The sequence below is a fragment of the Somniosus microcephalus genome, chromosome 9 (assembly GCF_052327205.1).
Source record: "Somniosus microcephalus isolate GS21.2 chromosome 9, FLI_Smic_1.0, whole genome shotgun sequence".
NCBI classification, from domain to species: domain Eukaryota; kingdom Metazoa; phylum Chordata; class Chondrichthyes; order Squaliformes; family Somniosidae; genus Somniosus; species Somniosus microcephalus.
The window spans coordinates 208,064,517-208,208,695 of NC_140995.1; the positions used below are offsets into that span (position 1 = coordinate 208,064,517).

Sequence of the window (144,179 nt, forward strand, 5' to 3'; positions counted from 1 at the left end):
ACAGATCTGTGCGCACCTTGAGAAGTGTCTTACTGAGTTCCCCCCCCGTGCCGCTATGGTAATGAGTGTGCATGGAATGGCTTGGACATTAAAGGGATGCTTCACGGTGCTGGTGTGGGATGGTGTCAATCTGGCGCATCATGTGGCAGCCAGGGTTTACAGCATCAAGTGAAGTTAATCTGGCTATGGTGATGCCATTGCTGGCCTTCCGGGCAGCAATGTTGTCAGGGGCTGAAACCCTGTGTCCTGTGCAGCATCAGGTGATGGCGGAACAGGTTGGTGATGTTGTTGGTGCGCCTGGTGATGTTGGTGTTGGGGCTGATCGTGGAGGGATTCTGAGGACCAGGATGTGATAGTTTCTAGGGCACCGATGTTGCTGCAATAGATGGCAGCTGCAGGTGAGATGACAGAAGCGATCTGCCAATCGTGAGAGAGGCTGTTACAATGAGGTGGCACTGGACATATAGTTGGATCTAAACACTTGCAAGTTAAAGAAATCTCTATATATCTTACACATGCAGTAACCAACAGTTTCTGAGCTCTGAAACTGACCATCTGCAACATGGCATCCTTTAAACCACTTCTGCAGCTGTCAGCTTATCAGATAAATCAAAGCAGACTCAACTCACGCCAGGGTGAGCTGGCGTGTTCCCCGAGCAGCGGGTAACCCGTGGGGGAAGCACGTAAAATTGGAAGGAAGCCTCAAAATACCATTAAATTGTCTGTTAACAAGACATTTAATGAGTTCAATTGTCTCCCCTGCCGCTTGGTGTTGGGTCAGTTCTGCGCAGACAGACCCGACACCTGGGAGACTCGCGTGGAGGCGGGTTGACAGCGGGTTTCCTACCCGCTGTCAATCTTTGCTATTTTGACAGCGGACCCGCCTCCAAACCCGACCGCTGAGCGCCGGCAAAATCCAGCCCCAAGTGTGTGAAGTCCAAACACTTTCAGCTTTCAGATTCCAACAAGAGGTGGTTATAAAAGACATAGGCCTAAAAATTCAGTTGCTTTGCGCCTCCTGTTAGTGCCCTAAGAGGGCGCTAACGAGGCGCAAAGCAACTAGCGCTTGGGCGCGGCGCCGCCAGCACCTCCCGCGTAATTCAGCTGGAGGTTCGCGGCGGCGGTAACCGGTAGCGCCCCACGGTGCTGCGCCACCAGCGATGACATCATCGTCATGCGCAGCGCCCCGCTCGCGATCTTCGGTAGCGCCCCCTGACTTACCGCCGGACGCTATGTCCGACGGGGTCAGGGGGGGCCTACCTGCGGCCAGGGCGGCGCAAAGTAAAGGGGAGCTGCCGGGTGGCCATTTTTGTTGCTGGCCGCCTGCCAGCACCTGCCCCCTCTGCCGTCCCTAGCCTCCTCTGCTGCCCCCCCCCTCCCCCGTGGAGTGCCGGCTGCGCTCCTTGAGCCTGGTACTTTTCTTGAGTGCCGGGCTCTTTTGCCGGCACTCTGATCCCTGGCGGCCTAGCTGGGCCCCGGGTAGCGCTGCGCAAGGCCCCTCCCCTTTAATAAGGGGAGTAAGGCCTACAGTACCGCAGCGCGATGTGCACCAGCGCGTGGCGCTGCGGCACGTAGCACCACGAAATTCACTCGCAGCGCCCCACAGCTATTGGAAACGCCCCGCCTCCCTCTTGGGGCGCAACCGGTGAATTTCGGCCATGGAGGCGCTAATTTTTTCCGGGCGATAAAAGTAGCGCCCCAGCGAAGTTAGCGCCCCAAAGGGGGCGCGACTAATTTTTCCCCCATTATTCATTCACAGAGATCAGATAGCACTCAGCAGATATACTCCAAGGCTTCATTCTAATGTCTGTCTAAAGTTAACAGGTCTCATTAAAACTTAATACACAGACTGAAGGCCATTTGCCCACTGATTGGCAGAGGCCCTGGATTCAGTATTGTATGACTGTACAATGTGTGTCAAGGGAGTTCTCTAAGTTTCGGACTTTAGAACTGCCTGATGTCGACAGGTGTTATGACTTTTTTTAATCATTCTTGGCTTTTTATAAAATGGGGAACTCCCTTCTACCCCAACCCAGTGATTCAAAAATGTAAAAAATAAGTCCCAACACAGGTTATAAAAAACCCCACTGAAACGATTTTAATCTGCAGGTGCCGACAGGGTTTGTCAGGGTGCTAAGCAACAGTCAGTTCGTTTATTGATTTTGCAGATTTGGACTCTGGCTTCAATGATCAGGGACCCGTGTACTGCAGCTCGAGCTACTGCTTCTGATCAGGTGCAATGCTGTAAAGGATTTGGATGGGGCTGCCTCAAAAAGATCCGTGGGTAAATGTACCACATGAAGCGGTCCTTAGCCTGGAAACGAGAAATCCCCAGTTTGTGTTGAGTTAGTTGTCCTCAAGAATGCTACCATTGGTCTCAGTGTCTTTGGGTTGTGTGCATGGGGCTGGGGTGGGGGAGGATTATCGGACAAGCTTCTTGTTTTGCTTACCTCTGCTGCGATGCACATTCTTTATGGACACTGGATGAGGAGAGCGAGGTTTGAACTCACCTGTGATGTCGTGGCCTGGTGGCACTCATTGCCCAGGTTTACCCATTAAGCAGCACTCATCCAAGAGGGTACTTGTGGCTTCCTGGGCCCACGGAGCTGTATCCTACCATGAATCACCACCTTCAAACAGAGATGAATAATGGATGGAAATGACTGAAGTCGTATCTGAGCAGATCTGAATTACAGTCCAGTTGTTTTCAAGGTTAAAATAGGTGGTTTCAGTAAGTTCTGTCAGATGTTAAGCTGAACTAGGCTTGCTGAACTAGTTTGGTGCAGCACATTGGAGTGAATATACACAGGGCAAGTGATATTCAACACTGGCGGGGGTTTTTAATGCAAAATTATCGGGCTAGAACTCTTGCTACACGGGTAAGTGTCACGATGAATGGAATCATTTGCCCGACTTATAGTCAACAAATATTCCGGCCTCGGGCAACTGTCTGTGTGGAGTTTGCACATTCTCCCCGTGTTTGCGTGGGTTTTCTCCGGGTGCTCCGGTTTCCTCCCACAGTCCAAAGATGTGCGGGTTAGGTTGATTGGCTATGATAAATTGACCCTTAGTGTTAGGGGGATTAAATACGTGGGGTTACAGGGGTAGGGTGGGATATGTGTTGGTGTTGGTGTAGGGGTTACGGGGATTGGGTGGGATATGTGTCGGTGCAGGCTCGATGGGCCGAAATGGCCTCTATCTGCACTGTGGGATTTCTGTGATTCTGTGACAAGTCACGATTCTGCACTGAGCTGTCTGGCCCACCCAGTAATGCCAGCTCTCACAAATTAATCGCGAGACTCGTGATTTTTCATTTAAATTTACTACAACTCGTGAGCTCGCGATTCAATGCTGAAAACTCACGATTTTTTTCTACTCTATTAATCTTCGCCGCGTCTCCTATGATTGGCTGCTGGGACACGTGGGTTAGGTCAGGAGTTATTCTTAACTGGGGGTCCATCGGCCCCCGGGGGGGAGAAGATTTCAGTGGGTCAAGGTGGTTTAGGACTGTAGATGATGCTCGTCTGCTTCAGGAAGATCTTAATGGGAGATTGGGCTCATGACTGGAAAATGATGTAAAACTTAGATAAGTGCAGTCATGCATGTGGGCAGGGCAAATGTTCAACATTCATACACCCTTCAGGGAAAGGCATTAAAGAAGGTGGAGAAAGAAATTTGGGCATTCTAGTGCCTTAAAGGTATATGAGCAATGCCGTGAAGTGATAGCTAGAGCAAATAGGGTGTTGGGGTGTATCCATAGGACAATTGAGTACAAGACGAGGCAGACTGTTTTGTCCTTGTACAAGACCTTAGTCAAGCCGCACTTGGAATACTGTGTCCAGTTTTGGTCTCCTCACGTGGTGGGTGATACTGAGGCTTTGGACCACTAGACTAATTCCTGGTATAAAGCATCTTAGTTACCAAGATAGGCTAAAAGAGTTGGGACTCTACACATTAGAGAAACGTAGACTGAGAGGTGATCAGATTGAAGTTTATAAGATAAAGGGAATAGATTGTGTTCTAGCTGACAGTTTGTTTCAATTAAATAGGTTAGAGGACCAGGGCTCACAAATTTAAGTTGTGTAATGCTAGATCTAGGTTAGATGTCAGGAGGTTTTTTTCCCAGAGAACAGTGGATCTCTGGAACACGCTGCCGTCTTGTGCGATGATGCTGGTTCGCTGAATTCCTTCAAGCGAGAGCTGGACCTGTTTCTGGCTGGGGCGGAGATCACCTCTTACAGAAGGTGGGTACTGCAGCGAATTCAGGGCCAGAGTGATCTCCTGCACCAGTTTCGATCCCCTAGATAGGTCGCAGAGGAATTTCCCAGATTTTTTCCCCCAAATTGGCCTGGGTTTTTTATCTGTTTTGTTGCCTCGCCCAGGAGATCACATGGTTTCAGGTGGGGTGTAGTGTTTATATTGTGACACGCAAGGTATCGCAATTGTGTGGGGCAGACTCGATGGACCAGAGGGTCTTTACCCGTCGATCATTGTTCGTGTGTTTGTTCCATTAGTAGTCTCCCACGAGTTGGTTTCCCATCAGTAGTCTCCCCTGCGTATTGAAACGATTGGAATAGTCTCAGATACAAAGATTGGGCATGCGCACTGTTGGACACCATTTGCAATATGGTTGGGCGAGTTGAACCTCTCTAGCACTGCTGCCTGCATATCACTGGCTTGTAATCTACCAATGTTATCTCAGTAAGTTTTTTTTTTTGATTGCTTCAATCGCCCACTCACTGCTTTTAATAGAATAGAGGGAGTTTAGTTCGAACGTCTAATCTTGAAACTGAGGGCGAAAAATTAGTCCGGCGTTGCGAGGACGAGCTTTCCTTTTTTCCACCCGTCTGTCCCCTGCCTCATGCGGAGCCACCCATGGCCCTGTGTCGCTTGGAAGCCAGTCGCCCAGTTGAAGAGACCGGCGGCGTTTCTTCATTAAATGGGTCAGTGGCGGAGATGGAGAGTGTGCACGTCACATTGCTCTGGAGGGCAGGGGGCGGGCAAAGAAGAAAGAGACAGGCCAATCTCTGGGCCTGCAGCAAGGCTGTAACCCCTGTTGGGCTGTGTGGTATTGAGATAAGAAACAGGGGCTTCGAGACCAATTGTAGCATCGCTACTGCCACCCTAGCTCAGATCTGGTAACTCAGGCTAGGCCAGGGATCGAACCTAGGCACCTTCCTGCTCTTACATTAAGTAAAATAAAAATGATAATAAATATATATGCTTATTTGTATAAATAAATTTTATACTGAAAAAAAAATACTCTTGTGTCATAGGGGATCCCCAAATTTTTTATAATACGGGAGGGCGGGCCTTGGAAGCAAGAGGCCCGAGGATCGATAGAAATCGGCCCTCGGGCCACATCTACATACTCGGGACGAGCTGCCGACACTGGTCGCGCCTCCGCGGGCGGCTTGCTCGAGCGAAGACATCAATGCCCGCACCAGCCCTCAGGCAAGTCGCAGGAGGGGGCTTGGAGCAGCCTATGGCGGCAGGTAGGGGTGGGGGAGGGGGACTTCTGTCTCCATGGGAAGGTGTTTTTGAATTTTTCTCTCAAAGCTTACATTTGGTCGGCAGCTGCAGGGACTGCATTGCATGGCGGTCGTGTTGGGCATCAGGTGAAGGTTGGTGACAACGGGTAGAATTAAAAAAAAACATTTTTGTAAAGCGTTTTCAGATGCAGTAATGTAGTTTTTGTAAAGAGCTGTGACCTGTTAGAGGTTAAATAAAGCCACTAATGAGGTTTATAAACGAACTGTCAGTCTATATTGGTTTACATTTGAAAAAAATAGCAACTCATGATTTCTTACCAAATCTCATGATTTTTAAGTTTGTCTCATGATTTATGAGACAGTGGGGTTGACATTACTGTGGCCCAGCTACATTCAGATCTCCTACACAACAGCAAAACCCCTCCACACAGCCAGAGCTCATTTTATGTGGATTGCGACGGCGCCTCATCCCCTTCACGTGAAGTTGGCGTTGCCACGGAAAAGACATCAGACGACCTTTACCTTGAATTGAATTTTGTAACAGCAATCTTCAGGTAGAAGGAAAACCTACATTCTACACTATTGCTTGCGTCATTAAAAGAGCCCTTTGTTTGGAGATGTGCGCTCTCCTTGAGCTCACCAACACAGAATCCTGACTCTGGCGGAGATCTGATTGCCATCTTAAAAAATAATGGTGGGACAATAAGAAACAACAGGCATAAAATGTCACTATTATTGATGTGCATCCAAGCCTCCCGGCTCAGTTGAAAGAAATTTGAATACCATTATTGCCTTTTGATGTCAGGTAAATCCAGTGTCTAATTTACATTAATAGAATATCAATCTTAAAAATAAATATATATAAACCCAACCTATCAAACAACACTGTGGAACAGGAGGGAATGTGGAATTAATTAAATGTTACCATAGTAAAAGCTGATTTCTTTTGTTTGCCATTAAAATGGCTGCAGAATCTGCCTGAACTTCCTGTTGAGATTACAAAGCGGGAACATTTTCAATGACTTTTTCTGAAAAAATATTCTTTTTTTTTTGGTTGATCTTTAATATAAGGTAATCAATTTGCACAAATAAATGATAAGAGATTGTGCAGCAAATAAAATTCCACAAGTAACACCCCTTTCAACAGTACAGCGCTGTGGTGACTCCAAGTTTCTGACGATGACTTCAGCTTTTGCTCGGCCAGAGCCGTCTCCCCTTTAAAAGCACGGTCATCACAATTAAAAAAAAAAAATTTGGAAAGCAAAGAGGCAGAAGAGATCATGTCATGCATGTGATTTGCATCATCTTGACAGCTGTAAACAAATTTTCTAAGTTTGCCAACTGCTTGTTCATGAGAATAGTGGCCCTTCAACCATTAAGTCGGTCAGTCTGTTGACACATTGCCATGGCTGTGTTTTAATCAGCAATTATGGGCATCAGGGATGAAATGTTCATTCCCATTCGTACCTGGTGAAGGAACCATCCATCCCAAAAGTCTTGGAAAACACAAATTTATACTTCGAGATAAAGGCCTAGAAATTCAGTGGGGCCACGTTTGGGGCGCCAAAAGTAGCGCCCCGGAAGTAGTCGCGGCCGCCCGCCGGAAATTGACTTTGCGCGCCCCAGAGGGAAGCGTAGCGCTACTGGAGGTGCCCCGCATCCCTCTTTGGGCGCTGCAACTCAATATCGCAGTGCAACGTGCCGCAGCGCCACACGCTGTGGCACGGCGCGCTGCAGGCCTTCCTCCCCTTCTTAAAGGGGAGGGGCCTGCTGTAGTGCGATCAAAGATCGCGAGTGCTGGCAAAAGAGCCCGGCACCGAGGAGAAGTACCGGGCTCTTGGAACACATCCGGCACTCCGCGGGGGGCGGGAGGGCTCAGGAGGCCGGCACGGAGAGGTGCTGGCAGGTGGCCAGCAAAAAAAATGGCCGCCCTGCACCTCAGCGCCTCTACTGTCGCAGATAGGCCCCCCCCTGAACCGGTCGCAAATAGCGACTGGCATTAAAGCAGGGGGCGCTACTAAATTTCGCGATCGGGGTGGTAGCAGGGCGCTGCGCACACCGATGACGTCATCGGTAGCGGCGCAGCGCTAACGGCTAGTGCCACCATTAGCGTACTGCTAAATTTAGCAGGAGGCGTGGGCAGTGGCGTCCAACCCACTAAGTGCCCTCTTAAGGTGCTAACGGGTGGCGCAGCCCACTGAATTTCTAGGCCAAAGTCTGTTAATTCTATTTCAATTTTTTGATCCTTTCCTCCCCACTTCCTGAAGTTTGCCAGGGGTATACAGTTCCCCTGGCATTAGAGAGTTATCGGAGTTATTTTGTGTGTCAAATTTTATATCTTATAACACTCCTGTGAAGCACCTTGGGACCTTTTACATTAAAGGCGCTATATAAATACAAGGTGATGTTGTTATCTCATCTCTCCTCATCTCTTCTATAGTTGGTTATAGTAAATAATCTACAATCTAAATCAATAACTTAGATGAGGGGACTGAGTGTAATGTATCCAAGTTTGCTGACGATACAAAGCTAGGTGGGAAAGTAAGCTGTGAGGAGGATGCAAAGGGATTATAGACAGGTTAAGTGAGTGGGCAAGAAGGTGGCAGATGGAGTATAATGTGGGGAAATGTGAAATTATCCACTTTGGTAGGAAGAATAGAAAAGCAGATTATTATCTTTTTTTTTTAAAAAGGCAAGAGACTAGTAAATGTTGGTATGCAAAGGGATTTGGATGTCCTTGTACACGAATCACAGAAACCTAACATGCAAATACACCAAGCAATTAGGAAGGCAAATGGCATATTAGACTTTATTGCAAGGGAGTTGGAATATGAGAGTAAGGAAGTATAGTTATAGGAAATGATCAAAAAATTGAAATAGAATTATGATGAGACCATACCTGGAGTACTGAGTACAGTTTTGGTCTCCTTACCTAAACAATCATATACTTGCCTTAAAGGAGGTGCAACAAAGGTTCACTAGATTGATTTCTGGGATGAGAGGGTTGTCCTATGAGAAGAGGTTACATAAAATGGGCCTATATTCTCTGGAGTTTAGAAGAATGAGAGGTGATCTCATTGAAACATATAAAATTCTTAGAGAGTTTGACAGGGCAGATGCTGGAAGGTTGTTTCCTCTGGCTGGAGAGTTTCGAACTAGGGGTCGTAGTCTCAGGATAACGGGTCGGCCATTTAGGACTGAGAGGAGGAGAAATTCCTTCACTCAGAGGGTGGTGAATCTTTGGAGTTCTCTATCCCAGAGGGCTGTGGATGCTCAGTCGTTGAGTATAAGACAGAGATCGATAGATTTTTGGGCACTACGGGCATCAAGGGATATCAGGATAGGGCGGGAAAGTGGAGTTGAGGTACAAGATCAGCCATGATCTTAGTGAATGGCGGAGCAGGCTCGAGGGGGGGTATGGCCTACTCCTGCTCCCATTTCTTAGGTTCTTACAGTGAGGTCAATATAATAACGAGCAGTGGGAAATATAACTGAGCTGACTATTTTATTCTTTGTCTTTGAAGTTTTCCTCCCTCCCTCTTGAAGGTGCTGCCCTTCACTGGTGTACAGTTCCACAGGCACTGGCACCACTTCAGTACCTCAGCCCAGTGGACAATCTTCAGGTGTGAGCTTATAATGTCAGTGAAGCTAGTCAACCAGGGAGGACATAAAGGTGAGCCTGATCCAGTTCTCCGACATTTTTCCCAGCTGGGGGATTGCTGGCCAGAGATTAGCAGTAGGGGCCCTGGCTGTTTTTTCCCCCTTTTCCTCACCTCAGTCACTGTAGCCCAATTGCAGTGCATCTGAAACCAGCCAACACGATGAGTGTCCTTCACCTTAAAAATGTATTGTTAGTATTTGTGGGGAGTCCAAAACTAGGGGCCAAAAATTGAAGATAGTCATTAATAAATCCAATAAGGAATTCAGGAGAATCTTCTCTACCTAGAGAGTGGTGAGAATGTGGAACTCGCTACCCCATGAGGCAAATAGCATAGATTCCTCTAAGGGGAAGCTAGATAAGTACATGAGGGAGAAAGGAATAGAAGGATATGTTGATGGAGTTAGATGAAGAAGGGTGGGAGGAGGCTCGTGTGGAGCATAAACGCCGGCATGGACCTGTTGGGCCGAATGGCCTCTTTCTGTGCTGTAAACTTTGCTGTAATAAACAGCCCTGCGAGACTCTCCATCCAATTCTATTTCTTCAATCTTTGAAAAGTGTGGATATGTAGATTTTGGATAAGGACAGGATTGGGACCCAGCTTTGGCACTCCCCACAGTTGAAAGCCTTCTGACTCAGGAAATTGGATGGAGAAAAGAAAAGTAGTGAGCTGCACTTTGTTGCTGATAGTAACGGTGCCATCTTCACCCACTTTAAACTTGGTGACAGTGGCTAAACAGAGCCAACCATCAACTTTCTGACTGTTCCCCTTCCTCGAGGGTTCCCCTGCTGCTTGTGGTCAATTGAAAGTAAACAGATAGGAGGAAGCAGCAAGCCCTCGGCTGATGTTCCTCTTTCTGCGGTGAACCTACCACTGAGAGCAATAAACCTAGCGGAGTCTTATCATTACCTCAGGCAGCATTCTACTGCTGTCCAGGAGAAGGGGTTTTTTTTTTTAAAAAGAGAAGTTTCCTGACTGAAGGCCATTGGCCAGCTTATTAACAATTTCTCCAAAGAGTACATTACAGAAGTGTGCTTGGTGTTACTCAAGTATTGTACAGTGGGATTGCTGTAACACACAAAACACCTCTCAACTCACAGGTCTCCTTTTGCACAAAATTGAAATTTTGTTCGAATTTAGATTTGGATGTAGCAGTGCATGCATAGCTCTTGAAGGGTTAAAATGTTGGTGTAATCATGCTGCGTTAAATTTAGAAGCTTTTAAAAAAATATACACGGGTCATGTGTAATCCTAGTGTTGAAGACCTTGATGTAGAGAAGCTTTCAGTAGGTTAAGCAGCCAATTAACAGCGTTACTGCAGAGTCTGCACCATTACATACCAAGGGAGAAAACATTGACCACAGCACTGGACCAGCTTAGCAAGACTCAGATTAACTACAATAACTTCCATACAGTGCACTTCTTTCAAAGTGTTTCTACTGAGGCAAGAACGTCTGCCGCAAGTTAATTCAAAAAACAAGGGAGGGCAATCAAGGCCAAGGACTTAAACTGGGACTGTATGAATGGTGGGTAATGGTCCAATTGGTGGAGCAACATATTCCTCTTCTCTCAGCAATCGGAGGAGGATTCGCTTCTGATCTCTTGGCCAATTGTAAATGTGTGTGTTCTGCAGCCAGTTGGGCACATGAGCCTGCAATGAAAGGGAGAATTTTACAGAATGTACAAGGCAACATAGGCTGATGGAAAACAAGGCACTGCAGAACAGCATTCGCACCAAGTGGCATTTAATTAACGTGATGAAAACCTGGGGCAGCTGTACAGTAGTAATAATGGGGAAGGTTTCCCAGATTTAGCTAATTGTAGCAAAATCCTAAATGCATTCTTTGGGCTGCGCTTATGATCTCTCCACAAGTAATGAACAGAGGAAATATTCCTCCACGGTCAGTTGTTTTTTTTACTTCTTTGACCTCTACTGTTTTTATAGTTGAGGTTTGTATTCTTCTTCTGTATGGGATTGTGTCATGTATCAAAAAGAGATTTATGACATTAAATTGGGGGTTAGCTGACAGAAAGAGGCAACTTTACTGAGAAATAATACTCTATCAGGGTGAGCAGATGGAACGTGTTTATATATTTTATTTGCCTTTGAATTTTTTAAGTGTTTATTTGTGAGGTTTAGTGTTAATACAACATTAGTAAAACCTCTTCTTCCTTACATCCCTGTTCTGTGCTGCGGATGCTTTTCTACTTCAAGCGTGCTATATAAAAGTCGTTGTTGGTAACAGCATTATATCACGGTAATACTGAGGTTCACTTCAATGCCACGGTGTGTCCACAAAATGCTTAAAAAATGGAGATTGGAATGTCCCTGTATCTGCTGCCAATCCAAGAGTTAATCTCATCTCATTGTTATCATCACATTTCACAAAAATACTATTTTGTAATATCCTCACTTCCTTAGTTTCCCTTTTGTGTCAGCTCTGGCTCAGTGGGTAGCACTCTCGCCTCTGAGTCAGAAGGTTGTGGGTTCAAGTCCCACTCCAGGGACTTGTGCACATAAAGTCTAGGCTGACACTCCCAGTGCAGTGCTGAGGGAGTGCTGCACTGTCGGAGGTGCCATCTTTCGGATAAGACGTTAAACTGAGGCCCCGTCTGCGCTCTCAGGAGGACATAAAAGATCCCATGGCACTATTTCAAAGAAGAGCAGGGGAGTTAACCCCGGTAGCCTGGCCAATATTTATCCCTCAATCAACATCACTAAAAAAAGATGATCTGGTCATTATCACATTGCCGTTTGTGGGAGCTTGCTGTGCGCAAATTGGCTGCTGCGTTTCCTACATTACAACAGTGACTGTCCTTCATTGGCTGCAAAGCGCTTTGAGACCTTCTGAAGTCATGAATGGTGCTATATAAATACAATTCTTTCTTTTTTTCTTCTACACTATACGTGCTTCCTTCCTCATCATCCTTTTACTTAGAATAAACTGGTGATCGGCTTTGTAAAAGTTACAGACAAACAAAATTTATACGCGCTTGTTACCAATATCGCACACTGTAATTTTAACCTCTGTGTTTAGTTCTGTTTGGAATTATTTTCCTCTGATCCTATGAAGCACAGCTACCAGCTATTTACAATGCTGGTTTCTTCCCATTGGCTCAATTTATAGATAATCAGCTAATCTGCTGTTGCCTAGTTTTAGTGATTTAGCATCTTAATACCTTTAGTTTTGTAATGTGTAACTTAATTGGATTAAAAAAAGAAATTGTATTTATATAGCACCTTATCATGTCTATGGGATATTCCAAAGAGCTTCAAAACCACTTTTGAAGTGTCGTCACTGCTGTTTTGTTGACAAAAACTTCTTTACCCAGAGAGTGGTTCGAATGTGGAACTTGCAACCACGTGGACTAGTTGAGGCGAATACCATAGATGCATTTAAGGGGAAGCGAGATAAGCACATGAGGGAAAAAGGAATAGAGGGACATGCTGATGGGGTTAGATGAGGTAGGGCGGGAAGAGGCTCGTGTGGAGCGTAAACACGGGCATGGACCAGTTGGGCCGAATGGCTGTAAATTATATGTAAACAAGGCAGCCATATTGCACACAAGGTCCCACAAACAGCAAATGAATGACCAGTTAGTCGGTTCTTTGGCAGTGCTGAAGGGAGGAATGTCGGCCAGAAACAGGAGAACTCTTTAGTGCCACATGGTCTTTTTCATTCAACTGGGCTGGCGTACTGGGATTTCAGTTTACATCTGTAAAGCAGCACCTCTATACTGTACTGACGTGCCAGCCTAGATTATACGCTGAAGTCCTGTGAGGCCTAAACCCATAATAACCCTGTGGCTCAGAGGTGACAATGCTACCATCTGGGCCAATCTGACATGGAAAGAAAGTAAATCCAAAACACTGCTTTTAATTGCACCAAGGTGACACGACAAGAGGGCACAGTTTCAGGGTTGTGAAAGGCAAGTTTAGGATTGGTGTCAGGGAAATATACTTTTACAGAGGGTGGCAGCTGGTAAACCTCAGCGGGAAGAAAGAGTCAGCTCATTCAATTATGAAAGAGCTCTCTGCTTTACTGGAAAGATAGTAAAATTGGCATTCTGGAAGGTTGAGATCAAATGAGGTCTAAGCCTATCTTGAGATCTTCCAGTACAATAGCTTTGAGTCATATTATTAAAATGCTAATCATAGGAGAAAATCAAGACTTAATGGCCAATTATTTTAGGCTTAATTTACATATTCCTGGACAGCACAGTGATGCCTGCTGAAGCTTCAAATAGTGATAACACAAGGCTGTTTGCTTTTTACATATTTCATGCTTAATGTTGGAAAATTTCCAAATTAGGCCCAAGAACAGTTGGTTTCCAGATTTAATATTGTCTAAAATTAATCAAATTCCACTTTTTGTCAAATAGATCACTCTGGCCATGAGGGACTTTAGCCTTTTTGTATAAAGCTGCACACTGGAATTAAAAAGATTACAGACAACATTCCTTATGTATGTATCTACGTGCAGGAACTTGTAGGAGCAAAGAAAAACATCTGGCTTTACTTGCCTTGGTAGCATTTGCAAAAAGTACAGGTATAAACCTAAAGTTCATGCTTGCTTGTTGTATAAATTCAATCTGCATCTGAAACAAGAAAAACATGTTTACTGCCCTGCCCTGAAAAGACCAGAAAATATTTCAGCGCAGTGCATCATGGACTTGTACAGCAGGTTTCAATGTTAATCTTAGCTGACATCAGGACTCGGGACTTCCTCCAGCTGGCAAAGGGCCCGGGAAATGAGAGAAAGTAAAAATTGGCAGCAGTAGTACCATGCTTCTAACTGGATCTGACTGAGAAGCACTGCTTATGAAGGCCTCACTTTGCAAAGAACGCTGTCACAGGGTTATGGCCCATTCTTCAAACAGACCTACAGTCCAACTCCAACAAACGCACCGACCGCTCGATCAATAGCCGTTAAGGCCAACGCCATCCTTATTTACAATGCCATGGAATCATTGCAGGCTGCCACCTCTAACATTGGTCAAACTGTGCACAGGTGCATCAAGCTAGCCATGTATGTATTATTCTCTACAGCTAGCAATTTCATCGCCTTCCTTGTGGACACCCTGCACCAACATGACGGGACACTGCAATTTTACCAAGTGGCAGGAATGCTCAAAACCAAGCAGTCAGAAATTGTCCCCACATGACCATATGTGCTCCCTACATCAATAGCCTGGTGAATGTCAACAAGAAAGGATACCACTCTCTAAATGTGCAGCTTGTTTGCAATTAGCAGCACAGCATCGTCAATGCTTTCTTCCCTGGACACTGTCACAATGGGGGCAATTTTAACCCTACTCGCTCAGCAGAAACCTGATGGGTGGGCAATTAAAATCACCCTGGCTCTTACCTGTCCGAAAGCCACCACGATCGCAACATCTGCAATTTTAACCTGCGCTCCTGAGCAGGCAGCAAGGACACACGCCGGAACCCAACAGGGTCCTTCTTTACATATGCATGTTGTGGCCCGATGACATCATTGAGACCCGACTGTAATTTTAACTCAGGCCTGAGCGGGGCAATCCACCGGGAGTTAAAATCAATGCCTTTATTTTAAGGCAGTCCATCATGCCACCACTCTTTATGCAGAAAGGCTGGTCTCTGGGTGGATTCCTAGAGATCAAGGCTATCCCCTGCAGCCATGGCTGATGACACCTGTGCGCTTTTGCACAATTACAGCTATGCAGCACTACAACAAGATTCATTGATCTACTAATCATCACTGGCCATACCATAGGCATGAAGGCATGGCAGGAATTTGGGGCATCCTGCAATATAATCCAACACCAACTTGCATTTACATAGCACCTTTAACATAGGAAAACGTCCCAAGGTGCTTCAGAGGAGCATTAACAAACAAAATTTGACACTGAGCCACATAAAGAGGTATTAGGACAGGCGGAGGTGATTATACTGCATTTGCCATGCATCTGCCCAATGTGGATAAATGTGAGGTTATCCACTTCGGTGGCAAAAACAGGAAGACAGATTATTATCTGAACGGCAATAGATTGGGAAAAGGGGAAGTGCAACGAGACCTGGGCTTGTGCACCAGTCGCTGAAGGTAAGCATGCAGGTGGTTAAGAAGGCAAATGGTATGTTGGCCTTCATAGCGAGAAGATTCGAGTACAGGAGCAAGGATGTCTTGCTGCAGTTGTACAGGGACTTGGTGAGACCACACCTTGAGTATTGTGTGCAGTTTTGGTCGCCTTATCTGAGGAAGGATGTTCTTGCCATGGAGGGAGTGCAGCGAAGATTCACCAGGCTTTTACCTGGGATGGCAGGAGTGACATATGAGGAGAGATTGGGTCGATTAGGCTTATATTCGCTAGAGTTTAGAAGAATGAGAGGGGATCTTATTGAAACTTATAAAATTCTAACAGGAGTAGACAGACTAGAAGCAGGAAGGATGTTCCCGATTGCGGGGGAGTCCAGAACCAGGGGTCACAGTCTAAGGATAAGGGGTAAGCCATTTAGGACAGAGATGAGGAGGAATTTCTTTACCCAGAGAGTGGTGAACCTGTGGAATTCTCTGCCACACAGGGCAGCTGAGGCCAATTCATTAAATATATTCAAGAAGGAGTTGGATATATTTCTTAAGCTAAAGGGATCAAGGGATATGGGGAGAAGGCAGGGACAGGATACTGAATTTGGATGATCAGCCATGATCTCATTAAACATAGAAACATAGAAGATAGGAGCAGGAGTAGGCCATTTGGCCCCTCGAGCCTACTCCGCCATTCAATGAGGTCATGGCTGATCATCCAAATTCAGTACCCTGTCCCTGCCTTCTCCCCATATCCCTTGATCCCTTTAGCTTAAGAAATATATCTAACTCCTTCTTGAATATATTTAATGACTTGGCCTCAACTGCCTTCTGTGGTAGAGAATTCCACAGGTTCACCACTCTCTGGGTGAAGAAATTCCTCCTCATCTCTGTCCTAAATGGCTTACCCCTTATCTTTAGACTGTGACCCCTGGTTCTGGACTCCCCCGCCATCGGGAACATCCTTCCTGCATCTAGTCTGTCCAGTCCTGTTAGAATTTTATAAGTTTCAATGAGATCCCCTCTCATTCTTCTAAACTCCAGCGAGTATAAGCCCAATCAACCCAATCTCTCCTCATACGTCATTCCTGCCATCCCAGGTAACAGCCTGGTGAATCTTCGCTGCACTCCCTCCATGGCAAGAACATCCTTCCTCAGATAAGGCGACCAAAACTGCACACAATACTCAAGGTATGGTCTCACCAAGGCCCTGTACAACTGCAGCAAGACATCCTTGTTCCTGTACTCAAACCCTCTCGCTACGAAGGCCAACATACCATTTGCCTTCTTAACCGCCTGCTGCACCTACATGCTTACCTTCAGCGACTGGTGCACAAGGACACTCAGGTATCGTTGCAATTCCCCTTTTCCCAATCTATTGCCGTTCAGATAATAATCTGCCTTCCTGTTTTTGCCTCCAAAGTGGATAACCTCGCATTTATCCACATTATAATGCATCTGCCCAATCACCCAACTTGTCCAAACCATACTGGAGTTTCTTGGCATCCTCCTCACAGCACACATGCCCACCCAGCTTTGTGTCGTCTGCAAACTTGGAGATATTACATCTAGTTCCCTCGTCTAGATCATTAATATATATTGTGAATAGCTGGGGTCCTAGGACCGATCCCTGCGGTACCCCACTAGTCACTGCCTGCCACTCGTTTATTCCAACTCTTTGCTTCCTGTCTGCCAACCAGTTTTCTATCCAAGTCAGTACCTTGCCCCCAATCCCATGTGCCTTAACTTTACACGCTAATCTCTTATGCGGGACCTTATCGAAAGCCTTCTGAAAGTCCAAATACACCACATCCACTGGTTCTCCCTTATCTATTCTACCAGTTACATCCTCAAAAAATTCAAGTAGATTAGTCAAGCACGATTTACCTTTTGTAAATCCATGTTGACTTTGTCCGATCCTGTCACTGTTTTCCAAGTGCTCTGCTATTATATCTTTTATAATGGACTCTAGCATTTTCCCCACTACCGATGTCAGGTTTACCAGTCTATAATTCCCCGTTTTCTCTCTACCACCTTTTTTGAACAGTGGGGTAACATTAGCTACCCTCCAATCCATGGGTACTGTTCCAGAGTCTATCGAATTTTGGAAGATGACCAGCAATGCATCTACTATTTCTAGGGCCACTTCCTTAAGTACCCTAGGATGTAGATTATCAGGCCCTGGGGATTTATCCGCCTTCAATCCCGTCAGTTTCCCTAACACCATTTCCCTACAAATACTGATTTCATTCAGTTCCACCCTTTCATCAGACCCTATGTTCCCCGGCATCTCTGGGAGGTTATTTGTGTCCTCCTTTGTGAAGACAGAACCAAAATATGTATTTAATTGGTCTGCCATTTCTTTGTTCCCCATTATAAATTCCCCTGATTCTGACTGCAAGGGACCTACGCTTGACTTCACCAATCTTTTTCTCTTCACATATCTATAAAAGCTTTTACAATCAGTTTTTATGTTCCCTGCAAGCTTACTCTTGTACTCTATTTTCCCCCTCTTAATTAATCCCTTTGTCCTCCTTTGCTGAATCCTAAACTCTCCCAATCCTCAGGTTTACTGCTTTTTCTGGCCTATTTATATGTCCTCTCCTTGGATCTTATGCTATCCCTAATTTCCCTTGTTAGCCACGATTGAGTCACCTTTTTTGTTTTATTTTTATGCCAAACAGGGATGAACAAATGCTGTAGTTCATCCATGCGATCTTTGAATGTTTGCCGTTGCCTATCCACCGTCAACCCTTTGAGTGACATTCCCCAATCAATCCTACCCAACTCGCGCCTCATACCATCGTAGTTTCCTTTATTTAAATTCAGGACCCTAGTCTCTGAGTCAACTACTTCACTCTCCATCTTAATGAAGAATTCTATCATATTATGATCGCTCTGCCCAAAGGGGCCTCGCACAACAAGATTGCTAATTAATCCTTTCTCATTACATAATACCCACTCTAAGATGGCCTGGTCTCTAGTTGGTTCCCTGACATATTGGTCCAGGAAACCATTCCGTATACACTCCAGGAATTCCTCCTCCACAGTATTGTTACTAATTTGGTTAGCCCAATCTATATGTAGATTAAAGTCACCCATGATAACTGCTGTGCCCTTATTGCACGCGTCTCTAATTTCCCGTTTAATGCCATCCCCAACCTCCGCATTACTGTTTGGGGGGTCTGTATACCACTCCCACTAATGTTTTCTGCCCCTTGGTATTTCTCAGCTCTACCCATACAGATTCCACATCATCAGAGCTAATATCCTTCCTTACAATTGTGTTAATCCCCTCTTTAACCAGCAATGCTACCCCACCTCCTTTTCCTTTTTGCCCGTCTTTCCTGAATATTGAATACCCCTGGATGTTGAGTTCCCAGCCTTGGTCACCCTGGAGCCATGTTTCCATAATCCCAATCATATCATATCCGTTTACCTCTATTTGCGCAGTTAATTCATCCACCTTATTACGAATGCTCCTCGCATCAAGACACAAAGCCTTCAGGCTTGTTTTTTTTTAACACTCTTAGAATTATTATTTACTGTGGCCATGTTTGATTTAAACCCTTGATTTCTCTGACGGCCACCTTTGCTTTTCTCCTTCCTGTCTTGCTTCTATTCTTGTTTCCCTTTCCTCTGTCTCCCTGCTCAGGTTCCCAACCCCCTGCCATTTTAGTTTAAACCCTCCCCCAGAGCACTAGCAAATGGCGGAGCGGGCTTGAGGGGCCGAATGGCCTACTCCTGCTCCTATCTTCTATGTTTCTATGATTCTATGTTAAGGAGTGTCTTAAAGGAGGAGAGAGTTTGAGAGGCGAAGAGGTTTAGGGTGGGATTTCCAGAGCTTAGGGCCTAGGCAGCTGACGGCACGGCTGCCAATGGTGGAGCGATTAAAATTGGGGATGCGCAAGAGGCCAGAATTGGAGAAGCGCAGAGGTCTCGGCTCAGGTCTCAAGGATCATTGTGACATGCTGCATGCTGCATAACTTCATCTTACAGAGACAGGCCCTCACAGAGGCCACAGAGGACAAAGACCCCTATCAGGAGCAAGGAAATCAGCAAGATGAGCAGCAGCCTGAGAAGATGCAGAGGACAACCCATTGCCACCTGTAAGACACATTCGTGCCATCTCATACAGGAGTCCTTCTCCGGGCACCACATCTGGTCACTGCACTAACAGTTCCATCTACATCTACCCCGCAGCACAAGTCAGCCATCATTTACAGACCCCTTGTATGAGGATGGCCAGCCTCTTAATTCTATTTACACAATTCTGTTTACAAGCCTAGTAAAGTATCTTGGACAACTACGCTCACAACTAGCAATGCGTGTGGCCATTTTCCCCCTCAAATAGAAGAATAACAGTAGTGCAAGATCAGGTGAAAAAACAGTTAAAATGAACTCGAGGGTCATGGGCATTGGGCAACATCACATCACTGGCTGTTTACCTGTTTTATGAGGGTAGCTTTTAGCAGTCTTCTGTAAAAGGGTGTACTCATGACAAAGAATAACTGCCAATTCAGAGTGATTGATGGTATCGACCAAGAGGTTCAACCACAAGAAGGATACTGTTGACCACAAAGATTGGATCTGGATCTGTGTGACTGCTGATAGGGCAGACTCAATGTTAGATGGTGTGACCAATGGTTTCCTTGCCTTTGCTGTTGAAGTCATAAACAAACTAAAGCTAGATTCTGCTAGCTGTGCATCAACTAAGTAGCATCCTGCAAAGGGAAGCAGGGCTGTTCGGCAAATGCAGAGGGCCTTTAAAGTGCTACTGGAAGCCTGCTGCGGAGGTAGATTATGATGTAGAGCAAATGTGCCCAGTGGGTTATATTCATCTGCAGGCGTGCACGATTAAACCAAAATGAGTTTAAATTGTTCTTCCATAGGTTAAAGTAGGTTGTCACTTGTCAATTATAATCAAAACCCATAAGGATATTCTTGGGGTCTGGAGAAAATGCTATCCTGAGTTGGTGTCTAAGCCAACAAGCCAGAGCAAGGACCTATCTGCATTGAGGTTGGAAAAATGAGTGAAGTTTTCTGCGCAGATAATGAAGCAGTTTGGTGGGGGGAGGGGGGGGTGAAGAGAGGGCTGATACTGTGTTGCTTATTAATGGTCAGACAGCAGGTAGGGATGTATTCATAGTCAAAGCCTCTAGGCGAGAAGCAGGGAACTGCAATGATCTTGGACCAGTGCATCATCTGGGAGCTGCTCTATGAGGATGATGAACAAGATTCTGTTTGAGACACAGATACCGTCGATATTCCAGAGCACAGTTATTATTTCTAGCCACAAGGAGGCAGATCTTAATGAACCCAAAAGGTGCAAAGGAATCTCACTGATATCAGTGGTTCAAGGTGGTTTTTCTTGCTATTTTAAGCATGTCTACGAGATGCTCTAGAAATCCCCAGAATAATCAGAAAGCGACTGGCTGGATTCTGTTCTCATTAGGGTTGTATAATGCAGGTTGTGATTTAATTCGAGATTGCAGAGTGTCAAAAGGCTCAGGGGAAACCTACTTTTCAATACATTCATTTATTTCCTTAAGGGTTTCAGCCCAGTGTCTCATACAGTCCTCATGGAGAAGCTGGAAGTTATTGGAGTACTTAGTCAAATGTTGGATATTGTCCAGGATGGGTTTTCCAACTTAAAAATCAGCATCAACCTATCTCTCTCAAAAGATGACTGAAGCAAGGTTGTCCATCCTATTCAATGTCTTCATCATCAATGAGTTAGATGGCATCATGGGGATTGATCTGGAGCGCACTGGCTACAGCAAAGACTATGGGCCCCTACAACATCCCGGCTATCGTGCTGAAGACTTGTGCTCCAGAACTAGCCGCACCTCTAGCCAAGCTGCTCCAGTACAGCTATAACACTGGCATCTATCTGACGATGTGGAAAACTGCCCAGGTATGTCCTGCCCACAAAAAGCAGGACAAATCCAATCTGGCCAATTACCACCCATCAATCTACTCTCAATCATCAGCAAAGTGATGGAAGGTGTCATTGGCAGTGCTATCAAATGGCACTTACTCACCAATAACCTGCTCACTGATGCCCAGTTTGGGTTCCGCCAAGACCACTCGGCTCCCGACCTCATTACAGCCTTGGTCCAAACATAGACATGGAGCTCAATTCCAGAGGTGAGGTGAGAGTGACTGCCCTTGACATCAAGGCAGCATTTGACCGAGTGTGGCATCAAGGAACCCTAGTAAAACTGAAGTCAATGGGAATCGGGTGGAGTCATACCTAGCACAAAGGAAGATGGTTGTAGTGGTTGAAGGTCAATCATCTCAGCCCCAGGACATCGCTCAGGGCAGTGTCCTAGGCCCAACCATCTTCAGCTGCTTTATCAATGACCTTCCCTCTAACATAATGTCACAAATGGGAATGTTCGCTGATGACTGCACAGAGTTCAGTGCCATTCACAACTCCTCAGATAATGAAGCAGTCCATGCCCGCATGCAACAAGACCTGGACGACGTTCAGACTTGGGCTGATAAGTGGCAGGTAACATTCGCGCCACAAAAGTGCCAGGCAATGACTATCTCCAACAAGCGAGAGTCTAACCACCACCCCTTGACATTCAACAGCAGTACCATCGCCGAATCCCCCACCATCAACATCCTGGGGGTCACCATTAGCCAGAAACTTAACTGGACCAGCCACATAAATAATGTGGCAACAAGAGCAGGTCAGAGGCTGGGTATTCTGCGGCGAGTGTCTCACCTCCTGACTCCCCAAAGCCTTTCCACCATCTACAAGGCACAAGTAAGGAGCGTGATGGAATACTCTCCACTTGCCTGGATGAGTGCAGCTCCAACAACACTCAAGAAGCTCGACACCATCCAGGACAAAGCAGCCTGCATAATTGGCACCCCATCCACCACCTTAAACATTTACTCACTCCACCACTGGCGTACCGTGGCTGCAGTGTGTACCATGTACAAGATGCACTGCAGCAACTCGCCAAGGCTTCTTCGGCAGCACCTCCCAAATCCGCGACCTCTTCCACCTAGAAGGACAAGGGCAGCAGGCGCATGGGAACACCACCACCCCCAAGTTCCCCTCCAATCACACACCATCCTGACTTAGAAATATATCGCCGATCCTTCATCGTTGCTGGGTGAAAATCCTGGAACTCTCTACCTAACAGCACTGTGGGAGTACCTTCACCACGTGGACTGCAGCGGTTCAAGAAGGTGGCTCACCACCACCTTCTCAAAGGCAATTAGGGATGGGCAATAAATGCTGGCCTTGCCTGTGACGCCCACATCCCATAAATGAATTAAAAAAAAATCTCTTCTATCACACCAGGAGAACCCTTCTTCCAATATTGGAGCCTTGGCTTAATGTTTCATCCAAAATACAGCACTGAAGTTTCAGGCTATGCTATGTGGCCAATTCCTGGAATGGGGATTGAACATAAGATTCAGAAGCGAGCGTGCTACCACTGGATCAAAGTGATACTTGCACTTTTTTTACTAGCTGTGTGAAAAAGTGTGTTAAGCTGCAACACAGAAGAAATGTGCACAAGAACAAATAAATATACAGAATAACAAAACCATGTGAGGCTTTAAACAAAGAAAGTTCTTGTTTAACTTTTCATTCAGAGTCAGTGCAGCACTGTGCATAATGATGACTGTGCGCAGGTAATTAAATACAAAAGGAAGCAATCAGAAGGTTAATGAACCAGCCTCGCCTATGTTGCCTTAATGGTAAACCGCAATTGCTTTGGGGTTGAGGTGAACACCTATTCCTGGAAGTCCGATGTGGGTAGAACTTCTGAAAAGTTACCAGTGGGGGAAGGGGAGTAATCTAGCAATGGCAATTTCTGATGGGCACATTAAACATCGAGTTCAACAATTTCAGATAATAATCCCTGCCCCCATTTTTCATGCAGTTTGATTTTTGCCATTCCCATTTGCAACATTTTATCTTTCCTGCCTCTTACAAAAGTACAGGATGTTCTTTCAATTCCTTCCTCCCCTCCTAAACCCACCGCCCCCCACCCCCGTCTCTGCACCTGCTTAATATCTGTTACATCTCCAGCTTTTTCCAGTTCTGATGAAGGGTCCCAGACCTGAAACGTTAACTCTGTTTCTCTCTCCACGGATGCTGCCTGGCCTGCTGAGTATTTCCAGCATTTTCTGTTATTTTAAATCAGATGGTGGTGTGCTCTGCCTTCATGCAGAGACTCTGGGAACGGGGGAGGGGCGGTGGGGGGGAAGTAAAAGCAGACGGAGCTGCTCCAATCACTGTGCAAATGAATGGACTGGGCAGGCTGGAACCTAATCATACAAACCACGAAGGCTGCAGGTTCCATTCCTGGTCGGTACTGAATTAGCTGTCGAACCATACCCTGGCAGGGGTCACCAGAGGGACAATCTCCCACATCGGACTTCCAGCAATGCAGCACAATTGGCCTCCGTACTGCAGGCTAAGAAGGGTAAAAATAATTAGCCAGGGTTTCTGCTCCTGGTAGCTGTCCAGTGATCCCTGTTGGAAAGTTCACACATCTGGACACTAGTAAGGACAGGATCGGGCTTGGCTGTCCACACAGCTGATTAACCTGACTGGACATTTTCTGACTAGACTCACACATCAATATTTTCAATCTTCATGAGATTCCAAAAGGACAGCAGCTATAGAACCATATCATGGCAAGAGTCACCAGAGGGACAGTCCCTGTCGAACCATACCCTGGCAGGTGTCACCAGAGGGACAGTCCCTGTCGAACCATATCATGGCAGGAGTCACCAGAGGGACTGTCCCTGTCGAACCATACCCTGGCAGGAGTCACCAGAGGGACAGTCCCTGTCGAACCATATCATGGCAGGAGTCACCAGAGGGACAGTCCCTGTCGAACCATATCATGGCAGGAATCACCAGAGGGACAGTCACTGTCGAACCATATCATGGCAGGAGTCACCAGAGGGACAATCCCTGTCGAACCATACCCTGGCAGGAATCACCAGAGGGACAATCCCTGTCGAACCATACCCTGGCAGGAGTCACCAGAGGGACAGTCCCTGTCGAACCATATCATGGCAGGAGTCACCAGAGGGACAATCCCTGTCGAACCATACCCTGGCAGGGGTCACCAGAGGGACAGTCCCTGTCGAACCATACCCTGGCAGGAGTCACCAGAGGGACTGTCCCTGTCGAACCATACCCTGTCAGGAGTCACCAGAGGGACAGTCCCTGTCGAACCATATCATGGCAGGAGTCACCAGAAGGACAGTCCCTGTCGAACCATACCCTGGCAGGAGTCACCAGAGAGACAGCCCCGGTCGAACCATATCATGGCAGGAGTCACCAGAGGGACAGCCCCGGTCGAACCATATCATGGCAGGAGTCACCAGAGGGACAGTCCCTGTTGAACCATATCATGGCAGGAGTCACCAGAGGGACAGTCCCTGTTGAACCATATCATGGCAGGAGTCACCAGAGGGACAGTCCCTGTCGGACCATACCATGGCAGGAGTCACCAGAGGGACAGTCCCTGTCGAACCATATCATGGCAAGAGTCACCAGAGGGACAGCCCCGGTCGAACCATATCATGGCAGGAGTCACCAGAGGGACAATCCCTGTCGAACCATATCATGGCAGGAGTCACCAGAGGGACAGTCCCTGTCGAACCATACCCTGTCAAGAGTCACCAGAGGGACAGTCCCTTTTGAACCATATCATGGCAGGAGTCACCAGAGGGACAGTCCCTGTCGGACCATACCATGGCAGGAGTCACCAGAGGGACAGTCCCTGTCGAACCATATCATGGCAGGAGTCACCAGAGGGACAATCCCTGTCGAACCATATCATGGCAGGAGTCACCAGAGGGACAGTCACTGTCGAACCATATCATGGCAGGAGTCACCAGAGGGACAGTCACTGTCGAACCATATCATGGCAGGAGTCACCAGAGGGACAATCCCTGTCGAACCATATCATGGCAGGAGTCACCAGAGGGACAATCCCTGTCGAACCATACCCTGGCAGGAATCACCAGAGGGACAATCCCTGTCGAACCATACCCTGGCAGGAGTCACCAGAGGGACAGTCCCTGTCGAACCATACCCTGGCAGGAGTCACCAGAGGGACAATCCCTGTCGAACCATACCCTGGCAGGGGTCACCAGAGGGACTGTCCCTGTCGAACCATACCCTGTCAGGAGTCACCAGAGGGACAATCCCTGTCGAACCATACCCTGGCAGGAGTCACCAGAGGGACAATCCCTGTCGAACCATACCCTGGCAGGAGTCACCAGAGGGACAGTCCCTGTCGAACCATACCCTGGCAGGAGTCACCAGAGGGACAATCCCTGTCGAACCATACCCTGTCAGGAATCACCAGAGGGACAGTCCCTGTCGAACCATACCCTGGCAGGAATCACCAGAGGGACAATCCCTGTCGAACCATATCATGGCAGGAGTCTCTGCCTTCAGGAAAAGGAAGAACAACATTGAAAAGAAAGATGGGAATGGTAGAGTTAGGTGTGAATTTCTAAATCTTTTTCTTTCCAGCTTTTGCCAATAAGTCATTTACTCCACCTATCTGAGGTCTGAGGCCTGCAGTCTGGATCTCAGGCCCGAGGATGTAGATGACTTTAATCTTGGGCTTTCTTTATGTAAAGTGTATTAGCACATATGATCCTACCTGAAGGCCTCTGCACTACAGAGAGCTCGGGTCTTTGGCCTAAAATATTCCATTAGTACTGAGTACACTTTTACCAATCAATGAAAGAACAGGTTGTACATCCAGGAGCTCACGGCCCGTGTTCTCACCATCCTGTGGATGTATTTTGTGTGCAAGCTGTGCTCATCCTTCAGCTGCTCCGATTTAGTTCCCTCGATATCCTGTTTGTACTTTGGACTAATCGCTATTACAATCATCACTTCCCTCTAAGGAAAAAGAGCAAAACAATGACGCTTCTGTTAGCCGGCCAAGACAGAAGCTCTATTGCTGTAAATGTTAATACAGCTATTCAACAACAACATCTTGCATTTATATAGCGTCTTTAATGTAGCAAAACATCCCAAGGTGCTTCACAGGAGTGTTATAAAACAAAACTTGACACCGAGCCACATAAGGAGAAATTAGGGCAGGTGACCAAAAGCATGGTCAAAGAAGTAGGTTTTAAGGAGCGTCTTAAAGGAGGAAAGAGAGGTAGAGAGGCGGAGAGGTTTAGGGAGGGAATTCCAGAGCTTAGGGCCTCGGCAGCTGAAGGCACGGCCACCAATGCTTCAGCGATTATAATCAGGGATGCTCAAGAGGGCAGAATTAGAGGAGCGCAGATATCTCGGGGGGTTGTGGGGCTGGAGGAGATTACAGAGTAAGGGAGGGGTGAGGCCATGGAGGGATTTGAAAACAAGGATGAGTGTTTTAAAATTGAGGCATTGCTTAACTGCGAGCCAATGTAGGTCAGCGAGCATAGGAGTGATGGGCGAACGGGACTTGGTGCGAGTTAGGACATGGGCAGCCGAGTTTTGGATGACCTCAAATTTATGTAGGGTAGAATGTGGGAGGCCAGCCAGGAGTGCATTGGAATAGTCAAGTCTAGAGGTAACAAAGGCATGGATGAGGGTTTCAGCAGCGGATGAGCTGAGGCAGGGGCAGAGACGGGCGATGTTATGGAGGTGGAAATAGGCGGCATTAGTTATGCACGGATATGTGGTCGGAAGCTCATTTCGGGATCAAATATGACACCAAGGTTGTGAACAGTGTGGTTCAGCTTCAGACAGATGTTAGGGAGCGGGATGGAGTCGATGGCTAGGGAACGGAGTTTGTGCCGGGGACCGAAAACAATGGCTTTGGTCTTCCCGATATTTAGTTGGAGGAATTTTCTGCTCATCCAGTAGTAGATGGCGGACAAGCAGTCTGACAGTTTAGAGACAGTGGAGGGGTCGAGAGAAGTGGTGGTGAGGTAGAGCTGGGTGTCATCAGCGTACACGTGGAAAGTGATGCTGTGTTTTAGGATGATGTCGTTGAGGGGCAGCATGTAGATGAGAAATAGGAGGGGGCCAAGGATAGATCCTTGGGGAACACCAGAGGCAACGATGTGGGAGCGGGAAGAGAAGCCATTGCAAGAAGAATGGAGTTTTCATGAGCTGTCACAATTTGGACATATCTAAAAGCTCCTGCTCCCTACAAGGATTTTCATATCTTTATTTTGAACAAATATACAATTATGGATTGTCAACAGTGAGACTAAAGCTGCAATTTCATTGAGAGGTTCAGAGGGAACAATTCACAAGGCTGATGGACATTATTACGACTTTTTATTGTTAATCATTTTGTTTAAAACACATACCATGCTCTCAGTAAAATACGAATATTGCTTAGGTGTCAGCCTTGGTTCAGTGGTAGCACTCTTGCCTCTGAGTCTTAAGGTTACGGGGTCAAGGCCCACTCTAGAGACTTGAGCACGTAATTCAGGCTGACACTTCAGTACAGTACTGAGGGAGGTGCTGCCATACCGATGAGACGTTAAACTGAGGCCCCATCTGCCCTCTCAGGTGGGCATAAAAGATACTATGACCTCGATATTAACCCTCCTCCCATGATGGCAGGAGAGGGTTAAAAATGAAAAACACGTTCCCAACCCACCGTGTACGCGCCCGTTGTCGTGTTTTGAGATGTCCGAGTGTCCCATCATGGAGAGGCGGAACACTTCATTAACAAATTTAAATCAGGCTCCCGCAGTGCAATTGGGAGCCCGATTTAAACGTTACAGTGGCCGGCCGGGTTTCCCAGGGGTCAGGAAACCTGGCAGTGAAGGGGAGGCAGGAGCTGCCAGCTCCACAAGGTAAGTGCCTTTTACAGCACCCCTTGTGGGCCAGCAGGAGCAGGAATAGTCCCCCCGGCCCCTCAAGGAAACCTTCAGCCGCCCCTCTGCCGATTGTGGCCTCTCTCTCTGCCCTGCCGCGATTGCCAACCTCAAGTCCTGGAGTGGGACTATGAACCCACAACCTGCTGTCTCAGAAGGCGAGAGTGCTACCACTGAGCCACAGCTGACACCTTGTAAAGTTGAGTATTCCGACAGTGTGCCAATGCATTTCTGTACTTACATTAGTCAGGTAGCCTTCCATCCACTTGATGATGTCTATACCACGAACTGAGTCTTCAAAAATGTCAATCTGTAGAATAGGAACTCAGGTTAATGATCCAATGTGACATTTACACAACCTGATAATCACGGGTTGCCATTATGTACGTGGTCCACTAACAGGAGAAGCTTTCTATCAGAGGGTGGCAATGGTGCCATCAAATTATGAATTGGAAGCTGAGAATTGAAACAGCTTCAGGTGGCCCTGTGATAGAGCAGGGTTGGTGCACCAGTAGCTTGTACCATGCAGTGATAGGACATGGCTTTGAATCCATAAAAGATCTCCATTCACATTAGAAATATGGATATCAGGTATTTTTTTTCTATTTGTTGCTGCTTTGTTTCAAAATCTCCATGCAATTGAGGTTATTATTATCTTTGTGTCACCTCAGCTACTTCTAAATTAAAAAAAACACTCGCTTGGATTCAAAACAGTTTAATATCTCTCTCTGGGAAAATTCACCCAACATTATATTATTGCGACACTCTTTAGATAAAAGAACCAACGCTGCGGGTCCTAGTTGTCTCCTACACTAGTTCTGTCGAAGGAATACCGAGAGCGTGTTGGGACCGAGAACCTTACTTACTGCTGTCTCAAAGCCATTAATACGCAGGAAGTTCACAAAGATACGAATTTCGTTGGCTGTGTCCACAGAGTAAGTAACGAATACTTTTCCTATCAAAGGAAGAATAGATTCAGATAAACTACTCAACCCATTCTGCTTTCACCGCGGTTCTTGCAAAGTCATTCAAAACTAGACAGATGTGATTTTCAGTACAATTTGAGAGAGATCTCCTGAGCAAGCCAGTGACAACATTTGACAAAATAACTTGCATTTGTACAGCACCTTTCATGTCTTCAGGACGTCTAAAACTGCTTTACAACCAATGGAATACCTTGGAAGTGCAGTCACTGTTATGGAGGCAAATGCAGCTACCAATTTGTACATAGCAAGACTCCACAAGCAGTGATAAGTGATCAGATAATGGGGCCAATTTTAACTGGGCATCGGGCGGGCAGCAAGAGTTGCGATCGTGCTGCCTGCCCACTGTCCTCACCAAGAGCCATTTTAATGCTTGGGTCTCGTGACGATATGGCCAAGTACTGCTGATCTGTCCATTGAAAGGTTTGGTTAGGTTTTCACACTGGAACAAATTGAGAGGGAGTACAAACGGGAAACAAGCTCTGGCTTTAGGCGGTTCTCCTCCAGCCCGCTATTCGGTTCTGTCAAGGAACCCAAACAAGTGCCTCCCGTCGACGAGGGTAGAATGCGGAACACGAGGCACTTACGTAATGCGTCTGGCAGGTTAATTGTTCTCAGAGTACCGTGTCCTTCAATGCCGCTGGCGGGAATACCTCGTGCATAATAGGGCAGTGGACAATCATAGGATATTTGACTTCTATCATGTGAAGGAAGCGCTTCATGCTGAGGGGCAACATCAGCAAAAATTCCAGGCACCTCTCGGCTCATCCCTCTGGCATTTGCAGGATATAGAATTTCCCTAAAAGAAAGAACATTGCTTCATTGATAAGAGAGATATCCTAATCTCATCATTTTGATCAGAGTTTCAACTGAAGCGATTTATAATTTTGTTGCCACCCTTGTATGTTTACTTGTGCGCGGACATCCGCCAATGAGAAGAATTGTCAGTGAAGGTATATCCTGAGATGAACCACTAGCTGAATTCTGGATAAAGTTGTGATGATTCTGGGGGAACGCAAGCTTCGTATATGGCTGTGCCATTGCAGTAACTCTCAGAGCCACAAAGTGGGCCATGGTTCAAGCTTCAGTTCCCCAGTTATGATGCAACAAGTTGGGAGAGACGCTGTGGCATCTCTCAGCATAGGGAGAAGGGAAACTCAGAGGGGAGTGTCACTGGAAACTCTGAGTGGCCAATTGCAGGGAGCATTACAGAAGAGTTGGGCCACATATTACATATGTAGAGTCTAATAATCGGATAACAACATTTCATTGTAAGGTCAATTGACTGAGAGATTTGTGTCTGAATCCCTCTCCTCATTGACATGCACACTCAGGGTTGTCCCACCGGTTGATTTTCATCAGTCTCATGCCTTGCTATCTCACATCAGTGACTGAGAGGAACAATTAACTAAGAAGAGTCTTTCTCACACCCCCTCCTGATCAAGGTGGGGAAAACAATAGGCAAACGAGGAAAAAATCCTTGCTTTTTTAAGCAATTCTGACCCCTGCTCTCTGGTCTCCATACACCAATTTTGGCCAAACATTTCTCTCAGGACACCTCCCGGCATGGCTCAAAAAGGGAACTGAGTGGAGTGATGCTCCAAACTGGGAGAAATGTCCTTCTGAGCTTATTGCCAGGAGCTGCGTAGTATTGGCCCAAGGATGATTCTTCTGATCATTCGCTCCCCCCTCCCCTAGCAAAGTAACTGCCTGGCCCTCTGCTCAGTATTCCCCACAGTGATGTGACTAAGATCAGGAATCCCTCAGTGCAGGGGCTTGTGGCTAGAAGCCCAGGCCCCACCAATTCATCCACCGAGGCTGGTTCCCCAAAGTGCCACCCCTCCGCTTTGCATCTTTTAATTGTTGAGTGCGGGTGGCTGTCCCCCTGTCTACAGAATCCAACTCACTCTGGCCCGGCGCTGAGGCACAGCAAAGAATGGGCCTTTTTTTCTTTAGAAAGGCTTATCTTAGGTGACCTCACAGTCTATCCTGCATTTCATTTGCTTTAGGTTAACTGTGGTTTCAGTGGCGGTCACCGACAAATGTTAACAATTCGAAGGATCCCAAGAACCTCGTATGTGAGAAACAATTACTTTTGACTTCGGTAGTGCTTTACACTGTGGCATAACTCTTTGGGTGGTTCATATAATGCACTGCCCTCTACTTTTCATTCCTTAATTTTCTGCTAAATTTGTACCATTTTGTTGATTTTCTTTTATTCATGCTTCCTTTTCCATACTTGACTTAAAGGAAAAAAATCCCTTTCTATTACTTTCTTTCAGTCCATTCATTAGTAAGAAAGCTAAATCTTGGCTGCCATTCCAGATAGGCTGGGCTTCCCGCCCACACACATCTCACCACGGACAGTTTGCCAGTTCCCAGCAATAGGTGAAAGATCAAAATACTAAAGTAAATATCCCACATGCTCTCCAAGAAAATTCCGTACATTAAAAAAAAAGTTACGAGGATCTCAATTTAACATCTCTTTAAAAATCTATTGCATTTTTCTAAAAAAAAATGTTTTTATTTAGACAGTGAGGGCTGGTGAGATTAGGAGAGCGGTGCTGGGAGCAGTTACTGAACCTGACGAGGGGGTGAAACTGTGTAAATCTGTCACTGCAATGTCTATTTGAGTTGGACTAAAAAAAAGGCGAATGATCGGAAGAATCATCACTAAGCCAATACTACACTGCTCCTGGCAATGAATCCAGAATGACAGTTTTTTTTTTACAATTTTGAGCATCACTCCACTCAGTTCCCAATTTAAGCTGTGCCAAGATGTGAGGGCTGAAGCATCCTGGCAGAAATTTTGGCCAAAGTTGGTGTACGGAGACCAGAGAAGCCTGCACTGCACAGTACTTTCTACCTAAAATGGTCCTGTTTACATCACAGGACATCACTTTCCATATTAAAAGGTGCCCATCGCCCAAAACAGGCAATTGTGCTGTCGAGCGGCAGGATCCTCTTACGGGATTTTCCTGTACCACACAAGCCAATGTGTCTACTGTAAACTAGGGGAGGCATCAGCCTAAGTTTCATTTGCTGGCCCTTTGACACTCCCAGAGTGTGTAGGAGGAGGTGTTTAACCTGCTTCACGGGATACAGCAAAACATACCTGCAACCGCGAAGTCTGAATACAGCCAAGGTGCAAAATGGTAATAGCATGTTTCAGAAATCATGCAATTAACTTGGGAACAATAGATGTAGCAGGTTGATTGTTAACGCATCACGCTCACCACATTATTGCCACACCATCAGGGATCACATAGAACCATAGAACAGAATCATAGAATGGTTACAGCACAGAAGGACACCATTCGGCCCGTCGAGCCCGTGCCGGCTCTCTGCAAGAGCACTTCAGCTAGCCCCACTCCCCCACCCATTCCCTGTAGCCCTGCAAAATCTTTCCCTTCAGGTACTTATCCAATTCCCTTTTGAAAGCCACGACTGAGTCTGCCTCCTCCACCCTTTCAGGCAGTGCATTCCAGATCCTAACCACTCGCTGCGTAAAAAAAGTGTTTCCTCATGTCGCCTTTGGTTCTTCTGCCAATCACCTTAAATCTGTGTCCTATGGTTCTCGACCCTTCCGCCAATGAGAACAGTTTCTCTCCATCTACTCTGTCCAGACCCCTCATGATTTTGAACACCTCTATCAAATCTCCTCTCAACCTTCTCTGCTCGAAGGAGAACAACCCCAGCTTCTCCAGTCTATCCACATAACTGAAGTCCCTCATCCCTGGAACCATTCTCGTAAATCTTTTCTGCAACCTCTCTAAGGCCTTCACATCCTTCCTAAAGTGCGGTGCCCAGAATTGGATACAATACTCCAGTTGAGGCCAAACCAGTGTTTTATAAAGATTCATCATCATAACTTTCTTGCTTTTGTACTCTCAGCCTCTATTTATGAAGCCCAGGATCCCGTAAGCTTTTTTAACCACTTTCTCAACCTGCCCTGTCACCTTCAACGATTTGTGCACATATACCCCCAGGTCCCTTCCTTCTAGCCTTATTGAAGGAGATCGTCAATCTATTTTCTACTAGCCATGAATGAGACACATTTTAGGTCTGGGAGCACTAGGAACTGGGTTGAGACTCATTTCAAAACTCATTTCACTTGAGACCCTTACAATCACCAGAGAGGCCATGGCCTAGCCTGATCACTCCTTCCCCTCCCCCAACTGTGGCACGTCTCTGGCAGGGTGTGACTTCCCCCCCGCCCCGAAGATGCCCCGCTGACCCTGGCCATATTTCCAACCCCGGAGTCACTTACATAAGGGAGGTGGGGCTTGCCAGCCTGTGTCAGGAGCAGACATCATGTCATTATGGGGTTGGAGCGTTGCAGCCACAGGTCTTGGGGCGGGGGGGGGGCCTTGGCCTGCTGCACTGGAAGAGACAGGTGGCTGGTGAGCTGCCTTAATAGAAGGCAGTTTTACCGGCTCAAACAATTTCAGTCAAATATGGGGCCTGTGCACAGCCCTGCTTTGAAAGTGATCACAAGCGGCTCTCTTCATTCCCTGCCCCAGAATTCCGCGACTGATCTCCGAACGCTGGGCACCTGGGTCCAACAGGCTGCCCCGGCATCCAGCATTCCTGGAGTGCGAGCAATCCAGGAAATATGGTGGACCCCGCATCACCCATCCAGATCCGGCGAGACATTCTCAGAAGGAGGCAGAAAGCCTCGGCCCATATTTATAAGCATCCAGTTTATATCTTATGAAAGATGCTGTCAGCCAAGTGTGTGAGAGAGAGGAAGGAATACAGAGTAGGATGTGAACTAGGAGGACATGGATGAGCAAGATGATGTTATGAATAACACTAAAATGCATTGCAACAGAAATGTGTCATGTATCATTAATTCAGGAGATACGTTCATTTCATCAGTTTGTGCTTGATTTGAATCCAGACCCTAAATTGCTGCAGTGCCCCGCTCCGTCCCTCCTTTTTTAAGCTAGCAGTTATTGTGTTGCCTCAGTCGAGCTTTTACAAATGTAAGAAGTCACACAACACCAGGTTATAGTCCAACAGCTTTATTTGAAATCACAAGCTTTCGGAGCGCTGCTCCTTTGTCAGGTGAAGTGGAGAAATGCATAAAGACACAGTTTATATAGTCAGAGAATAATGTCAGATGTTTACAGGTAATCTTGCCAGCTGCCATTTATCACACCTTGGCAGAGAGATAATCACAGCCGAGGTGTGATAAATGGCAGTTGGCAAGATTACCTGTAAACATCTGACATGATTCTCTGACTATATAAGCTGTGTCTTTATGCATTTCTCCACTTCACCTGACGAAGGAGCAGCGCTCCGAAAGCTTGTGATTTCAAATAAAGCTGTTGGACTATAACCTGGTGTTGTGTGACTTCTTACATTTGTCCACCCCAGTCCAACTCCGGCATCTCCACACCAGAGCTTTTACATAACAACATCTGTGATAACATGTGCAGAACACACTGCACTCCGGAATCAAACTAACTTTTTCATTGCTACAAAATCCTGTAAAATAAGATTCATGTTCGGTTATCTCCTAAACACAGGAAGCGCTTGTGTCACATTTCTAAAGCAAAATTGCGACAGTTAAAGTAAGAGATTGGTTTAGATCCGAGGTAATGGACAATCTAAATTTTACAGTAATTTACCAGGAATATCTTATGTAATTATACCATGAAGTATGCTGAAAGCAGCTTTCACAGCCCCCCCATGGTGGCTCAGCCGGTAAAGGCCGCATGTAATTGTGTCAGGCAGACTAGGAAGGGCCTAGGTTCAACCTTCAGAGAGTGCTGAGTTAGCTGATAACAGTTGGGGTGCAGCAGGGACATTACAGCTGGCTTCAGGAGCCCTGGACAAGGAGGAGGAAAAAATATCACTCGGGGTTCTGCTCTTCGATGGCGCGCCATATACCATCAAGCCTAGCTGTGATGCCCTTCACAGTTCGAAAGGGTGACAGTGTTCACTGTCTGGGTTCATGCACGAGGAATGGCGCCTTGGCCAAAGTATTGTAGGCTGAGTGGTGCCAGGGAAGCCACACTCCACCAGGAGTCAGTACCTTCAGGAGAGGACAGGGTTGAAAAAGGAAAAAAAAATGCTTGGAATCTCCAGTGCTTTTAGGCACTGAAAGGTGCTAGCCATGTCTCACAGATTAAGTTCCAAATCTAAGGTGCCAAGTGGTTTTGGTCAATGTAATTGTGCCATTCAATTTAATGCGCGCGCACACACACACACAACCAAGTTAAATATACCAAAGACATGTGTCCAGGACACCAACTAGTGTCTGTGAGACTATCAAAGGGAGAATGAGAGACTGAAAGAGCCACAGAGAGACAGAGTGAGACAGAGAGACAGGAAACTTAGATAAAGAAGCGCATGTGCGCGCGCACACACACACACCACACACACCCCACACACACACACAGAAAGAGAGTAAACAGAGAAACACAGAGGCAGGAAACATACAGATAAAGAGATAAGAAACATGGAGTGACCAAGTGAAATTTCAGTAACTGTACTCACCCAAATACCTGTGCTCCAGGTGGACCTTGGATGCAGTTGCCTTGCATTCCTCCACTAAAAGGATATCTTGAAAAGTACAGAGAGGGAGAGTTAACCACTCCATACCCACATGGTTGAGTGGGTGACACCTCTCTCACGGATATATCTTGGTTATATCTTGCGTGTGGAGGAAAGGGACCATGTCGATATGCGTTGTCATAGCACTGTTTACATTTGCAGGCTGGAGGAGTGTAGTTCACACCATCTGGTAGCATAAAGACATGCAAAAACAAATTGAGATTTACTTAACTGATAACTGTATTGGATTAACCAGTCAAAACTCCTCATTTGGAATAGGTTTGTTTTCATTGTTGCTGCTATGGACCTTTGCACAAGGAAATTATTCCCCCCAATAATTTTTCCCCTTTCACTCCTTCTGTCCCGACTCATGCTGCACTCCAGTTTGACAGGCAGCTTACCAAAGGGGCCACTGATCCTCTGCAAGCACAGGTAGTTATAGGACTGTGAGAGGCATCACGGCCAAGGCCGATTCTGCCCTCACGCAACATCCACGGTGGCCTGCTTTCCATCAGTGGTGATCAGGAGTCGAAACACTGGCTGAACTTTCCTCTTTCCTAAACCAGCAGGGTGAGGCCAAATGCAGCATCCCCACCGCCTACAACAAGCTATTTGGAGCTTAGGAGAAGGGAGGAAAGTTCAGAGCAGCAACGAACTTAGTAGTATTCATAAACTGAACAGCTTAAGATGACTGCCCTTGGTATTTTCCTCTGGAAAAGTGCCCAGCCTCTGCTCAGTACCTCCAATTGTATCACCATGGGTTGAAAGCTTGGTAGGTGGAGAATCACAGCAGCCAACCCTTATATTAGGGCTTGATGACCAAGTGTATTGGAGCACCAACGTTATCTGGCACCGCCCTATGTCACCACGCTGCTTTAGGACTTTTTTTTTTAATTGACCAACTGAGGTCTGTGTCCACAAACCAAGATTACAACTCAAGAAAATCCTTTGAGTGTTGTGTATTTGATGATGCCTGGCATGTGTTAGCATGTAGGGTACCTGCAGAAATCATGAACTGTGCTGTAAGGACTTTACCAGGATTTCAAATGCTCATCGTTGGTTACAGTTGTACCAACAAACCTGGCTGTGACGAGTGGAACTGACTCTTCTTAGCATCAGTCAAACTAACTATGAATGATCCGTTCTTCATTCCTGTAAGTATGTTGCTCATGACCATGAGATAGAACTGGAAGCTGGCCACCATTTCAAGATAGATCCTGATTCCAGGGACAGTTGGACTGAGTAAACATCTTGTATGCATTCAGTGATAACAATGATACTTGGTATGGCCCTGACTACTTGTCATTGTTACACGAAGATTAGTGCTATTCTGGACATTTCCTAACCATTTTCCTCAGTCTTTTGAATACAATTGATTCAATCTGGTGTGTGGCTCACACTCTAGGTCACAATATAGGAACCCTGGTAATCGTACGGCTGGGCAATTCATAAACAATTGGGGTGATGGACCAGGTGATACAGTGTGGTTTGCACACATTCCTCTCACCCTCCAGAACTTGGACTCAATCCATCACACACTGAGGAAATGATAGGGTCTTGTCTCTGTTGCCCATTAAATGATATGAATTTAATTAGTCTCAACTCCATTTCCAGTGGCTTTCGGTTCCCATCACAAAGCTCAGCAACTGACACTAAATTGTTGGTCTCACTCAGAAAGGCCGTAAGATTGGCTGGTGTGGAAAATTATTTATAAAGGTTTAGCATAACCTCCTTGCTTTTGTCCACAATGCGTCTGTTTATAAAGCCATGGATCCCATATTCTTTTTTAACAGCCTTCTCAACTTGTGATGGCACCTTCACAGATTTGTGTACTCTCTGTTCCTGCATCCCCTTCAAGATTGTAGCCTCTGTGAAACACGCATTTTGAGATGTTTCCCGGTGACGTGATAATGCGATATCTAACTGCAAGTTTTTCTTTAATCCTCTATTGCAACACTTTGACATTTTCATTTCAAAAGGAGGCGAAGAGGAGATTTATTAGAATGGTACCAGGGATGCAGGACTTCAGTTACATGGAGAGACTGACGAAGCTGTGATTGTTCTCAGAGCAGGGAGGGTTAAGGGGTGATTTAATAGAAGTGTTCAAAATCATGAACGGGTTTTGATAGAGTAAATAAGGATAAACTGTTTCCAGTGGCAGAAGAGTTGGTCATCAGAGGACACAGATTTAAGATAATTGGTGCGATGAGGAGAATATTATTTACGCAGCGAGTTGTTGTGATCTGGAATGCGCTGCCTGAAAGGGCGCTGGAAGCAGATTCAACAGTAACTTTTAAAAAGGAATTAGATAAATACTTGAAGGGGAAAAAATTGCAGGGCTATGGGGAAAGAGCAGGGGAGTGAGACTAATTGGAGAGCTCTTTCAAAGAGCCGGCACAGGCACGATGGGCCGAATGGCCTCCTTCTGCGCTGTATCATTCTATAATTCTATAGTTAATTTTGAAGTGCAGTCAGTGTTGTTATGTAGACAAACATGGCATCCAATTTGCACACTGTAAGATTCGACAAACAACAATGCGCATGAACTATTTTTAAAAGGATGGCTTTGATATTATAAAGATTGTTTCTGCCAAATCTTTCAGAATGACTAATTAATCTACTTTTGTGGTGTTGGTTAAGGGATGAATGCCGGCCAGGACTCAGAGAACTCCCTCATCTAGTTTGAGTAGTGCCATGGGATCTTTAACGTCCATCTGAACAAGCAAATGAGATCTCGGTTTCATGTCTCATTCAAAAGATGGCGCCTCCGTCAATGTAGCATTCCCTCAGTAGAATGTAGAGGGTACTTAAGAACATAAGAAATAGGAGCAGGAGTAGGCCATTCGGCCCTTCGAGCCTGCTCCGCCATTCAATGAGATCATGGCTGATCTTCTGCCTCAACTCCATTCACCGGCCCTATCGCCATATCCCTTGATGCCCTTACTAGTCAGAAATCTATCGACTTCTGTTTATGAATATACCCAATGACTGAGCCTCCACAGCTCTCTGGGGTAGAGAATTCCAAAGATTCACCACCCTCTGTGTGAAGACATTTCTTCTCATCTCAGTCCTGACTGGCCTACCCTTTATCTTGAGGCTGTGGCCCCTGGTTCTAGACTCCCCAGCCAAGGGAAACATTCTCCCAGCATCCATCCTATCCAGCCCTGTAATAATTTTATATGCTTCAATGAGATCCCCTCTCATTTTTCTGAATCCAAGTGACTACAGGCCTAGTTTACTCAATCTCTTCTCATACGACAGTCCCGCCATCCCAGGAATGAATCTCGTGAACCTTCGTTGCACTCCCTCTATGGCAAGTACAGGAAACTCGATTTACTGGCACCTAAATAACCGGAAATCTCTGTTAACCGGCAAAATTCAGGAGTAGGTTCAGGTAAGTTTTACTTCATATTAGTGGCCGTTCCTGGATCTGTGGCTGTGTAACCGGGGTTCCTGCACCTGTTGCTAAGCAACAGGGACGCTTGGAACTTGTGGCCGGTGTTCCTGCACCTGTTGCTAAGCAACAGGGAAGCCTGGGTCTGTTGCTGTGTACGGGCTCTCGTACCTTTTACTATACTTCTCTGTAATCCGGACTTTTTGATAAACCGGCACCATGCCAGTCCCCTCGGTGCCGGATAAAAAAGTTTCCTGCATATCCTTCTGAAGTTTGGGTTGAGGCAAACTGTAGTGTGTCCACCCAGAGAGTTAATTTCGCTGTGTGATTTGTGTTCAGCTGGCATGACTATTCTACAGAGAGAAGGAGGTGGTGTTGCCCAAATAAAGGTCAACTTCTCTTCTTTGGGTTGAATGCCCTTGGGCTTTGGTTGGAAACAAGAAGCCAGAGAGAGCCTTATAGCTGATGGTACTGCATATTGGACCCTCCAGATGGCGTTATCAATATAGTATGCTTTCTTACTAAAAACCCCCACATGCTGAAAGATTTGACAGAAGCAAGCTTTACAATATCAAAGCCACCTTTTTAAAAATAGTTCACGTCACTGAATATGGCCTTAACACGGAGGTGATGTCCAGTATAGGAAAAGGTACGGTAGCATCGTGGTTATGTTACTGGACTATTAATCCGGTTCAAATCCCACCACGGCAGCTGGGGGATGTAAATTCAATTAAATAAATCCGGAATTAAAAAGCTAGTAATGGTGACCATGAAACTACCGGATTGTGGTAAAAACCCATCTGGTTCATTAATGTCCTTTAGGGAAGGAAATCTGCCGTCCTTACCCGGTCTGGCCTATATGTGACTCCAGACCCACAACAATGTGGTTGACTCTTGACTGCCCTCTGAAATGGCCGAGCAAGCCACTCAGTTGTAACAAACCGCTACAACAAAGTCAGCACTGTGGGAGTACCTTCACCACACGGACCGCAGCGGTTCAAGGCGGCGGCTCACCACCACCTTCTCAAGGGCAACTAGGGATGGGCAATAAATGCTGGCCTTGCCAGCGACGCCCACATCCCAGGAACTAATAAATTAAAAAATATATAGTAGCTCAACGCATTTAACATCAGGTATTACTTAGCTAAGGTTTTCAAACATTTAAGCAGGGCATTGGAAGAAGGCTAAGAATGCAAAGAAGAAAGATTTTGGAAGATAGAAAATGTATTGGAAAGGGTAATTTGCTAGACATCAAATTAAACTTGGAAAATATAAAGAGTACTATAACTGTTAGCATTAGTTAAAAAGAAACAGAAAACGTACAGTGTAACAGGGAAGCAGCTGTGACTCTAACTACAGAGTTAACTTCTCTCCATGATTGCCGTGTTTAGGTTAGCTACAGTGTAACAGGCAACAGTATATCCAAGGATGGCTAAAAGGTCAAGGAAAGTTGACCAAAGGAAAAACATCCATGACCTCAGACCTGTCACAGAAGGGAAAGTGAAGCATCACTCAGATGGAGGTGAAGTCACTCAGTGCCACAGCCAGCCTGCTACCTAACTACAAAGGTTATACACCCCGACTCTAATGTCATCCTAAGATCAGACTTAACACTTAACCAGGTGGGCAGAGGAAATGCTTCAAGAACACCCCCAAAGCCTCCTTGAAAAAGTGTAACATCCCCATTGACACCTGGGAATCCCTGGCCCAAGACTGCACAAAGTGGAGGAGAAGCATCCGGGAAGGCGCCGAACACCTCGAGTCTCTTTGCCGGAAGCAAGCGGAAGCCAAGCGCAGGCAGCGCAAGGAGCGCACGTCAACCCAAGCACCCCACCCACCCGCCCCTTCAACCAGCGTCTGCCCCACCTGTGACAGAGACTGTAGGTCCTGCATTGAACTCATCAGTCACCTGCAAACTCATTTTTAATGTGGAAGCAAGTCATCCTCGGTTCCGAGGGACTGCCGAAGAAGAAGAAGAAGAAGAGACTTAACACTAGAATAATAACATGCCACCCATGGGATTTCTATATGTTTAGAAATGATGGGTTTATAACATTGTGAAACAGTGAATTCGGCATTTCAGCGATTCCCTCAGTTACGGAGGCCTTTAGCCATGATGTTTGCGCCATATAATGCCTTTAAACATTTTAATAAGAGAAACAAATCTATCTGAAACTGGCAACTGAAGGGGGCTAATTAACTTTTTTTTGATGGAAGTATGTTGCGTAGATAGTAGAGCGTGACCGTGAGCCCAGGTACAATGCCATTCATGTTCAGTAGTGGTGATGGGGTGGGGGAATTATGATGTTCCATTTAGGACTTATGATTTTGTTACATATTTTGCGCAGGAAAAAACCTTTCCCCAAGACTCTGAACACAGTGTTCCACCACACCCGTGTGCAGTTAGGGGGCCCTGTATTCAGAGAGATTGAAACAGCAGATCACATTCATGTAGACACAATCACATAGCAAAAATAGGAGAAATATCATCATTCAATCTGTCGCGCCTTATCACACAGCTGACATTCGTCAGAACTTAAATCAACTCCTCCCCTCACAACCTGGTTTCATAATATGGTTTTCCTGCAAGTGTATCGATGGCAACTGATAAACAACCATCTGTGGAGCAGTATACTTGCATAAAGAAAGACTTGCATTTATATAGCGCCTTTCACAACCTCGGGGAGCCCAGGCCTCGGGGGAGCCAGACTGGATTTTTTTATTTTACTGAAGTAGGAGTTTGTTGCAATACAGGTTAAAAGTTTTTTTTTATAAAAGTGTGCAGGGTGACACAAAATGCTGGAAATACTCAGCAAGTCAGGCAGCATCTGTGGAGCGAGAAACAGAGTACACGTCTCCAGGTCGAGATGTTGCCTGACCTGCTGAGTATTTCCAATGGCCCAGAAATTCGGGTCTCCACGGGTGAGTACACATGGGGTACTCACCCGTAGGCCCAATGGAAGTGCCAGTTTTGTGCATGCACTGCGCATGCGAGGGGAAACCGGCACTTCCGTTCCCCTGAAAGAAGGGGTTAAGAGGTGGAACGTGTGCGCAGGAGCGGCAGCGCGTGCGCATCGAACTTACGGTTTTTTTGCCGCTTTTCCCGGGAAGGCAAGTCTCCAGGAGTTAGACATGTAAAAAGCAGTCGCAAGGCCTGCTTTTTACAAGGTAAGTGGTGAATTAATTAAAATTAAAACATTTTTTCCACAGGTTTATTATTTTTAAATACTTTAAAGAAAGGTAAGTTTATTTTTAGCCCCGTTAGAAAATAAAATTATTTTTTCCAAAAATTTTAATTATTGTTTTAAATAGTTATTTCATGTAATTTATAGTTTATTTTAAAAATGTGGATTAAAAAAAAATTATTTGAAGATTTAGTGATGTTTTGGGGCTTATAGTATTTATAGGGCCTGTCAAACTTATGAATGAAGCATTCCCTGCTACCATTGGCTCTCCATGGCCCACATGATCCCGGGGACGCTTCGAACTAACTGCGCCCCTGGGATACGCAAGCACTGCGCGCCGGCAGTTGGAGCAGGCCCAGGATCGGAATCCCATGCGGGCCCACAGCACAACGGCCGGCGCGCTAGGTAAGTGCAGGTCGGGGGCTTGCACCCGCGGGAAGCCCCCAACCCGAATTTATGGGCCATTATCTGCTTTTATTTCAGATTTACAGCATCCGCTCACAGAGGGAAGAGGAGGACACAGAAGCTGAGGAAGCAGGGGAGGAGGATGCAGAGGGAAGGATGCAACCCAGACAGCCCCTTTCTGGCCAGGATATCTGGGATGGAATCATCTGCCTCTGGTACCAGTGAACACAACCCCAAATCCCTTTTCAACATTAGTTCCACACCTTATCTTCCCTCTGTTACTGACCATGAGAGCGTTCTCTTGGTCATCCACTGGCTGGGCAGGCTGTATTTCTTGGGTGTGTGAAATGAGGAAGGCACAAGTGTGGAGTTGTGGTGAGGGGAGGGCGGGAAAGCAAGAGGTGCATGCCAGAAGGAGGATAACGTATGAGGATACCCGCGTCTTGTATCCTTTCAGCCCCGCCGCTGGCCAAGGGCTCAGCCATGCCCCTGCCAAGAATGGCCAGCATCGTCTCCTCCAAGGGGGTGAGGTGAGGCTAGGAATGGGAGATGTGCCTTGTAATTAATACAGATTGTTGGTAGGTGAGTGATTGGGGGGGTCGTGCATTGAGCAGTGCGCGAGGCCAGTGCTGCAGTTGGTAGGAGACGGCTTTTGAAGATGCCTTCACTGACCTTGACCACTGGTCTGAGGTCATGAAGCTTCTTTGGGCAGTAGAGGCAGGTCATGTGGGCGATACTGCTGGCAGTGAAGGCCTCAGTGATCTGGTCCCACATCTGGAGGGCCTCCTTGCCCCTGGGGGTAGAGGACCTCTCTTGCAGTGTTGACCCCCTGCACAAAGCTGGTGTGCTGTAAGCGGGACCCTGTTTTTTTTATTCGTTCCTGGAATGTGGGCGTCGCTGGCAAGGCCAGCATTTATTGTCCATCCCTAATTGCCCTCGAGAAGGTGGTGGTGAGCCACCTTCTTGAACCGCTGCAGTCCGTGTGGTGAAGGTACTCCCACAGTGCTGTTAGGGAGGGAGTTCCAGGATTTTGGCCCAGCGATGATGAAGGATCGGCGATATATTTCTAAGTCAGGATGGTGCGTGACTTGGAGGGAACTTGGAGGTGGTGGTGTTCCCATGTGCCTGCGTCCCTTGTCCTTCTAGGTGGTAGAGGTCGCGGGTTTGGGAGGTGCTGTAGAAGAAACCTTGGTGAGTTGCTGCAGTGCATCCTGTAGATGGTACACACTGCAGCCACAGTACGCCAGTGGTGGAGGGAGTGAATGTTTAAGGTGGTGGATGGGGTGCCAATGAAGCGGGCTGCTTTCTCCAGGATGGTGTCGAGCTTCTTGAGTGCTGTTGGTGCTGCACTCATCCAGGCAAGTGGAGAGTATTCCATTACACTCCTGACTTGTGTCTTGTAGATGGTGGAAAGGCTTTGGGGAGTCAGGAGGTGCGACACTCGCCGCAGAATACCTAGGCCTAGAAATTTGGTGGCACCCTATTTGGGGCGCCAGTCTCGCCAGAGCACCGGAAGTACCGCCCCGGAAGGAGTCGCGAGCGCCTGCCGGAAATTCAGTTTGAGCACCCCAAATGGAAGCGCGGCGCTACTCGAGGCGCCCCGCATCTGTCTTGGGACGCTGCAACTGAAGTTCGCAGCGCAACGTGCCGCAGCGCCACACGCTGCGGTACTGCAGGCCTTCCTCCCCTTCTTAAAGGGGAGGGGCCTGCTGCAGCGCGATCTAAGATCGCGAGTGCTGGCAAAAGAGCCCGGCACTGAGGAGAAGTGCCGGGCTCTTGGGAGACAGCCGGCACAACGCGGGGGGTGGGGGGCTCAGGAGGCCGGGGACGGCTGCGCGAAGAGGTGCTGGCAGGCGGCCAGCAAAAAAAAGGCCGCCCCGTACCTCTACCGCCGTAGGTAGGCCCCCCTGAACCGTTGCAAATTGCGACCGGCGTTACAGCAGGGGGCGCTACCAAATTTCGCGATCGGGGCAGTAGCCGGGCGCTGCGCACACCGATGACGTCATCTGTGGCGGCGTAGCGCTAACGGCTAGCGCCGCCATTAGCGCCCCGCTAAATTTCGCGGGAGGCGTGGCCAGTGGCGCTAAACCCACTAAGTGCCCTCTTTGGGTGCTAACTAGTGGCGCAGCCCACCGAATTTCTAGGCCCTAGTCTCTGGCCTGCTGTTGTTGCCACAGTATTTATGTGGCTGGTCCAGTTAAGTTTCTGGTCAATGGTGCCCCCCAGGATGTTGATGTTGGGGGATTCAGCATGGACTGCTTCATTGTCTGAGGAGTTGTGAATGGAACTGAACACTATGCAATCTTCAGTGAACATCCCCACTTCTGACCTTATGATGGATGGTAGTTCATTGATGAAGCAGCTGAATTTGGTTGGGCTGAGGACACTGCCCTGAGGAACTCCTGCAGCGATGTCCTGGCCAGAGTTTTTCCCCCTGGTTCCCATTGACTTCAATTTTACTAAGACTCCTTGAGGCCACACTCAGTCAAGTGCTGCCTTGATGTCAAGGGCAGTCACTCTCACCTCACCTCTGGAATTCAGCTCTTTTGTCCATGTTTGGACCAAGGCTGTAATGAGGTCTGGTGCCAAGTTCTGGAACACAAGCCTTCAGCACGATAGCTGGGATGTTGTCGGGGTCCATAGCTTTTGCTGTATCCAGTGTGCTCAGCCGTTTCTTGATATAACGTGGAGTGAATCGAATTGGCTGAAGACTGGCTTCTGTGATGGTGGGGATCTCAGGAGGAGGCTGAGATGGATCATCCACTCGGCACATCTGGCTGAAGATGGTTGCAAACACTTCAGCCTTGTCTTTTGCACTCATGGGCTGGGCTCTACCATCATAGAGGATGGGAATGTTGATGGCGCCTCCTCTTCCCGTCATTTGTTTAATGATCCACCACCATTCACAACTGGATGTGACAGGACTGCAGAGCTTTGATCTAATCCGTTCGTTGTGGGATCGCCTAGCTCTGTCTATAGCATGCCGATTCCACTGTTTAGCATGCATGTAGTCGTGTGTTGTAGCTTCCCCAGGTTGGCACATCGAGTTGCTGCAGTGCATCTTGTAGATGCTAGTCTACAAGATAGTCTTCACACTGAGGACACCCTCCATCGTGTTGTGTGGCACTACCACTGTGCTAAATAGGATAGATTCAGAACAGATCTAGCAGCTCAAAACTGGGCATCCATGAGGCACTGTGGGCCATCAGTAGCAGCAGAATTGTATTGCACCACAATCTGTAACCTCATGGCCCGGCATATCCCTCACGTTACCATTACCATCAAGCCAGGGGACCAACCCTGGTTCAATAAGGAGTGTAGAAGGGCATGCCAGGAGCAGCACCAGGCGTACCTAAAATGAGGTGCCAACCTGGGAAGCTGCAACACAGGACTACATGCATGCTAAACGGCAGAAGCAGCATGCTATAGACAGGGCTAAGTGATCCCACAACCAACGGATCAGATCAAAGCTCTGTAGTCCTGCCACATCCAGTCGTGAATGGTGGTGGACCATTAAACAACTAATGATGGTGGAGCCCAGAACGTGAGTGCAAAAGACAAGGCTGAAGCATTTACAACCATCTTCAGCCAGAAGTGCCAAGTGGATGATCCATATCGGCCTACTCCTGAGATCTCCACCATCACAGAAGCCAGTCTTCAGCCAATTCAATTCACTCTGCATGATATCAAGAAACGGCTGAGTGCACTGGATACAGCAAAGGCTATGGGCCCCGACAACATCCTGGCTATCGTGCTGAAGACTTGTGCTCCAGAACTAGCCGCGCCTCTAGCCGAGCTGTTCCAGTACAGCTGCAACACTGGCATCTATCCGACAATGTGGAAAACTGCCCAGGTATGTCCTGTCCACAAAAAGCAGGACAAATCCAATCTGGCCAATTACCGCCCCATCAGTCTACTCTCAATCATCAGCAAAGTGATGGAAGGTGTCATCGACAGTGCTATCAAGCGGCACTTACTCACCAATAACCTGCTCACTGGTGCCTAGTTTGGGTTCCGCCAAGACCACTCGGCTCCCGACCGCATTCCAGCCTTGGTCCAAACATGGACAAAGGAGCTGAATTCCAGAGGTGAGGCGAGAATGACTGCCCTTGACATCAAGGCAGCATTTGACCAAGTGTGGCATCAAGGAGCCCTAGTAAAACTGAAGTCAATGGGAATCGGGGGGGAAACTCTCCAGTGGCTGGAGTCATACCTAGCACAAAGGAAAAAGGGTTCACCCGAAACGTCGACTCTAATTTCTCTCCATGGATGTTGCCTGGCCTGCTGAGTTTTTCCAGCATTTTCTGTTGTTATTTCGGATTTCCAGCATCTGCAGTATTTTGCTATTGTACGAGCACAAAGGAAGATGGTTGTGGTGATTGAAGGTCAATCATCACAGCCCCTGGACATCACTGCAGGAGTTCCTCAGGGCAGTGTCCTAGGCCCAACCATCTTCAGCTGCTTCATCAATGACCTTCCCTCCAACATAAGGTCAGAAATGGGGATGTTCACTGATGACTGCACAGTCTTCAGTGCCATTCACAACTCCTCAGATAATGAAGCAGTCCATGCCTGCATGCAACAAGACCTTGACGACGTTCAGGCTTGGGCTGATAAGTGGCAGGAAACATTCGCACCACAGAAGTGTTAGGCAATGACTATCTCCAACAAGCGAGAGTCTAACCACTGCCCCTTGACATTCAATGGCATTACCGTCACCGAATCCCCCACCATCAACATCCTGGGGGGTCACCATTGACCAGAAACTTAACTGGACCAGCCACATAAATACTGTGGCAACAAGAGCAGGTCAGAGGCTAGGTATTCTGCGGCGAGTGTCTCACCTCCTGACTCCCCAAAGCCTTTCCACCATCTACAAGGCACAAGTAAGGAGTGTGATGGAATACTCTCCACTTGCCTGGATGAGTGCAGCACCAACAACACTCAAGAAGCTTGACATCCAGGACAAAGCAGCCCGTTTGATTGGCACCCCATCCACCACCTTAAACCTTCACTCCCTCCACCACTGGCGTAACGTGGCTGCCATGTCCTCACAACTCTCTGCATAAGAATGTTCCTAACCCTCACTTTATTCTTTTGGTAATGATTTCAAATTCATGCCCTTCCTTCACTAAAACTCTCATAATTCTGAAATCCTCATTACAACTTTCTTTGCTGTAATGAAGTAAAACGAGCACTGACTCCCACCACTACCTGAAGTATGTTCCTTACATGAATGATATACAGAAGGTAAACAGGCCATTCGGCCCAACTGGTCCGGGTCATCATTTACCCTCCACCCAAGCAAACAGTCCTCATCAATTTGCCCACCCTCCTCCCATAGCCTTTCATTCCCTTTTCCTTCATCCACCTTTCCAATCGAATCTTGAAGGTTGACATTTTTCTGCTTCAACCGCCAACCCTGGAAGTGAATTCCACAACCTCGCCACTGTCTGTGTAATGTAGTTTCTCCTGCCCTCCGTTCTAAATCTCTTACATTTAGTCTTGTCTCTATGGCCCCTTCGTTCTTGACTCCTCAACTGCTGGGAACAGTCTGCTTCTATCTACTCTGTCGCCTCCCTTTACAATTTTAAACACTTCGATCGTACCGCCTTGTAATCTGCATTGCACTGATGAAAAAAATCAATTTATTCTTCGTATTTAGATTTCCTTATAGCAGGCAGCATCCGAGTGAACCTGCATTGTGCGCTGTCTAAAGCCTCGATTCCCTTCCTATCGTGTGGAGCCCGGTCTGCACACAGTACTGAATCCAGTTTGCTATCATTCCCCGAATTCCACACCCCTTAATGTTCTCTAGCAATCTGCCATGTGATACCGTGTTACTGTTGCATAACCAACATCCTCAGTTGATCCAGGGTTTGGTGGCGTCAGTTGAGGAGAAATTGTTGGGCAGGACGCTGGGAAACTCCCTGCTTGTTGTCGAATAGTTTGACAAGATCTTTAAGGCGCAGCAGAACCGCCGGAATCGGCAAGGTGGCATGTCGGTTTAACGTCTCCTCCAAAGCACAGCAATTAATTTCTAACGCCGAGGACTAAGCAGTGAGAAAGCCACCGTCTGCCATCACATGTCATAACCCGGCAAGCAAATCAATAAGAGAGGACTGGTCGCCAGTAAATCTATCATGGTACCATGCTGCGCTGTAGATGTTTCCTGTAGATAAGATTGATAAAGCGTCTGTAACTGTCTTACGATCCTAAGTATAAGGGCACAACCTTGTGGCACAGTGGCATAGCCGCCTGCATACAAACCTAATGAGGGTAGTTTCTTTGTAGCAAAAGTACAGAGAGAAACTGTTTCCAGTGGCAGAAGGGTCAGTAGCCAGAGGTCACAGATTTAACGTAATTGGCAAAAGAACCAGGGGCGACATGAGGAAAAGACTTCTTATGCATTACAAAAATTATGATCTGGAATACACTGCCTGAAAGGGTGGTGGAAGGAGATGTAACAATAACTTTCAAAAGGGAATTGGATAAGTACTTGAAAGGGAAAAATTTGCAGGGCTAGGGGGAAAGAGCAGGGCAGTGGGACTAATTGGAGAGCTCTTTCAAAGAGCCGGCACAGGCACGATGGGTCGAATGGCCTCCTTCTGTGCTGTAAAATTCTACAATTCCATGAGATTTCCAGTTAACCTGTAACTAATTCAGTAAGTTTATTTTAATAGTAGTTTACTCAGATTACTGGCAAAAGGAATGAAATAGTTAACTTTCTATTACATTTTCTATTGTAATTCCTGTTTTAATGACAAATGGGAGAATGCCTGTTTTCCCCCATAATTAACAATTCGCTAGAAAAACAATCACATCCTCAGATTCAAAGCTGCTTGTTCCCGCAAGGTCACATGTCGCGTTTCTTACATATTTGTTAGAAGAAGGAATTCCACCCCAGTCCTGCACTCTGCTCTCTCTGTTATTTCAGGTCCAAAGGTTCAGGCCTTTGTTACCTCTAGACTTGACTATTCCAAAGCACTCCTGGCCGGCCTCCCACGTTCTACCCTATGTAAGCAAAATTTGGCTGCCCGTGTCCTAACTCACACCAAGTCCTGTTCATCCATCACCCCTGTGCTCACTGACTCTCGGTTAAGCAACGCCTCAATTTCAAAATTCTCATCCTTGTTTTCAAATCCCTCCATGCCTCGCCCCTTCCTATCTCTGTAATCTCCTTCAGCCCCACAACCCCCGCCACCAACCCCCCCCCCCCCCGCGAGATATCTGCGCTCCTCTAATTCTGCCCTCTTGAGCATCCCTGATTATAATCGCTCAATCATTGGTGGCCGTGCCTTCTGTTGCCTAGGCCCTAAAGCTCTGGAATTCCCTGCCTAAGCCTGTCCGTCTCGCTACCTCTCTTTCCTCCTTTAAGATGCTCCTTAAAACCTACCTCTTTGCCCTAATTTCTCCTTATGTGGCTCGGTGTCAAATTTGTTGTCTTATAATACTCCTGTGAAGCGCCTTGGGATGTTTTACTACGTGAAAGGCGCTATATAAATACAAGTTATTGTTGTTGTTCAGGCTATGATTCTCGTGGGGCGAAATTGTCCGGTATGATATTGAAGACCAACGCCAACTCATCTGAAGTTCCTCTGCTCATTTTAACAAAGCTGTAAGCGCTTTGTTTATTTCTATTCTAAACCTTTGTTAAAATGTCCCATGGAGGAATTTCATATGGATGTGTTTTGTTAGTGAAGCGACACAGTGCAAGCTCACCGCCCTTGTTCCAAGGCAGGCTCTTCACCCTGTTTATTTTTTCTTTACTGTCTTGAGCTTTTTATCACTTCTTCTGATTTTTCTCTGCTAACAAGCCAGTGCGCACTGGCTCTTCATTCCTCTCCCTGCTTGGCATTAAACTGCTATACAACTGGATCCTTCCTGGCCACCAAGGGGATATCCGCCACATCAGGCTCCCTCGGGTGGCCGAGTTCCCTCCATTGCAAAGTGTTGGGCGTGATTTATTGACCCAATAGAGGACTTTATGAAAGGGGTTCAATAGGTTAGAAGTAGAGAAGATGGTTTCACTTGTGGGGGAGTCCAAAACGAGGGGTCATAAATATAAGACAGTCACTAATAAATCCAATAAGGAATTCAGGAGAAGCTTCTTTGCCCAGAGAGTGGCGAGAATGTGGAATTCGCTACCACAGGGAGTAGCTGTGGCAAATAGCTTGGATGCATTTAAGGGGAAGCTAGATAAACACATGAGCAAGAAAGGAATAGAAGGTTATGCTGATAGGGTCAGATGAAGTAGAGTGGGAGGAGGCTCGTGTGGAGCATAAGCATCGGCATAGACCAGTTGGGCCGACTGGCCTGTTTCTGCTGTACATTCTATGTAATATCTGAAGAAGAAACACTAGGTGGATGACACTTATGAGGCCGTGGTTAATCTCTGTATCCATATAGCTGTTGATCCCTCGGAGAACCCCACCCCACCCACCCGCTAACAGCAGAGATACACCTTAGCCTGGTTAGCTCAGCACTTTCTTGCTCATCCTTGACTGGTACTGAGAAAAGTGTGCCATGCAGCCTAGGAACAATGAAAACACGCGTGCAAAAGGGCCATAGTTAAATGGCACCACCCAGTGGGTACAGGAGTTCCCAACTTAGGTTTGTGCCGTGCGTGGCGAGTCCCACAGCAATTGTGGTGCAAAATTAAAGGCCCCTGTTAGCTTCACCTCCGCCCGCCCGCCTGCCCCCCCTCCCCAATACCAGCAAACTCCTTCCTTATTTATAGCCGGGTAGAGGGACCTGGATGATGTCGTTGACTGTACCCTCTCTCCATGCATCTGGAACCTGTGCTTTTACTGGAGGGTGGCCTTCAGCCCCAAATCGGGCCACCCGCCTTTGAAGCACCTCCGGCAGCAGGAGCGTCAACCCTTCAAAAGGAGCAGTGTTGCCCACGTGTCGGTTGTGCTATCGTGAACAATTGGTCCAATTGTCTGTCGCCAACACAATGTCCCCTTTTATGGCGAGCTGCAGCCCTTTAAGAGCTGCTGCATTGCCATCTTTCCCACACCCTGGCCAAGTGTGCTACAGGCCAACCTCAATGGGAAAGCTTTTCATACGCCAGTAGATAGGTCAAATTAGGGGGTAGGACTTCCATCAGAAAATTTGCCACAACTGGCCTGAAAACACAATCCTATTTTAGCCAGATTCACAAAATCAGGGCTCTTATCTCTACAACTTCTTTATTCACATTTTTAGGGATCTTAGTTTCTTTGTGTTGAGCCTTTTCTGCCCTAATGCCTTGCTCTTTCATTTCTGACCCAACTGGCCTTACAAGTTCCTAATTTTCTTGACATGCTTTCTTTTGTTTGTCGCTATGCCCTTTGCTTTCCTTGAGCCTCCAACCCCTTAGCTTTGAACAGACCCGGTGGCATTCTTGAGAAGGCTATAAAGAAAGCTAATGACATACTAGATTTTATAGGAAGAGGTGCAGAATATAAAAGTCAAAATGCAATGGTGAACCTATATAATAGTAAGACCACAGTTGGAGCAGTGTGTGTAGTTTTGGGCTCCACACTATAGGATGGATGATAGGGCAATAGACAGGGTACAGCACAGATTCATTTGGATGCTGCCTGCTATGAGGAAATCCAAACATGAAGAAAGGTGTCAAAAATTGAGGCTGTTTACATTCAAACAGATGAGATTATGGGATGATATGATAGAGGTGTTTAAAATTATGAAAGAATGGGACAGAGTAGATAGAAACAGAAGCCCTGATTGTAACTGGGGGCAAGGGGCAAACATGTTGAGGTGAGCATCAGGCTCGCTGATGTGAGGCGTGGGCCATTTTCAGCAGCTCCCGACACCCCAAAGCCATTCCACCATCTACAAGGCACAAGTCAGGAGTGTGATGGAATACTTGCCTGGATGAGTGCAGCTCCAACAAAACTCAAGAAGCTCAACATCATCCAGGACAAAGCAGCCTGCTTGATCAGCACCTCATCCACCACCTTAAACATTCACTCCCTCCACCATCGGCGTACCGTGGCTGCAGTGTGTACCATCTACAAGATGCACTGCAGCAACTCGCCAAGGCTTTTCCAACAGCACCTCCCAAACCCGCGACCTCTACCACCTAGAAGGACAAGGGCAGCAGGCACATGGGAACACCACCACCTCCAAGTTACACACCATCCTGACTTGGAAAAATATCATCATTGGGTCAAAATCCTGGCACTACCTGCCTAACAGCATTGTGGGAGTACCTTCACCACGCAGACTGCAGTGGTTCAAGGAGGTGGCTTGCCAGCGACGGCCACATCCCGTGAATGAATTTTAAAAATTTAACTCCGGGGTCTCATTTCAATATACCAGCACCAACTCCCAAACGAACCCGGCGCCAATGATGTCAGGCGGGCCAGTGGGCGGTAGTCGGGCAGAAGACCCTGGCCAGGGACCCGTGGCAAGTGGTGGTGGTAAACATTTGGTATGCGCTCTTGCTGTATTTGGCCCACAAGGAAACGGCTAAAAGATAAATTTGTCTCACGTTTTTGACCTTACCTCTGCTGTGCCTGCTGCTCCTTTGCGGCTGGTGCTCCTGGTGAGGCCAATATCGGCCGCCAAACGCGGTTGTCAGCAGTTAAAATATAGTCGGGGTCTGAATGGTGTCATCAGACCGCAACTGTTGACTTTCAATGAAGACCTCACTGGATGGCCAGAATGGCTTCCTTCTGTGCTGTATAATTCTATTGCACATGTTGAAGGAGGTAATTCGGCCCATCGTGCCTGTGCCGGCTCTTTGAAAGAGCTATCCAAGTAGTGCCACTCACCCGCTCTTTCCCCATAGCCCTACAAATGTATCTTTTTTAAGTAGTTATCCAATTCCTTTTTAAATATTACTATTGGATCTGCCTCCACCACCCTTTCAGGCAGTGCATTCCAGATCATAACAACTCGCTAGGGTTGCAAAGGGGTGGAAAGTTTCCGGTAAATTTCCGGAAATTTTCCACGGGAAGTTTAGTTTGGGAATTTTGCCCAAAAAAGCACATGCTAGCATAATATTGTTTTTTTTGTATTTCTTTCTTTTTTTTCCCCACAGGTCCTCTCTTAAAATTACTAACAGAGATGGAATCTTAATTATTAAGGAATTTCTTAATCAATATATGTTTATCTTCTTACTTGGCTTGTTTTAATAATTACAAGTTTTGTGTGTGACTGTGAACAAATGTGTCCTGATTGGTTGGATGAGTGGATGAGCGATTAGCTCCCTCTATTTGTAATACTTGCATATCAAATTGTGATTGGCCTGCAGGCATCTGTAAGACTGCTATAGTTTTTTTAAGATCCAGGTTAGGGGGCCTGAGGGAAGTCATTTTGTTTTCTGCTGATGTTGTGATGATGCAGTAAGTAAATCAGACTTTATACCAAATAAACCAGTTACTTGTTGAACTCTGTTGTCCTTCAATTTAAAATATACAAAATAATACACTATTGGTGATGTAGCGTCGTGTGTGTACAGGTCATGCTTCCATCACATGGAGCATCAGCAAAAATGTACTCACCCTGTTGCAATCGTGCTGATCGACCGCAGTTCAACACAGAGATGAATGCCCTTTATTTCTCTGCATAGAACAATGCCACATTTACCGTCGGATGTGTGGAAGCATTTTACCCCAGGCATTAAAGATGGAAAGACTGTGTACATGTGCAAACACTGTAGAAAGCCATATGTAAAGAATGCCACAAAGATGCAGCAGCATTTATCCAACGATCTTGGATCACAAAAGGTCTTTGCAGTAGTTACTGACAATGCTGCGAATATGAAGGCTGCTTGGGCTCAAGTGGAGGAGGCCTACCCTCGTATTACGTCTGTTGGGTGCGCAGCTCATGGGCTTAACCTGCTCCTCAAGGACATGGGTTTGAGAACCATGGAAGCACTGTACAAGAGAGCCAAGCAAGTTGTTAAGTATGTCAGGGGAAAACAGGTAGTTGCAGCAACCTACAACTCCAAGCAAATGACAAAGAACAAGAACACCACACTGAAGCTGCCCAACAACACTAGATGGGGTGGTGTTGTCATAATGTACAACAGCCTTCTGGAGGGTAAGGAGTCGCTGCAAGAAATGGCAATATCCCAGTCTGGGGATATGGAAACCACCATCAAGAAAATACTGCTGGATGATGTGTTTTGGGAGAGAGTGGTTAGCAGCCTTAAACTACTCTCACCAGTAGCATCTGCAATTGCTCAGATTGAAGGAGATGACGCTGTTGATGCGCTATCAATTACTCATAAAAGACGGAGAGTTAGGAGAGTAACTAAAAGGCTTTTATTAACAAAGAACAGAGCATGCCTCTCGTGGTTGACTGGTTTCCAAGAAGGCAGGGGGCTGCAGAGCAGTCACCTTTATACCTGAGCATGTGGGTGGAGCCAGGGGCGGAGCCAGCTGAGGCATGCATAGATACAACAGTGTGCAACAACAACAACAACGGTGAACAACAATAACAGTGGTTTACCACATTCACCCCTTGTTTAAAATTGAGTCCGACGGGGTGAAGTGTACTAAAGGTTCGTGTAAGTAAGTCTATCAGGTGGCCTTGTATGCCGTCCTGATCGTCATGGTGGCGGCGGTGATGGTGCAGTATCCAACGTTGAATCTGGCGTCTCATTGAGTGGTTGGGTGGTCAATGACGGGTCCTGGGGCTGCGGCATGCCGTCTACAGGGGTTGGGTTGTGGGTAGTGGTGGATGGCAATGGTAGTGTTTCAGGGGCACCCGAAGGTGCGAGGTCTTGTATGGAGACTGTGTCCTCCCGCCCGTCCGGGTACGCCACATAAGCATACTGGGGGTTGGCGTGGAGGAGGCTCACCCTCTCGACCAGGGGGTCCGTTTTATGGGACCTCACGTGCTTCCGCAGTAGGACGGGTCCTGGAGACGTCAGCCATGTCGGTAGGGAGGTCCCCGATGTGGACTTCCTGCGGAAAGTGAACATTTTTTCATGGGGGGTGGCATTGGTGGCCGTACAAAGCAGTGACCGAATGGAGTGGAGCGCCGCAGGGAGGACCTCCTGCCAGCGAGAGGTCGGAAGACCCTTAGATTTTAAGTTTAAGAGGACGGCCTTCCAAACCGTCGCGTTCTCTCTTTCCACCTGGCCGTTCCCCCGGGGGTTGTAGCTGATGGTTCTACTTGTAGCAATACCTCTCGTGAGCAGGTACTGACGGAGTTCGTCGCTCATGAAGGATGAGCCCCGGTCGCTATGGATATAGCTAGGGAAGCCGAACAAGGCGAAAAGGTCATTCAGACATTTAATGACCGTGGTACTGGTCATGTCTGGGCAAGGGATGGCAAACGGGAAACGGGAGTACTCATCAATTATGTTGAGGAAGTACACGTTGCGGTCAGAGGGGGGGAGGGGCCCTTTAAAATCGACGCTCAGGCGCTCGAAGGGGCGAGTGGCCTTGATCAGGCTTGCTCTGTCTGGCCTATAAAAATGCGGTTTGCACTCAGCACAGATTTGGCAATTCCTGGTCATGGTCCTGACCTCCTCGATGGAGTAGGGCAGGTTATGGGATTTGATGAAATGGAAGAACCTGGTGACCCCCGGGTGGCAGAGGTCATTGTGGAGGGTCTGCAGTCTATCAACCTGCGCGTTGGCGCATGTACCACGTGATAGGGCATCTGGGGGCTCATTGAGTTTCCCGGGCCGGTACAAGATATCGTAATTGTAGGTGGAGAGTTCAATTCTCCACCTCAAGATCTTGTCGTTCTTGATTTTGCCCCTCTGCTTATTATTAAACATAAAAGCTACTGAACGCTGGTCAGTGAGCAGGGTAAATCATTTTCCGGCCAGGTAATGCCTCCAATGTCGCACCGCTTCCACAATGGCCTGGGCCTCCTTTTCGACAGAGGAGTGTCGAATCTCGGGGCCCTGGAGGGTCCTTGAGAAAAAGGCCACGGGTCTCCCCGCCTGGTTAAGGGTTGCAGCTAGGGCGAAGTCGGATGCGTCGCTCTCCACTTGGAAAGGGATGGACTCATCCACTGCGTGCATTGTGGCCTTCGCAATATCTCTTTTTATGAGAGTGAAGGCTGCACATGCCTCTGCTGTCAGGGGGAAGGAGGTGGACTTGATGAGGGGTCTGGCTTTGTCCGCATAGTTGGGCACCCACTGAGCATAGTAAGAGAAAAACCCTAGGCATCTCTTCAGTGCTTTTTGGCAGTGGGGGAGGGGGAGCTCCATAAGGGGGCGCATTCTGTCGGGGTCGGGGCCGATGACTCCGTTCTCCACTACGCAGCCAAGAATGGCGAGGCGCGTGGTGCGAAACATGCATTTGTCCTTGTTGTATGTTAGATTCAACCGCTGGGCCGTACGGAGGAATTTCTCTAGGTCAACGTCATGGTCCTGCTGGTCGTGGCCGCAGATGGTGACGTTGTCTAGATAGGGGAAGGTGGCCTGCAGCGCGTTCTGGTCAAGCATTCGGTCCATCTCCCTTTGGAAGACCGAAACCCCGTTGGTGACGCCGAAGGGGACTCGGAGGAAGTGGTAGAGACGACCGTCAGCTACAAAAGCTGTGTACTGGCGGTCCTCAGCCCTGATGGGGAGCTGGTGGTATGCCGACTTCAGATCAATCGTCGAGAACACCCGGTATTGTGCTATCTGATTGACCATGTCAGATATGCGGGGGAGTGGGTATGCATCTAACTGGGTGTAGCGATTGATCGTCTGGCTGTAGTCAATAACTAGGCGCTGTTTTTCGCCAGTCTTCACTACCACCACTTGTGCTCGCCATGGGCTAGTGCTACCCTCAATAATCCCTTCCTTCAGGAGTCTTGCTACTTCGGATTTAATGAAGCTCCTATCCCCGGCACTGTACCGCCTGCTTTTGGTAGCGATGGGCTTACAGTCGCGGGTGAGGTTAGCGAACAAGGGGGGGGGGGGGGGGGGGGGGGAAGAGACTTTAAGCGTGGAGAGGCTGCAAATGGTGCGCGGCGGGTGATTTAAAAGCTGCTGGCTGCAGACTGTGAGTGGGGGGAGGGGTCCGCCTTACGCTAATGTGACACTTTTAAGGTGGCACTGAAAATCTAACCCCAGTAGAACGGCAGCGCAGAGATGGGGCAGGACAAGAAGTTTAAAATTTTTGTATTCTGTGCCCCTTACTGAAAGGGTCACTACACAGTAGCCACCGACGTCTGCTGAATGGGATTTGGAAGCCATAGAGATCCGATGGCGCGTTGGCAGGACCGGGAGAGAGTAACTGCGCACCGTGTCGGGGTGGATAAAGCTCTCCGTGCTCCCGCTGTCGAAAAGGCAGGTAGTGGCGCGGCCATTTACCGTAATGTCCATCATGGACCTGGACAGTTGGTGAGGGAGAGATTGGTCCAGCGTCACGGAGGCCAGCGTATGGTCGAGCGAGTCGCGGTGGTCGTCAGACGAGGCGGTGGTTGAGTCCGGGTCACCCGCGATTGGAGTTGGAGGCGTCCAAGATGGCGGACAAAATGGCTGCGCCCATGATCCCGATCCCCACGCGGCTGGAGGTGTCCAAGATGGCGGACAAGATGGCTGCCCCCACGGTTCACACGCGGCGCTGCTGGCGTTAGCGGTTTTACCTTTGCAGGCGCTGACGTAGTGTCCTTTCTTCCCGCAGCCAGCGCAGGTAGCGTTTTTCGCCGGGCAGCGTGCTCTGGGGTGTTTTGCCTGGCCACAAAAGTAACATTTTGGGCCCTTGGACATCGCTGCAGCAGTTGGTGCCGGGGGTGGCGGTCCCATGACCCAAGGTTGTGGCGTCCACGGTGCGGAGCGGTTAGGGGAGAATGCATCCATATTCCGGTGGGCCGCGTCTAGCGAGAGCGCGAGGGATACTGCCTTCTTCAGGTCGATTTCGCCCTTCTCCAACAGTCTCTGCCGGGAGTAGTCGGACTTGAGGCCCGCAACGAAAGCATCTCGGATAAGTCCCTCCGTGTGTGTCGCGGCCGATACCTCTTTACAATCGCAGGCTCGGCCGAGTATCTGTAGTGCCCGTAGGAATGCCTCCACCGATTCCCCGGACTGCTGTTTGCGGGATCTCAGGAGGTGTCTGGCGTAAACCGTATTTACCGGGCGTGTGTATTGTCCTTTTAGCAGATCGATAGCCGCCGCGTAGGTAGTCGCGTCCTGGATGAGCGTGTAGACTTGGTGGCCCACCTTGGAGGCCAGGATTTTTAGTTTGTTTCCCTCTAGTGTCACGGCTGAGGCTTCCAGGTAAGCTTCGAAGCAACACAGCCATTGTGCGAACTTGGTAGACGAACCCGCCTCTTGAGGGTCTAGGTCCAGGCATGTTGGTCTGAGGGCATGCAGCAGCGCCTGCTGCTCAGCGTTTGGTGCCGTCGTTTGCTGCAGCGCCTGCTGCTCAGCATTTGGTGCCGACATTTTGTTTTTGTTAATAAAATTGATGTGCTATCAATTACTCATAAAAGACGGAGAGTTAGGAGAGTAACTAAAAGGCTTATATTAACAAAGAACAGAGCATGCCTCTCGTGGTTGACTGGTTTCCAAGAAGGCAGGGGGCTGCAGAGCAGTCACCTTTATACCTGGGCATGTGGGTGGAGCCAGCTGAGGCATGCATAGATACAACAGTGTGCAACAACAACGGTGAACAACAATAACAGTGGTTTACCACAGCTGTCTTGTCAGATGTTCTCAGGCTTTTTACTGATTTAAAAGAACAAATCAGCATTGCCCTACCCACATCCCTGCTGCTCAAAGCAGAGGAGAAGGCAATTGTTCAATTCATACAGACGCGTCAAGAATTTTGTGTCAAGCCGATTCATGCTGCAGCATACATGCTGGACCCAAAGCATGTTGGGAGACCAATACTTTCTGGAGAACAGATCAACAGCGCTTACAGTGTGGTTTCTACCCTCTCACGCCACCTCAATCGGGACGTGGGCAAAGTTCTGGGAAGTCTGGCAAAGTTCTCTACCAAGCAAGGTCTTTGGAATGGGGATGGGATATGGGAATCATGCAAGCATATCAGGGCACATACCTGGTGGAAGGGACTTTGTGCATCTGAGGCCCTGTCACCTATTGCATCGGTGATACTCCAAATCCCACCTTCATCAGCAGCCTCTGAACGAAACTGGTCACTTTTTGGGAATACGCATACAAAGGTGCGCAACAGGCTGACTAACAAGAGAGTGGAGAAACTGGTGGCTATCCGGGCGAACCTACAACTTATTGAGCCAGATACAGAAGTGTCCACCACACAGCTAGACACTGACACAGAGAAGGAAATGGACACGTCAGAGCCAGAGTCAGAGAATCAGGAGGAGCAATGAGGAGTAGAAGACTCAGAGGACTCATGAGTAGAAGACTCAAAGGGACAAAATAAGGACAAATTACAGGCTAAATAAGCTGACGCTCTTTTTATTTTATTTTAGATGGGTCTTTTTTGTGGGGGTTCAATAAAGTTCAAAATTATAACCTAAATAAAGTTTTGAAAGCCTGTTTTTATTTGTATGGAACAGTATGTCTATTTTGACGACAAAGATAATATAAGGGTCAGAGACAAAAACCATCAGTGTGCAAAAAAACTCAAAATTCCCATAAATTCCCCAAATTCCCATAAATTCCCGAAAATTCCCATGGAAAGTTTCCTCTTTTAAAAATTCCCAGAATTTTGCAACCCTACAACTCGCTGCATAAATAAATGGCTCCTCATCTCCTCTCTGGTTCTTTTGCCTGCTCTGGTTACCGAGACACCGAGATTCAAGCACTGGAAGCTGTGCAGAGAAGTCTGATCCTTAGTGTGAGGGGTCTGAGATATGAGACTTTGGGCTTTTCAGCCAGAAAGGATACATCTAGCGGCAATCTTGTAGAGGTATAAAAGATGGTAAATGGTAGGATGGGGTTCGTCTAGAATATGACATTAAATGAAATTGGGAGCGTAGGACAAGGGGACACATAGGTCAAGCTAGTGAAAGGTAACTTTGGGACTGGCATCAGGAGGTTGTTCTCCACACAGAGTGATCAACACTCAGAATAAATTGGGCAGAGTGGAGGGAAAACCCTTGGAATAATTTCAGAAACAACTAGATGCAGCAACGGGGGCATTGTAGGGTTGGTCTGAATAGCCTTCCTCATCCATAAGTTTCTTGTGAATGTATTTAATTGCAGAGTATTTAAGGGGAAGCTAGATAAACGCATGAGGGAGAAAGTAATAGAAGTTTATACTGCTAGGGTTAGATTAAGAAGGGTGGGAAGAGGCTCCTGCGGAGCGTAAACAGACCTGTTGGGCCGAATGGCCTGTTTCTGTGCTGTACATTCGATATAATTCTATGTAATGAAAAAGTTAATAACTCCACCTTGTAGTTAAATTCTAAAAGAGGCAAATAATTCACTTACGTGGGATTTGCAGCTGTTGAAAAGCTTGCTGGTTTCTGTAGTGAGGGATGCCAAAAGCGTACGGAGGAAGATACGCTGGTGTATTAGGATAGGAAAACATTGGATACATGTGGGACTCCCCCATTGGAAATTGCCAGGATTGCAGAGGGCCGGGAGGCTCGAGGTCATTCAGTCCAGAAAGGAGTGGTCCGGGGGGATCCAGCTGACCAATTCCAATGTCATCTTGGGACTCGTACCCAGTGTCTTTACTGGGCAATTCAAATTGGGGCTGAAACTCAGATGTGTTTGTTAGTGAACCACTGGCAATATTTTTGGTTAAACCTTGAAAAGCATTGAGCAAACCCTTCTCAGTTTCACGTGAATGGCCCAGATTAACTGAGGAGGCTCGACAGTCCAGAGAACCTGGAAATAAGCCCGGTTTCACCTGCTCTCTGTTCTCAGGTCTGCTGCACGTGTCTTTCCTTCCCGAATGGTTTTGGTTGCCCATTACTGCCAAGAACATGCTGGCATCAGAGGAGCCAAAAGATGTGCCCTTTCCAAATCCTGAAGAATGGTCCAGCTCATTCGCTGTTGCAAAGTCCTTAAAATCAGATTCCAGTGCCTCCCTTGGCTTCCTCTGAGCTTCCATGCACGAGGAATCGTACTGTTCACTGTTACTAATCAGCTTCTGAAACCGTGGGCCAGCTTGAGACTGATACTGATGATGGGGTTGGATAGCTGGTCTCAGCTTCTCCATTGCCGGAGCTGCGTTCTCCTCTGACGTTTTACATGCAAACCCATGCCGAGCTGGCGTAGAGTCGCGGTGCATGGCTTCAGCCTTTCCTGCATTGATGCGCTGACTGTGTGGCTCCAGTTTCTCACCAGTGCAGTTGCCTTGTGAATCTGCAGACTGGATCCAGCAATGCAGATTCTCATCCACCTCCTCAGGCCTGCTGTGGGGATCTGCTCTGGCTGAAAAACAAAAATTGAGCAGAAGCATGATGCGCTGAGTGAGATTACACAGGGGCTTTGACACAGTTACTACCGGGTGTAAAAGTGTGTCGTGTTCTTTGACATGTTCAGCTCAAGTTTAGTCACACTTTTCCTGGTATGTCTATTTCTACAACCTCCTCCAGCTCTACAGCCCTCCGAGAACTCTGCGTTCCTGAAATTCTGGCCTCTTGTGTATTCCCCATTTCCTTCATTCCACCATTGGCAGCCGTGCCTTCAGCTGTCCAGGCCCCAAGCTCTGGAATTCCCTCCCTAAACCGCAATACCTCTCTACCCCTCTCTCCTCCTTAAAACCTAATTCTTTGGTCAAGCTTTTGGTCACCTGACCTAATATCTCCTTATGTGTCAAACTTTGTTGGATTGCGCTCTTCTGAAGCGCCTTGGGACATTTTAATACATTAAAGACGCTATATAAATGCAAGTTGTTGTTATTTATTCATGTTAAGACCACTGGTGGTATCGCAATCCGAAGTGAATGCCTGACTAACCATCCCGCTGTAACGTTCTTCAAAAGCACCCCCACCCCATCTTCCTCAATCACAGGACCTCATGCTTTGCCTGGTACTCTGTTAAAGAAGGTATACCAAGGTGATCGGGAGGCAGTGTTGCTCATTTGACCGCACCTGCCAAAATGCCGCCAACCATTTCTGCAAGCCTTGGAAAATATATCTGGGAACGGCCATGGAAACCTGCCTTCTCACGGTCTGGGTCAGCAGGGAGGCAAATGGTGAGCTGTCCATCTGCTGCAAGGACATCTGTAGCAGCCTGGCATGTGTGCAGGGACAGTAACGGTCAGCGGTGGCCTGAGGCTTGGCTGCAGGTAGGCCGCAGTGCTGATCAGTGCGCTGGAGCTGCAGAGTGACAGAAAGGCCAGCCCTCTTCGAAATTATGTTGTGCAGCACCACTTGGATTTTAGCAGCTTTTCACAGGATATACGGCACAGAAATAGGCCATTCGGCCCAACCAGTCCATGCCGATGTTTATGCTCCACTCGAGCCTCCTCCCATCTTTCCTCATCCAACCCTATCAGCATAAACCTCTATTCCCTTCTCCCTCATATGCTTGTCCAGCTTCCCCTTAAATACATCTATACTATTTGCTTCAACCACTCCCTGTGGTAGCGAGTTCCACATTCTCACCACTCTTTGGGTAAAGAAGTTTCTTCTGAATTCCCTATTTGATTTCTTGGTGACTATCTTATATTGATGGCCTCTAGTTTTGCTCTTCCCCACAAGTGGAAACACTCTCTCTTTATCCACTCTATGAAAAGCTTTCATAATTTTAAAGACTTCTATTGGGTCACCCCTCAGCCTTCTCTTTTCAAGAGAAAAGAGACCCAGCCTGTTCATCCTTTCCTGATGTGTATACCCTCGCATTTCTGGTATCATCCTTATAAATCTTCTCTGCACCCTCTCCAGAGTCTCTATATCCTTCTTATAATATGGCAACCAGAACTGTACGCAGTGTTCCAAGGTGTGGTCTAACCAAGGTTCGATACAATTAAATTCAGTCAGGTTTTTGCTTTAAAATTCCAACATAAAATGGATTTTAAAAACAATTTCAAAATAACTATTAGCTTTGACGAGTATTATTAATTTCTATAACAATGGGATTATGCAGCCCAAGTTACTGAGGTGTCAAGTTATCGTACAAGAGGAATCTGGATATGCTGATGGTTCCACATAGTTTTTTTTTAATCAAAGGGGCAAGACAAAAAAATGGATGGTCACATTACTGGTCTCCAGTGGACACATTTTCCAAAAAAACCCATATTGCAGCCAAACAAGCAAAAGAAACAAACATTTTAGATTCTAAATTTTATAACCCTTCAATAATTTTTTTTCTTCATTACCGCTGAATACCTGAAAGAATGTGTTTTGTAATTAAGAATACAACTTACACTTCACACTTTTAACTGTCGACCTGAAAAAACACTTCAAGCGTATTTATAAGATAACAATGTCATATTTGCTTAGGAGCTGCCTCATCATTTTAGTGGACCTTTACATTCCAAAGCACAAAATAGGTGATTAAGTGATTTTCAGCTGATGAAATGTTTCTCTTATTAAAAATATAGTACTGTGTAATGCATGTCCTAATGGACAATGATGATCAAAGAGGATGTTCTTTGCAATGGCAACGTGAAGGGAGAAAGGGTTGATGAATTGTTTGTTTGATTTCAAGTGGATAGGTTGGGCACCAGCACACTTGGGGGAGAAGCAGATGCCAAAACCAAAATATGGCAGCAAACACACTTCTTTAGTTCATCTTTCTTTTAACTCCTCTTCTGGCTACAGCTGGGGCATGACCGGCAATTAAATATTTCCAAGTATAAAACCACTATTAATTAGACAATATCATAGCACTAGAGCACAAGGATTTAAAAAAAAAGAATGGTCCAAACAGAATAATTTTGAATTGATCTGAGGAATAAAAGATTGTTGTGGACTGTTCTCTCAGTAAATATGTTGCTTCACCAACAGGGAAGGAGGCTTTGTTTGACCTGGTTCTAAGACAATGAAGCAGTCAGTGCCTGCATGCAGCAAGACCTGGATAACATTCAGACTTGGTAACATTTACACCACACAAGTACCATGCAATGACCATCTCCAACAAGAGAAAGTATAACCACCTCTCCTTGACATTCAAATGGCATTACCATTGTCTAATCCCCACCATCAACATCCTGGGGGTCACACCATTGACAAAAAACTTAACTGGACCAGCCACATAAATACTGTGGCAACAACAGCAGGTCAGAGGCTAGGTATTCTGCAGCGAGTGTCTCACCTCCTGACTCCTCAAAGACTTTCCGCCATCTACAAGGCACAAGTCAGGAGTGTGATGGAATACTCTCCACTTGCCTGGATGAGTGCAGCTCCAACAACACTCAAGAGGCTCGACGCCATCCAGGACAAAGCAGCCCGCTTGTTTGGCACCCCATCCAGTACCTTAAACATTCACTCCCTCCACCACCGGCGTACCGTGGCTGCAGTGTGTACCATCTACAAGATGCACTGCAGCAACTCGCCAAGGCTTCTTCGGCAGCACCTCTCAAACCCGTGACCTCTTCCACCTAGAAGGACAAGGACAGCAAGCGCATGGGAACACCACCACCTCCAAGTTCCCCTCCAAGTCACACACCATCCCGACTTGGAAATATATTGCCGTTCCTTTATCGTCGCTGGGTCAAAATCCTGGAACTCCCTCCCTAACAGCACTGTGGGAGTACCTTCATCACATGGCAGTGGTTCAAGGCGGTAGCTCACCACCACCTTCTCAAGGACAAAAAATGCTGGCCTTGCCAGCGACGCCCACATCCCGTGAATGAATAAAAATGTTTTTAAAGTAATGAAGCAGAGCAAGCAGCAACCTAAAAGCAGGGAAACATTGATCATTACATAATTAAGTTCAGCCTAAGAATAGAGAGGAAAAAGAAAAATTGAGGATAAAGGCACCCGACTGAAAAGAAACAAATTATAGCAAAATAAAAGAGGTGTTGATCAGATTCAATGCAGGGAAAAACTGACACACAGAACTGTAGGTCAGGAATGGGAAATATTTACACAGGAGTGGAAAGGTACAAATCAAATATATTCTAGTAAAGAAAAAAAAGGGAATGTATCAAAGCATTCTGGTAACTTGGATGAAGAGGGAGATTAGGTCAGATTTGAAACTGAAGAACCATTTAGTATTTCTAGATGATAAAAATGAAAAATTAAATATAGGAAAGCTAAGAGGAAGATTAAAAATGATGAAATATGACAGAAAATGAGCAAAAAACAATGTGCAATATAAAGACTTTCTATAGTCAAGCTAGTAGAAAGAGGATACACGATGTATACTGCTGTTAAGAGATGAAGGAGACAAGCTTGTCGTGGAGAGTGAGGAATGGCAGATAAGCACTCCAGCTGAGTTTTTGTCGTGGCGGTGAGTACTGGGATTGTGGAAACAGCAGAGGTAAGTGTGGAAGAGTTAGCTGAAGTTCCGATTCAAAGAGAAGAGGCAGTAAAGAAGTTATTCAAACTCAAGGTAGACAAATCACCGGGACCCAATAGCTTCGATCGGATGATCCTAAGGGAAACTAGGGAAAAGTTATTGGAGGCCTGACTATAATTTTCAAAAACTTTAGGAAAGCAAATTGTGATAGAAGACCTGAGGGAGACAAAGTGACTTTCCTCTTCAAAAAGGACTTTGAGTTAAACCATGGAATTATAGGCCAGTTAGTCGTATTCTAGTTCCTGTCAAACTACTAGAGTGTATAATACAAGATGAAATTACTAAGCACTTGGAGAAATCTGAGTTAATTAGGATCAGTCAGTTCAAATTTCTAAAAGGCAGTTTGTGCTTAACCAACCTTACAGAATTCTGTGAACAAACAACAGAGGAGAGATAAAGGAATTGTATTGACTGTTGTGTTTATTTTTTAAAAAGTATTGATAAGGTATCACAAGAGTCTTACGGCAACGATAAATGAGACATGGAATTAAAGGTAATGTGGAAACATGGATAGAGAGATGATTGGAGGACAGAAAGCAGAAGGTAGGAATGAAAGGAAGTTTCATCCGACTGGAAAGATGTGGTGAATGATGTTTTGGAGGGGTCTGTGTTGGGATAACTCTCACAAAAGTGAACTGAACTTAGGAATTAAGGGAACAATATTGAAATTTGCTAATGACACCAATTTGGTAAATTGTGATAACAGTTGTTAAAAATCTGCAGGAAGACATCAATAGGCTCGCAGGATGTGCAGATAGGTGGCAGATACAGTTTAATATAGAAAAATGTGAAGTAATACATATTGGAAACAAGAACAGGGAATGGAATTATAGTTTAATGCAAGAATTTAAATAGAGAGACAGTAGGGCCTTGGTGTGAAGATACACAGGAGGCAACATCAATAGATACGGCCATAAAAAAAGACAAACAGAATCCTTGGTTTTGTAACTACAGGCACAGAATAGAAAACTAAGACAGTAATGTTGAACTTGTACAAGATCATAGTTCGGCCACAGTTGGGGGTCGTGTGTACAATTTTGGGTTCCCTATTAAGGAAGATTCTAAAAGCAACAGGAAAGATGCAGCATAGATTATATAGGCTGTAACCAGGGGCTATCCTAGAGGGAGTCTGGATGCATTGCTGCACCTCCACTTGTTTGCAGTCTCCTGCCTAAATCTAGGTGTTCCTTTCCCTTCATATCGGCCTGCCACTTCTTAATCCCCTGCCTACCCCAGCAGTCTTGGCAAAGGCTGTTGATGGATTGTGTTACTTCTTAAGTCCTTCCTGAAGCTTTTCTGAAGTTGTGTCCCCGACCTGTGACACTCCCCTTTAATTGTCCTCCCCTCCCTCTAAATTTGACTAACACACAATTTTCCTCTCCCACCACTGGCGTCATCCTTAGACCAATCAGAATTTGCATCTTAAGTTGTGAATAATTATGCGAATGAGCTCGGAGAAGAAGCTCGAGTGCTATTGGAGATTCGAGTGGGTATGAAAGCAGCGCGAAACAAATTAGAACTGACTTGCGCCTAAAGATGAAAATTGCCCCCCAAAGCTTTAAGCCGCGGAGCGCACAACGTATCATTCTGCTGCTAAGCCGAAGTTTGGGGTAAATTGGCCTTTGTCCTTAAGATCTGATTGCTGTAAATAGGCAAAAATTTAAATTTACAACTAAAAGATATAAGAGGTTCTGAAATACTTCCCACAACTTACCTCTATTCACCACTAATTACCACTCCAGTCAAGTTCCCATGATGAAAGTGCTGTTTCACTCAGTCCCCAACGCACTGGTTTACAAGCTCACTCTGTAGTGTGCTTTCTGCTGAAACTAGTTTTTATATAGATTGCTTTGTATCTAACAAATTGGAATACAGTACTTGGAAGAGTGACGTCTGAAGTGTGACCAGCATGAACTTGACACACGGCATAGGTTAGCTGAAGTCCCATGCAATTGCACCTGGTGGGGAAGGGGTGATTATCTCTCCCTTCTCCTGGTGTTATCGGGGCGGTAACGGCCTCACCGCTCCGTTAACACCGGCGATGTGGCCGGCTCCATTTTGAAAATGGGCTTGCCTCTGGGTGTCCAATGCGCTCGCCTGTTTCAGGCGATAGGCTCCTTTTCATATGGAAATCGGGGTCCCATAATGTAAGCAGGACTCCGGTTGCCAGTTCCGGAAACAAAGAGGCCTGCTAAAGGTAAGTGTCGAACTATACTTGTGGACTCCAGAGTGGGCAGGAGTGCCCTTCAATCGCCCACAAAAAATAAGTTTAAAAAAAAAAAATACATCACAGCGGGCCCACTGCCAGCCGCAATTGCCCCCCCTCCCTCCCTCCTTACCCTCTCTATATTTACTTGAGGCTGCTGCTGGTGAGGCATTTGATGCTGCCTTCACCCATCACTCCTGTGCTCGCTGACTGACATTAGCTCCCGGTTAAGCAACGCCCCAATTTAAAAATCCTCATCCTTGTTTTCAAATCCCTCCATGGCCTCGCCCCCTCCCTATCTCTGTAACCTCCTCCAGCCCCACAACCACTGGGCATAACTCCCCTGCTCTTCTTCGAAATAGTGCCATAGAATCTTTTTCGTCCGCCTGAGAGAGCAGACGGGGCCTCGGTTTAACGTCTCATCCGAAAGACGGCACCTCCGACGGTGCAGCACTCCCTCAGCACTGCACTGGGAGTGTTAGCCTAGCTTTATGTGCTCAAGTCCCTGGAGTGGGACTTGAACCCACAACCTTCTGACTCAGAGGCGAGTGTGCTACCCACTCAGCCACTGGCTGACACACAGATAAATGTTTTTACACCAATGGGAAACGAGTTGTACCCACCAATAGTCTGGAGAGGTAGCAACACCAGAATTTCCTGGATCCGCTCATTTGCATATTTATTTGGAGCAGTGATTGCCATAAAACCCTGTAAATCGGGAAATTAGAGGGGCAGCTTTTTAAAAAGCCGGTTCTGGCTGAAGGTTGCGGCAACAGTCTGGGGGAGCAGCAGAGTTAGTTTAGGACTGCGCGTGGCTCAGTCAGTTGACTCTCAGCGGGCTTGGCTGTACAGCTTATGACTGTTTTGGTGCCACTTTTCAGAAATGTCTACCACGTCTGGCAGAAGCAGGCAAAACAGGGACCAGGGCACGGCACACGGGCAGAGAAGACCGTGCCACAATTTCATGGGCCGGCAGACCCTCATGGAGAGCTCTGGACAGACAGCCGGCTGGGTGTCCGTGGCAGAAAACAACCAAAAACGTCACATATCGCGTGGCATTTGAGGTTGAGGAGGAAGTGGGGCTCGATCCTGCAGGGATCACCGGCCCCATGTGTTTTCATGCTGTAATCCTATCTCTGTAATCTCCTTCAGCCCCACAACCGCCCGGGTTATCTGCGCTCCTCTAATTCTGCCCTCTTGAGCATCCCTGATTATAATCGCTCAACCACTGGTGGCCGTGCCTTTTGTTGCCTAGGCCCTAAGCTCTGGAATTCCCTGCCTAAACCTCTCCGCCTCTCTTTCCTCCTTTAAAACGCTCCTTAAAACCTACCTCTTTGACCAAGCTTCTGGTCATCTGCCCTAAGTTATCCCTATGTGGATTGGTGTCAAATTTTTTGTCTTAAAAATACTCCTGTGCAGCATCTTGGGACATTTTACTATGTTAAAGGTGCTATATAAATACAAGTTGTTGTTGTAGGGTGGATAGTGAATTGAGGGAACGTGCCTTTACCTGAAATTGCTGAGCAAGAGGTAAGGCTGTGGTGTCCAAGGTACACAGAAGAGTGTGCTGAGATGCCTTGTGTAGAAGTCACTAGGGCTTCCCCTGAGTGAAGGTCATCGTGAGATCTCTCCTCCATGCAGTTCTGCCTCAAAAGCAGTTAGAAATGTCCAAATCCAAATCTTTTTTGTATCGCTAAGTTGCACAAGGCACAGCAGGCTATAACTATGCGTGTCATACGCTGTAGAGCATACTGCAGAGCCCCTTCAAACATGTCTAGGTAGGGAATGCGCTCCTTTAAGACCTCTTGGTCCTCTCAATGGCCATTCTTGCAGGGACACGGGTCTCCCTGTAGTGCTGCTCTGCTGTTGTTTGGGCCACTCTTACTGGGGTCATTATCCACGGAACCAGGTTGCAGGCTCCTCCACCTCCTTGATAATGGTGTACAAGGGTTTGCCCATAGTCAGTGCCATACCTGTTCCAGAGAAGCCCGTGGATGGGGGATCAAAATCTCCCCTTGGTTCCACACTGTCAGAAGCAAATCGACATAAACAAATAGTCCTACTTGTATTTACCCACTCTGTTCCCATATTCCTGCCCAATAGTTATCCCTCAATCAACATCACTGAAACAGATAATCTGGTCATTATCTCATTGCTGTTTGTGGGAGCTTGTGTGCGCAAATTGTCTGCCACGTTTCCTACATTACAACAGTAACTACACTTCAAAAAGTACTTCATTGGCTGTAAAGCGCTTTGGGACGTCTTGAGGTTGTGAAAAACGCTATAGAAATGTAAGACTTTCTTTTACCGGAACCCTCCACACTCTTCAGGCTCAGAAACCCCTCACTTGCGTCTGTCGGGGTTGATGCTGGCAACTGTTAGAAATAAGAAATAAGGGCAGGATTAGGCCATAGGCCCCTCAAGCCTGCCCCGCCATTCAATAAGATCATGGCTGATCTTCGACCTCAACTCCACTTTCCCGCCCGATCTCCATATCCCTTGATTCCCCTAGAGTCTAAAATTCTAATCGATCTCAGCCTTGAATATACTCAAAGACTCTGGGGCAGAGAATTCCGAAGATTCACAACCCTCTGAGTGAAGAAATTCCTCCTCATCCCGGTTGCGCCTCGTAATTCTCAGTCAAACTTACCCGAGTGTAATGTGAGTGCAAAAGCAGGAAACTTGGAGCTGCAGCACCATTGGCCCTAATTATCATACCTTTATATCTCGTGGGAAGGGCCAATGAGGATGAGGGGATTTGGATAGAGTGATTTTGGAGCGGAAAACAGGTTTAAAGGGCATCCGTCCCATTTTGCTGCCAAAAAAAGTTTCTTGCTCTGATTATACACTGAAATTACGCTGCAAATAGCAATGAAGATGTAGATCCAGTTGATTGACAGTCACGTCACGTTAGATGTTGCTCTATTATATTCCATGTGTCACATAACATTACACTCCTATCTACAGGCACAGTACCTTTGGAATCCTGAGACCACTCACCGTTTTTAGTATATAACAGCTAACTGTGTCTCGTCATGCAACGTGCAATACTTTATCAAGACCACGAATTCATGGCAATTGAGTTAGTCAAATTCTGTTCATGTTTCATGGCATTCTGGGATTTTTATCAGTGTTTTGGGGACTAAATTTTGCAACTATTCACTTTTCTGCAAAAAGTGTACATCAGTGGCCTTAATTATTCTTTTATTCATAGAGCACCCTTTATTTTATGCTTGTTCCTTTGTTTATGTATTTAATTTTATCTCTTTCCTTTGGATGCACAGAAAAATGATTTAGATGATGTACCAGGTTAGAAATAGATACTTGGGTGTTTAGCAGTATGGAATGAGAGAGGCTCCATTGGATTTAGGAGCGCTCAGGTGAGGAACAGATTCTTATAAAAATGACGGATTTCAGGAATTGCTTCCGTTATCTGTAGTTATGTATTCACACACACACACACACACTCTGGGCTGGATTTTCATTCGGCAGTCGGGAAGGAGGCGGGACTACAACTTTCGGGTTTTAGTCCCGCCTCCATCAACGCCCAGCGGGCTCAGCAGGCCAATTAAGGGCCACCCGGCAACAGATGACGTCACAGACTGAAATTTCATCTGTCAAGAGTTTTTGGCAGATGAAATATCAGTGTTTCACAGCTGTTTGAAGCTGTCGAACTCTGACAGTCTGACTTCTAACCTGAGTCCTTCTGCGCAGACTCAGTTAGAACTCTCACCGGCAATGAAAGCTGAAGGCTGTCACTTTTGACAGATCGCAGCCATTCAGCTTTCTGTGCCGGCTGAATGATGGACTCCCGAAACCTAGAGGAGGAAAGGCTGTTAAGGTAAGTACAGGTAATTTAAACTTCTTTACACACTTTAGACACACCAAACACACTTACCTTTGCACTCATGCACCCATCACTCACCTGAACACCGACATCGCGACCCCTCCAAGTCCTTCAACCCGACGGCCCGACTGCTCTAACCTGGCATGGTTTGGAGCCGTCGGGAATCCCACACGACACCCCTCAAAATAGGGATTAGGCTAAAAACTGCCTGTTAACAGGCAGCTAATTGGCACTAATCCCTTCCTGCCTCAGGTCGGCGGGTCCCAGTGCGGGGCGGGTACCCGCCTCCTCTGAAACTTACGTGGAGGCGGGTTTTGGGCGGGATGGTGTCGGGACCCCCGAATTCGGGATTTTTGCCCCCCGCACGCCTAAAAGCCCGCCTCACGGCACACTGAAAATCTGGCCCTCTCTCTCTCTCACACACACAGAATCACGCATACTTACACTCAAACACACTCTCTCTCTCACACACACGCTCACACTTATACTCACGTACACGCTCACACACACAAACTCTCTCTCTCACACACACACTCACTCTCACACACACACTTTTTCATATCACCTGAAAGGTTAAGCAGTGCCTCAATTTCAAAATTCTCATCCTTGTTTTCAAATCCCTCCATGGCCTCGCCCCTCCCTATCTCTAATCTCCTTCAGCAACCCCCCCCCACCCCCCGAGATATCTGCGCTCCTCTAATTCTGCCCTCTTGAGGATCCCTGATTATAATCACTCAACCACTGTTGCCATGCCTTCAGCTTTGGATATCCTGCCTAAACCTCTCCGTCTCGCTACCTCTCTTTCCTCCTTTAAGACGCTCCTTAAAACCTACCTCTTTCTTCTGCCCTAATTTATCCTTATGTGGATCGGTGTCAAATTTTGTGTCTTATAATACTCCTGTGTAGCGCCTTGGGATGTTTTACTACGTTAAAGGTGCTACACAAATAGAAGCTGTTGTTGTTGTTCTCGCAGTTGTTGTCAGTAATGCCTCCTCCTCCCACCCACCCCTCCACCCCCACTTTAACAGTAATACTCATGACACTAATCAACGAACAGCAGGAGTTCTCCATGTCCTGGCCAACAGTCTTCTCTCAACTCACTACTGCCAAAAGCAGATTAATTAGCCATTCATCTCGGTGCTATTTGTGAGATCCTGCTGTGCACAAAATGGTTGCCGCGTTTACACAAATGACTGCAATTCACTGTGGCCCAGAAGTGAAAGTTCCTTCTTTAATACCAGGGACCTCTTTAAAGGTTGTTTTCTTTTATCCTTTTGATGGACTCTATGCCAGGTACCATTCCGCAGGTGAAAAGGAAGACAGGAAAGCTGATAATGACTGCTGGGAGGCAGGACGAGGCCTACACGGGCAGGCCGTCCAAGAAGAGGCCTACACGGGCAGGCCGTTCAGGACGAGGCCTACACGGGCATGCCGTCCAGGACGAGGCCTACACACGCAGGCTGTCCAAGATGAGGCCTACACGGGCAGGCTGTCCAGGACGAGGCCTACATGGGCATGCCGTCCAGGATGAGGCCTACATGCGCAGGCTGTCCAAGATGAGGCCTACACGGGCAGGCTATCCAGGACGAGGCCTACACAGGCATGCCGTCCAGGACGAGGCCTACACGCGTAGGCTGTCCAGGACGAGGCCTACACGGGCATGCTGTCCAGGATGAGGCCTACATGTGCAGGCTGTCCAAGATGAGGCCTACACGGGCAGGCTGTCCAGGACGAGGCCTACACGAGCAGGCCGTCCAGGACAAGGCCTACATGGGCATGCCGTCCAATTTTCTGTTCTCGGCCCTTGTGCAACAGTTTTGCAGAAAGTCAGCAAGGATGTAACTTGCGGACGCTCGCTCGCTCTCCCCCCGGCAAGGTTCCCCAACTTCAAACATTATTACCGTGCCGTGCTACTCCTGGATATCATTCCGCAAAAAAAAAGGTTCTCCCCACGAAACCTTTTTTCCAGAAAATGGAGGTGGGCGCCACCCTGCTCGGCATTCTGCATGCTTTTCTCAGAAGAGACTCCTAGATATGACCTGCAGAAATCCAAGACAGCATTGCTCACTTTGGAAATCTGGCAGGAGGCCTGAAAAGTACTGACGTGCTCCTAGCCCAGTCAGCCCTTCCTTATTTAAAAAAAAAATCATTCTCAGGATGTGGGCATCGCTGGCAAGGCCGGCATTTATTGCCCATCCTTAGTTGTCCTGAGTGGTCATTTTCAGGCCAGTTACATGTTGGTGTGGGACTGGAGTCACATACAGGCCAGACCGGGTAAGGACGGCAGGTTTCCTTCCCTTAAAAGGACTTTGGTGAACCAGTTGAGTTTTATACGACAATTCGACAGCTTCATGGTCACTGTTACTGAGACCAGCTTCTTACTTCCAGATGTTTTAAACTGAATTAAAATTCTCAAACTGCCATGATGTGATTTGAACTATCGTACCCGCCGGATTACTAGTCCAGTAACATTACCACTGCACCACAGAACCCGAGCACCAGAGCAGACCACTGACTTCCCTGAGAATCTCAGCCCCTGTGGTTTCAACATGTTACATGAGAACTGCTGGTTTGAAGTTTAGGAGCCCCTGGCAAATAACGAACGACTACCTTTGTTTGTCGTTTCTCTCGGGCCACAGTTGAAGAACTCAAACTCACAGGAACCGCAACAAAGTCAACTGTCTGAGAGCTGACCAGAAACAGACCACGTGCTGAAAATGGCTGCTGCTGAGGTTTGGGTCTGTGGCAGGTGAGGGCTACGGTTAGTGCACTGCAGACAGGGGCAGTGGAGGAGATGTGAACAGTCAGAGTCCAACCACCCTTCCAGAAAAAAGGTGGTCGCTGTATCAGAGAGCAGATAAACAAATCTCGGCGGTCGCAGTGCACATTTCACCGTTGCAGGGCACCCTTCTCATGTTCTCTCTGTTGAGTGCCACTTACGGGGGAGGCTGGAGTGTAATTCCTGCCAGTCTTTCCAGCGATAAGTCAACATTTCCTCTACATCATCTATTTTCCCCCCCTTATATACCACAGGACTGAAACTGTATCAGGAAAAATACGGAAACAAAAAGTGTTCCTGGAACATTTTACTAAGTTAGACAACTGGTTATTTTTTTTACACAACTGATTGGGTTGCTAGGCTACTTCAGGGGACATTCAGAGTCAACCATGGAGTATGGGCTGGAGTCCTGGCGTGAGCAGGCCTAGTCCCTGAAGGACATTAATGAACTAGTTGGGTTTTTACAACAATGACAGGAACTTTTATATGGACAGTTTTTCAATTGCTGGTTTCAATTTTACAACCGACCATGGCAGTATTCTAGTCCAGTACCATAGCCACTATGTTCCTCCAGACCAAAGTGCTTGGGTCACCCACCTGCGATCCCATGCAGTGTAAGACACATTGTACTATCTTCTACTCTAACTCATTCTTTTCCCCTTGCTTCGATGATCATTGATCTGCAGTCTGTGATGTATTAGCTGATCTTAGCTGGGGGTGGGGGAGTAGGGATATGTGCAAGATCACTGTGGCCAAAGGGTCAATTATTATGATGCCCAAAGTCTGTTGAAGGGAATAGCCTGCGACCCTGAACGAGAATATCTATTCTCACCCTGTAAATCTATAACAGAGCACACGTGTTTCCATGTGCGGAATTGGCTCCATGGCCTACCTCCCATTGAATGCACCAGCGCGTCACAATGAGGACTTGCAATGCAGGTTGAGCATCCTGAATCCGGCAACCTCGGGACCGAGGCGGAGCCGGGTTTTCGTGTTTTTCCGGACGTGTTCCTGATGTCCGAAGTCCGGCAATATCACAACCTGGGCTCGGGTGTTTCCGGACTTCGGACATCAGAAACACGTTCCGAGTCTGCAAATGCCTGGGCCCAGGTTGCCATATTTCCGGTTTTTGGACGTCGCCCAGCTGGCGGCGGAAACGGTTTGACAGTGTGTCCGGATTCCGGAACATTTTACAGATTCCGGACGACCCTGCCACTAATCGTCCCAGAGTCCGGATTCCGGAACTCCGGATTTTGAACGTCAACCCGTATCTTCATTCCATATGGACACATGGCTAGAGTCAAGCGATGAGCTAATTGTACATTCACGAGTCAGACTCTCACGAGAAGGGAAGAATCACTAGTCCTGTGATAACCAGAGGACAGATTTAAGGTGATTGGCAAAAGAACCAGAGGCGACATGAGGAAACTTTTTTTTTTGCGCAGTGAGTTGTTGTGATCCAGAATGCACTGCCTGAAAGGATGGTGGAAGCAGATTCAATAGAAGCATTCAAAAGAGAATTGGATAAATACTTGAAGTGAAAAAATTTGCAGGGCTATGGGGAAAAGAGCAGGGGAGTGGGATTAATTGGACAGCTCGACCAAAGAGCTGGCACAGGCACAATGGGCCGAATGGCCTCCTTCTGTGCTGCATGATTCTATGATGTGGAGATGCCGGTGTTGGACTGGGGTGGACAAATGTGAGAAGTCACACAACACCAGGTTATAGTCCAACAGCTTTATTTGAAATCACAAGCTTTCGGAGCGCTGCTCCTTCGTCAGGTGAAGTGAAGAGATGCATATAGACACAGCATATATAGTCACAGAACACTGCCAGATGATTACAGGTAATCTTTCTAACTGCCCTTTATCACACCTCGGCAGAGAGATAATCACAGCAATCAAAGGTGTGAATGGTGTCCAAACAGGTCAGTCAGGAAAACATTACATCAAAGAACAATGAGGTGGGGTCACAAGGGGTCAAATGTTGCAGATGCTGGGGTCTGTATGAAAAACAAAGAACAAGCAAAATACAATATAAAAAAAAAATTTTTTTTGCTGGAAATCACAGCAGGTCCGGCCGCATCTGTGTAGAGAGAACAAGCCAACGACGACTCGAGTCTGGATGACTCTACGTCAGGTGGGGTTACATGTAGCGTGACATGAACCCAAGATCCCGGTTGAGGCCGTCCTCATGAGTGCAGAACTTGGCTATCAGTTTCTGCTCGACGATTTTGCGTTGTCGTGTGTCTCGAAGGCTGCCTTGGAGAATGCTTACCCGAAGATCGGAGGCCGAATGTCCTTGACTGCTGAAGTGTTCCCCGACTGGGAGGGAACACTCCTGCCTGGCGATTGTTGTGCGATGTCCGTTCATCCGTTGTTGCAGTGTCTGCATGGTCTCGCCGATGTACCATGCTCCGGGCATCCTTTCCTGCAACGTATGAGGTAGACAACGTTGGCCGAGTCACATGAGTATGTACCATGTACCTGGTGGGTGGTGTCCTCACGTGTGATGATGGTATCTGTGTTGATGATCTGGCATGTCTTGCAGAGGTTGCCGTGGCAGGGTTGTGTGGTGTCGTGGTCGCTGTTCTCCTGAAAGCTGGGTAATTTGCTGCGAACGATGGTCTGTTTGAGGTTAGGCGGCTGTTTGAAGGCGAGTAGTGGAGGCGTGGGGATGGCCTTCGCGAGGTGTTCGTCGTCATCGAGGACATGTTGAAGGCTGCGAAGAACATGGCGTAGTTTCTCCGCTCCGGGGAAGTACTGGACGACGAAGGGTACTCTGTTGGTTGCGTCACGTGTTTGTCTTCTGATGAGGTCTATGCGATTTTTCGCTGTGGCCCGTCGGAACTGTCGATCGACGAGTCGAGCGTCATATCCCGTTCTTACGAGGGCGTCTTTCAGCGTCTGTAGGTGTCCATCGCGTTCCTCCTCGTCTGAGCAGATCCTGTGTATTCGCAGGGCTTGTCCATAGGGGATGGCTTCTTTAACGTGGTTAGGGTGGAAGTTGGAGAAGTGGAGCATCGTAAGGTTGTCCGTGGGCTTGCGTTAGAGTGAAGTGCTGAGGTGTCCATCTTTGATGGAGATTCGTGTGTCCAAGAATGAAACCGATTCTGAGGAGTAGTCCATGGTGAGTTTGATGGTGGGATGGAACTTGTTGATGTTATCGTGTAGTCTTTTCAGTGATTCTTCGCCATGGGTCCATAGGAAGAAAATGTCGTCAATGTATCTGGTGTATAGCGTTGGTTGGAGGTCCTGTGCAGCGAAGAAGTCTTGCTCGAACTTGTGCATGAAGATGTTGGCGTATTGGGGTGCGAATTTGGTCCCCATGGCTGTTCCGTGTGTTTGGGTAAAGAACTGGTTGTTGAAGGTGAAGACATTGTGGTCAAGGATGAAGCGGATGAGTTGTAGGATGGCGTCTGGAGATTGGCTGTTGTTGGTGTTGAGTACTGATGATTACCTGTAATCATCTGGCAGTGTTCTGTGACTATATATGCAGTGTCTATATGCATCTCTTCACTTCACCTGACGAAGGAGCAGCGCTCCGAAAGCTTGTGATTTCAAATAAAGCTGTTGGACTATAACCTGGTGTTGTGTGACTTCTCACATTTGTCCACCCCAGTCCAACAGCGGCATCTCCACATCATGGCTACTATCGACACCACAAACTGCCGGCTCAAAGTGGAGAGGATCTCCAAGAAGATCGCGCATATCGACACAGACATCAAGTTTCTACAGAGATGCAAGAAAGCAGACAAGATCCCGAAAGGACTACAGATCACGAACCCACTCAAGTCGACCTACAACACAGACTACGCTGAGAGACTCTGCCGTCGTACCTCTCGCACACTCCTCAACCATCTCGTACACCAGCTCTGCAGCAGACGCCACAACCTTGAAACCAAGATAGAGTCCATGTTCTCAGCCTGTGCTCAGGACACAGCAGACCAGCTATGAGACACCGCCAAACAGACGAGACAACGGAACTACGCTACCTACATGCACACCAAGAACAGGAAGCTTGAGAAACTCGGCATCACCACCAGCAGCAACCAAGCCTCCCCCGGTACCACGGTTGAAACCACAGGGAAGTCCATCGTCAACTTGTCTGACCACACCCTTCAACCAGACGAAATCGAAGTTCTCAGCCGAGGGCTCAATTTCTGCCCCACCACCAAAATGGACCCCCATCAGTCTCGCGGCAGACACAGAGGAATTCATCAGGAGAATGAGGCTCCGGGAATTCTTCCACAAATCCCAAGATGTCAGCAGCGAACCCAATGAGACAATCAATGATCCGGAACAGCAGACAGAGGGATCCGCAGTGCAGCAACCGAAGAAGAAAGAGTCAAATTGGACCCCTCCGGAGGGTCGCTGCCCTAAGCTTGACATGTATGCTCAAGCTGTCGGGAGATGCATCAACGCCAGATTCATCAGCTGCACTCACAAGACAGTCCAGAATGTCACCCGAGCACAACGCAATGCCATCCACACTCTCGGCCAACCGCAACATCGTCATCAAACCAGCAGACAAAGGAGGAGCCATCGTCATACAGAACAGAATGGACTATTGCAAAGAAGCATACCGACAACTGGACAACCAGGAACACTAGACAGTTACCCGCAGATCCAACCAAAGAACACACCCGCCAACTCAACAGACTGATCAAGACCTTCGATCCAGACCTTCAAAGCATCCTACGCGCTCTCATCCCACGTACTCCCCGCGTGGGAGACTTCTACTGCCTCCCAAAGATACACAAAGCCAACACACCCGGACATCCTATCGTATCAGGCAACGGAACCCTGTGTGAGAACCTCTCTGGATACGTCGAGGGCATCCTGAAACCCATCGTACAGGGAACCCCCAGCTTCTGTCGCGACACTACAGACTTCTTACAGAAACTCAGCACCCACGGACCAGTTGAACCAGGAACACTCCTCGCCACGAGGGATATCTCGGCACTCTGCACCAGTATCCCCCACGATGACGGCATTGCTGCGACAGCCTCAGTACTGCCCTGCCAAAGGAAGGCAATGTACTAAATGTGGTAAACGGAACCACTATGCTAAAGTTTGCAAGACTGTTTTTGGAAAAACAGTACACACAGTGAGTGATAGCCAAATGCCAGATAGAGAGCCAAATGCAGAGGAACTGTTTATTGATTCTGTGTCACATAAAAAGCAGATTTCAGAGACTGAGCAAGCTTTTGCCGATATTGAGATAGGAAAACAGGGCAAAGAGCTTAAGTTTAAACTAGACACTGGATCTCAGGTTAATGTAATTCCTTTGAGTGAGTATCACAGCTTGAAGGATGAGTGTGAGCTACAGCCCACCTCACGCAGACTGACCGGCTATGGAGGTGAGCAGCTCATTGTAAAAGGCACATGCGTGATGAAATGCAAGTACAGAGAAAGTGACATGATGGTGAACTTTTACATTATTGACACTCAAGCACCTCCAGTGCTAGGTCTAAAGGCATGTTTAGACATGGACCTCGTCAAGCTAGTGCTATCATTGACATCACCAGTTGAGAAGCAGACAGTCATGGAGGAGTTTGCTGACGTTTTCAAAGGGATCGGACTATTCCCAGGTGAATGCACTATTCACCTTGACCCAGCAGCAACCCCTGTGGTTTGCCCACCGAGAAGGATACCCCTTGCTCTACGTAGTCGCCTGAAGGAGGAGCTACAGAGCATGGAGAATACAAAAATCATCGTCCGGGAAACAGAACCGACAGAGTGGGTCAACGCGTTAGTAGTGGTTGAGAAACCACGTACAGGCAAGCTCAGAGTCTGTCTCGACCCCAGAGATTTGAACAAGGCTATCAAACGCCCTCACTACCGTCTACCAACGCTAGATGACATCACACCCAAGCTAGTGGGAACACGTTACTTCAGTGTAATGGACGCACGATCAGGATACTGGACTATCAAGCTCACGGAAGAGTCATCTAAGCTAACAACATTCAATACACCATTTTGACGCTACCGATTTCTGCGTTTACCATTTGGTCTTATCTCAGCTCAGGATGAATTCCAGCGGAAGATCGACGAAACCTATGAAGGCCTCGATGGAGTAGTTGCAATCGTAGACGGCATCCTCATCTATGGCAGGAATAGAGAGGAACATGACAGGAACCTCCGTGCGATGCTACAAAGATCACGGGAGAAAGGTATCCGGCTCAACCCCGAGAAAAGCATAATTGGATCCACCGAGATCAGTTATTTCGGGCATCGCCTCTCAACTGATGGCATTAAGCCGGATCCAGAGAAAATCTCCGCCATCAAGAAGATGGAGCCGCCGAAGAACCGCGCAGAGCTAGAGACAGTACTAGGCATGGTTAACTACTTAGCCAAGTTTGCCCCGAGCCTCTCCGAAATCAACGCACCCATGCGTCAGTTGCTCAAACAATCCAATGAGTTCCTATGGGACAAACAACATGACACAGCATTTCAGAAAATGAAAGACCTAATCACCAGAGAACTAGGCCAGTTCTTGCCTACTTCGACCCCAACAAAGAGCTCAGACTACAAGTGGACGCGTCAAAGTACGGACTAGGCGCAGTATTACTGCAAGAAGGAAAGCCCATCGGCTACGCTTCCAGATCTCTCTCAGACAGTGAAATCAACTATGCTCAAATCGAGAAAGAGCTATATGCAATTCTGTTCGGATGTAAGCATTTCCACCAATACGTCTATGGCCGACAAGTCATTGTGGAATACGACCACAAGCCCCTTGAGTCAATCATGAGGAAACCATTAGCCGCAGCCCCACCAAGGCTACAGAGAATGATCCTTCAGCTACAGAAGTATGACTTCACAATCATTCACCGTCCAGGCAAAGACATTCCTGTCGCAGACACGCTCTCCAGAAAGTCTCTTAGCTACCAGGACAGCAGCCTCAGTGAAGGCATGGATGTGCAGGTGCACAACAGCTTACCTGTGAGTGACTCAAAACTGAAGGAGATCTGAGCAGGAACAGAGAAAGATGCACAACTCACACTGCTGAGCAAAGTCATACATGAAGGATGGCCTGAGGAAAGGAGGAAATGCCCTCAGAGCATATCTGAATTCTGGAACCACAGAGACGAACTGTCACAAATCAACAGAATAGTCTTCAAAGGGGAGAAAATCATCATTCCTACCAGTCTCAGAGAAGAGATGTTGACAAAAATTCATGCTGGACATATGGGCATGGAAAAATGCAAACAAAGAGCACGTGACATTCTGTTTTGGCCCGGAATGTGCAAACACATTGAGGACATTGTCGGAAAATGTTCCATTTGTCTAGAACGCCGCCCATCAAATGTCAAAGAGCCCATGATACCTCACCGTATCCCAGACAGGCCCTGGCAGGTCGCGGCAACGGATCTGTTCACATGGAACAACGAGGACTACATAGTGACTATTGATTACTACAGCAGATTTTTTGAATTGGACAAGCTTCACAGCACCACATCTGCAGCAGTGATCCACAAGCTAAAGGCAGCCTTTGCCAGGCATGGCATGGTCGAGACTTTAGTCTCAGACAATGGCCCCCAATACAAACCAAAAGAGATACTATGACAGGTCAGCTAGACTACTGCTGCCGCTGCACAATGGAGAATCTGTCAAAATCCAGGAGCATGACTACTGGAAGCCAGCAGTCGTCATCCAGCCAGCTGACACTGAGCGATCGTATCACGTCCGCACCCCAGAAGGACAGGTGTACTGCCGCAATCGCAGGCACCTCCTGAACACCAAGGAACAACACCGTCATTCCGTCGAGAGGTCAAGCCTAGAGTTATCCTTGACTTGTGAACTGTCAAAGGGTGTAGGCGGATCGCTGCCCTAAAAAAAAACTGTACATCGTTATTGAAACGTTGAGATGTTTTCAGTGCTAGTTAAATGTTGAGTTTACTTATATGTTGATGCTACTGAGAACATTATGTAGAAGAAAGGTTCAAAAGTAATGCATAACATTTGCATATTGATTTATCATTGGCCCGCAGGCATCTGTAAGGAATACCTATTATATTCACATGTGATCACATGCTGAGTTGTCATTGGCCTGCAGGCATCTGTAAGGACTGCTATTGTTTAGAAGACCCAGTAGGGGTCCGGACTCCATCTTGTCCACACGGTGCTGTATGTATGATTGAGTTCACAGACCTGATGCTTCATTAAAGAGTTTAAACTGTAATACTCCGTTGTCCTGCAATTTATTATTTTTGTACAAAGTGTGCAAAACAAGACACCTTGTAAAAAAAAATGGAAGAGGCAATTTTGTGATCGTACTGGGAAGAGTAATAAGGTTGAGTGACTGCTTCCAGTTCAGAATAGCTTGTGCTATTCTGATGATATCATAGATACATAGAAACCTACAGCACAGAAGGAGGCCATTCGGCCCGTCGTGCCTGTGCTGGCTCTTTGAAAGAGTCGTCGTGCTTAGTCCCACATCCCCGCTTTTTGTCCGTAACCCTGTAAATTCCTCATCATCGAGTATCTATCCAACTCCCTTTTAAAATTATTTATGGAATCAGCTTCCACCAGCTTTTCAGGTAGAGCGTTTCAGATCCCGACAACTCTCAGTGAAAAAAATTCTCATCTCCCCTCTAGATCTTTTGCCAGTGACCTCCAGTTATTGACCGACTCGCCAGAGGGAATAGGTTTTCTCTCTCTACTCTATCAAATCCTCTCAGCCTCTTGAAAATCTCTATCCGGTCGCCTCTTAACCTTCTCTGTTCCAAGGAGAACAGCCCTAACTTTTCCAACCTCTCCTCATAACTGAAGTCCCTCATCCCTGGTAATATCCTGGTGAACCTCCTCTGTACCTTTTCTAAGGCCTTTACATCTTTCCTGAAATGTGGTGCCCAGAATTATCCACAATACTCCAACTGAGGCCTAACCAGTGATTTATTACAAAATGATTGCTGTTTTTGTGATTCTAAAGGGACTAGATAATGTAGACTATGACAAGCTATTTCACCTAGAACCAAAGGACACAGCCTGTGCTTGAAGGAGGGTAAATTCAAAAAGGAATCTGCAGACTAATTGATAGAGATTGATTGCTGTGATTAGTCAGCAACTCCACCCTCACATCAGGCGACTACCAGGATGGTGAAGGTGAACATTGACCTCGATTTTAACCCCCCCCACCTCCCCCCCCCCGTTAGATCCGTGATTCTGAGAGTATGATGTTTTTCAATAACTACACGGATGCTGTAACTTAACAATCAACAGGTGTTTACTGGAGTAGGGTAGTCTCAAGACTGGGGGTACAGAGGCATGCTCAAGGCTTATATAGAGGTGTGGTCACTGCCGGTACTACAGTATACAGGAGCTGTAAAAGTAGTTCTCTCAAAGATACATACACTACACCCCCGATTTTAATATTTACGACGGCGATTCAGGATCTGGACACGGTTCCCGCTAAAAATAGACGGGGGCCTACTAGATTCAAAAGTCGTGGCCCAGTGATGTAATCGGTGCCGCAACGTAAATTTAACGGCCACACAGGGGGAGTCCTGTGCTGTCTGTCTTCCGGCAACAGCAACAAGGTGAGAGAAGCCGACTGGCCAGAAGAGACCCAGGTAGGTTTTAAAACTTTGCCTGTTCTGGAGCTCCTTGTGGGCCAGGAGGAGTAGAAGGCTCCCACTCACCCCCCACCCTGGCCTCCCCAATCTCCAGGGAATCCCCAGCACCAGCCTACCCGACTGCGGCATTAAAATAAAAGACGGCCTCCCTCTCCCACAGTGATTTGAGGGAATCCCCTCCAGCCACTGACTGCCGGGGATCGTGGCAGTGGCCACATTTCCACTCTCGCCAGGTAGTCAATCTGTCCGGCTGTCGGTCGGGAGTCTGCTGTGATTTATTTAAATGAGGATACATTATATTGCGACATGACATTTGGTGAGAGTAGTATGTTTGGGAGGAACGGGTGACTTTGAACCTTTAGTTCCCAAACCTTTCCAAGCCTCACATCTGGGTTTACTGTAGACTAATTGATAGAGATTGATTGCTGTGATTAGTCAACAACTCCACCCTCGTATCAGGTGACTACCAGGATGGTGGAAGGTGAACTAGATGGACCGTGGTCTTTTTTCGTCTCGCAATTCCTATGTTCCTATGCTGTTATTAATAAGACATAAGGGTACTGCATAATGTAATAAAGCTGGGAAAAAACAGTAATATGCTACTCAGCTTTAGTTCAGCATCCAATATTTTTAGTGCAGTTTTGATACAAGTTTAACTTTCTGGAATCAACACTTGGACTGCATGCAGTGGGCAAGAATATTGCCTCACCCAAATACAAACATCAAATTGGAAAGCCTTCGAAAAACGACCTTCCTCCAAAAGGCATTGGTGAGACCACATCTGGAGTATTGTGTACAGTATTGGTCTCCTTATTTAAGGAAGGATGTAAATGCGTTTTGAAGCAGTTCAGAGAAGGTTTACTAGACTAATACCTGGAATGGGCGGGTTGTCTTATGAGGAAAGGTTGGACAGGCTAGGCTTGTGTGGTAAACCACTGTTAACCTGTACATGCCTGTGTGGTAAACCACTGTTAACCCTGTACAAGTCCAGGCATGTCTCAGCCCCTGGCTCCACCCCTAAGCCTGGGTATAAAGGTGACTCACCACCCTTCCCCCGGGATTCACTAGCAGAGGCATGCTCTAGTTCTTAGTCAATAAAAGCCTACTTCAAGTCCATCTCGTAGCCTTTGGTATTGTTGATAGCGCATCAATTTTATTGACTAATTTTCAACATGGAGCAAATCTTGAAGCCGGAACGTTTGGACCTGGATCCTCAAGCAGCAGATGCAGCCAATAACTTTGAACACTGGCTGAGCTGTTTCGAAGCCTTCCTGGAGGCCTCCAGCACTACTGTCACTACAGATGACGCGAAACGGCTTGTCTTGAACTCACGGGTGAGCCACCGAGTCTACTCGATCATCCGAGACGCCACTACTTACGCGGCCGCCATCGCGACGCTAAAGGAACAATACGTGAGGCCTGTTAACGAGGTCTACGCCAGACACCTCCTGGCTACCCGAAAACAGCGCCCCGGGGAATCGGGCGCTGAATATTTACTGGCACTGAGAGTCCTCGGCCGGGACTGTAACTGCAAAGCGGTGACGGCCAAGGAATGCACGGAAGACCTGATCCGAGACGCCTACGTAGCCGGCATCAGGTCCAACTATACTCGGCAGAGGCTGCTGGAACAGAGGGGGCTCGACCTGCAGAAGACGGTGGCCCTCGCTAACTCGTTAGACGTGGCCCTCCAGAACATGGACGCCTACCCCCCTGACCGGATGGCCACGTGGATGCCACGGGAGCAGCCATCTTGGGACCCGGTAAGGCCACAAGCCGCCAGCAGCCCAACTACAGCTGCAATGACCAGAGGCCAGAAATGCTACTTCTGCGGCCAGGCCAAGCACCCCAGACTGCAATGCCCAGCAAAGGATGCGACCTGCTCCAAATGCGGCAAGAAAGGCCACTACGCGAGAGTGTGCAAGGCGAAATCGACCCCCATTTCCAGCAGCGCCGCGTGTGAACCGTACAGGCCGCCATTTTGGACCCCACCAACCACGTGTGAGCCGTGCGGGCCGCCATTTTGGACACCACCAGCCGAGGGGGAGCCGCCATCTTGGACATCATCTCGGGACCAGGCCCTCGGCGTGGGCGAATACTACAGCGACCCACCGACCTAGACGATGGCCTCCTTCACCCTGGACCAATCTAGGCCCCATCAACTAGCCAGGTCCATGATGAACGTAAAGGTAAATGGCCATGCCACAAATTGCCTTTTCGACTGCGGAAGCACGGAGAGCTTCATCCACCCCGACACGGTGCGAAGCTACTCCCTATCGGTTATGCGCACACGCCACCAGGTCTTTATGGCCTCAAAGTCCCATACGGCGGACGTCGGCGGCTACTGTGTAGCGACTCTGACAGTGAACGGCGTGGAGTACAGAGAGTTTAAATTCCTCGTCCTGCCACAGCTCTGCGCTCCCGTACTGCTAGGATTAGACTTCCAGTGCCATCTGGAGAGCGTCACGATGGCATATGGCGGGCCCCTGCCCCCACTTACAGTCTGCAGCCAGCAGAATTTAAACACGGCACCGCGCAAAGTATGCAGCCTGTCCACCCTGAAGGTCAAACCCCCCCCGTTGTTCGCTAATCTCGCCAAAGACTGCAAGCCAATTGCTACTAAAAGCAGGCGGTACAGTGCTGGGGATAGGAGCTTTATTAAATCAGAAGTACAAAGACTCCTGAGGGAAGGGATTATCGAGGGCAGCACCAGCCCATGGCGAGCCCAAGTGGTGGTAGTAAAGACCGGCGAAAAACAGCGCCTGGTTATTGATTACAGCCAGACGATCAATCAATACACGCAATTAGACGCATACCCACTTCCCCGCATATCTGACATGGTCAACCAGATAGCACAATACCGGGTATTCTCGACGATTGATCTGAAGTCGGCATACCACCAGCTCCCCATCAGGCCTGAGGACCGCCAGTACACGGCCTTCGAGGCTGACGGTCGCCTCTACCACTTCCTTCGAGTCCCCTTCGGTGTCACCAACGGGGTCTCGGTCTTCCAAAGGGAGATGGACCGGATGGTTGACCAGAACGCGCTGCAGGCCACCTTCCCCTATCTAGACAACGTCACCATCTGCGGCCATGACCGGCAGGACCACGACGCCAACCTAGAAAAATTCCTCCGTACGGCCCAACGGCTGAATCTGACATACAACAGAGAAAAATGTATGTGACCCTCCAGGGCCCCGAAATTCGACACTCCTCAGTCGAGAAGGAGGCCCAGGCGACAGTGGAGGCTGTACGGCACTGGAGGCATTACCTGGCCGGTAAACGTTTCACCCTGCTCACTGACCAACGGTCAGTAGCATTTATGTTTAACAACAGACAAAGGGGGAAAATCAAAAATGATAAGATATTGCGGTGGAGGATCGAGTTATCCACCTACAACTACGATATCTTATACCGGCCCGGGAAACTTAATGAGCCCCCAGACGCCCTATCCCGTGGGACATGTGCCAACGCACAAGTCGATAGGCTACGGACCCTCCACAATGATCTCTGCCACCCGGGGGTCACCAGGTTCTTCCACTTTATTAAAGCTCGCAACCTGCCTTACTCCATCGAGGAGGTCAGGACCATGACCAGGAACTGCCAGGTCTGCGCCGAATGCAAACCGCATTTTTATAGGCCAGACAGGGCACACCTGATTAAAGCCACCCGCCCCTTCGAACGTCTCAGCGTCGATTTCAAGGGGCCCCTTCCCTCCTCTGACCGCAACACGTACTTCCTCAATATTATTGACGAGTACTCCCGTTTCCCCTTCGCCATCCCCTGCCCGGACATGACCAGCGCCACAGTCATCAGGTGCCTCCACGACCTGTTCGCCATATTTGGCTTCCCCAATTACATCCACAGCGACAGGGGCTCGTCGTTCATGAGCGACGAGCTGCGCCAGTACCTGCTCGAGAAGGGCATAGTCACGAGCAGGACCACCAGCTACAACCCCCGGGGTAACGGACAGGACGAGCAGGACTACCAGCGACAACCCCCGGGGTAACGGACAGGTAGAGAGGGAGAACGCAACGGTGTGGAAGACCGCCACGCTCGCCCTAAAATCCAAGGGCCTCCCAATCTCCCGCTGGCAAGATGTCCTCCCCGATGCGCTCCACTCCATACGATCACTGCTCTGTACTGCCACAAACGCCACCCCTCACGAGAAGATGTTCGTCTTCCCCAGGAAATCCACCTCGGGGACATCACTACCGCCATGGCTGACGTCTCCGGGTCCCGTCCTGCTCAGGAAACACGTGAGGAGCCATAAGACGGATCCCCTGGTCGAAAAGGTTCACCTCCTCCACGCCAACCCACAGTACGCCTACGTGGCGTATCCTGACGGGCGGGAGGACACAGTCTCAATTCGAGACCTCGCACCCTCAGGTACCACCCGAAACACCATCGATCACCATCCACTACCTCCACCCACCACCACTACCCACGACGCACCACCGGGGTGTCTACCACGAACTGACGACATGCCGGTGCCATCCCTACCCCGAGAGGACGACACGCCAGTGCTCCGTCCCATGCGAGAAGCGGCCGCGGGCAAAGAACCGCCGCAACCGGCACCACGAAGATCATTACGGCAGACAAGACCCCCGGAGAGACTTTCGTATACGAACTTTTGAAACACTTCACCCCGCCGGACTCTTTTTTAAACGAGGGGTGAATGTGGTAAACCACTGTTAACCTGTACATGCCTGTGTGGTAAACCACTGTTAACCCTGTACAAGTCCAGGCATGTCTCAGCCCCTGGCTCCACCCCTAAGCCCGGGTATAAAGGTGACTCACCACCCTTCCGCCGGGAGCTCTTAGGATGGATTCACTAGCAGAGGCATGCTCTAGTTCTTAGTCAATAAAAGCCTACTTCAAGTCCATCTTGTAGCCTTTGGTATTGTTGATAGATAGCGCATCAGCTTGTATCTGCCGGAGTTTAGAAGAGTAAGAAGTGACTTCATTGAAACATATAAGATCCTGAGGGGTCTTGACAGGGTAGATGTGGAGAGGATGTTTCCTCTTGTGGGAGAATCTAGAACTAGGGGTCACTGTTCAAAAATAAGGGGTTGCCCATTTAAATCATAGAAAGTTACAGCACGGAAGGAGGCTGTTTCGGCCCATCGTGTCCGCAGATTCGTTTTGAATTTACCCTCCTTCAAGCACAGGCCGTGTCCTTTGGTTCTACTGTTCTGGACAAGGTGAAATAGCTTGTCATGGTCTACATTATCTAGTCCCTTTAGAATCACAGAAACAGCAATCATTTTGTAACAAATCACTGGTTAGGGTATTGGGGACAATTCTGGGCATCACACTTCAGGAAGATGTAAAGGCCTTAGAAAGGGTACAGAGGAGGTTTACCAGGATGTTACCAGGGATGAGGGACTACAGTTATGAGGAGAGGTTGGAAAAGTTAGGGCTGTTTTCCTTGGAACAGAGAAGGTTAAGAGGTGATAGAGGTTTTCAAGAGGATGAGAGGTTTTGATAGAGTAGATAGAGAAAAACGATTCCGTCTGGCGAGTGGGTCAATAATCAGAGGTCATTGATTCAAAATCATTGGCAAAAGATCTAGAGGGGAGATGAGGAGAATATTTTTTCACTCAGAGAGTTGTCGGGATCTGAGATGCTCTACCTGAAAAGGTGGCGGAAGCTGATTCCATAAATAATTTTAAAAAGGGAGTTGGACAGGTAGTTGAGGATGAGGAACTTACAGGGTTACGGACAAAAAGCGGGGATGTGGGACTAAGCACGATGGCTCTTTCAAAGAGCCAGCACAGGCACGACGGGCCGAATGGCCTCCTCCTGTGCTGTAAGTTTCTATGGTATCATCAGAATAGCCCAAGCACTGATACACCTTCTACCTGCCCAGCTTCATTCCCTAAAACTAAGTCCAGAACCGCCCCTCCCTTGTTGGGCTTGCTACATACTGGCTAAAAAAGTTATCTTGGATGCATTTTAGGAATTATATACCGTTCACACTAATTTTATCCCAGTTAATATTGGGGCATTTGAAATCCCCTACTATTACTTGATTAAGACAGAGGTGAGGAGAAATTTTTTCTCAGAGGGTCGTGAGTCTTTGGAACTCTCTTCCTCAGAGGGCGGTGGAAGCAGAGTCTTTGAATATTTTTAAGGCAGAGGTAGATAGATTCTTGATAAGCAAGGGGGTGAAAGGTTATCGGGAGTAGGCGGGAATGTAGAGTAATGAGATCAGCCATGATCTTATTGAATGGCGGAGCAGGCTCGAGGGGCCGAGTGGCCTACTCCTGCTCCTAATTCGATGTTCGTATGTAAGTCTCACTGTGAGAAGAGAGAGTCTATGTACCAGGAATGAGAGTTCTAGGCGCAGGAGACAAACATTTACAAGTTTATTAAGGGTTAAATGAACATTCTCACAGACAACACACGGTGACGGTTTGCTGTAGAAGATCCACGTGTCAGTCGCTGAGTTCAACTTTCTCTTCCTTTTGCTCCACCTTCTAAACTCTTGTTACAATCTCACCCTTTTTATATATTTCAAACAGTGTTACTTCAGATACACTCCCTGGCCGTTATACACTCTGCACCAGTCGTTACCAAGAGGTTCCAGGGTCTAGCAGGAGCTGCTGGTGTTTAGATGAAGTAAAGCATAGATAGATTCTTGATAAGCAAGGGGGTGAAAGGTTATTCTAGCTATACTACAGATAAGCATGCATCTGTCTCCAAGCGTGCAGGAATTGTGAGAAAGTTCAGATCGAAATGTAATCGACGTGTTGTTTAACTTCGAGATCAGGCTGCTTATGAAGACTGTCCCATCATGGTCAAAAAAGTTCTGCAGGTTTTTAAACTTAGGGGCTTAATACAAAATGGATTCCTCACTTGCTCTCGATCCCTTAACACTCTAAGAAATATGTTCTGTAGAAGATATTTTCACCCCTTTCAATCTTTATTGTTTCCTAAATATTTGTATCATCAGTAACTTGTGTGCTTCTGTGTAGTATTTTACTTGTAAATAAATGAGACTATTGGTTCTAGACTGAAGATAATAGTCTGGCAGCGTGATCTTTACCAACTTCTGCAGCAGGCAGGAGAGTGTGCTGGGCATCCCACATGGTCTTTAGTGAGTTAAACCATAATCAGAGGGTTATTGTTACTCCTGTGGTGATTCTGTACTATTCAGAACATGCACAAGAGACTCGATCTGCTTATGGACGCAGCCATACACTCTGCACCAGTCGTTACCAAGAGGTTCCAGGGTCTAGCAGGAGCTGCTGGTGTTCAGATGAAGTAAAGCATAGATAGATTCTTGATAAGCAAGGGGTGAAAGGTTATTCTAGCTATACTACAGATAAGCATGCATCTGTCTCTAAGTGTGCAGGAATTGTGAGAAAGTTCAGATCGAAATTATTTGTCACAGTGCAAAAAGAGACTTCACTTTTCAGAGAACTGATGCAGCATTATTCCACCATTCAATGACCGTTCTAGGATAAACACTTACGAGCCGAGTCAAAAAATAATAATGGGATATTGAGACCTTCAAGTCAAATGCTTTGAAAGAGCAACATACAACAAATCTGTCGGTCAGTCTGCGCTGTGCGGTGGACCTGTCGAAGCTACATGAGGTGACAGAGACACATTGGAAGAATCTTATCTGATCCAAAGGGCTCTATTTCGACACTGGGTGACAAATCTTCAGTGCAGGCCAACAACAAATAATTCATATCACACACACTGTAGTGGTAACCTTATGAAAGATGTTTAAATTCCCTTCAAAGATGTAATCTTGTGTAACATGCTAACATTGATGTACGACGGCCCAACATTTATCAGAGATCAGCACTAGAAGCCAAAAAACCCCATACTGAACAAAATATAGTTGGAATATTTGTGTAGCTCCGCATGTCTAACCAGGGCACCAGCAACACAAACACACTCTGCAGACAAGACATTTTCTGTATTGCAACAAAATAGTTTAAAATTAACGGAATATAAAAAAACACAGAAATACTGTAGTACTCATAGTTTTTTTTAACTAAAAGCAAAGCTATCAATGGGCACCAGGGAAAACTTAAATCCACATTAGGATTGATTAGGAGAAGTTTATGATCAGAAAGATGAGTCCGATTCCTGATTCCCATTTGCTCTGCGGTGGAACCATACCCAGAATGTTAGCCTATTCTTCCTCCTTCGGATGCCGACTGACCTGGTGTGTATTTCCAGCTTTTTATTCTTATTTCAGATCTCCAGTGTTGCTGTGTTTTTTTCATCTCCTCTTTAAGCACACAAGGCTGTTTACTACTAAGACTATAAAAATATGCAGGGGACACATTAGGACCATGCAACCCGTGCAATTGCACGAGGCCCTGAGTCAGTCAGGGGCCCCCGAGTTGATCCAGCGAAAGGAAAGAAAGAAAGACTTGAATTTATATAGTGCCTTTCACGACCACCGGATGTCACAAAGCACTTTATGGCCAATGAAGTACTTTTGGAGTGCAGTCGCTGTTGTAAATTGGGAAACGCGGCAACCAATTTGCACACAGCAAGCTCCCACAAACAACAATGTGATAATGACCAGATCATCTGTTTTTGTTTTGTGGATTGAGGGATAAATATTGACCAGGACACCGGGGATAACCCCCCTGCTCTTCTTCAAAATAGTGCCTTGGGATCTTTTACGTCCACCTGAGAGCGCAGACGGGGTCTTGGTTTAACGTCTCATCCGAAAGACGGCACCTCCGACTGTGCAGCTCTCCCTCAGCACTGCACCGGGAGGGTCAGCCCTGCTATATGCCTCAGAGACATGGACCATGTACAGCAGGCACCTCAAAGCACTGGAGAGGTACCACCAACGCTGCCTCCGCAAGATCCTGCAAATCCATTGGCAGGATAGGCGCACCGACATCAGTGTTCTCTCTCAGGCCAACGTCCCCAGCATCAAAGCTTTGACCATGCTCAATCAGCTCCGATGGACAGGCCCATCGTCCGCATGCCTGATACGAGACTCCCAAAATAAGTGCTCTACTCGGAGCTCCGGCACGGCAAGAGAGAGCCCCAGGTGGGCAGAGAAAACACTTCAAGGACACCCTCAAAGCCTCCTTGGAAAAAGTGCAACATCCCCACCGACACCTGGGAATCCCTGGCCCAAGACCGCACAAAGTGGAGGAGAAGCATCCGGGAAAGCGCCGAACACTTCGAGTCTCTTCGCTGGGAGCAAGTGGAAGCCAAGTGCAAACAGCGGATGGCGCGCACGTCAACCCAAGCACCCCACCCATCTGCCCCTTCAACCACCGTCTGCCCCACCTGTGACAGAGACTGTAGGTCTCGCATTGGACTCAACGGTCACCTGAGGACTCATTTTTAATGTGGAAGCAAGTCATCCTCTGTTCTGAGGGACTGCCTAAGACTGAGATGTGCTCAAGTCCCTGGAGTGGGACTTGAACCCACAACCTTCTGAATCAGAGGCGAGGGAGCTACCCACTGAGCCACAGCCGAGGGTAGGGTGGACCACCACAGTCTACCGAGACCATTGCTAAAGTGCCCTACTTCAGCCGGTTTGGTGGCAGCTCTTCCTCGTCATTCTGCCCCTCGGTGTCTGGTACCACCCTCGAACCTGGTGCCGTTCGCGCCAATTGGCTCCAAGATCTAAGAAAGTCCTCAGAAAGATGCGGCCAAATGACCCTTCCCTCCGCACATCACAGTACTTCAAGAGTAATATATTTGGATTTCCAGAAAGCCTTCAATAAAGGTACCGCATAATAGACTCATGATTAAAGCCAGAACATGTGGAGTCAGGGGGGCAAGTAGCAGATAGATAGTGAGCTGGCTACAAAACAGAGAGCAGAGAGAAATGGGTAATGGTAGTTACTCAGGTTGACAAAAGGTGGGAAGTGGTGTTCCACAAGGATCGGTGCTGGGATCACTGCTGTTCACCATTTACATAAACGATTTGGACTCGGGAATCAGAACTACAATTTCAAAATTTGTGGATGACACCAAATTGGGGGGATGTAGTTAATGCCAAGGAGGAGTGCAACAAACTACAGGAAGACATTAATAAACTTGCAGAATGGGCATGTAATTGGCAAATGAACTCAATATAGATAAGTGCAAGGTAATATGTTTTGGTAGGAAGAATAAGGAGGCCTTGTACTCCTTGGAAAATAAGTGTCTAAATGGGGTAGAGTAACAGAGGGATCTGGGGCTACAGATATACAGATCACTAAAAGTAGAGACGTAGGTTAATAAGGCCATGAAAAAGCAAATGAAGCATTGGGGTTCATGTCTAGAGGGATAGAATTAAAAAGCAGAAAAGTTATGTTAAACTTGTAGCGAACCTTGGTTAGACCACACTTGGGGTACTGTGCACAGTTCTGGTCTCCATATTGTAAAAAGGATATAGTGGCATTAAAGAAGGTGCAAAAAAGAATTACTAGAATGATACCAGAACCGAGAGGTTGTACCTATCAGGAAAGATTAAACAGGCTGGGGCTCTTTTCTCTAGAAAAGTGAAGACTGAGGGGTGACCTGATAGAGGTTGTCAAGATTTTGAAAGGGATTGATAGCTTAGACATAGAGAAGATGTTTCCACTTGCGGGCGAGACCAGAACTAGGGGCCATAAATATAAAATAGTCACTAATAAATCCAATAGGGAATTCAGGAGAAACTTCTTAACCCAGAGAGTGGTGAGAATGCAGAACTCGCTACCACAGGGAGTGGTTGAGGCAAATAGCAAAGATGAATTTAAGGGGAAGCTAGATAAGCACGAGAGAGAATAGAATAGAGGGTTATGGTGATGGGGTTAGATGAAGAGGGGTGTGGAGCATAAACACTGGCATGGACCTGTTGGGCTGAATGGCCGGTTTCTGTGCTATAAATACTTAGTAATACTTTATACTTTGTAGCATCAGAAAGTAACTTCATTCACCTCCTGGGGCCTTGCACTGTCCTGTCTTGTGGAACATTACCTGATATCTACAATGTTCTCACACCATGGGGAAGTGGGTCTCCATTTGTGCAGATAGGGAATGTTCTACTATAACATTTAATTTCATTAGTTTGTCCATACCTACATGAATTTGTGTTTATTTCAATAGAATACAATCTGAATGCACACAGCTACTCTCTGACAAAAATATAATGCTGACATTGTTTTTTTTACATTTTTGGCCAACCCCTTGCCCCCCTCCTCTCCTGACCGTTGTTGGATTCCAGTTGCATGGATTCCATGCACCCTCTGGGACCTCACCAAAGTGGACATTCTTCATGTGAGAGCTTGGTCAGTAAATGTGGGATCACAGCCCGGCCCGGCCCAGCCTACCCCAACCCAGCCAAACCTGGCCCATTCTGTCTTAACCTGATATACGCACACTTTCCAGCAAGGATCACTGGACAGGATTGGGATCAGGAGCAGGAACACTGGCTGACACTCTCCTTTCCCCCTTCCTCCCAACCCCACCCAGGGCACTGAGGATAATTGCAGCACACAGACCAGTAATCAAACCTCGGACCTTTTGGTCCGTATGGTTCAGTATCGTGGCATGGGATGCATATACCCATTTTGTTTATGCTTTAAATAAGGAAGGCAGATTATTATCTGAACGGCAATAGATTGGGAGAAGGGGAAGTGCAATGAGACCTGGGTGTCCTTGTGCACCGAGACCTGGGTGTCCTTGTGCACCAATCGCTGAAGGTAAGCATGCAGGTGCAGCAGGCGGTTAAGGAGGCAAATGGTATGTTGGCCTTCGTAGCGAGAGGGTTTGAGTGCAGGAGCAAGGATGTCTTGCTGCAGTTGTACAGGGCCTTGGTGAGACCGCACCTTGAGTATTGTGCGCAGTTTTGGTCGCCTTATCAGAGGAAGGATGTTCTTGCCATGGAGGGAGTGCAGCGAAGATTCACCAGACTGATACCTGGGATGGCAGGGATGACGTATGAGGAGAGATTGGGTCGATTGGGCTTATATTCGCTGGAGTTTAGAAGAATGAGAGGGGATCTCATTGAAACTTATAAAATTCTAACAGGACTAGACAGACTAGATGCAGGAAGGATGTTCCCGATGGCAGGGGAGTCCAGAACCAGGGGTCACAGTCTAAGAATAAGGGGTAAGCCATTTAGGACTGAGATGAGGAGGAATTTCTTCACCCAGAGTGGTGAACCTGTGGAATTCTCTACCACAAAAGGCAGTTGAGGCCAATTCATTAAATATATTCAAGAAGGAGTTAGATATATTTCTTAAGGCTAAAGGGATCAAGGGATATGGGGAGAAAGCAGGGACAGGGTACTGAATTTGGATGATCAGACATGATCTCATTAAATGGCGGAGCAGGCTCGAGGAGCCGAATGGCCTACTCCTGCTCCTAGCTTCTATGTTGCTAATACAAATCTCACAGATTCAAGCTTTATTGTTATGGACTTTGGCACAAGGAAACACACCGAGGTAGGTCTTGACTTTGCAACGATAGTGTAACACATGTGATAGTGAATCACCAGCCCCTTTTACGTCTCTCTCGATTTGTATTTCCATTGACCATGGAAAGAAAAATCAGGAGATATATAAAACGGGCTGTCGACTCATTATCACCTGTTTTACACTATCGCACAAAGTCAAGATTTAATGGAGTATTGAAGGAATAACTATATATAATACTGAAGGAACGACAACTATCTTTTGTTGCACAAGGTAGAGCTTCAAAGGAATGTCTGTGCGGTCACACTGTGTCTATAGGGATCCTTTCAACTCCAACATAAAAAATAGAATCTAATTAGTTTATTTATTTCCACCTATAGCTTAGCATTTTGTTACCGGTTTTTATTTTAAATTTTCTCCAATTAAATATTGGGAAGACCGAAGCCATTGTCTTTGGTTCCGCCACAAACTCCATTCCCTAGCCACCGACTCCATTGCTCTCCCTAGCATCTGTCTGAGGCTGAACCATACTGTTCGCAACTTTAGTGTCATATTTGACCCTGAAATGAGCTTCCGACCACATATCCGCAGCATTACTAAGACTGCCTATTTTCACCTCTATAACATCGCCCGTCTTCGCCCTTGCCTCCGCTCATCCGCTGCTGAAACCCTCATCCATGCCTTTGTTACCTCTAGACTTGACTATTCCAACGCACTCCTGGCTGGCCTCCCACATTCCACCCTACGTAAACTTGAGATCATCCAAAACTCAGCTGCCCGTGTCCTAACTCGCACCAAGTCCCTGTGCTCGCTGACCTACATCGGCTCCCGGTTAAGCAGCGCCTCGATTTCAAAATTCTCATTCTTGTTTTCAAATCCCTCCATGGCCTCGCCCCTCCCTATCTCTGTAATCTCCTCCAGCCCCACAACCTCCCCCGCCCCCGAGATATCTGTGCTCCTCTAATTCTCTACCTCTCCACCTCTCTATTTCTTTTTCCTCCTTTAAGACACTCCATAAAACCTACCTCTTTGACCAAGCTTTTGGTCACCTGCCCTCATTTCTCCTTATGTGGCTCGGTGTCAAATTTTTGTCTTATAACACTTCTGTGAAGCGCCTTGGGACATTTTACTACGTTAAAGGTGCTATATAAATACAAGTTGTTGTTGTTGTTTATATTACCTATTACAAACCTGCCTTTTCATCGCCATACATGTGTGGATTTGATTTACGAACATACAAAAATGAAGGGACAGGAAAGGACCAGCTGGTCAACCAGGTCAGCCTCACACTCGTGATGCTGGTGCATCATCACTAGGCACTTCCTAACCCCCCACCTTCCATGTCATCTCCTGGGAGAAGCAAAAAATACAGTACAATTAAAACCAGAGCCAATGAGCTCTGGAGAATTCCTCTCCGACCCCCTCAGGCCATTGAAACCAGTACAGATCAACAACAACTTGTATTTATATAGCGCCTTTAACGTAGTAAAATGTCCCGAGGCGCTGCACAGGAGTATTTTAAGACAACAAAATTGACACCGATCCACATAAGGATAAATTAGGGCAGATGACCAAAAGCTTGGTCAAAGAGGTAGGTTTTAAGGAGCGTCTTAAAGGAGGAAAGAGAGGTAGCGAGGCAGAGAGGTTTAGGCAGGGAATTCCAGAGTTTAGGGCCTAAGCAACAGAAGGCACTGTCTACCTTAACTGTTAATCCACTAGGTTAAGTAGTATTGTTGTTTAGTAAAATGTAGAGACCCCCCCCTCCCCTCCAAACCACAGGGTTCCTCACAGGACAATCACCACCCCTGAGCCAGTATCACCGCTTGGAAGGCCCTGGCCTTATTTTCCCCACCAGTGGGAAGAGACAGATGAGAAAGTTAAACAAACTCCAGGATAGGCGGCAATTTGACTCCCTGTTAAGAGCTAGTCTGTCAGCCAAGAGTGACGGACACTCGATTTGGTTTAAAAACGTAACCAGTTTTTAAAAAAAAATCTGATGCATTGACTCTTGAACTAACCAGAGCTTCTTGTGCTTAAAATGGGGTTTCGGGTTAGCTTTCACCTTAAAGCTCACTCCTAACATGCAGCGGGCCTGTTGGTGCCAATACACATTCTCCGCTAGTAATATAATAATATAATTCAATAAAATATAACGGAGAAGAGTTTTAACCAAGGCTCCAGCAGCCTGACGGGCTGGAGTTGGGGGTCACGCTGTGTCCTACCTTGCATTGTGGTAACGCTGATCGGCCCGGTGCTGTCGCCAGTAGCAGGAAGGAGGAAGATTCCGCAGCAACGCGCTTCAATTCGTCCTATGCAAATCTGCTCGCCCGAAAATCCCCAGCGACCAAAGCTCAGGCACACAGAGAATTACTGGAACCCAGATCCTCGTTAAACGGACCTTCCGTTTCCTCATTCAGGAATTAGTCACACTTCTTGTGGACGTGTCGGGAGCACCCCAAAAACTTTCTGTCAAACTCTTCCTGCTTTCCTCCTCGTTCCGCCCTGCCCTGGGAGCAAGACACACACACACAGCGCTCCGGATTTTCTTCTAAAACAAAAAGCTGATATAATCGAAGCAGAAACCCTTCCAACCAGAGATCAAAAGGTTTTGTATCGCTGGAGAAATACTCGGTTAATTGATAAATTCTTATATATACACATATAGATAAATATAGACCGATAAATATAGACAGATAACAGACAGACACATAGAGATAGACAGTCACAGATAGATATAGACAGATAGACATAGACAGAGACAGAGAGATAGATAGACACAGACAGATAGATACAGACAGACAGATAGTAGATAGATACAGACAGATAGATGCAGACAGATAGACACAGACAGAGGGATAGATACAGACAAATAGACACGGACAGAGAGATAGATAGATATAAAAAAACAGAGATAGACACAGACAGACAGACACAGACAGAGAGATAGATATAGACAGAGGGATAGATACAGACAGATAGACACAGATAGAAAGATAGACACAGACAGATAGACAGACAGACAATGATGGATAGACACATGGATAGGATAGATAAGTCAATCTCCCTGGTACCAAAAAAGAACACATTGGAAATACTCAGCAGGTCAGTCAGCATCTATGGAGAGAACAAGCAAGTTAAGGTTTCAGGTGGCGATATTTCTTCAAAACTGAAGTTATTGGAATCTGTTATTCGGGACAGAGTGACTGAGCAACTTGGAGGAATATGAACTGATTAGAGAGCCAGCATGGATTTGTAACGGGCAAGTCATGAATAATGAACCTAGTTGAATTTTTTGAGGAGGTAACTAACTGTTGTGTCTGTGTGTTGATAGAGACACTGAAGACAGGAGTTGGTTTGATAGGTGTTTATTAAACAAAGTCTGGAGGGAAACGAACGGATACAACACAATACTCAGGCTTATATAGCCGAGTGGCCATTACCGGCATTACAGTACACATGGGGCTCTTAAAGGCACATACACTACAGTTCCTCCCCTTTTAGCTAACCAGTACATAATATTTTAAGTAATTATTAATTACATGTTACAAGAAAAATAATCTATACATTGCTGCAGTTAATTAATTATAAGTCAGTCTCTCTGGAGGCTTCCTGACTCGGTCCGGATAACGCCTCGGTGGTGTAGTAGTTTCTGGTGGTGTAGTAGGTTCTTTTGGCAAGGCTGATTCGGCTTGAATGCCAGTGTCGGGTTCATCGGGTTCCAGTATCACTGGATCGGAGGTAGATATGGGTATCTCTACTTCATCGTTAGGCGTATAGAGTTGTGGTGTAGGTTGTCCCTTTTCGGATGACTCTATGATTTGGTCAGCATGGCGCCTTATTATGCTTTCTCCGATGTCCACGGTATACATCAGCGGTCCTAGTCGTGTGCAAATAGTTCCAGGCTGCCATTTCTCGGTACGGTAGTCCCAGGCCAAAACTTGTTGACCTATCTGGAAGGTTCTAGTTGGTCTTTCATTCATGCCTTGAAATTGCCGGTTCTCCACGTCCCTTCTGATGTTGGGCTTGATCAAATCCAGCCGGCATCTTAGGCTTCTATTGAAGAACATCATGGTGTGAGTTTGGTTTGTAACCATATGTGTTGCATTCCTGTATGCGAACAAGAAGTTATCCACCTTGTGCTGAAGTTTTATGTCTTCATTACCCATGGCCTTTATGGCCTTCTTGAAGGCCTGGACAAATCTTTCAGCCAATCCATTGGTGGCGGGATGGTATGGGGCGGACGTGTAGTGCTTAACCCCATTGTTTTTTAAGAACTTCCTGAATTCTTCGGACACAAATTGTCCGGCAGCCCATTCCTGGCAAATATGGTCCTTAATACTGTGATGGTTTTTTCCGTGGTGGTGGAGGACATCTTTATTACCTCCGGCCACTTGGAGTGTGCATCAACCGCGATTAAGAACATTGAGTCCATAAATGGACCAGCAAAGTCGATGTGTACCCTTTGCCAGGGAGATGAGGGCCACTCCCATGGATGTAGAGGGGCTTGTGGTGGAGCGTTTTGGACCTTCTGGCATCCTAGGCAGCTCTTGGTCATTTCTTCGATGTCTCCATCGATACCTGACCACCATACAAACGCTCTGGCTAGGTTCTTCATTTTCACTCCACCCAGATGCCCCTCGTGAAGCTCCTTTAGCACTTTATCCTGGAGTTTGGGTGGAATCACCACTCTGGATCCACACATCAAGGTTCCTCGGCACACTGACAGCTGTTCTCTTCTTTGCGAGAATGCGGGCAACAGTGGTTCGCCATGTGCTGGCCATCCCTTCACCGTTAAGTCGTAGACTCGTGAGAGAGTCGGGTCATTTCTCGTTTCCTTTTCAATGGCAGAATTTGTTACTGGTAGACATTCCACTATGGTTGAGTGGAACATCTCCACTGGGTCTACTGTAGGCGCCTCTTCTACCGTTGGCAACGGTAGGTGCAATAAACCATCAGCATTTCCATGCTGTTTTGATCCTTTGTATTTTATGTTGTATTGGTGTGCCCCTAGAAAAAGGGACCACCTCTGTAGCCTTTGCGCTGTCATAATGGGAACACCCTTTTTAGGGTTGAATATGGAGATGAGGGGTTGATGGTCAGTCAACAAGGTAAATTTCTGTCCGTGTAGGTAATGGTTGAATTTCTTTACTCCCCATACCAGGCTGAGTGCTTCCCTGTCGATTTGGGCATAGTTACGCTCAGCTGAGTTCAATGAGCGTGACGCAAAAGCTATCGGCCGTTCCGAGCCATCAGGGAATTTATGCGATAATACTGCTCCTATGCCGTAAGGGGATGCATTGCATGCCAGTCTGATTGGCGGTGATGGGTTGTAATGAGCCAAAACTTCTTTGGACGTGATTAAGTCTTTGCATTTATGGAAGGCACGTTTACAGTCTTCGCTCCATTTCCAAATGACTCCTGTTTGTAGCAGTTCATTAAGAGGGTGTAGAAGAGTTGATAAGTTCAGTAAAAATTTATGATAGTAATTTATTAATCCCAGGAACGACCTTAATTGTGAAACATTTTCAGGTGCTGGGGCTTTTATGACCGCTTCAATTTTTTCAGGTGACTTATGCAACCCTTCCTTATTAATTATGTGGCCACAATATGATATTTGATTTTGGAAAAATTTGCACTTGGGGCGATTTGCTCGTAGGCCCCGTTCTCTCAGCCTAGTGAGCACCTGCTCCAAATTGGCAAGGTGCTCGTTGTCATTTTCTCCTGTTACAAGGATGTCATCTAGGTAGCATTGAGTCCCCGGAATCCCTTGGAGGACTTGCTCCATAGCTCTTTGCCAGATAGCTGGAGCGGATGCTACTCCGAAAACCAGTCGATTGTACTGGTACAGACCTTTATGTGTATTTATCGTGAGATATTTTTTAGAGGCCTCTTCAACCTCCATCTGTAGATATGCCTATGCCAAGTCAATTTTGGTGAAACGTTTCCCTCCGGATAGTGAGGCGAAAATATCTTCTATCCTCGGAAGAGGATACTGTACCGTGTGAAGGACCGGGTTTACAGTCACCTTGAAGTCTCCACAGATGCGAATTTTTCTCTGTTCTTCAGATTTATCATTCTTCAATGCTTTCTTCATGACTGGGACGATGGGTGTTGCCCACTCGCTCCAATCTATTTTAGATAATACGCCTGCCTTTTCCAAATTCTCCAGTTCTGCCTCGACTGCTGGACGAATTGCGTATGGCACTGGTCTTGCCTTAAAAAACTTGGGAATTGCTGCATCTTCCACTTTTATTGAGGCGGTGATGCCTTTCAAGGTTCCTAGTTTCTCTTGAAACACTTCCTTGGCGTTGGCCAAGATGTCTTTTAATTGTTCAGGTATGACGTCATCATCATTTTTTTCCTTACTGGTCACCGTCAGTGCCTGAATGGAGTGCCAGTCTAAACGTATTTTCCTGATCCATTCACGTCCCAACAGCGGTGGACCACCATCTTGTAGAACGTATAAATACAACTTCTGTATTTCCTTGCCGTTGTATACAACAGGCACCCTTATTTTTCCTTTGGGGTATACTTTCTGCCCCGTATATGTTTTCAAGATAATGGATGTGTCTTTTAAAGGTATATGCGGAAATAGCCGCTCGTAATCCCGTCGATTTATGACGGTCAGAGCTGATCCTGTATCTAGCTCCATTTTAACTGGGGACCCTGCTATTGTGAGGGTAACCCAAATGGTCTGGTAATCTTCTTTGGCAATTACATTATGTAATTTGAGAGAGCTTAGTCTCTTGTTCCCGGAGTCGCTATCGCTCTTCTGGTCTTCGGAGCTACTGTCCGTCATCATTTGTACCTTTCTGTGCTTTTCCTTATTGATTTTTTTCCTTAGTGGATTTTTTATTTTCAGATCGGCATACACGTGTAATGTGTCTCATCTTTCCGCATTGCCTGCATGCTTTGTCCTTGAACCAGCAGTCCCTCTGGTCATGGGTGGATCTGCCGCAGCGATAAAATCTCTCGAAACCCCATGTCATTTCATGGGTGCCGAAGTCTTGTGGCTTTTGCTGTATCTCTGCAGCTCCTCTTGCACTGAAAGCCTTGTCCAGTGTTAAATCTTTCTCAGAAAGTAGCCTTTTTTGTGTTCCTACACTTAGGAGACCGCAGACGAATTTGTCTCGTAGAGAATCTGCCAGTCCTGCCTCGAATTGGCAGTGTAGGGTATCAACAATCTCCTTAAAATTCTTGTCCATCGGTTCGGCTGGAGTGATTAAGTTTCGTAACAGCTTGTATGTCTTTGCGCCCATTAGATTTAGAAGTACTGAAGCTTTTTTTTCATCTTCTATTCCATTTGCGGTGCAATATACCTCCACTCTTTCCACATATGTGGTCCAATCCTCTGTCTCGTTATCAAAAGCATCAATATTGCCAGAATTAGGCATCTTAGAAAAGATATGGCGCTTCCCGCGCTTTTCTTTCTTTTCTGCAGAAAAGATATGGCGCTTCCCGTGCTTTCCCGCCGCTGCTGCCGATGACAACGCTGTTTCCCGCGGTTTCCGTTCTTTTTTATTTATTTATTTATTTACAGTTGGAGACTCGTTCCCGCCAGACTCGCTCTCTAGGTCTGAACGCCGACCTGCTTGCAGCGCCGGCCGTCTCCCGAGTACTCCCTCCCCGTCTGTTACTGCTTGCCTCCGCTTTCGCTGCTTGGCCCAGCTGTAGAGCCAGCCGCTAGAGCCCCAGCCTGACGCCCAGGAAGGATTACCGCAGTACCTGCCACCAGCTTGGCCAGCTGGTGAAACAACAGCTTCTTTCACTTCTTGATTCTTCTGGACGCCAGAGGAATCGATGTCCTTGAGGTCCTGCCGAATTGTAGGTAAGTCCACTGTTGTGTCTGTGTGTTGATAGAGACACTGAAGACAGGAGTTGGTTTGAAAAGGAATTATCTATAGATGTTATTTATATGGACTTCCAGAAGGCATTTGATAAGGTTCCATGTGGAGAGAAAAAGACCGAGAAATGCCATGCTTTTCCTGCTATCAACCTTTTCCTTGCTGTTCTGTTCTCCTCAGAGTGAGTGTCAGATTTTCTGTTTTGATCGTTGAATATTAGCACTTGTTCTGTGCAAACTAACTATGGCTGCTGAACCTTCCACATCTCCTTCCTCGTCCCCTCAGCTGGGTGAGATCCCAGTTGTCTCTTCAACCTGCTGGGCTCATGGACCAAAGTCTGCCATCCTCCTGCAGCTTGTCATTCCCGTGCACTATCAGCAAATTGTTGCTGCATAAGAACAGAATTCTTGCACTTCCAGCAGTGTGGGACTCGGAGTTTTGATTTTATGATAATGGGGCATTCAATCCAAAAAAAATATTGAGAGTAAAAACCCAAAAATGTAAAGAAAAAGGGCACAGGATGAGCTACTTGGTTCATTGAGCAACATCTCCCAGGTGAGCTGACAAGGTTCGCAGCTTCGCTTGTGAGTGAGTTATGGTCGGCCCTCCTAGTCTGTCAGAACGATAATGATACCTTGATCAGGCATGGATCATTGGAGCGATGTGTTATTCTTAGGAGCTCCTAAAGCTCACTAGACTGAGAAGCAAGAAACAGATCCTGAATCCCAATGGGACACTGAATGTGTCACATTGTGTATCTGGACCTTAATTAAGTAATTAAAATAATAAAATCCCGAATGTAAAATTCTGATTTTTTTTAATACAGAGAACTACACTGATGCAGGAATGAAAAGTGATTCCAGTGATATCGCTGTGAAACTTTATTTTTCACGGTGCTATTTGTTCTACTGAACATCATACCCATCCATATTACATTAAGAGCTTTGTGACTGCATACCCTTCCTGGTGTCATCCTGACCTCTTGTGCTGGCTTTCCCTCCCTCCCCCACCCCTCAGCCTGTTGCACCAGTTGCTGAAGGTAAGCATGCAGGTGCAGCAGGCGGCTAAGAAGGCAAATGGTATGTTGGCCTTCGAAGCGAGAGGGTTCGAGTACAGGAAAAAGGATGTCTTGCTGCAGTTGTACAGGGCCTTGGTGAGACCACACCTTGAGTATTGTATGCAGTTTTGGTCGCCCTATTTGAGGAAGGATGTTCTTGCCATGGAGGGAGTGCAGCGAAGATTCACCAGACTGATACCTGGGATGACAGGAATGACGTATGAGGAGAGATTGGGTAGATTGGGCTTTTACTCATTGGAGTTTAGAAGAATGAGAGGGGATCTCATTGAAACGTATAAAATTCTAACAGGACTAGACAGACTAGATGCAGGAAGGATGTTCCCGATGGCAGGGGAGTCCAGAACCAGGGGTCACAGTCTAAAGATAAGGGGTAAGCCATTTAGGACAGAGATGAGGAGGAATTTCTTCACCCAGAGAGTGGTGAACCTGTGGAATTCTCTACCACAGAAGGCAGTTGAGGCCAATTCATTAAATATATTCAAGAAGGAGTTAGATATATTTCTTAAGGCTAAAGGGATCAAGGGATATGGGGAGAAGGCAGGGACAGGGTACTGAGTTTGGATGATCAGCCATGATCTCATTGAATGGCGGAACAGGCTCGAGGGGCTGAATGGCCTACTCCTGCTCCTATCGTCTATGTTTCTATGTTGCGCGTTTGCTCCCAACCTTCTCTGGCTATGTGGCAGCTTCTTTACAAAGTGCTGGTGCGAGAACCAGACCGAAAAGTGCGATAAGCACTTCAAAAAGAAATCGCTGATTTGCTCTCTAAGACAGTGGGCAACAGGCGAAGGCAGAAGGGAGGGGGGCAATGGGTCGGGCCTAGGGACAGCCAATGGAAGGAGTGCCAGTGGCGGTGGGACTGGGACCCCAGGAAAGAGACAGCAAGGGAGTGAGGTGGCGATAGGCCTGGCCAGCGAGAATTTTTTTATTTTATTCGTTTATGGGATGTGGGCATCGCTGGCAAGGCCAGCATTTATTGCCCATCCCTAATTGCCCTTTGAGAAGGTGGTGGTGAGCCGCCTTCTAGAACCGCTGCAGTCCGTGTGATGAAGGTACTCCCATAGTGCTGTTAGGGCGGGAGTTCCAGGATTTTAACCCAGCGACGATGAAGGATCGGCGATATATTTCCAAGTCAGGATGGTGTGTGACTTGGAGGGGAACTTGGAGGTGGTGGTGTTCCCATGCGCCTGCTACCCTTGTCCTTCTAGGTGGAAGAGGTCGCGTGTTTGGGAAGTGCTGCCGAAGAAGCTTTGGCGAAATGCTGCAGTGCATCTTGTAGATGGTACATACTGCAGCCACGGTACGCCGGTGGTGGAGGGAGTGAATGATTAAGGTGGTGGGTGGGGTGCCAATTTAATGGGCTGCCTTGTCCTGGATGGTGTCGAGCTTCTTGAGTGTTGTTGGAACTGTACTCATCCAGGCAAGTGGAGAGTATTCCATCACACTCCTCACTTGTGCCTTGTAGATGGTGGAAAGGCTTTGGGGAGTCAGGAGGTGAGACACTTCCCACAGAATACCTAGCCTCTGACCTGCGCTTGTTGCCACAGTATTTATGTGCTGGACCAGTTAAGTTTCTGGTCAATGGTGACCCCCAGGATGTTGATGGTGGGGGATTCAGCGATGGTAATGCCGTTGAATGTCAAGCAGAGGTGGTTAGACTCTCGCTTGTTGGAGATAGTAATTGCCTGGCACTTCTGTGGCACGAATGTTACCTGTCACTTATCAGCCCAAGCCTGAACGTCGTCTAGGTCTTGTTGCATGCGGGCATGGACTGTATCATTATCTGAAGAGTTGTGAATGGTGTTGAACACTGTGCGGTCATCAGCGAACATCCCCATTTCTGACCTTATGTTGGAAGGAAGGTCATTGATGGAGCAGCTGAAGATGGTTGGGCCTAAGGACACTGCCCTGAGGAACTCCTGCAGTGATGCCCTGGGGCTGTGATGATTGACCTTCAACCACCACAACCATCTTCCTTTGTGCTAGGTATGACTCCAGTCAGTGGAGCGTTTTCACCCTGACTTCGTTGACACTAGGGCTCCTTGATGCCACACTTGGTCAAATGCTGTCTTGATGTCAAGGGCAGTCACTCTCACCTCACCTCTGGAATTCAGCTCCTTTGTCCATGTTTGGACCAAGGCTGTAATGAGGTTGGGAGCCGAGTGGTCTTGGCAGAACCCAAACTGGGCATCAGTGAACAGGTTATTGGTGAGTAAGTGCCACTTGATAGCGCTGTCGATGACACCGTCCGTCACTTTGCTGATGATTGAGAGTAGACTGATGGGGCGGCAATTGGATTTGTTCTGCTTTTTGTGGACAGGAGAAGGAGAAGAAGAAGGAGAAGCTGTACTGGAACAGCTTGGCTAGAGGCGCGGCTAGTTCTGGAGCACAAGTCTTCAGCACGATAGTTGGGACCCATAGCCTTTGCTGTATTCAGTTTCTTGATATCACGTGGAGTGAATCGAATTGGCTTCTGTGGTGGTGGGTTCCTCAGGAGTAGGCCGATATGGATCATCCACTCTGCACTTCTGTGTGAAGATGGGACTTTGTCTCCACAATGACTGTGCGGTGGTCACTGCTACCAATTCTCTCATGGACAGATGCATCTGTGACAGGGACAGAACCCAGGGATGGTGATGGAGGAGTTTGGGACATTGGCTGAAAGGTATGATTCTGTGAGTATGAGTATGACTATGTTAGGCTGTTGCCAATTTTGGCACAAGTCCCCAGATGTTGGTGAGGAGGACTTTGCAGGGTTGGCTGGGCTGGGTGTGCCGTTGCCGTGTCTGTAGCCAGTGCCAAGTGGTCCATCTGGTTTGTTTCATAGTGGTTTGCTACACCATTTCAGAGGGGAGTTAAGAGTCAACCACATTGTTGTGGGTCTGGAGTCACATATAGGCCAGACCAGGTAAGGATGGCAGATTTCCTTCCCTAAAGGACATTAGTGAACCAGATGGGTTTTACAACAATCCGATAGTTTCATGGTCACCATTACTGATACTAGCTTTTTTTCCAGATTTATTTAATTAACGGAATTAAAATTCCCCAGCTGCTGTGGTGGGATTTGAACTCACGTCTCTGGATCATTGAGTCCAGGCCTCTGGATTACTGGCCCAGTGACATTACCACTACGTACCGTTCTTTGAAGAGGGAAGAGATCTGGATAGTAAGAGGGTAGGAGAAAGAGATGGATGACACACAGAGAAAGAGAGATCGCTCAGGGACAGACAGACACACCAGTCCTACCAAACTTAGCAGCGCCTTCCTGTAAAATACCCAAAGCCAAGGGCCCCTCCCCACTACTGCCAAACTGCATGGACGCCCCCCCACTCTCCATCATTGCTACCTATCAAGAAGTGGAAACATTTTCCTCTGTATCCTGAGCTTTTAAAAAGGTAAGAGATAAATATTGAATACATGGGTTACGGAATATATCATAATCAAGGTAACTTTTCATGGAACAAGTGGTCAGAGTTCTTGAATTTGATCAACACGGGTCCCAGAATCAGCCAACCTGATCGAACATTGTCCATTCCCTGCCCATCACCCGCGGTTCATTGGACACACGGTTGATCTGCTAATAATGTGAAAAGTCTTCCATATAGCGCACACTTCCTATGAGCGTCACACTTACTTCCTGTCACACTGCGTGAGATTTTATGAGCGGCACCACAGAGATCTATCAGTAAAATGCAAATATTGGACCGACATTGCTGCACGTGGTCTCATAGGAAGACAATGTTCAGAATGGTCAATGACCGGGTCATTCTGTGCAAAAAGAAGATTCGGTTCTTGTGTGTGATCGAAACATTTCAGGGCAGTGAGCAATGCACCCTGTGCGACAGAAGGTGCGAGAATAAACATCTATTACTGCCAATGGGTCTCTCAACCGCAGGCTGCACTGAAAACAAGGTGAGCTGAACTCATCTGATGAATTCTGCTGGACACAAGTGGAACACAGCAGAAAGGAATATTCAGCAGGAGTGCACCGAGCAGCTACCTAGCGTGTAAAGTTAAAGCACATGGGATTGGGGGTAAGGTACTGACTTGGATAGAGAACTGGTTGGCAGACAGGAAGCAAACAGTTGGAATAAACGGGTCTTTTTCCGAGTGGCAGGCAGTGACTAGTGGGGTACCGCAGGGATCGGTCCTAGGACCCCAGCTATTCACAATATATATTAATGATCTAGACGAGATAACTAGATGTAATATCTCCAAGTTTGCAGACGACACAAAGCCGGGTGGGCGTGTGTGCTGTGAGGAGGATGCCGAGAAACTCCAGTATGATTTGGACAGGTTGGGTGATTGGGCAGCTGCATGGCAGATGCAGTATAATGTGGATAAATGCGAGGTTATCCACTTTGGTGGCAAAAACAGGAAGGCAGATTATTATCTGAACGGCAATAGATTGGGAGAAGGGGAAGTGCAACGAGACCTGGGTGTCCTTGTGCACCAGTCACTGAAGGTAAGCATGCAGGTGCAGCAGGCGGCTAAGAAGGCAAATGGTATGTTGGCCTTCATAGTGAGAGGATTCGAGTATAGGAGCAAGGATGTCTTGCTGCAGTTGTACAGGGCCTTGCTAAGACCACACCTTGAGTATTGCGTGCAGTTTTGGTTGCCTTATCTGAGGAAGGATGTTCTTGCCATGGAGGGAGTGCAGCGAAGATTCACCAGACTGATACCTGGGATGGCAGGAATGATGTATGAAGAGAGATTGGGTCGATTGGGTTTGTATTCGCTAGAGTTTAGAAGAATGAGAGGGGATCTCATTGAAACTTATAAAATTCTAACAGGACTAGACAGACTAGATGCAGGAAGGATGTTCCCAATGGCGGGGGAGTCCAGAACCAGGGGTCACAGTCTAAGGATAAGGGGTAAGCCATTGAGGACTGAGATGAGGAGGAATTTCTTCACCCAGAGTGGTGAACCTGTGGAATTCTCTACCACAGAAGGCAGTTGAGGCCAATTCATTAAATATATTCAAGAAGGAGTTAGATATATTTCTTAAGGCTAAAGGGATCAAGGGATATGGGGAGAAAGCAGGGACAGGGTACTGAATTTGGATGATCAGCCATGATCTCATTAAATGGTGGAACAGGCTCGAGGGGCCGAATGGCCTACTCCTGCTCCTATCATCTATGTTTCTATGGATGATCAGCCATGATCTCATTAAATGGTGGAACAGGCTCAAGAGGACAAATGGCCTACTCCTGCTCCTACCTTCTATGCACCCCCCACCACCACCTGTCTGCAAACCCCAGCAGAGCATAACGTAACTGAGGAAATGCTCATTAAAGCTCTTGAGGGAATCATCTTTTCACCTCCAATTAGCCAATGTTGTTTTCCTGATTCTCAGGTGATCCCAACTGTTGGTTTATGGGTTCCTCGGTTCTTTCCCTGTGCTCGGAGACCAAGTCTCTGGTGGCACTAAGTTAGGGCAGTGCTTTGTAATTGCGACTGAGTCCCAATTGTCTTTTACATGGGTGAAAGACTGACTGGAAGCACTGATGAAACTCATTGCTTATTCTTTGGGTACTTAGCTCTTGATATAGCCTGAGGCGCCTCTGTAAATTAATTCAGAAAAGCCAGGTGCTGCTACAGAAAGCTACATTTCAACTCTTGAATGTTCATTTAGCAGCTTGGATCCTGTAGTCAGTGAGCTTGCCAATCTCTCCCGCAGAACAAAGCCAGCCTTTGTTTCAAGGATTAACCTCCGCCCCCACTTCAGAACCCAGAAGGTTGTAAGAAAGCTAGAATGAATGGAAAACGTTAGGGAGATCTTCCATAGCTTTGATGTTCCGATTAGAATAAAGCTGTTTCCTTAATTTTTTTGTTACCTGTTGTGTCACTGCCCAGAGTGTACCAGGAAAGCCTTAGACAATCTCTCAAACTCCCTTCCCAACGATACCCTTCCTGGGAACAGACAAACATTTGGGTTGTATTTTATTGGCCACAATTCCCTCTAAGGTCATTTAATGTGACCCATCAGTGCTAGAACAGAAGAGAAACACTTCACCAGATGGTTGCTGGGAGCACGGGCAAATTGTTCTCACTGGCGGTGAGTCTTCAGTGCAAAACGAGCGATAATTCGAGCAGACAAGCTGACAGTAAATTAGTGATTTGTTCCAAGATGGCTCCTGTGCTGGCAGCTCCCTCGGGAGCTCCTTTGCCATTGTTGTAGGAAAAATGATTCCTCGGAAACTAGACTTTGAGTAAGAGAGACAACTTTATTAAATGACAGAGCTCTGGGAGAAGCGTCTGCAACCATGCGGTCTGCGAGAGCACCTTCTCCTCGATTGTGGTACGTGCCGAGCTTATATACAATTCCAAGAAGTTGGTTTTAGATCATTTACATTCATTCAATCAATTTGTTTATTAGCGCATATCGTTATTTTCCTCCAGTCAGGAGTTTACACACTCGTGTTGCCAATTCTGCCTCTTCAGTGATTGCGAAAGGTCTTTGTTCCATCTTGTTCCGTCCGCGTCACCGGCGGAATGTGATTAGTTCGATAATAGGATACCAGTGAACCTTGTTAGTTCTCAGTGATTGCAAAAGGTCTTCGTTCCGTCTTGTTCCGTCTGCGTCACCGGCGGAATGTGATTAGTTCGAAAATAGGATACCAGTGAACCTTGTTAGTTCTTGGGACTGCGATAACAGGACACAAGATGAACTTTGTTCCAGCCATGCATAGGCGTGGCATGTCTCATTGTGCAGTGATTCAATTAGTCCCAGTCAGCGAATTTGTTGTTTGTGTCTTTTCCAGCAAAATTTTATTCTAACAGTCCCTCCTCTTGGTCCTGGAGCATGATTCATTTGCTCCCAGATGACCATCCTCGGTCTCCCTTTCGTCGGTGCTTACAGCCACTGGCTTATGTCCGGGGGTTCGGTTGCTCCTTCGACAGATGTAGTAGGTAAAATTTTGGAGTCCATTATTAAGGAGACAGTAACAGGACATTTGGATAATCATAATTTAATAGGACAAAGTCAGCATGGTTTTATGAAGGGGAAGTCATGTTTGACAAATTTGCTGGAGTTCTTTGAGGAAGTAACGTATAGGGTGGATAAAGGGGAACCAGTGGATGTAGTGTATTTAGACTTCCAAAAGGCATTTGACAAGGTGCCACACAAAAGATTATTGCTTAAGATAAAAAATCACGGGATTGGGGGTAATATTCTGGCATGGATAGAGGATTGGCTATCTAACAGAAGGCAGAGAGTTGGGATAAATGGTTCATTCTCAGACTGGCAATCAGTAACTAGTGGTGTTCCGCAGGGGTCAGTGCTGGGTCCCCAACTCTTTACAATCTATATTAACGATTTGGAGGAGGGGACCGAGTGTAACATATCAAAGTTTGCAGATGATACTAAGATGGGGGGGAAAGTAGTGAGTGAGGAGGACATAAAAAACCTTCAAGGGGACATAGACAGGCTAAGTAAGTGGGCAGAGATTTGGCAGATGGAATACAATACTGGAAAGTGTGAGGTTATGCACTTTGGCAGGAAAAATCGTAGAGCAAGTTATTATCTTAATGGCAAGAAACTGGAAAGTACTGAAGTACAAAGGGATCTGGGGGTCCTGGTGCACGAAACTCAAAAGGTTAGTATGCAGGTGCAGCAAGTGATTAAGAAGGCCAATGGAATGTTGGCTTTCATTGCTAGGGGGATAGAATATAAAAATAGGGAGGTATTGCTTCAGTTGTACAAGGTATTGGTGAGACCGCACCTGGAATACTGCGTACAGTTTTGGTGTCCATACTTAAGAAAGGACATACTTGCTCTCGAGTCAGTACAAAGAAGGTTCACTCGGTTAATCCCGGGGATGAGGGGATGGACATATGAGGAGAGGTTGAGTAGATTGGGACTCTACTCATTGGAGTTCAGAAGAATGAGAGGCGATCTTATTGAAACATATAAGATTGTGAAGGGGTTGGATCGGGTGGATGCAGGGAAGATGTTCCCGGTGATGGGTGAAACTAGAACTAGGGGGCATAGTCTTAGAATAAGGGGCTGCTCTTTCAAAACTGAGATGAGGAGGAACTACTTCACTCAGAGGGTGGTAGGTCCATGGAATATGCTGCCCCAAAAAGCTGTAGAAGCTACATCATTACATAAATTTAAAACAGAAGTAGACAGTTTCCTAGAAGTAAAGGGAATTAAGGGTTACGGGGAGTGGGCAGGAATTTGGACATGAGTCTAGGTTCGGATCGGTCATGGCCCTGTGGGTAGCGGAGAGGGTCCAGGGGCCGTGTAGCCTGATCCTGCTCCTATTTCGTGTGTCTAATTCTGTTAGATTCAGGAGATGGTTCTGTGATAGTGGATTGGCGGTTAGGATCAGATCAGCCATGATCTTATTGAATGGCGGAGCAGGCTCGAGGGGCCGATTGGCCTACTCCTGCTCCTATTTCTTATGTTCTTATGTTCTTATGACAGTGTCATATTGGTGTTCTTTGTCCCTTGGTAGCAGGTTGGTGTGTTCCTCCTCGATAGAGGTGATCGGCATCACGGTTTTAATAGCAGTTTGGCAACACAACTTTATAAGGCTCAGCGCACAACACATCAACATACAAATTACAACTATTATTATTATCCCTTGCATCATCCACGCTCCCCACCCGGTTTTCCCTAGCAACCAATCAAGCCATCCCCCTGTGCTTGTGGGTTGATGGAGCTTCTTTATTTCTTCTTGGATATGATTTGCTAGGCTCGTGATATTCTCGGAGCTAACATATGTACAGCAGTCTGTCCCGATCAGGGCACAGGTGCCTCCTTGCGCCGCCAACAGATAATCTAGGGCCATCCTATTCTGTAAGGCGGTGGTCCGGATCGCCACCATTTCGGCACTCATTTATCTCAGGGACTCAGCCGTATCATTGGCTATTTGTTCGAGCACTGCTGCCATGTTTATGGATTCCCTTGCTATTTTTCCTGTTCCATACCAGGGGAATGCTATAGCCCAGAATCTTTCGGTTTCCGTAATAGCTCTCTTAACACGCTGGGCTGGTTGCCATAATGACTGGTACCCGTAGTGGTGGGTTAGGGAGGATAAATGATGGATGTATGGTACTACGTATCCTATATAGCATGACCCAGTCCAGGTTCGTGGAAGCCATGGATACGCCTTATATCCGCAAATGAAATAGGTATTATTATAGGCCTCAAATTTGTTCCAAAGTTGGTACATGATCCCAGGTATTCCCCTCCAGGGTAGATTGCTAGTCCGGTTTAGCACTTCGGATAAATTAAACGTTCCCACGTAGGGCCATTCTAGGGCACCTGGTGATTTAGTACTGGTTTTGGTTAAAGTGTAATTATACTTGCACTTACCCCATCCAACCACTAACCCTGTCTCGTCATAGTTTACCAAGCAGACTTCCCCCTCTGCATTGTTTAGTTTTCCCCCTGTGCTGACTAATAGCTCTTCTGGATACCTTCGATTATCGTACTGGGGATGAAACCATCCTTTAAAGTTCGTGGGGTTATACCCTGCCTGTTTCCACTCATGTTCCAGCTGACCTGGATTCAAGCTATTTTGGGTTTGTATGGTATCCTCCTTATTCCAGGTGGTATTAGAGTATAATAACCACCCTACCATCTCCTCTACCTTAAAGGGGATAGGCCTTAGTGGGATTCCTCCCCCCGTATGGGTGGGCACATGGGCGCACACCCAGCAGGAGCTTTGGCCCATTTTTTTCGCATAGACATATGACATATACAGAAAGGTACTTACATGCAATCCTCTCTCTTTACGTAAATGGGGTACCGCGCTTCCCGTGACAATATAAAATAACGCCATTACCCATAATACTCTAAACATGATTAATATATCACTACAGTCCAGTCTTTACAGGAATTTTATGACAAAGGGTATGCAGATCACCTGTAAAACAGATTCAGAAAGTAGCCAGTCAGTCATCTTTATATACTTTCAATTGTGTCCAATGCTTCCATACTCCTTGTGGTAAACCACTGTATTGTATATTGCCACCTCTGGGTGGCGCTGTGTATGGAGGCATGCCTCAGCTGACTCCACCCACCACTGTGTGGGTTTCGTTCAGACTTGTTCAGTCACTCACGAAGAAGCATGGTCTCTTCTTAGCTAATAAAAGCCTTATTCATCTCTTCTTTCGACTCATCATCTCTTCTTCGACTCATCACCTTTTATGAAGTAATTGATAAGCGTATCAATTTTATTAGCTAAAAGTTAAATGGCGACACCTGAGGAGCAACAACAGCAACGGATACAGCAGACATTGCTGAGAGCCCTCAGACCACCACGCCTGGACCTCGACCCTCAAGACGTGGGTGCATCAGCCAAGTTTGAACACTGGCTGAGCTGCTTTGAATCCTTCCTCGCAATCTCACAGGTTACAGAGGAGGATCACAAACTGAAAATTTTGACCGCCCAGGTGAGCCATCAAGTATATATGCTAATCCGGGACTCTAATACGTACGTGGCGGCCCTCGAGCTACTAAAAGGGCAATATACGCGCCCAGTGAACACAATTTACGCCCGACACCTCTTGGGATCCCGCAGGCAGCAACCGGGAGAATCGGTAGGGGCATTTGCACGGGCGCTACTGGCACTCTGCAGAGACTGCGATTGTAAAGCGGTAACGGCTGTGGAGCACGCGCAGGGACTCGTCAGGGGCCTCCAGTCAGACCACACCCGGCAGAGACTGCTAGAAAGCAAGGAACCTGACCTGAAGACGGCCATTGCCCTTGCGCTCTCGTTAGAGGAGGCCCACCGAAACCTCGAGGCATACCCCCGTAACGGCGCCGAGACATGGCAATCGAAACCGTGGGACACGGGACCGCCGCCCCCGGCACCAACCGCTGCAGCGACCCAACCGAGACAGCAGCCTCCGGTAAGAACTGCTTCGATGCCCAGTAACCAGGCCCAAAAATGCTATTTCTGTGGCCAGTTAAAACATCCCAGAGCGCACTGCCCAGCTAAGACAGCTACCTGCTCGGGCTGCGGGAAGAAAGGCCATTACGCTAACGCCTGCAAGGGGAAGCCAGCCAGCAGCGCAGCGTGCGGGCCGTGGGAGCAGCCATCTTATCCGCCATTTTGTGTACCCCCGGCCGCATGGCATCCGCTGCCATCGTATCCAACGCACTCAACCGCCATTTCGTCACCGGAACCGACCACCGTCTCGGCGGATGACTATAGTGACTCACTAAGCCACATACTGGCCTCCGTGACGCTGGATCAAGCCCTCCCTCACCATCTATCCAGCTCCATGATGGATATCGCGGTAAACGGCCGCGCCACCAGTTGCCTGATCGACAGCGGGAGCACAGAGAGTTTCGTCCACCCCGACACGGTACGTAGCCACTCCCTCACGATTCTGCCAACGCACCATCGCATTTCTATGGCGTCCAAGTCCCAGTCAATGGACATCAGCGGCTACTGTGTGGTGACCCTGTCAGTAGGGGGCACTGAATATAAAAAATTTAAACTGCTAGTCCTGCCCCGTCTTTGCGCTGCCGTCCTGCTAGGGTTGGATTTTCAGTGCCACCTTAAGAGTGTCACACTAGCATACGGTGGACCCCTCCCCCCACTCACAGTCTGCAGCCTTTCCACATTAAAAGTCCCCCCCCTCCCCTGTTCGCTAACCTCACCCGCGACTGTAAACCCATCGCTACCAAAAGCAGGCGGTACAGTGCCGGGGACAGAGCTTTTATCAGCTCTGAGGTGGAGCGGCTATTGAAGGAGGGCATTATCGAAGGTAGCACTAGCCCCTGGCGAGCCCAGGTTGTAGTCGTTAAAACCACTGCAAAACGCCGCATGGTAATCGACTACAGCCAAACCATAAACCGGTACACCCAGCTGGACGCGTACCCCCTCCCTCGCATATCTGATATGGTCAATCAGATTGCGCAATACAAAGTATTCTCCACCATCGACCTTAAGTCAGCGTACCACCAGCTGCCCATCCGCCATGAGGACCGCCAGTATACTGCCTTCGAGGCAAACGGCCGCCTCTACCACTTCCTTAGGGTCCCCTTCGGCGTCACCAACGGGGTTTCGGTCTTCCAAAGGGAGATGGACCGAATGGTTGACCAGAACGCGCTGCGGGCAACCTTCCCCTATTTGGATAACGTCACCATCTGCGGCCACGACCAGCAGGACCACGACGTTAATCTAGCAAATTTCCTCCGTACGGCCCAACGGCTGAACCTAACGTACAATAAGGAAAAATGTATGTTTCACACCAAGCGCCTGGCCATCCTCGGCTGCGTGGTGGAGAACGGAGTCATCGGGCCCGACCCCGACAGAATGCGCCCCCTAATGGAGCTACCCCTTCCCCACTGCCAAAAAGCACTGAAGAGATGCCTGGGGTTTTTCTCCTACTACGCCCAGTGGGTGCCCCTCTATGCAGACAAAGCCAGGCCCCTCATCAAAGCCACCTCCTTCCCCCTGACACCAGAGGCGTGTGCAGCCTTCACTCTTATCAAGAACGATATCGCGAAGGCCGCAATGCACGCGGTGGATGAGTCCATCCCCTTCCAAGTGGAGAGCGATGCCTCCGACTTCGCCCTAGCCGCGACCCTTAACCAGGCGGGCAGACCCGTGGCCTTTTTCTCAAGGACCCTCCAGGGCCCCGAGACGAGACACTCCTCCGTCGAAAAGGAGGCCCAGGCTATTGTAGAAGCGGTGCGTCACTGGAGGCATTACCTGGCCGGGAAACGATTTACCCTGCTCACTGACCAGCGTTCAGTAGCTTTTATGTTTAATAATAAGCAGAGGGGTAAAATCAAGAACGACAAGATCTTGAGGTGGAGAATCGAACTCTCCACCTACAATTATGATATCTTGTATCGGCCAGGGAAACTCAATGAGCCCCCAGATGCCCTATCACGTGGTACATGCGCCAACGCGCAGAGTGATAGGCTGCAGTCCCTCCACAATGACCTCTGCCACCCGGGGGTCACCAGGTTTTTCCATTTTATCAAATCCCGTAACCTGCCCTACTCCATCGAGGAGGTCAGGACCATGACCAAGAGCTGCCAAATCTGCGCCGAGTGCAAACCGCACTTCTATAGGCCGGACAGAGCAAGCCTGATCAAGGCCACCCGCCCCTTCGAACGCCTGAGCGTCGATTTTAAAGGGCCCCTCCCCTCCGCTGACCGCAATGTGTACTTCCTCAACATAGTTGATGAGTACTCCCGTTTCCCCTTTGCCATCCCTTGCCCAGACATGACCAGTACCACGGTCATCAAGTGTCTGAATGACATCTTCGCTCTGTTCGGGTTCCCCAGCTATATACATAGCGACAGGGGCTCATCGTTCATGAGCGACGAACTTCGGCAGTACCTGCTAACAAGAGGTATCGCCACGAGCAGGACCACCAGTTACAACCCCCGGGGGAACGGCCAGGTGGAAAGGGAGAACGCGACGGTTTGGAAGGCAGTCCTCTTAGCACTAAAATCTAAGGGCCTTCCGACCTCCCGCTGGCAGGAGGTCCTCCCTGCAGCGCTCCACTCCATTCGGTCACTGCTTTGTACTGCCACTAATGCGACCCCTCATGAGAAAATGTTCGTTTTCCCCCGGAAGTCTACATCGGGAACCTCGCTACCGGCATGGTTGACTTCTCCTGGGCCCGTCCTACTGCGGAGGCACGTGAGGACGCATAAAACGGACCCCCTGGTCGAGCGGGTGCACCTCCTACACGCCAACCCCCAGTATGCCTGGGTGACATACCCAGACGGGCGGGAGGACACGGTCTCCATACGAGATCTCGCACCCTCGGGTACCCCTGAATTACCACCGTTATCCCCCTTACCACCGTTATCCCCCTTACCACTGTTATCCCCCACCACCCCTCCCAACCCAACCCTTGCAGACGGCATGCCAAAGCCCCAGGAATCTTCGCCAACCACCCAGACACCAGACCCGACGTCGGATGCTGTAACACCACCGCCGCCACCACGACGATCAGGACGTCAGACAAGGCCTCCTGATAGACTTAACTTGTAGTACCCTTCACCCCGCCGGACTTCACATTAAACAAGGGGTGAATCAATTACTTCATAAAAGGTGATGAGTCGAAGAAGAGATGATGAGTCGAAAGAAGAGATGAATAAGGCTTTTATTAGCTAAGAAGAGACCATGCTTCTTCGTGAGTGACTGAACAAGTCTGAACGAAACCCACACAGTGGTGGGTGGAGTCAGCTGAGGCATGCCTCCATACACAGCGCCACCCAGAGGTGGCAATATACAATACAGTGGTTTACCACACTCCTTTACCCCTTATGTCTAGACAGGCACAGGTATCCCCACTGATTATGATTTTATATGGCCCACTCCATTTTGGGGCGAACCCTGGTTTGCTGGGCAGAGTTTTCACCATGACTTTACTACCCGCTGAGGGAACATAAGCCGTCATTGTGAGCTCTTGTGCCCGATCCTTGTCCTCCTGATTATCACGGACATTCTTTCGCATCTCCTTTAATTGAGTGCTAAGTTCCAGAACGTATCGTTTTAGTCTGTCTTTTAAAGGGCCTACATCGGCCTTCTGGCAATTGCATCGCCCTTCCTGTCATCAATTCATAAGGGGTCAAGCCTGTCGTTCGGTTTTCAGTGGCTCGCAGCTTCATTAGGTGAATGGGCAATACTTCAGTCCAGGTTTTCCCCGACGTCTGCATTACCTTTGCCAATGCATTTTTAAGGGTTCGGTTCATTCGTTCCACCATGCCCGAACTTTGAGGGTGGTATGGGATGTGGAATTTTTGTTTAATTCCCATTAATTGGCATACCGTTTTTATGACACTCCCGGTAAAGTGGGTACCTTGATCAGAGTCCATTTGAATTGGTATTCCCCACCTGGGGATTACTTCTTCAGCTAAGACTCTGGCAACTGTCAAAGCGGTGCAATTTCGCGTGGGGAAAGCCTCTACCCAGCGGGTGAATTGGTCTATGACCACGAGGCAGTATGTTTTGCCGTGTGACAGTGGAAGGGGACCTGTGAAGTCTATTTGTATATGCTCCCAGGGCCCTCGCGGCCTTGGTTGATGTCCCATTTTGACCTTTATGGGTCACCCGGGGTTATACTGTGCACAGGTGATACATCGATGGCAGTATCTCACGATATCTCTTCCCATCCCCTTCCACCACCATTCTTTGCTGAGGCTTCCCATCATCGCTTCTCTCCCTGAGTGTACAAGCCCATGGTGGAGTTCTAATAGCGTATTTTGAATGCACTTGGGGGCCATTACCCTGTTATCCTTTTGCCAGACATTATCGCTTCCCCGCTTTGCGCCTTGTTCTTCCCACGTACCTTTTTCGACGTCGGGGGTGTCCTCATGGAGTTCGTCAATACTTATCTCGTCCTCGGAGCTGCTCACAGCGGCTATTGGTAATTCTTCAATCCTTTCTTGCTCTAGCGCCCTTTGTGCTGCTTGGTCCGCAGCCTGGTTCCCCTGGTGATTTAACCAGTCCGGGCTAATCCGGTCCGGTTCCCTCTGATGTGCCTTAATCTTAATTACTGCTACCTGTTGGGGTTTGTCGCTAGCTTCTAGGAGGGCTTCTATCCTCAGCTGGTGTTTTATGGGATTGCCTCCCGTAGTAATGAATCCCCTCCTACCCCATGCAGTCATATAATTGTGGACCACCCCAAAGGCATACCTACTATCTGTGTAAATGTTTACGATTTTATTCTCTGACAACTCTAGTGCCTTGGTGAGAGCCACTAGCTCTGCCACTTGGGCCGATAGGCCTCCATCAATCCGTCCTGACTACGGTTTTTAATTCGCCATTAACCACCGCCCACCCCGTTCGGGGCAGCCCATCTATATACTTGCGTGAACCATCTACGTACAACGTCTCTTCCGCTGTCGCTAAAGGGGTGTCTTTTATCCTATCTTCTTCCAGGTTCATATCTACATCCCCACAGTTGTGGGGCTCCCCAGTTCCCAGTATTCCTTCTGCCGGGTTCTCCCCCGTGTCTCTAACAATGGTTACTGCTTTACTCGGAGGGAGGAGGACAGCCTCCCACTTGGCACGTCTCATGTTCGAGACGGATCTTAATTTCCCGGTATTCAGCATCTCTACCAGAGTGTGTTTAGTGTGCAATATAATGTTTCCTGTCATTACTATCGGCTCACTAACCTTTACTGCCCAAGCCGCACAATCCAATGCAGCTATGCACCGGGAGAGCCCTGTGACTACCGGTCCCTCCGCTGTGGAATAGTAGGCGACGGGCCTTCTTTTATCCCCATGATCCTGTGTAACTACTGCTGTGTAAAACCCCTTTTCATTGTTGCAATGTATGTGGAAGTCCTTACTCATATCTGGCAGTCCTAGCCCTGGGGCTGATACTAGCTCAGACTTTAGTTGAGTATAAGCTTCCTCTTGTTCCGGTCCCCAATCTATCGATTCCAACGCGGGTTTACCCCCTTTCACTAATCTTTGTATAGGTTCTGCTAATTTAGCAAACCCCGGGATAAAATTTCTACTGTAATTAAAGAGCCCCAGTACCTTCCTGACTCCGCATACTGTTATGGGTCTCGGCATGCCCTGGACAGCGTGTTTCCTGTCCTGTGGCATTTCTTTAAGTCCTTGGGAGATTAGATGTCCCAGGTATAGGACCTGAGTTTTTCCTATCTGTGCTTTTTTAGGGCTTACCTTGAGGCCAGCCGTCTCTAGGGCCCTTAATACTAAATATAGGGTTGCCAGATGGTCTGCCTTCGTTTCCGAGGCTATTAGTATGTCGTTGACGTACTGCAAAATAGTGCTTCCTTTAGGTACTTCTATCTGTTTTAGGATATCACTCATGACGCGGTGAAAAATAGCTGGGCTATTACGGAATCCCTGTGGCAATCGGGTCCACGTATATTGTTTATCCCCTACTGTGAATGCAAATTTCTCTTGTGATTCCGGATCTAATGGGAGTGCCCAGAATCCGTTAGCTATGTCTAAAACGGTGAATATTGTTGTGTATGTACCTTTAAGAGAATAACTGGTCTCAGACTGCAGTACCGGCAGTGACCACCCCTGTATAAAAGGCGCTAGAGAGCCTCGGTTGTTTAGTTTCGTTTATGCCTTTCACCAGTAAAGATCTGTTTGTTTTCTCTCCTGCTAGTCCGTGTCTCAATCATTCACGGACTTAACACTGGCGACAAGTTAGAAACGAACTTACCTACAACTCAGCAGCAGCTCCGACGACGTTGTTGAAGGTCGGAGCCAGAAGAAAGAAGAAAAAAAAAATAGGCCATTGAAACTCGAGAAACGGGCGTCGACCGTCGATCATCGATTTCAAAACTTGCAGGAGAGACTGTCCAGAGCCAGGCTGGGTTCCTCGGTCCGTGGTTTCCCAGCTAATCGGGCTGGTGGCAGGCAGTGCTCTGATCCTTCCTGGGCTGCGGCGGGCTGAAGCTCGATCGGGTGGCCTTTCAACGGGGCCGGGCAGCGAGTCGGGAAGCAAGGAGAGAGAGAGAGGGTGGAGCATACAGGGCGCGGCCGGTGTTTCGAAGCCGGGCAGCGTTCGGACCTCAGAAGAGGGAGGGAAGTGTCCCAGAGGGTCCGCTCCACGACGGGAAGATAATAAAAGAAAACGAATTAATATTTAACGTGCAGGAAACCGTGGAAAGCAGCGCTAACAACAGCGGGGAAGAAGACAAAGCGCGGGAGGCGCCATTTTGTTAAATCGGGGAAGAAGGCAAAGCGCGGGAGGCGCCATTTTAGATTTGCAAGATGCCGAAGACTGGCTGTATCACTGCTTTTGATAATACATTAGAGGACTGGACCACATATGTGGAAAGAGTCGAGGTATATTTCGAGGCAAATGAAATAGCGGAGGGGAAAAAGGCACCAATATTGCTAAACTTAATGAGCGCTAGAACGTACGGCCTATTGCGGGATCTGATTACTCCAGCCAAACCGAAGGCGAAGAGTTTTAACGAAATTGTTGCTGTTCTACAGGAGCACTTAAACCCTGCACCGCTGTTAATAGCAGAAAGATTTAAATTCCACAGGAGAACTCAGCACAAAGATGAGAGCAATGCTGAGTATCTTACGGAACTACGCAAGCTATCAAAGCACTGCCAGTTCGGAGCAGGACTGGCAGATACCCTACGGGACAAATTTGTCTGTGGACTCCTGAGTGAAGGAACACAGAAGAAGTTACTCGCAGAAAAAGAGCTGACGCTAGATAAGGCTTTCAGCGTGGCAGTATCGTATGAAGCAGCAGCCAGGGGAGCTGCAGAAATTCAACAAAAACCACAGGAATACGGCACCCACGAAATGACACGGGGATTTGCAAAATGTTATCGCTGCGGCAGAACTAACCATGACCAGAAGGACTGCTGGTCCAAAGACAAAATATGCAGACAATGCGGGAAGATTGGACACATTGCACGAGTTTGTAGGTCTGGGAAGAAGACCAGCGACAACAAAAAGGCTACTAAGGAACCGTACAAGAAAGTACAAAAGATGACGGACAGTAGTTCCGAAGACCAGATGAGCGATAGTGAATCCGAGAACAGGAGATTAAGCTGTCTCAAACTTCACAATGTAATCGCAAAAGAGGATCACCGAACCATTTGGGTCACCCTCACGATAGCAGGGTCCCAAGTTAAAATGGAATTGGATACAGGATCAGCGCTAACCGTCATGAATCGATGAGACTATGAGCGGCTATTTTCACACATACCCTTGAGAGAGACATCCATCATCTTGACGACGTATATGGGGCAAAAAGTATACCCCAGAGGAAAAATAAGGGTGCCTGTCGAATACAATGGCAAGAAAATACGGAAATTGTATCTCTACATACTGCCAAATGGTGGACCACCGTTATTGGGATGGGAATGGATCAGGAAGATAAACTTAGATTGGCATTCCATTCATGCAATGACGGTGGACGGTAAAAAAGATGAAGACGTCACTCCTGGACGATTGTCAACAATCTTAGCTAACGCCAAAGAGGTATTTCAACAAGAACTGGGCACGCTTAAAGGCGTAACCGCCTCGTTAAAAATAGAAGAGAATGCAGTTCCCAAGTTTTTCAAAGCGAGACCGGTACCATATGCAATTCGTCCAGCCGTCGAGGCAGAGCTGGAGAATCTGGAGAAGGCGGGCGTGTTGTCTAAGGTCGACTGGAGCGAGTGGGCAACACCCATCGTTCCTGTCATGAAGAAAACGTTAAGCAATAAGTCCGGAGAGCCAAGGAAGATTCGCATCTGTGGGGATTTCAAGGTGACGGCGAACCCTGTCCTTCACACAGTACAATATCCTCTTCCAAGGATAGAAGACATCTTCGCCTCACTGTCTGGAGGGAAGCGTTTTACAAAAATTGACCTAGCACAAGCATATTTGCAGATGGAGGTTGAAGAGTCCTCTAGGAAGTATCTCACGATAAACACTCACAAAGGTCTTTACCAGTATCATCGATTGGTATTCGGAGTAGCATCGGCTCCGGCGATATGGCAAAGAGCGATGGAACAAGTCCTGCAAGGGATTCCGGGGACTCAGTGTTACTTGGACGACATCCTTGTAACAGGTGAAGATGACAGTGAACACCTTAACAACCTGGAACAGGTGCTCACTAGACTACGGGAACATGGGCTGCGAGCCAACCGCCCCAAGTGCAAATTTTTTAAGAAACAGATATCGTATTGTGGCCACGTGATTGATGAAGAGGGGTTACATAAGTCCCCTGACAAAATTGAAGCGGTTGTTAAGGCCCCAGCGCCTGAAAATGTGTCGCAACTGAGGTCATTCCTCGGGTTGGTGAATTACTATCATAAGTTTTTGCCGAATTTGTCGACAATTCTGCACCCACTGAACGCCCTGCTACGAACGGGGGTAGCATGGAAATGGAGCGATGATTGTAAACGTGCTTTTCAGAAGAGTAAGGACTTAATCACTTCGAAGGAAGTATTGGCTCACTACAACCCAGCACTGCCAATCAGGCTGGTGTGTGATGCGTCTCCCTACGGCATTGGGGCGGTACTGTCACATAAATTCCTTGATGGTTTGGAGAGGCCGATAGCTTTTGCGTCACGCTCGTTAACTTCTGCCGAGCGTAACTACGCCCAGATTGACAGAGAGGCCCTCAGCCTAGTGTGGGGGGTGAAGAAGTTCAATCACTATCTGCATGGTCAAAAATTTACTCTACTAACCAATCATCAACCTCTTGTCTCCATTTTCAACCCTCAGAAGGGCGTACCGATAATGACAGCACAACGGCTGCAGAGATGGTCCCTTTTCCTAGGGGCACACCAATATGACATCGAGTACAAAGGAACTAAACAGCATGGAAATGCTGATGGATTGTCACGTCTACCGTTGCCGACGGTGGAAGAAGAAGACCTTGCAGTGGATCCAATGGAGTTATTCCACTCGACCATAGTCGAATGTCTCCCTGTGACGAATGCAAACATAGAAAAGGAAACACGGAATGACCCAACACTATCACGGGTCTATGATTTAACGGTGAAGGGATGGCCAGCACATGGCGAACCACTGCTGCCAGCATTCTCGCCGAGAAGAGAACAGCTGTCAGTGTGCAGAGGAACCTTGATGTGTGGATCCAGAGTAGTAATTCCACCTAAGTTGACGGATAGAGTGCTCAATGAGCTTCATGAGGGTCATCTGGGTGGGGTAAAAATGAAGAGCTTAGCCAGAGCGTTTGTGTGGTGGCCGGGAATCGATAGAGAAATCGAAGAGATGACCAAGAGCTGTGCAGGATGCCAGAAGGTCCAAAACGCCCCACCACAAGCTCCTCTGCATCCATGGGAGTGGCCCTCATCTCCATGGCAAAGGGTGCACATTGATTTTGCTGGTCCCTTCATGGACTCGATGTTTTTAATTGCGGTGGATGCACATTCAAAGTGGCCAGAGGTAATAAAAATGTCCTTAACCACCACGGAAAAAACTATCACAGTTTTACGAACCATATTCGCCAGGAATGGGCTGCCTGAACAGATTTGCTCTGATAATGGACCACAGTTTGTGTCTGAAGAGTTCCGGATGTTCTTAAAGAACAATGGTGTTAAGCATTACACATCTGCCCCACATCATCCAGCCACTAATGGATTGGCCGAGAGGTTTGTCCAAACATTCAAGAAGGCTATCAAGTGTGGTAAACCACTTTTATCGTTCACTATCGTTACACTATAGTTATCACTGTTATATCGTTATCACTGTTCACACTGTTGTATCACTATACGAGGTCGCCTCTTGTCACGCTGTTATACCTGGGCTGACCACTGCTGACTCCGCCCATGGCTCCACCTACCTGCCCAGGTATAAAGGTGGTCGACTGGCTGGTATTCCTCCTTGTTGGATCCGATCACCCACGAGGGTGGGCTCTGTTATTTAGCCAATAAAAACCTATAGTTACTTTCTTAACTCGTCGCTTTTCATTGGATGAATTGATAGGTATATCAATTTTATTGGCTAAATTTTAAAATGTCGACACTTGAGCAGTCAAACGACCAGCCAAGCGACCAGCCAGACGCCCAGCTACAACAGCCACAGCAGCCTGCCTGGCTGCGAGCCCTCAGACCACCGTACCTGGACCTAAATCCACAGGCAGCAAACTCAGCCCTTGACTTTGAACACTGGCTGAGCTGCTTCGAAGCCTACCTGGGAGAATCCGGCGTGCCTCAGAAATCCATGCTAAGAGTTCTGAACGCCCAAGTGAGCCCTAAAGTATTCGCACTCATCCGGGACCTCAAAACATACGAGGACGCCATCAACCGGCTGAAAAGACAGTACTAAACCCCGGTAAATTCCATGTATGCCAGACACCTCCTAAGATCCCGCCCGCAACAGCCAGGAGAGCCCGTGGAGGAATTTTTACGGGTGCTACAAGCACTCGGCAGAGACTGTAACTTTAAAGCGGTAACGGCGGCAGAAAATACTGAAGACAATGTCCGCAATGCCTTCGTGAAAGGCCTGCGGTCCGACTACTCACGGCAAAGACTACTGGAAACAAGGGACCTCGACCTGGACAAAGCTGCAGCCCTCGCTCTCTCTCTAGAGGTGGCCCATCGGGACCTCGAGGCATACTCAAGGTACTGTAACTCGCGACCCTGGGACTTGGGACCGACCCCGACCGCGATACCCCCCGCAGCACCCCCCCTGGGACCTACCTCAGCGTCGGCGTCCCGGACCCGATCGAGACCGCCACCCCCGGTACCGGCTCCGACATCGGACCCCCGCGATCGGGCTGCCGGCTGCTTCTTCTGTGGCCAGGCGAAACACCCGAGGTCGCGCTGCCCAGCCAGGAACTCTACCTGCTCAAACTGTATGAAGAAAGGCCACTTCGCTAAGGCCTGCAGAGGTGGATCATCAGAGGCCAGCAGTGCCTCATGCGAGCTGTGGGGGCGGCCATCTTCCTTCAAGGCAACAGAGGCCAGCATCCCCACATGTGAGTCATGGGGCGGCCATCTTTGATACAGGCAACCGACACCAGCAGTGCCTCATGTGAGTTACGGGGGCAGCCATCTTCTCCGCCATTTTGTCCAACCTCGTGGGAGACGCCATTTTACCCACCACGCTCGACCGCCACCGTGCCTCTAGACCCGACTACCGCCTCACCCGCAGACTACAACGACTCGCTCAGCTATACACTAGCCTCCGTCTCACTGGACCAAGCCCGCCCGCATCACCTGTCCAAGTCAATGATGGACATCAGAGTAAACGGCCACGCCACGACCTGCCTGTTCGACAGCGGAAGCACGGAGAGTTTCATCCACCCAGACACGGTGAGCCACTACTCCCTCCCTGTCCTGCCAACGCGCAACCGGATCTCGATGGCATCGAGATCCCACGCCACAGACATCAGCGGCTACTGTGTTGTGACCCTATCGGTTAAGGGTACGGAGTATAAAAATTTTAAACTCCTCGTCCTCCCCCAGCTATGCGCCGCCGTCCTACTAGGGCTAGACTTCCAATCCCACCTCCAAAGCGTCACGCTAGCATACGGCGGACCCCTCCCCCCACTCACAGTCGACAACCAACAGATTTTAAACCGCCCACCGCGTAACACCTGCGGCCTATCCACCCTCAAGGTCCCGCCACCTTCCCTGTTCGCTAACCTCACCCCCGACTGCAAACCCGTCGCGACCAAGAGCAGGCGGTACAGCGCCGGGGACAGAGCTTTCATTAGCTCTGAGGTGCAGCGTCTCCTGAAGGAGGGCATCATCGAGGGGAGCACCAGCCCCTGGCGTGCCCAGGTCGTGGTCGTTAAGACCGGCAATAAAAACCGCCTGGTCATCGACTACAGCCAGACCATAAACAGGTACACCCAGCTGGACGCATACCCCCTTCCCCGCATATCTGATATGGTCAATCAGATTGCGCAGTACTGGGTATTCTCCACCATCGACCTTAAGTCGGCCTATCACCAACTCCCTATCCGCCCCGAGGACCGCCAGTATACAGCCTTCGAGGCGAACGGCCGCCTCTACCACTTCCTTAGGGTTCCCTTCGGCGTCACCAACGGGGTTTCGGTCTTCCAAAGGGAGATGGACCGGATGGTTGACCAGAACGGGCTGCATGCCACGTTCCCCTACCTAGATAACGTCACCATCTGCGGCTGCGACCGGCAGGACCATGACGTTAATCTGGAGAGATTCCTCCGTACGGCCCAACGGCTGAACCTCACCTACAATAAGGAGAAATGTGTGTTTAACACCTCGCGCCTTGCCATCCTCGGCTGTGTAGTAGAGAACGGAGTCATCGGCCCCGACCCCGAAAGAATGCGTCCCCTCATGAAGCTACCCCTCCCCCACTGTCCAAAGGCTCTGAAGAGAACCCTGGGGCTCTTCGCCTACTATGCCCAATGGGTGCCCAATTATGCAGACAAAGCCAGACCCCTCATGAAGTCCACATCCTTCCCCCTTACGGAGGAAGCGTGCGCAGCCTTCTTCCTCATTAAGGGAGACATTGCCAAGGCCACAATGCACGCAGTGGATGAGTCCATCCCCTTCCAAGTGGAGAGCGATGCATCCGACTTCGCCCTAGCCGCTACCCTTAACCAGGAGGGGAGACCAGTGGCCTTCTTCTCAAGGACCCTACAGGGCCCTGAGATCCGACACTCGTCGGTCGAGAAGGAGGCCCAAGCGATTGTGGAGGCGGTACGACGCTGGAGGCATTACCTGGCAGGCAAACGATTTACCCTCCTCACCGACCAGCGTTCGGTCGCTTTTATGTTTAATAACAAGCTGAGGGGCAAAATCAAGAATGACAAGATATTGAGGTGGAGAATCGAACTATCCACCTATGATTATGATATCTTGTACCGGCCAGGTAAACTGAACGATCCCCCTGATGCTCTGTCACGAATTACATGCGCCAGCGCGCAAGGTGATAGACTTCAGACCCTCCACAACGACCTCTGCCACCCCGGGGTCACCAGACTTTACCACTTCATTAAGGCCCGCAACCTGCCATACTCCATCGAGGAGGTCAGGACCATGACCAGGAACTGCCAGACCTGTGCCGAGTGCAAACCGCACTTCTTTAGGCCGGACAGAGCAAGCCTGATCAAGGCCACCCGCCCCTTCGAGCGCCTGAGCATCGACTTTAAGGGGCCCCTCCCGTCCTCTGACCGTAATGTGTATTTCCTCAACATCGTTGATGAGTACTCCCGTTTCCCCTTTGCCTTCCCCTGCCCAGACATGACCAGTACCACGGTCATCAAATGCCTGAACGACCTCTTCGCCTTGTTCGGGTTCCCAAACTATATACATAGCCAAACTCCAGCCATGATGTTCTTCAATCGAAGGCTACGATGCCGCTTGGATTTGGTTAAGCCAAATGTCCGAAGAGATGTGGAGAACAGGCAGTTTCAGAATATGAATGAAAGGCCGACCAGGAGTTTTAAGATAGGTCAACCAGTTTTGGCCTGGGACTACCGCACTGAGAAATGGCAGCCAGGAACGATTTGTACACGACAAGGACCTCTCATGTATACGGTGGACGTTGGGGAGAGCATTGTAAGACGCCATGCTGACCAGATTCTAGAGTCACTGGAAAACGTCAACTCCACACCACGATCTGATACATCTGGTAATGAAATCGACGTTCCAATTGCAGCTACCACAGAACCGGTAATATTGGAAGATGAACCAAACAACGACATTGATTCCGACTCAACATTGCCAGAAGAACCTGATACCCCAAAGAGGCGTTATCCAGACAGAATCAGGAAGCCTCCTCAAAGACTGAACTTATAATTGCTTAAACTTAACCAATGTATCTAGCAACAGTAATTGTGATTGTAATTCGTTATCATTAGTTGTTAAATTAATGTTATGTACTGTTTATCTAAAAGGGGAGGAATTGTTGTGTATGTACCTTTAAGAGAATAACTGGTCTCAGACTGCAGTACCGGCAGTGACCACCCCTGTATAAAAGGCGCTAGAGAGCCTCGGTTGTTTAGTTTCGTTTATGCCTTTCACCAGTAAAGATCTGTTTGTTTTCTCTCCTGCTAGTCCATGTCTCAATCATTCACGGACTTAACAAATATCTTCTGTTCAGGGGATAGCCCATTCAAAATTGTTGAGGGACTGGCAACGATGGGGTGTAATTTAGGAGTGACCTTGTTGAGGGCCGTGTAGTCTATAGTCAACCTATAGCTCCCATCAGGTTTTTCTACTGGCCATGTGGGGGAATTAGTAGTGCTCGTGGTTTCCCTCAGGATACCCCTTTCTACTAGCCCCTTCACTATGTCCATGACTGCCTTCCTGGCCTCCGCCTTTATTGGGTACTGGCGGTGTGGCTTGTGTTCTGGTCCGAGAATCTTAATAGGGTCGATACTAGCTTTTCCTGTATCTAACTTTGTTTCAGCCCATACCCCATCACGGAATCACAAATGGCTCCGTATCCTCCCGTATCTTCGTGCCAGTCCCTGGTAGTTACGGTGGCCACCCCAAGGGTGCCAGTGTTATTTGCCAGTTGTCTAATCTTTTCCTTACGGCCATCCGCCTTTGGCCATGTTAACTTTCCTTTGTCACAATCAATTATTGCTTTGTACTCCCTCATTATATCATTACCTAATATTGTACCTTCATTATTTTTACACACATAGAATTTCATGGGGAGGTATATATTATCGATTTCCACCAGCTGCGTGGTGCTCAAATAAGCTGGCACTTTAGTGCCATTGAGTCCTCGCAGGAGTATTGACTTACTAGTCGTGGGGAGGGGGAGGTTAGTGACGGAAACTGATGCGCCTGTGTCCACCAGCATTTCACATTGTCGGCCCCCTACTAGTGCAGACACATAAATTCTCCCCTCCCTTTTACCTTTTATGGGGGCCACAGGACGTCAACTACTACGCTTATATTCCTGCCATTCCTTATATTCTTCGGCGGTTAGGGTGTTTTGCCCCTCACTAGGCCTATGTTTTCCGTAACAGGCGGCCTCTAAGTGCCCCTGTTTTCCGCAATAATTGCACTGTTTGTCAACTTTCTTCCCTTTGCATTCTTTTGCAAAGTGGCCCATCTTTCCACAGTTGTGGCATGGTCCTTTCTTGGGTCGGGTTCCAGATTCCCAATTAGTCACGGCTGCTACCTTCTCTTGCTTTACCTTAACCTTATCCTTATCCTTATCCTCCTTCCCACTTCCATCTACCCCACAAGCCCATTCTACCAGGTCATCATAGTTTCTGGCGGTTACTACCCCCATCTTAATGATGCCTTGGTGTCTGGGTGACAAGCCATCCTTAAATGCCTGTATAAAGGCCGGGTCCGTCCTAATGGCATTTTGTTGGCCCGAGCTCTCTTGGTAGATATTGAATAATCGTTCTCCATATTCTGACGCTCCCTCACCCTTTTGTTGTTTGGTTGTTGTGATTCTATTCCAATTCGTGGGGGAATCACCTAGGACCCTCTGGACTTCTGTCTTAAAAAGGGCAAATGCCGGCTGTTGGGCGTCCATTTCGTCAGTGAGGGCTACCACGTGTGTCCAACGCCCTCCGCTGTAGTCCTGAGCGGGTTGAACTGCATGCCCGCCTGCCACAAGTCGCCACTCGTCCGCAGGGCAGGCTGCTCGGACCAATTGGTGAATATCCCTTAGGTGCAACTGGTGCCCTACCCAGACGGCGTTAAGTTCCGTCCAGAATTTAACATTCTGGCTCCGGGGCTGGAGTTTTCCTAAGATGGTCATGATCTGTTGTCTTTCTCCGGGAGTAAATGGTTTGTAACTGGCGGTGGAATTAGCCAATGTCCCGCCCCGACTCACAGGAGCCATCTCGACTATTTCAACGTCCCCCTCGCCTGCAGGGGCTGTTGGTTCTGCACTGTAATATGGGGGAAGGGAGGTGGTGTCTGGACAGGTCCCCATTCGCCCTCCCTCGTATACCTTACACCCTAATTCCTTTATAATCTTTGCTTGACATTTCACCTTTGTCTCAAGTTCCGTAACCATCTGTACTTTGTCTTGTGCAACTTTCTTTATTACGTTTACTTGTTCAATGAGTCCTGCTAGTTGGTGTACTAATAACACTCCTGCCTTCTTGGTTTTATCCTTTGTCTGTTTAGTCAACCAGCTTCTCTGGAGTTCTAAAGTCTGTGACACATCCCACCCGTCTTTCTGCATCTCCTTAATTAACGACTGTCGGTTTGTCATATAAGAATATGTGAGGGAGCCTGAAGGTCCCCTCTTAACTTCCTCACCTGACATCGCCGCTGCTTCACCGATCGTTCCTTCGTGTCTGGAGATCTGTTCCTTAGAGAGCCCCCCTATTCTTTCCTTCCGAGAATACCCGAGCTTCTTGTCGCACTCTATGCCAGCGTTCTCAGAGGTCCAGGTTTGTCTTTCTCTCAAAACTGCCCGGACGTGTAACGCTTGCTTGTTGGACGGAGTTTCTACCCCTCCCCGGTGTCTGTTTACCTGATCAGGGTCCTACAACACCGACACTAATAATCTCCTAGTTCACTTAGCAACATGATATAATGCAGAAAAATGTTAACCATACTCGACTAGTATCACGACTTTAGAACACCTTGGAGTCTCGAGTCTCGGCACCTACTTCATGGTCCTGGCCTTCGCGTGGGGCATTTGCCCTCTTAACAACCGGCCTGAGGCTAGGTGTCTGAGACAAGTGTCCTCCTGGTCCGAGGTTTTTCTTAGTTACTATTACACAAATACAAATACACAAATACAAATACACAAATACAAACACACAAATACAAATCAAGTAGTGTCTCTTACCCACTCAGTCTGTGTCCCAGATTCGTTTTGGTGCCGCTTCGCCGTTCAGTCGCCTTGTCGAGTGTCTCTGATTTATGGGTGGTCAAAAATCTGACTACTCACCCTGGTCACTGACTCGAGCGACTGTTCAGCTCCATAGAGCAAGTTATTATCTTAATGGCAAGAAACTGGAACGTACTGAAGTACAAAGGGATCTGGGGGTCCTGGTGCACGAAACTCAAAAGGTTAGTATGCAGGTGCAGCAAGTGATTAAGAAGGCCAATGGAATGTTGGCTTTCATTGCTAGGGGGATAGAATATAAAAATAGGGAGGTATTGCTTCAGTTGTACAAGGTATTGGTGAGACCGCACCTGGAATACTGCGTACAGTTTTGGTGTCCATACTTAAGAAAGGACATACTTGCTCTCGAGTCAGTACAAAGAAGGTTCACTCGGTTAATCCCGGGGATGAGGGGATGGACATTTAGTCTTAGAATAAGGGGCTGCTCTTTCAAAACTGAGATGAGGAGGAACTACTTCACTCAGAGGGTGGTAGGTCCATGGAATATGCTGCCCCAAAAAGCTGTAGAAGCTACATCATTACATAAATTTAAAACAGAAATAGACAGTTTCCTAGAAGTAAAGGGAATTAAGGGTTACGGGGAGCGGGCAGGAATTTGGACATGAGTCTAGGTTCGGATCGGTCATGGCCCTGTGGGTAGCGGAGCGGGCCCAGGGGCCGTGTAGCCTGATCCTGCTCCTATTTCGTGTGTCTAATTCTGTTAGATTCAGGAGATGGTTCTGTGATAGTGGATTGGCGGTTAGGATCAGATCAGCCATGATCTTATTGAATGGCGGAGCAGGCTCGAGGGGCCGATTGGCCTACTCCTGCTCCTATTTCTTATGTTCTTATGTTCGCCAATTTGTTGTAGGAAAAATGATTCCTCGGAAACTAGACTTTGAGTAAGAGAGACAACTTTATTAAATGACAGAGCTCTGGGAGAAGCGTCTGCAACCACGCGGTCTGCGAGAGCACCTTCTCCTCGATTGTGGTACGTGCCGAGCATATATACAATTCCAAGAAGTTGGTTTTAGATCATTTACATTCATTCAATCAATTCGTTTATTAGCGCATATCGTTATTTTCCTCCAGTCAGGAGTTTACACACTCGTGTTGCCAATTCTGCCTCTTCAGTGATTGCGAAAGGTCTTCGTTCCGTCTTATTCCGTCCGCGTCACCGGCGGAATGTGATTAGTTCGATAATAGGATACCAGTGAACCTTGTTAGTTCTCAGTGATTGCGAAAGGTCTTCGTTCCGTCTTGTTCCGTCCGCGTCACCGGCGGAATGTGATTAGTTCGATAATAGGATACCAGTGAACCTTGTTAGTTCTTGGGACTGCAATAACAGGACATGAGATGAACTTTGTTCCAGCCATGTGTCGGCGTGGCATGTCTCATTGTGCAGTGATTCAATTAGTCCCAGTCAGCGAATTTGTTGTTTGTGTCTTTTCCAGCAAAATTTTATTCTAACACCATCCTTGACCATCCGTTGCCATCCTTTGCTCTTTTCTCCCCCAGTCTCCTCTCTTCTGCTGTTTAAGTTCCCCTGGCTCTAATAGTGGGTGCATTTTATCCCTAACTGCAAGTTCAAGTTGCAAGGTTAAAGTTACCTGAGCCAACTGCCCATCCCCCAACCATGCCTGTTCTTTGTTCTCAGTGAGCACTAGCTCTTCACTTAAACTTAGCTCCCAAATTCCCAGACCTCTCTGCCGTCAAGATTACACTTCTCCACTAGACTAATGATCTAGTGACTAGTGGATCGCGAGTGGAGCTCGGGACCAGGATCGCGAGAATATCAGTGCTAATTTGATCCTGTGAGAGACAACATCATTCATGTTCGAGGCCGGGACCCAGGAGCGAGGATGAGGTCAAGGCCCAGGAGTGGCGCAGCGTGGACCAGAAGCGGGGTCGGGGCCCAGGGAAGGTGCGGCACGGGCCAACAGCGAGGTTGGGAGGACCACAATGCATCCTACGAAACCCAGGCAGAGAGGACCTGCAGGAAGGAGTGAGGAGGACAGTAGCAGTATGTTTGTGTGTGTGTGCTAGGCCGTTGTAGCAGAGCCTGGTCTCCAATCGTCTTGGATCCCCTTGCCATTGGACCAAGACCTTGCTCTGTCAAGCCCGTGTGGTAGCTGGTGTGCAACGGCCACCCTACGTTAAAAGAATTCACGCACAGGCATCTTCCACCCTTTAAAATGAAGTTCGGGACCTGGAATGTCAGGACCCTCATGGACAACCCCAACAGTGACAGGCCGGAACGCCGTACTGCTTTCGTTGCCCGGGAGCTCAGACACTTCGACATTGACATCGCCGCCCTAAGTGAGACCCGGCAGGCAGGGGAAGGCCAGCTCAAGGAGCAAGGTGGTGGCTACACCTTCTTCTGGAAAGGCAAACCTGAAGAAGAACGCCGCCTCCATGGGGTAGGCTTCGCCATAAAAAATGAACTGGTTTGGCGTCTCAGAGACTCTCCTAGCGGTATAAACGAGCGCCTCATGACTCTTTGGCTCACCCTAGTCCGGAACCAGTGCGCTACGGTCATCAGTGCGTACGTCCCAACACTGGAAGCCACAGACGAGACCAAAGAGGAATTCTACTCCAGCCTTGAACAATCCCTGTCACGAGTTCCAACGGGCAACAAGCTGATCCTCCTTGGCGACTTTAACGCCAGAGTTGGAAAGGACACAGACCTCTGAGGAGGTGTGATCGGCAGAGAGGGGGTAGGGAAAGCCAACTCCAACAGTACCCTCCTCCTGTCGAAATGCTTAGAACATGGCCTTGTCATAACCAACACCTTGTTCCGTCAGGGAGACAAGCACAAGGCTTCATGGCAGCACCCTTGCTCCAAGCACTGGCATCTACTGGACTACATCATCGTCCAAGTGAGGGTCAGCATCGCCCGCGCCATGACAGGAGCTGATGACTGCTGGACAGACCACCACCTAATCCGCACTGTCATCTCCATCAAGGTAGCCACAAAACAGTGGTGGCAACAGAAACAATGCCACAGGAAAATTAACGCTGGAGCACTCAAAGACCCCGCTAAGAAAGCCCTATTCAGCCTGCGCCTGACGACTCTCAGCGATTCAGAGATACAGAGTGTCCACAGCACCTGGTCTGCACTCAAGGCCTCCATAATCTGCACCTGTGAAGAGACGCTCGGTCACTCGACCAGGAAACACCAAGACTGGTTCGACGAGAACGACCAGGAGATCCAGGAGCTAATAAGCCGCAAGCGCAAGGCGTTCCTGATCTGGAAACAGCAACAGAACTCGAGAGCAAGAAAGCAGCTCTACAGAAGCCTGAAGGCTGAGGTCCAACAAAAAACTCGCGACCTAAAGAACAGATGGTGGGAGGAGAAAGCGCAGGAGATCCAGCAGCTAGCCGACAACCACGACGTGCGTGGATTCTTTAGCGCAGTGAAGACCACCTACGGCCCAAGCACCCAAGGTCCTACCCCACTGCGGGCCAAGAACAGAGAGGTACTCATCAAGGACAGAGAGGCAGTCAGTGCCCGCTGGAAGGAGCACTTCGAAGATCTCCTTAACTGCGACTCTGTCTTCAACGCGAGTGTCCTCAACTCCATCCCACAGCATGATACCCACCACCATCTCAGCACAACCCCAGCCTGGCATGAGGTTGAAAAGGCCATCCGACAACTGAAGAACAACAAGGCCTCAGGAGCAGATGGAATCCCCGCTGAGGCACTAAAGCATGGCGGAGAAGCACTACTGGCGCGAATTCATGAACTCATTTCTCTTATCTGGAAGGAGCAGAGCATGCCAGGGGATCTCAGGGACGCCGTAATTGTGACCATCTTCAAGAAAGGTGACAAGTCCGATTGCGGTAATTACAGAGGAGTTTCCCTGCTGTCTGCCACAGGGAAAGTCATCGCAAGAATCCTCCTCAATCGCCTCCTCCCAGTGGCCGAAGAGCTCCTCCCAGAGTCGCAATGCGGATTCTGCCCACTAAGGAGCACAATGGACATGATCTTCACCGCACTTCAATTACAAGAGAAATGCAGGGAACAGCACCAACCACTGTACATGGCCTTCTTTGATCTCACAAAGGCCTTCGACACTGTCAACCGTGAGGGATTATGGAGTGTCCTCCTCAAATTCAGCTGCCCTCAAAAGTTTGTCACCATCCTCCGCCTGGCTTCATGACGACATGCAAGCCGTGATCCTGACCAACGGTTCCACCATAGACCCAATTCACGTATGAACCGGGGTCAAACAAGGCTGTGTCATCGCACCAACGCTCTTCTTGATCTTCCTTGCTGCAATGCTCCATCTCACCCTCAGTAAGCTCCCCGCTGGAGTGGAGCTAATTTACAGAACAAACGGGAAACTGTTCAACCTCCGTCGCCTCCAGTCCAGATCCAAGGTCGTCCCATCCTCTGTCGTCGAATTACAGTATGCAGACGACGCTTGCGTCTGCGCTCACTCGGAAGTCGAACTCCAAACCATCGTCAACACCTTCACCAAAGCGTACGAGAGCATGGGCCTTACGCTAAACATCCGTAAGACAAAGGTCCTCTACCAACCTGCCCCCGCCACACAGTACTGCCCCCCAATGATCAAAATCCACGACAAGGCCTTGGACAACGTGGACCACTTTCCATACCTCGGGAGCCTACTGTCAACAAGGGCAGACATCGATGACGAAGTCCAACACCGCCTTCAGTGTGCCAGTGCAGCCTTCGCTCGCCTGAGGAAGAGAGTGTTTGAAGACCAGGACCTCAAACCCGGCACTAAGCTCATGGTCTACAGAGCAGCAGTGATACCTGCCCTGCTGTATGCCTCAGAGACATGGACCATGTACAGCAGGCACCTCAAAGCACTGGAGCGCCTCCGCAAGATCCTATAAATCCATTGGCAGGATAGGCGCACTAACGTCAGTGTTCTTGCTCAGGCCAACATCCCCAGCATCGAAGTTTTGACCACGCTCAATCAGCTCCGATGGACGGGTCACATTGTCCGCATGCCCGATACGAGACTCCCAAAACAAGCGCTCTACTCGGAGCTCCGGCACGGCAAGAGAGCCTCAGGTGGGCAGAAGAAACGCTTCAAGGACACCCTCGAAGCCTCCTTTAAAAAGTGTAACATCCCCATCGACACCTGGGAGTCCCTGGCCCAAGACCGCACAAAGTGGAGGAGAAGCATCCGGGAAGGCGCCGAACACCTTGAGTCTCTTCGCCGGGAGCAAGCGGAAGCCAAGCGCAAACAGCGGAAGGAGTGCACGTCAACCCAAGCACCCCACCCACCCGCCCCTTCAACCACCGTCTGCCCCACCTGTGACAGAGACTGTAGCTCCCGCATTGGACTCATCAGTCACCTGCGAACTCATTTTTAATGTGGAAGCAAGTCATCCTCGGTTCCGAGGGACTGCCTAAGAAGAAATTAGTGATCTTGTTCAGAGGGGCCACAAGGATAACTAAGAGGTACCTGATAGAGGTCTTTATTATAATTATAAAGGGGTTTGCTAGGGTGGACATGCAGAAACTGCATCCAATTGTGGGTGAGTCCAGAACGAGAGAGCATAAACATAAGGTAACAACTAACAGATCAATTTAGGAGGAATTTCTTTAGACAGAGCGTGGTTAGAATGTGGAACTTGCTGCCAGGTGGAGTGGTTGAATCAGATACACATTTAAGGGGAGCCAATGCATGCATGAGGGAGATGGGAATATGAGGGCAGGATGAGAAGAGGTCATTTACGTGGGAGGAGGCTCGTGTGGAATATAAGCACCAGAAGTAGCACACTGGTGAAGCAAAAGGCTGGGACTGAGGCCCATTGTTGGGACAGAGGGAGCTTGGCTTTGCATCTAACTGGTGCTTTAACTGACCGGAGAGTGCTTGATACTGACATCTGAAATGGGAAAATGGTTCCATTTTCCAGAGCTAATATGATGGGGGATTGGGCACTCCCCTCTCTGAATGTGGTTGGTTCTATCGGATACTCTGCAGTGTGCTTCTACATCGGTTATCTTTCCTTCTCTTACTCTCTCCTTAGTTAAGTCAGTCCGGTGTGGTTAAAGACAACTTTTATCCACCACTGAAGTAACTTCATCCAGTCGACCACACTGCAATTATTGACAAGGCAGACTGTTGGGAAATAGACATTTTCTGAGCAAATCAATAGTCAGAGACAGTAAGTATTCTGTCATAGAAGCCCTTTAATGTTTCAGTATGGTTAGAGGTATAAATACAATGTTCTGAATAAAATTTATAACAATTCTAACACCTTTCAGAAAGGGAAGCAAGAAAGCAGCCTAGAATTCTTGAAGAAGCCACAACAACAACAACTTGCATTTATATAGCGTCTTTATCATAGTAAAACATCCCTTCACAGGAGCAATTATCAAACAAAATTTGACACCGACACACAAGGATATATTAGGGCAGATGAGCAAAAACTTGACCAAAGAGGTGGGTTTTAAGAAGCGTCTTAAAGGAGGAGGGAGAGGCAGCGAGGTGGAGAGGTTTAGGGAGGCAATCCCAGAGCTTAGGGGCTTGGCAGCTGAAGGCACGGCCACCACGCAGACAGTTCCACCAGGGGTAAAGGGTGTATTCTTATACTGCAAACCAAAAACACAATACTTAAGAAATGTTAAACTCATTTACACCTTTCCTTCTTCACCAAACATGCATGCAATAGGATTTAATGGGATATAAATTTGTCTTGAAGTCAATGGAAAGGAAAACCTGGGGGCTGCAGCAACAGCTGCCGATTCGCTGTCGCCAACTTCGCGCTACTGTCCATGACAACCAACATTTCTAAAGAACTCCTTATAAACCATATCTAAATTCAGGGCTTGTCTATAACTGTCCTTCTCACTTGACAGAGTATAATCCTTCCAATATTTACATAAAATTACATACAATCTACAGCACAGAAACTGGCCTTTCGACCCAACTGCTCTATTCTGGTGTTTATATTCCACACGAGCCTCCTCCCACGTAAATGACCTCTTCTCATCCTGCCCCCATATTCCCATCTCTCTCATGCATGCATTGACTCCCCTTAAATGTGTATCTGATTCAACCACTCCACCCGGCAGCAGGTTCCACATTCTAACCACGCTCTGTGTAAAGAAATTCCTCCTAAATTGATCTGTTAGTTGTTACCTTATGTTTATGCTCTCTCATTCTGGACTCACCCACAATTGGATACAGTTTCTGCATGTCCACCCTAGCAAACCCCTTTATAATTTTATAAAGACCTCTATCAGGTCTCCTCTTAGTCTTCTCTTTTCCCGAGAACAGAGCCCCAGCCTGCTCAATCTTTCCTCACAATTCTGGTATCAGCCTTGTAAATATTTTCTGCACTTTCTCCAGTGCTTCAATATCCTTTTGGTAATATGGAGACCAGAACTGCTCACAGTACTCCGAGTGTGGTCTGAACAAGATCTGTATAAATTTAACATTACCTCCCTACTTTTATATTCTATTCCTCTAGAAATGAACCCCAGTACTTTGTTTGCACTCTTTATGGTCTTATCAACTTGCGTTGCTACTTTTATCAATTTAATTGTCTGTATTCCCAGATCTCTCTGCTCCTCCAACCCATTTAGTTTCTTGCCTTCCAAGGAATACGTGGCCTCCTTAGTCATTTTACCAAAATGAACCCACCCACACTTTGTTATATTGAATTTAATTTGCCATTTATCTGCCCGTAAGTCTGTTTATGTTTTCCTGTATTTTGGGGCAGTACTTCACATTATTACCCACCCCCCAAATTTGATATCATCTGCAAATTTCAACACCATGCCTCCAACTTTTGAGTCCAAGTCATTTATGTACATTGTAAACGACCGTGGTCCCAGCATGGACTCCTGAGGGACACCACTTCCCACTTTCTGTCAGTCCAAGAAATTTCCCTCAAGTCCTACCCTCTGTTCTGCAGCCATCTTTCAATCCATTCTGTTACCTGACCCCTGACTCGACGCCCTGACCTTTGTCATGAATCTCTAATGTGGCACCTTATCGAAGGCCTTCTGAAAGTCCATGCATACCACATCCACTGCATTGCCCTTGCTTACTCTTTCTATTACTATGTCAAAGAATTCAATAAGATTGGTTAAATATGACCTTACTTTTAGAAATCCATACTGACTATTTTTATTATATTCTTTGTCTCTAGAGGTATTGTTATCTCATCTTTCAGTAGAGATTTCCTACCACTGATGCTAAGCTCACTGGTATATAGTTCCCTGGTTAGTTCTATCTCCCTTTTTGTAGATCGAATTACATTTGTTGACTGCCAGACCTCAGGCACTATTCCTTTTTCTGTTGAATTTATATATATATATATTTATTAGTGCCTCTGCTATCTCCTCCCTAATTTCTTTGAGCCTCTATCTGGACCCGAGGTATTGTCCTTCTTAAGTTTGACTTGTTTGTCTAGTATATCCTTTACTTCTATCTTAACTATTGCAAGATCTCTCTTAACTTCTTCTACTGTTGTCATTTCCTCTTCGGTGAAAACTAAAACAAAGTATGTATTCAGTATCCCTGCCATTTCAGTAACAGCTCCTGTGAGGTTACCTTGCTCATCTCCTTTCAAGTTAACACTTCCTTTGCTGTTCTTGTTTTTGTGTTTGCTCTCAGGTAAAGAGGTGTCCTGGCCAATATTTATCCCTCAACCAACATAACAAAAACAGATTATCTGGTCATTATCACATTGCTGTTTGTGGGAGCTTGCTGTGCGCAAATTGGCTGCTGCATTTCCCACAATACAACAGTGACTCCACTTCAAAAGTATTTCAATGGCTGTGAAGCACTTTGAGATGTCTGGTGGTCGTGAAAGGCACTATATAAATGCAAGTCTTTCTTTCTTTCTTATCACATCTCTCAGAAACACGCCACAGAGCGGGTGGGGGCTGCAACTGCACAGGGAAATTTAAAGCTTGAAGATCACCTGGGATCAACGCCCGGGAGATCCATGCCCCATTTCGGAAGACTCCAGGCAATTCCAGGAGGGTTGGTAACCCTAATTTTCCTATAGAACAGTCACTGCACTTCAAAGTAATTGGTTGTATGTGAAGGACTTTTCGGAGTCTCAGGTCAACAGAATCAAGATCAGACTGTTTTGAGCACCCTCTAGTGGCAAATGTGACTATTACAAAAAAAGGAACGTACCTGACTACATTTAATCTACACTAGTACAAAAGTCTAGTGTACAGATTAATGGCCCAAAATAACGGCGAGTTTAACGACGCACACCGTTATTAATGTGTAAATCTTCCAGCAACTTGTGGCGAGGAAGAGCTACCTCGGCCTATTGAGTCTGCGCCGGCTCTTTCGAAGAAGCCTGGGTTAAAGGAAGCAGAGCAGAGGAAATGGAGACTGCTAATCACAGAATCACAGAATCACAGAAACCCCACAGTGCAGATAGAGGCCATTTCGGCCCATCGAGCCTGCACCGACACATATCCCACCCGATCCCCGTAACCCCACGTATTTAATCCCCCTAACACTAAGGGTCAATTTATCATAGCCAATCATCCTAACCTGCACATCTTTGGACTGTGGGAGGAAACCGGAGCACCCGGAGAAAACCCACGCAAACACGGGGAGAATGTGCAAACTCCACACAGACAGTCACCCGAGGCCAGATTCGAACCCGGGTCCCTGGCGCTGTGAGGCAACAGTGCTAACCACTATGCCACCGTGCTGACCGTTTCATCAAAATATACCTCTCTTCATTAACATGAAAAATTTAACTGACATTTGGACACCAGTGAACCGCACTTTGCATGTGTAAGGGTACATGTGCAGAATTCCACTGTGCCTGGCTAGAGGGTGATCGGTTTGTTCCTCAATCTTTAAATCTCATTGGTTAAGGAGAGAGACTTGTTATGTCTGACATAACAAGACTGTTGGTCCCATCGCTCAGCAAGATCCCAGATGCCCCGTTGCCCTTGCTCGCGCCTCCAGTAACTTACAATGCAGAACGTTTTCATCACATCAGCAGTGAGAATGGCGATTAAAAACCTCTCCCTGCCCAGAGTCCAAATTAAAAAGTGCAAAGAACATCTTAAAACTATGTACAACATCTCGAATGTCGTTATTTCAGTCCAGTTTCCAATTCATAAATCCACACACACTTGTGAGGGAGAAAGCCTAACACTGACGGCCCACGTTGTGAGATGCCCCTGCTCCAGCAAATTCTGGGCCATCATCTTTGAGATACGCCAACCGATTTCCCATGGCGTAGCGGGCGGGGAGTCAATGCATGTACAGCGTTGAAAAGCTTTATCTCGATGTTCTTAAAAAATATCATGACAATTCATCCTAAAAACGGTGGCCAAGAGCAGCTGCTTCATAAATAACACGGAGCTTAAAAAAAAAATAC

The 144,179-nt window shown here is 47.6% G+C and overlaps 1 protein-coding gene across 2 annotated transcripts; it reads right to left on the reverse strand.

Moving 5' to 3' along the window:
• Positions 1–6,534: 6,534 nt before the first annotated feature.
• traf3ip2a (TRAF3 interacting protein 2a) lies at positions 6,535–99,427 on the reverse strand. 2 transcript variants are annotated; one of them, XM_085997825.1, is made up of 9 exons: positions 98,913–99,416; positions 60,910–61,860; positions 35,541–35,784; positions 29,621–29,832; positions 28,917–29,005; positions 28,292–28,360; positions 26,009–26,125; positions 13,676–13,750; positions 6,535–10,802 (listed from the first exon to the last, which is right to left on the reverse strand). In XM_085997825.1, the coding sequence occupies exons 1-9, from the start codon at positions 98,917–98,919 to the stop codon at positions 10,656–10,658; spliced, it is 1,911 nt and encodes a 636-aa protein (XP_085853951.1). In that variant the 5' UTR covers positions 98,920–99,416; the 3' UTR covers positions 6,535–10,655. The 2 variants fall into 2 exon arrangements, with proteins under 2 accessions (XP_085853951.1, XP_085853952.1); XM_085997826.1 differs by lacking the exon at positions 6,535–10,802 and having other exon boundaries at positions 13,680–13,750; positions 25,955–26,125; positions 98,913–99,427.
• Between the last annotated feature and the right edge of the window lie 44,752 nt (positions 99,428–144,179).

Bases quoted from the DNA above. Each gene is read 5' to 3' on its own strand.
- traf3ip2a (XM_085997825.1), bottom strand. The intron at 28,361-28,916 runs GTAAGTAAGGTT...CCTATTCTACAG, and splicing joins TTAATGGCTTTGAGACAGCA to ATTGACATTTTTGAAGACTC. The intron at 10,803-13,675 runs GCAAGTAAAGCC...CTTTCATTGCAG, and splicing joins TTTTTGCAAATGCTACCAAG to GCTCATGTGCCCAACTGGCT.